This window comes from Populus trichocarpa, chromosome 16 (assembly GCF_000002775.5).
Source record: "Populus trichocarpa isolate Nisqually-1 chromosome 16, P.trichocarpa_v4.1, whole genome shotgun sequence".
NCBI classification, from domain to species: Eukaryota; Viridiplantae; Streptophyta; class Magnoliopsida; order Malpighiales; family Salicaceae; genus Populus; species Populus trichocarpa.
In genome coordinates this window covers 11,974,356-12,118,534 of record NC_037300.2, presented here as the reverse complement: position 1 = coordinate 12,118,534, position 144,179 = coordinate 11,974,356, and the positions used below count along the sequence as shown (strand labels likewise).

Sequence of the window (144,179 nt, the reverse complement as noted above, 5' to 3'; positions counted from 1 at the left end):
AATTGCCTTTAGAATTAGTGTTGTTTTTATTTTCATCCCTTTAATATTTAAAATTCTTTATTTTAGTCCAAAACTTTATTTTGTTTATTTTTCAATTCTTAAGTTTGAGAGAAGAGAGCGAGTTACCTAAAGATGATGAAAGAGAGTGAAAGTTGATGGTTTGTAAAATTTTAGCTATGAAACTATTTTTTTTTTTTTTTTACATCAACATGTTTCATTTGACAAAAGAAGTTCCATTAAGGTTTTTTTACCCTTTATCTTGTCAAAAAAAAATTGGGCTTGATAGATTTTTTTTTCTTGTTTTTTGAACCAATTTAGAGGTGTTTTGAGTTAAGAGATTGGGTTTTTTGAATTGATAAGGGTGTTTTATTTTGAGTTTTTAGATGAAAATAAGTTTAAAATATGATTTTTAGATAAAAACATTACTAGCCCTAATTTTCTAACAACCTCTCTAATGGTTGGAAGCTGGGTTTCAAGACGACCCGTCGTATATTAAAGTAGATAATATGTCGTCCACACCTTCATCAAACCAAAAAAAAAGAAAAAAGTCAAGCGGGTGGACCTAACCTTGCAAGCCCACAGGCATGACCTTTTCTTTTTTTGGACTAGGCTCACTCACCCATCTAAACTTAGTCGTTTGGCCTTTTTTTTTCTTTAAATTGTTTTACTATTTAATTTAAATCTAAAATCAATAAAATATATTTTTTATTTTTATATTTAGTTTTCATTTCTTTTTCTTATGAATGTCTATTTTTGTGTCATGTAATTAAATGAAAGGTGAATTCTGAAAACAATTTAGCAAACTCAAGCAAGTTCATAACTTGGATCATGAGTTTCATTGGTTAACTAGATTGACTTGTTTCAATCCAAAACATCATTGTCTCGATATTAAAAAAAAAAAGGTTAAATGATTCTCTTTCCAATATTCTTTTTATTTTAACTCAATCCAGGTCTTGAGATTTTTTAACTGAAATTCATTTAAATAAATTAATTAAAAATATATTTGGGATATTATTTAATAAAGTATTGTTATTTATTTACTTTGTTTTTAATAAGATTATAGCAAATATTTTTAAAATTAACTAGCATTCTTTTATACAGCACTTCATGCTATTTGTTTTCTTAAATTTTATTCAATTTCTTTCCTTCCCGTGTCTATTTTTCAATCGTATAGTTAAATAAAAAGATTTGTTCTCCAAAAACAAAGTTATAAAACCCAATTGGATCCATGACCTATGTGATGGATTTGGAGAATTGACTCAGGTTAACCCGTGTCGATCAAAACATTGTCATCTCAAAATTCAAAAAAACAAAATGGTGATGCCTTGAATTATTTTTAGTTAAATCAAGTTTCAAACAAGATGACCGAGTTCTGGTTGGAACCATTAGGTTGAGCGGTCACAATTTTAGTCAAATCAAGTTTCAAACAAGTTGATCAAGTTCTGGTTAAAACCATTAGGTTGAGCGGTCACATCAAGCCAACTCCAATATGGTTGTATTTAAAATTCAAGTCATGTCGTTGGGTCACGTCAAATTAATAAAAAGGAAAGGAAATATGTTATCTCATTATTTTGTGTTGATTTAATTTTAACTTTTACTTTTTCTAAAAAAATATTGGCATATAACTAAATAAAAATAAATAAATACCATGGTGTGGCACTATATTATGTTTATTTAATTACATCTATCTCTGCTTTCTGGTTTAGTCATATATTTATGCATATGATTATTGGTTAATTTTATTAAATAAAAGCATCAAATTTTTATTAAATTTTTATTTTTTTTATTAGAAGAAAACTTTAACAATGCCTACATATTTTTTTATGTTAAAATTAACCTCTAAATTGGTCCATCGTGAAGCGCAGATACCATGAATAATTAACTCTATATACCGAGTAATATTTGCAAGGCTAGAATAACTCAACAAATAATAATGACTCTTTAATAAGTCAAAAACTATTAAAATTAGGTTGGATAATTTTATGATGAGTGTTAAAGATGTTATATGATTCTTTTGATATATTTAATAACTCTCTTTATTTATTTAATGATCACATGTGATTTGGGTAAATAATTTTTACTCTTTTTTCTTTTTAACTTAAATTAGCAACATTTTGGTATAAATCACATAAGATGGGCATTTTTAGGTTTGCATCCACTTATGCATGAAAGAGCACTTTAAAAGAAAATTAAACTCTTTGTTTGGGATTTGAGGAACAATTTAAAGAACTTGTTCCTATTTGAAGCATCTCTCATCAAGATTTGTATAATATTCTTAGTTGATGCAAGAGTATTTAGAGACTTTGAAGAATCGAATATTAATATATTGTATCTAGATTGTGTAAGAAGGCCTATTAAATGCATAAATGGATCAGATTGTCAAGTTCAAGCCTAAGATGATGTTTTAACTTTCCAAACAACTTTTCTAACAAAATTGACCATAACTTTCCATTTAACCATTAGATTGTGATTAGATTTTTCTAGTTGAGGCTAGGAAGGCCCTTAAAGTAGAATTATAAATTGTTTGTTTTTTTTATATTTTAGTAATTTCCTATTTAATTTCAATTTTGACTTTTTTTTCTCCTATTTGCTTAGAATTTTTCTAGATGATATAGGTGACAAGCCTATTTAGGATACTATGATTCTTATATTTTTGAGATATTTATTGGAAGATTAATTTTATTAAGAAATAACAATTCAACTAGGGTTTTGTTTGGTCTTTTTTGTGATATCATGTCTTCTTATTTCCTTTGAATCCTACTCTAGTTAGTTTAGGTTGCATCATTAATATTATGATCTTTATTATTGATTGAGCTTGGTGAGAGATTTATTAGTCCCTTTGAATGTATATGGGGTTTAGGGTCTTCGAATTTGATCTTAAGTCTCTTGTATATCATATGCATCTTGTTTAATACAGCAAAATCTTGATTCTTTTTCACTTATTGAGTAGGCAATTTGGCTAAAATAAACAAAATGGTGTTCTTGATTTTATCTTTATAATTTCTCATTCTTTTTTAGCTAACACCATGTAAGAATATTTGATGTGGTCCTTGAGGCTTTTAGGATTTTTCTAAGCTTTAGTTTTTCTTTGGGACATGATAACCCCTCAACAATGTAGAATATTTGATGTGATCCTTGAGGCTTTTAGGATTTTTCTAAGCTTTAGTTTTTCTTTGGGACATGATAACCCCTCCACAATGTTTCCCTTGTCTTTCTGTATATATGTAGCCATCATCCCATCTTTCAATCACCTTTTTTTCTCTAAACAAAATTACTAAAAGATTAAGAGTTGAAGGAACTCGTATAAAAAAAAGGAAGCTATAGAGAGAAAGGGCTAGAAAGAGGGATAGTAAGGCCACCACTATCATCCACTTTATCATCTTTCTTCTAATTTGTAAGCAATTATTTTTAAATTTCATAGTAGTTATCTTCTTCCTTTTTGTTTTCTCTATAAAACTAAGCCAAGAAAAACAAATTTATATTTCCTATAGCATTTCTCAAACAAAACAAAAAGAAAAGGAAGTTCTATTTTTTTTTGTTTCGTGATCAGCTCACATGTTTAGTTTTTCCTTAAGTTGTTTGAAAAAATAGGGGGATCATTTTTTTAGCTGGTGTTAGAAATGAATATTTGATATTCGATGAAATGTTTCAATGAGGTTTACACTTTAGAATTTTAGCAGTTTGTTGTACTTGTCATACCCGATATTGCGACGAATACTCTTTTTTTAGTTTTATTAAGAAGGGGAAAAGGTATGAAAGATGTATGAGATATAAAGGGTTATCCACCTAGTATTATGGTCATAAAGAACCCTAACTAGTCTTTTAAAGTTCTAGGCAAGGGACTGATTATGCTAAAAAAAAAATATTATCACCTTAAAACATTTTACTTGAGATAAGTTGTATTGTTATTTTTCTTTTATTCCTATTATGTCTATCTGCCTATATATTGAGGGTCTATCTACATTGGTGCATGGATATTTATGGTTAAATATGGGTTTAATATAGGGAATTAAACCCAATGAAAAAGAGGGGCTGGTTAGGCCAAAATTTATCCTATATAAGGTTCAAATGATTTCTTCATTCCTGGTTGCTACCAGAATTACAACCTATGATGGCTTATTTATTCTAAAAATGATTAGTGAGTTGATATAACCATATAAGGATTGTTTATTCCCGATCAAGATTTATGACCAGTGACAATATTTCAAACATCATTAGTGAATAACGAGATGGGCCTATATAGGATCAGGTTGACCCAACCTAAACTTATGGTTGTGATGGTTTATCTCACTAAGGTTCATCTATCCTATATAGGGAATCAAACCCAATCTTTTCTGAATTATTTTTGTACCTTCATTCTTCATATTCAAATAGTGATAGTTGATGGTTCATATATCTGAAGGAAAGATCTAGAGGTATCTAAAAATAGACATCTATTATTGGGACTAAAAGTTACTTAGTTTCAAGATAATGACCTATGATGGTCTATTTATCCTGAAGCGTATTGTTATATTAACAATCATACTTATTGTTTCATTTTCTTAAAATATTGCCCTCAATCAATGCCTATACATATCATTTTATGATGACTCATTTATACATAAACATTGTCGATGGACAATTGTTTAAAGAAAAAACGTTCTTTACTATAGTTATTATCATTATTGCAAACATCATTATTTGAAAAGAAGTGAAGTTTACATCACAAATAAATGAACTACCTTGTTACCCCTAATCAACCTCTAAAAGTAATGACCAATGAAGATTCATTTACTTTAGAAATAATTAATGGTTATTTGATTGAGAAAGTTATGCATTTTGAAAATCAAAGTATAATGAGTGTGCTACCCTCAATCGATACCAAAGATAACGACATATGACGACTCTTTACTTTAGACATCATAGGTGAGTAACAAACTAATGACTGATGCTTTTTATTTGAAAAACAAAGTCTTAATGATTTTTATTAAAAAAAACTATTTTATTAAAAATGTTGGAATGTCTACCTTTGTTAAGCAAGGCACTTTAATATGGGTCAAACCTCTTATATGATGGGCCTTGTAACTAAAACACAAAACCCATTGTAAATGTTGCTATCCAATTTTTTATCCAATTTTTGATAAATTTTAGAAAAAAAACCAAAAATAGTAAAAAACAAAAAAAATCCAAAAAATATGATTTTGACGCCTTTGCGTCACTTGCATCATCTTTTTACCACTCATTCAGTTGTTAACGTGCTTTTTAAGTCAATGTTGAAGTTACTCTTTTTAAAAAAAAAAATCAATATACAAAAAAATAAGAAAAATCAAAATTTGCAAGGGATCAAATATGAAAAGAAAGAAGTTGAAGGACCAATTTGCTTTTCGGGTTGCTTGGTCAACAAGTTTGCTTGGGGACCTAGCAATTAAAAATAAAAAACTTTTTTCCTTATAAATAGATACCTAAAACACACAAAAAAAAGGGAGAAATTATGGGAGCGAGAGCAAAACAAAAACCTTAAAAAAACCTAACCTTTTTTTTTTGCCTAGCCATCGCCCCTCCTTTTTTTTCTTTCTTTCTTTTTCCTCTCGAGTTAGCCCTAAAGATAGCCGACCCCTTTAATTCTCTACCCACAGACCTCCATTTACACAACATCCACTATTCTCCCTAACCAAAACATTCACCCTCACTTCCCTTTCTTTCTCCTTCACACCATTAACACCGACACCCAAAACTCCGACCCACACACAAGAAAAACAAACCTTAACCTCCAAAGTCATTCGTTGACCAGACCCGCCATTAAATCTCTAGCCTTTTAGAATCAGTCGTTCCCCCAATCTCCTTTATCATCCCCGACCAACACCCTATTCTTCTGGCCTTGAGTTCATTACTTTCTTTTAGGCCACACACCATCTCTTGTACTAGACTCACTTCAGACGCCCCACAACCCCCTCACTTCCTTCTATATTGCCAAGACAAACACAATTGTCATCCCTATTCTCCTAACCCTACCATCATGCCACCATCACAACAACCCAATCTCAACCATCATTCTAACTGACCAGACCCACCACAAAACTCCAGCATCCTTCACCATCGAAGCCAGCCACCATCAACACGAAAACCAACCAACACCCTTCACAACATCATCCCTTCCTCTTCGCTGCTAACAGTAGCTCAGATTGATGGAAACAGGTGAAGAGAAAGATTGAAATAGAAAGCTTAAACAAAAATCTAAAACAAATCTAAAAAAAATTAAAATCAACAATTTACGTGGATTTTTTTTCTTTGCTTTGCAAGAAAAGATCAAGCTTGTCATCGACCTAGGGAGAAAGAAAGGAAAAGGGGACCAAAGCTTTAGAAGGCCAGATTCCCTTCTCGCAGAACGTGGAGGTACGCAGCCGACAAGGAAGGGAAGAGGTGAAAGAGTCATTTCAGATCCCGTTGGTTTTGCTTCTCTAACAACAGTGGTGCATGGTCCTACATGCCGATAGAAATGGTGGCGCGTGGAGAAGATGTGTTGTCACGGCTCCTCCACCTCCTAGAAGCTTCCCAGCACTGTTCCTGCAACTCAGAAGCTTCGTTCTTGAATTTTAGGGGTCTATTTTGTAAATTATAGGTTTTTAATGTGTTTGGATTATTTTGAATTTTAGTGATTTGTAAATTGGTAATTGTGGGTGTATGAGTAAAATATAGTAAAAAAAGATGTGTATGTTTGTATTTTTTTATATATGTTTTTGAATGTTTAAAACCAAAAAGATAAAAAGAATTAAATGTTTTAATTGCATACGGCTAAGTGTCTTAAAAATACAAAGAAAATCATATTACGTAGTATGTCTATATGAAAATTCAAAATATATATTCGCATGCATTTTAAAATTTAATAACCAGTTTATTAAATTCATGAGAATTTTGATAATATTTCAATAAATCATCATTTTTTAATTCATGAGAATTAATGGTTAAAAATCCTGGTATAGAACATTGGACTTATAAGTGAGGCTGGTATTTGAAATATCAGAGTTGACCAAAAAAATTTCAGAGTTATTCTAAATGTTCACCAATTTTAATTGGGGGTATTTTTCATCGTAATACATAAAATACGAATAATCTTTTTTCTAAGAATTTATTTGGGTACACGAGTCCATAATAAATTTTTAAATATCAGGTTTATTCATACGAGTAAATCTCAAATTCTAAACCACAGATAGACAACCAATAAGAAAACCATCAAAACCCCTAGACCACAAAGCAGCTTACATCAGGTAGGATGCGCTAGGGGTGCTAATGCCTTTCCTAGCCACAACCAGTGTTTTACCCTCAAATCTCTTATAAGAGCAATATACTCAGGTTTCCTAACGACCTTGAACCAAATAACTAGGTAGGGACTCTAAACGACCCCTCCGACGTCGCGCATCAACGTGCGGCAAAATGACGACTCCACTGGGAAAGGCATTGTTTTTTTTTTTACAATTTTGGACTAAGCTTTGTGTTTTTTATGTGATTTAGTTGTTTTGATTTGTTTAAATATTTGTATTATGGCTTATTTTATTTTATTCAACACCCCATTCTTCTGGCCTTGAAACCAATACTAGCCTATCAGGCCACACACCATATCCTACACCAAATTCACTTCCAAACACCCCACAACCCCTTCACTTTCTACTTTATTGCCAAGACAACCATAATTGTCGTCCCTATTCTCCTAACCCTACCACACGCCACCATCACAACAACCCAAGTTCGACCATCACTCCAACTGACCAGACCCACCACAAAACTCCAGCATCCTTCACCACAACTCAGCCACCATCAACACGAAAACTAGCCAACACCCCTTACAGCCTCATCCCATCCTCTTCGCTGCTAACAGTAGCTCAGATTGATGGAGATAGACGAAGAGAAAGATTGAAACAGAAAGCTTAAACATATCTAAAAAAAATAAAATTGACTATTTACGGGGGTTTTTTCTTTGTTTTGCAGGCAAAGATCAAGCTCATTGCCAACTTTGGGAGAAAGAAAGGAAAATGGAACCGAAGCTTTGGAAGGCCAAATCTCCCTCCTCGAAGAGCGTGGAGGTACAGAGCCAGAAAGGAAGGGAAAATATTAAATTTTCACATCGCATTTATTTTGTACTTTGTATATTTAATACTTGAGGGTATGCTCTATTATGTAGTTTTACACCCCTAAATATTAAAGTCTACATCTAAACCCTAATATAAAATGAACAAAATGATTGGTGAAGAGTTTTTGATATTTTGGCCAAATCCTAATGGATAACCATAAACTAGTTACGATATCTTAGCTTGGAAAACTTTTAGGATTTGATCATACGCATGAAAATAAAATATTTTTCTTTTTTTATGGGGAAATTAATTTAAAAATTTTGAGATTTGTTTTAAACATTTCGAAGAAAACATGGTATTTTAATACCATATTTGTATCTTACATTGTAAATATACAGCCCGAAATTATGCAAAATTGGTAGAAAAACATGCGAGAAAATTAAAAAAAAAATTGAAAAGACTTTTGAAATTTTTCTGATTTTTTGTTTATTTAATACTATATATTATTGTTGTTGTTATTGTGTTGTATTGTATTGTATTGTATTGTATTGGACCTAGCAAGGTCGGGTTGGGCCGACTGGCGGCAATTTGTTTTCTATGATGTAATCTCATTCTCACAACTCGGCTCACATGTTTAGCAGATTTACCCAGTTTGACTCAAGTTATTTTTTTATCTTTTTTATTTTATGTTATTTTATTTTTGCACTTCAATATTTTTGCTTATTGAAAACTAGGCTTCCTAATTTATCTCACGTTGTTTTATATGAGATTATCACACTCTCATAACCTGAATTGCACGTTTTGCATATTTGTCAGGGTTAGTCCGAGTCAATTTAATATGTCTCCATCTTAATATATTTTAAAAAATGTTGTCTGATATGCATCAAATTTTAAATTCACTATTAAATCTTTTTAGGTTAAAAAAACACGTTAACAATGCCTTTATATTGTGTTTATGATTTTAAAAAAAAATTGATCTGACACTCAGTGTAGTGCCGGCCAAGGATCTTGTTGTTAACACAAAACTAAAAGAGAATGAGATTTTATTGTATTTTTCCTCACAAAATACTATTCACTATAACAATGTTTTTTTTTTAAATTTTTTTGTTTTCACTTTCAATTTCATCCTTTAACATTAAGTTTATTAGGAATTGAGCTTCATAATTGTTTTCAATTTATTTTTTAAGAGATTGTTTCAATATCATAACCCGAACTATGAGTTTAATGAGTTAAATTGAGATTTTTTTTTCTAATTGATTTTTTTCTCAAATTCATCTTTTAATATTAAGTTGATTGGGAATTAGACTTTGTGGTTTGTTTTGATTTGCTTTTTATAAGATTTTTCACATCTCATGACTCGGGTCACTAGTTTGACGGGTTAACCCATGTTGACTTGAATCGTTTTTTGTGTTCTTTTTTTAATTAATTTTTAAATTTCAATTTTAGCTTTTAACATAAAGCTTATTGGGGACTGGACTTTATAATTGTTTTCAATTTATTTTTTGTGAGGCAATCTCAGTCTCATGACCTGGACTACATGTTTGATAAGTTAACTCAATTGACTCGAGTTTTTTTTCCTTTTATCTAATTGATTTTTTTCAATATCATCCTTCAATATTGGGTTCATTGAGAATTATGATTCATTATTTGTTTTGATTTGCTTTCTATAAAGTTATCTCTTTTCATGACTCGGGTCACGGATCTAGCAAGTTAACCCGGATTGACTCGAGTCAGTTTTTATATCCTTTTTATAATTGAGTATTTTTTTCAGTTGCATCTTTTAACACTAGGTCATGGGTTTTATTGGTTAGCCTGAGTTGAATCGGGTTATTTTTTTTTTATTTGAATTTTTTTTTTCAATTTCATTCTTTAATACTGAGTTTATTGGAAATTAATTTTTATAATTTGTTTTGATTTGCTATTTATGAGTTTATTATGGTTTCATGAACCGACATGCGGATTGCAGGTTAACCAAAATTGACTCGAATTGATTCAATATGTTATTATATTAATATTTATAAGAAAAACTTCATCTTAAATATTTATTTTGAGTAAAATTATGTTTTTACTAGTTATTTAAATAATTTTTTAACTCGCTAAATCGATTGAGTCATATTAAATCAATTCTTATATAGTTTTAAATATTTGTTTCTATTAGAAAAAATAGTTGCAACATATAGATATTTTTTTATAATAAAAAAAATTAATCTGACCATGCTAGTTAATACTATGATATTATTATTATTATTATTTTACTGGTGGGTTGTGATTTAAAAAAAAAATTGAATTATTTTTTAAATATTTTTAGATCAGAATATTTAAAAATATATTATAATAAAAAATATTAATTTTATATATTTTAATGTGAAAAATATTTGGATTAAAAACAGGAATCATAGCACAGTGTAAAACAATTTATTCAAATTCTCTCCGCCTTTAACCAAACTTGAAGTCCAGGCAACGAAAAGTCGCCTCCAGCCCGCCACCCGCCCGCATTATTCCCTCCATTGCCCAAAGAACACAAACATCTTCCAAACGACACATGCAAATTACGAAAGACAACCTAGGCTCTGTCTGTCTCTTTAAATTACAGGTTTTTTTTTTGTTTTTTGCTGTCTGAGTTGATAAAAAAATAAACAGAGAGAAAAATTGTGGGGTGGCAATGATGGAGGAAATAGGAGGAGGAGGAGGAGGAGAAGTGTGTGTGTCAAGATCAGTGATGGAAATATAGAGAGGAATAATGAATTGGTTACGGTTTATAACCAAGTTGTTTTTACAGGTTTTAATAGGGACTCCTCAATTTTTTCTTTCTTATATTTGTTTCGCATTTCCTCTTCTTTCCTCTTCTTCTTCTTTTAAGCCCTTGCCTATTGTTGAAATTCCTCTGCGAGAAACCACGTCAAAAAAGATCACAGACACGGCCCATGATAGCACCTGTGTTCCTGATGATGTTAGCAATTCTGGTGCTAGTGATGATTCCCCCACTGAAAAGCTCACTGTATGTGCTCTCTTTTATTGTTTCCATTGTTTTTTTCTTTTTTGTGTGTGGGTTTTGTTTAAATTTTTATTTTATTTTTTTGTTGGGATTTTTTCGTTGTTTTTGGTACTTTGTTTTCTTGGTTTTGAATATTGGTTGCGCAGTTTTATTTTTTATTTGGTAATTTGGGCCAGTTTGGTTTTAGTAGTTAGGTGAGAAATGAATGCCATTGTGGGGGAATGTAGTAATAAATGATGAATGACAAATAACGCTGTTAGATTCTTAACTTTTATGGATTGAATTTGGGAGGTTGTGTTGCATTAAGTGATTGTGGTTGTTTTAGGTATAAGGTTTTGTTGTGGTAGAGTGGATTGTTTGTGTCTAGAAATCTTCCACTCGCATTATGAAAGTTTATTATTGTTTTTCATATCAAGTTGTGTTTTTGGCCAAAAGGGTGCTCCTTGATTTGTAGGCATGTATTGCTTATCTTGCCCGAGCAATAAGTTTTGTAAATGCAGTTTACTCTGTAAATACAGGTGGTGCTTGACCTGGATGAAACTCTAGTTTGTGCATATGAGACTTCTAGCTTGCCACCCATTATTCGCACCCGAGCAGTAGAAGCAGGGGTGAAATGTTTTGAATTGGAATGTTTCTCTTCAGAGAAGGTCTCTCTCTCTTTTTCTCTCTACCTGATACTTTGTTTTTATCAGTATCAGTGGATATTAATATGAATTTACTGGATCAAAGGATGTTGAAGGAAAACCAGAAATTAATCATGTGACAGTGTTTGAAAGACCTGGTTTGAAAGAGTTCTTGAAACAGATTGGTGAATTTGCAGATTTGATTTTGTTTACTGCTGGTATTGAAGGTAGATGTTGTTCTGTTAGACTTATTGATCTTCACGGTTATTCTGCTCTCTTTTTTTCCTTTTATTTATTGTGTTTAGGCTTCATACAGGTTACGCCAGTCCACTCTTTGACAGGATAGATGTGGAGAACCAATTTAGTCAACGTCTTTTTCGACCTTCAACTGTTAGCACGTAAGTGCCATAGTTTATTGCAAATTACTATTTATTTATAGAATATCCAATCTGTTCCTTAACTGGAAAATGCTCCAGCATTGATTCTGAGAATCTCTTAGATTGCTTGTTAGGATAATGCTCAAGGTTTGTTTTTGAGAACTTTGGCATTATGTATTCTCTGAAAGTTTGTGGCTGTTTCTCCTGGTTTAAGATTGGGCTGTTGCTTACTTCACTAGTAAAAGTCTTGAGCTTGCCGCTGAGGTTGCAGGCTTGGAGTCTAACAGACCCTGCAAATTATTGTTGAAGGGCTGGGCTTCTAACAAAGTTCCCCTTTGAAAACCCTATTTCATTAGGACTATTGGGCAATGACCTCTTTTCTTCCTTTTCCTTGTTTTTTGGTATATCCTGTGTGCGAGAGAGGGAGAGGAGGGGTATTATTACTGGGTCAGTCCTGGTAGCGTCACATAGGTTTGATCTCTATACAGGGGTGATTATAACCAGTTTGTACTGTTTCTTCGTTGGTTTACTGAGATGCCTATTGAACCCTGGGCTAGACAATATTGGGTGTGGCATTAACCTTGTGATATTGTAAGCAAACTTACTTTCTTATATATTAGGATCGACTGGCAGAATGGAGTTTTCTCAAAAGGTAGGGTTGGATTAGTTGTTCAGTCCTTGTAGTGTCACATATGTTCCATCTCTAAATGGATGGGTGAGTATAACCAGTTTGTGCTGTTACTTTGTTGGTTACTGAGGCGTCATGGAACCTTGGGCTAGACGGCATGGGTGCAGCATCAACCTTTTGATATTGTAAGCAAACTTATTTTCTTATATTAGGATCACGTGGCAGAACTGAGTATTCTTGACTGTTGGTGTTAGATTGCAAGGTCAGTTCTTGTAGCATCACATAGGTTCCATTTATAAACTCACCGAAGCGAAATTGAACTTGAAATGGATAGGTTGGTTATAGCCAGTTTGTCTTCTTCGGTTTATTGAGAGATTCATTGAACCTTGGGCTACACACGAGGTATGACATCAAGCAACCATACTAAATAATCCTGTCCATCTGAAGTTTGGTGGGATTTGATCCCAATTTAAGCTTTTGGTATACTCTAGGTAAGGCATCAAGTGACTATACTAATGAAGCTTGCTTTTACCCACAACATTATTCCTGTTGCTGTTGCAATATATATTGGATGTTTTGTATTTTAACTTGTTTGATTATGTTAGAACTGGGCATGAGAATATTATCAGATAGTAGGGCTATGATAGCTCGGTCAGAAAATGCCGTCGGAGCGTAATGTGAGGCACACCTCTCGTCTCAGCTTCCATGATTGTTTCTTTTTCTCAAGCACTTTCATGTGTAATGGGTTTTAGGGTCTAGGTTGCACTGAGAAGATTCATTTAAGAATAGCTTTTGTGGAAAGCTAATTCTAGTTCACATGTCATTGTTTACCACTTGCATGACTCTGGGAAAGCGATGTCATTTTATTGGATTCCGATGCTTATAGATTAAAGACCATGCTTGCAAATGCTGACGATCTTTCACTGTTTAAATCACAGGGAATATCGAGAACTTGTGAAGGATCTGTCATGTTTATCAAAGGATCTCTCTCGAGTTGTGATTGTTGACAACAACCCATTCAGTTTCTTGCTACAGCCATTGAATGGAATCCCATGTGTTCCGTTCTCTGCTGGACTGCCATATGATGACCAGGTAGGTAATCTCGGTGCATTGAAGAATTTTCCTGTTAATGCCTAAGAATCTGATCCACCTCATTTTCTGTCTGTTTCTGTCATTTGGCTCGTGCAGCTTTTGGATGTCCTCCTTCCACTCCTCAAAAACCTATCCCTGCAAAAGGATGTTAGGCCTGTACTTCACAAGAGGTTCCACATGCCTGAATGGTTTCAAATGCATGGCATTCCTGCTTCTGCTTTGACAGTGTGAGAACAATGCACGATAACTCTGTTTCTTGGATAGGCACCTGAGCAAACACACCTTCATGGTAGCATTTTGCTAAAATTAATTGCCATTTCATGTATTAATACCCTGGTCATGATAAAAAAAAAAAAATTGAATTCCTGAGCAAATACATGGTATTCTTTTGAGGAGCCTGCAATAGTACATAACTGGAGAGAAAAAAAAAAGAACAAGAAGATGCGCAGCTGCAGGTTTAATATGATTGAGCAAACTCTAATTCTTTTGTAATTAGGTATAGTGGGCTCTGGTCTTGTATAAACACTGTGGAATGACTAGTTATGATTCTTTCTGCTGTTTTTTTCTATTTACTACAGTAATAATCTGATTGATTAATACAGGGATTGTATATACATTGATCTAAAAGACAATTGCTAATTCTAAGGAATAAAGAAACTGTTAATTGAATAATAGGCTATTAGGAAATCTTTTTCAATGAGTTGAAATCACCATATTCATTCATTCATGGTGGATGAGACTGTCAGGAAAAAAAAAAGCTGAATTAAGAATCATTTAGCTGCAGATTATAAAGTTTTAGATTTAGATGAGGTGAAAAAAAACATATATTATACTTGATTTTCTGCAAAGGAATGCAAGATTTATACTTTATTTTTTTATGTAGTTAACGAAGCTGCATGGAACCTATTATTTAAAAATGGCAGATAAAACATAAATTTTAGTGTATGTTAAGAATTTGAGTCAAGAATTAAAGAGCCACCCAATCATAATCTTAAAAGATAAAGATAATATATTATGGAATGTAAGTATTACTTGCTGTTGAGGGCATAGTAACACCAAATAAGGGCCACCATAAAACAATAGTTGTTGGGTTATATAACGTTCAAACGAATCAAGGTGCGAATATTTTTATAAATATATTTTTTAATTAAAAATACATTAAAATAATAATTTTTTAGATTATTTTTTATTTTTTATATCAATTCATTAAAATCATTAAAAAAAACAATAAATTAATGCATCTTCAGACAATTTAAATAGACAAGCATCTTCAACTAGCAAATGAACAAGTAAATAAAATAAGATAGATTCATTTTTTGATGATCTTGTGATTGACAGATTGGAGTCTTGGATTTTAAAAATGCTATTGCTCTTGGAAAAAAAGGAAGGGGACATCGTCAACTGGCTCAGATCTTTGTTTATGTACATCTCTGATATTAGCAACTCCCCGATACAAACATAAGAAAAACATCTGAAAAAACAAAAAAGAAATTTCCTTCAGAAATTGTTTTAACTCGCATGTTGAGTAAAAATGGTTCACAATTTCACTTCTATCCTGCCCCGGAAACTTCCTGACAACGAATATCTTCGGCTGGTGCAGCAGTTTCACTAAATTTATCCATGCAACGGTTGTCAGTATAACACATGGGGTAAAATCTGATTCTTTCTGTCGCAGATATGCACGGTGAGTGTATGGCATGAGCATCCAAAAACTTGGAGAACTTGGTGCCTCCAAGTGCTAAGCTTGGAGCTGCTTGGCAGGCACAGCAACCTCCTCTGGAGCAACTTCTGACTCATCAAGTACCGAGTTTTCGGACATTCAGCTAGCAACAGAAGATTCTTTAGATTTCTCTGTCAGCACCTCCTTAACTGAGTTGCTCGTTTCTCCAGTTTTTGAATTCTCTACAGTCACATCCTTATCTGAGTTGTTCGTATCTCCAGTTTGTGCCAGACTTGTCTGTGCTTGACTTGAAGTCTGAGGGTCTGGAGCTATTCCCAGGACCACCAGAACAGACCTAAAATGCAAAATTCAAAATGCATCTTCTACCGTCAGAAGCAGGAAAAACTCTAGTTGAGAGAAATTGGATTTTCTTCTATTTACACAAGCAAGAGGGATTATATTATAAACCTTGGAAGTGAAGATTTAATGTTTGGTTGGCTAGCATAGGCAACCAAAGGAGCTTTCAGTGCTGCGGTTCTGTTCAGTGCATTTTCCAGTTGTGGTGGAGGAAGCTGAATGACAAAAACAGAGGTTATCAAATTGGTTAAGAACAAATTTGCTTCTGAAATGCACAATTTACATTCTGATCTAGAAATTAGATTGATATTTAAAAATCAGAGGTGCTGGTTCATGGCTACCCACTGGTTTTAGATTATAGTGGCTAAAATTTTCAATAGCAAGCAAATAGAAGAGATCACACCTGAAGTAACACATTGAATGACTGAGGCTTCGTCAATAGTGCACACTTCAGGAAGCCAACCCACAACTTCGGGTACTTCCATATCTGCAATAGTCCATTGAATCAACTGTAAAATTCGTATGGTTCGTGAAGTCATTGGCAATAAGCCTATGGAGAAGAAGTATTAACCTGCTTGCTTACGAGACGAGAAAGGATCTCCATAATAAACTCCACCTGCAATAATAGAAAAAACCTAGTCAAATACATACCAAGATCCAAGAGTATCATGTCCAAATATAATTAATTTGAAAGAAAAGGGGGTGTCGATTCACAAATTTCTTAGCTAACAGCACCAACCAGGCCAATTACAATAAGTAAACAGCGTGAGTGGGTTTCCATAACAAAAGAAAACTGTTTCAGTCTCCAAATATTCAAAAGAGTCACCGAAACATGCACACATGTATTTCAAGCCATATTTCATGAAGTAGAGATGACCTTAAGAATATTTATTGAATCTAGAGACATGGTTACAAATAATGTAAGTGATTATAAAAATAGCCTCTTGATTTAAATTTTTCTGAAATTCTTAAAAATGCTGGAAAGCCACCTATGGCTTGGTGATGCCTTAAGTGCTATTTTATTAATCAATTAATCAATAATGCTCTTCCAGAAGAAATAATAGAAAATTGGCCTTCTAATTTAAATTTTTTCTTGTGAATTTCTTACCAATGCTGGAAAAGCACCTATAGCCTGTAGTACCGTGCGCATGAATAATAAAGGAAGAGGAATTTGCTCAACCTGCAGGGATTAACTTGTTCAGATGTGACATCAGTTAAAGACAATTGAAGGATTTTGCGATACAAATTCAAAGTTAGGAATGACACAGACCAACTGATTTAAGACCTTCGCAAGAACTTGCTGAGTGAATATCTGTCGTTGCTCAAAACAAGCATTGCAAGCATCTGTAACCTGAACACAAAAGCACATCACTCAGTTGTACACCTATTCAAATTCGTAAATTCCACAGAAGCATGAAAAAAGGAGCAAAGACATACCTTCTTCAAGGGGATTCCGTCCCTGTCAGGATCAATACCATGGATGGCAATTAATACTTCAGCTGGAGAGAGCATCGTACCAGAATGAGATGATCCCTGCATTTACATCACGTTGTTTAACAGATTAGAGAAGCATTTAATGAGTTTAGAGCAGACTCCTCCAGAAATCAAACTTGGCCATGATAAAGGTATTTCTTACTAGTGTATTCAACTGCATGAGCCATTATTTAGAGAACATTAATACTGACAGTAAGCAGTGCAAGAAGTCAAATATTTGATCAACATCTATGGATGAAATCATTGTTGGAACTAGAATGAGAAACAATGAGAACAGCCCCATATTCACTGACAGCATGCGATAGAGCATCATAAAAGCATGGAATGGAAAAGAGAAAATTTAGATGCTGATAATTGATGTATATGACAACCGAAAAAATGAGTTCAATATAGAAATTTAGACAAGTGGGCTTTCGGATGGCCCATATCTCCATGGAAATGGAGACCAATCACGAACATAAATATAAAATAGGGAAAGATTGCAATGAATATGATTTGATTCATCAATCTTGAATTATTGATTTAAATGCTTTTGAAATGCAATAAAAAGCTAAAACCAGAAGCATATTTTAATGTATTGCAAGGTTCAAAGGTTATTTAAGTCATATTCTTGGACAGGTGGGAGGACTTGACATAATGTGAAAAAAAACAAGGGTCCTAGTCTGGTAGAGAGAAGTACATGATTAGAAACATAAAGTCACTCAAAATACTCAAAGAAAACTGGATGCAAAGTGAAGGAGATCCTTTTTCTCTAATTTTTTTTTTTAAAAAAAAAAAGAAGATACCTGTAGTGTACGAGCAAGTGCAATTTGGAACTTATCCAGAGGAAGATTCACTAAATGGGGAAAGATCAGCAAAATCTGGAAAATAAGGAATTAAAATTATTAAAGGGAAATGAAGAGATGGCTAACAGAAAAAAATAAAAATAAAAAACCAATATCCATATATGCATCAGAAGAACACAATTGCAATTATTGGAAAGAGGAGAATACAAATACATGACCTCAGTATATTCTCCTCTGATGTAGGAAAATGATGGAACTCCTAGAATCTATGGATCATGTTGGGAAAGAATAATATGAATAGTTCTAGCCCATCTATGTCTCCATCCTAGGTTAGCTCACAAGTTGCCACAAGTTGAAAACCAAGCCAGCAAATGCCATGGTTAGTCCTAGAACCAAATTGATTGAGGTCCAATCTCCAAGAAGCCGCTGTGGGCAATCAGTCAGTTTAATGAGAGCAAATGTTTTGGTTGAGTCCACTAACGAGGGAGGGAATGAGAGTGGATAACCCAACACCAACTATTGAGATGGATTTATATCGCGCATTGGTCTTTGAGGTTAAATGCATCATGTGGACCTATCTATCCTTGCAATATACAGGGAATTACTTTTTCATCTACTGCAATCTAGCTTCTTTGGAAATGAATTTACAAAGTAGCCAGTCTCAAAGCTACTCGTATAAGTAAAATCATCTTGTCATGTAAGCTCCAATAAAGATTTGTTTAGTTTAAAAAAAATCATGATTGATATCTTTTGCCAGTCACTGATTTATGTAAATAGGATAAATCAATTCACTGCTACCATGTTTGAGAGCAGTACATATCTTTCAAACAGTCATTATGTTATCTAGATCCAGTGGTTTATATTACAATGATGTGGCAGTAAATCTGACCACCTAATTGCCACGTAAATGTCCCTGACATTATAGGATCTAATAGACTTCAATTTAATATGAGGAATCACAGGTACCAAGGGAAAGCTGAACAAAAAACATTGCTGTCTTTTTTACATCACTGAATGACCATCTTAAATAATGAACTGACAGTACCAACACATAAAGTATTCACACTGCAAGAAGAAAGATAACAGATGCAAAATGCAGATGTCATAAAAAGAGATGCATTTATATGATTATACACAAAACAATGAACAAGAGAGACCTCATCTCTGGGTAGGAATGGTAATATTGGAATTAGGATCTCTGCATCCTGTAATAAATCAAAAGCAAGCATACATTAGCCAAGAGCCTCACTTCTTTTTACTTTTCATTAAAAGCTAATCAATATTGGCTAATAAATCAACAACATGGCTTCATACCTTTATTTTTGAATCATACAACTTCCTAATGGTGAATAACAATTCAGGTGAAGGAACTGCCCCTTCTGTCAGTGTTTGTAAAACCTATGTATATTGGGAAAATGGAAAAAAGAAAAGGGGACAAAATCAGCAATAGTATTATAAACACTTCAACAGGGTTGAGTTTGTTACATAATTGACCAATTGCTAAACCTGCATCAGAAGATTCTCGCTTCCAATAGGAGGATCTGAAATTATTTCAAGAAGATCAGATGACGAACCCATAGTACGGACTAGTATAGGAATGTGCCGATTAACTGCCTGCACCATATAATTAATAAGAGTCTCACAGCAGGAACAAAATGAACTACAGCATTCAGTGTAAAATGTAATGCAAATAAACCAAACCTGTTTAACTGCCTTTGATGCACTTTTATAAACAATAAAAATTTGGCGAAAAAGGGAGTGCTTCTGTCAATCAGATTAAAGGTAGAAATATTAATCCAATCCAGAGAAGAATTAGATTCTTAGATAAAATATTACTGTATATTGATGATAACAACTTCAAATGTTGGAAATTTAAAATGAGAAGGCTTTGACATAGAATAAAAATAACACCTTTGTGCACAGGGCAAAATACAGTGACAAGCACCGCTGGGCCTCTGAGATTGAGAGTGACGATACACTTTCAGATGTGCATGACTGATGAGTCTCAGAGGAGATATCTTTACTGATGGCACTCATAGATTGATGCTCATTTGATGGTTTTTCCAAAATCGAATCCTGTTGAAGATGTAATTAGAACATAACCAGGAAACATACTGGCTTAGAAAAGGCAAGCGATAAACTGGCGTAGTTCCATTCATATTCTTCCAGCTATTGAATTGTAGAATTATAACTGGAGAAATATTTTGGTGCATTTGTTGATCTAAGAAAAAGAAAGCAAATTGGGAGCTAATGAAATCCACCAGAAACACTTCAACTAGCTAAATCTATCATCATGAAAAAAACTCAATATAATTATTTTCATGCCAAGTATTTAAACTTATGAGGGATAGAAAAGGGTGCACAACCAGTTCATGTAGTGAAACTCTAACATTACATAATTCAAATATTTCCTTAAATTGTAACTTGTAAGAGGCCTCACCCAAATCTAATAGAAGAACATCAACAAATTGAGTAACTGCAGTTTATATCATGTGTTTTGCAATCTATTAAACACTCGCAAGGGGCACAGATTGTTACCATTTTCAGAAAATGTGTCAGCGATAGCAGAAAGGTACATAATTGCTCATAGCAGCTTTTACAACAAAGAATTATCTAAAACAAAATGGAAAATTACAAATTTACATGTTACTTTCCTGTTTGTAGATAAAAAAGTTGGGGTATATAACCTCAAATCATTTCAGCACAAAAATGACAAACATGTAAGAAGATTTTGCAAGAGTGAAACTTGACATCCATAATGCATAAAACCACTACCTTCTGTGATTCAGTGAATGACCCTTCAGCATCCATGCTTTCTGTAGCATCACTATTTACCACAGAAAGCAGCTTTTCCTTTGCGAAATCTTCTATCTGTTGAGCGATGGATGAGAGAGGATAAAGCTTATTTGCCACCTGCAAAATGAACCCAGAATGATAAAACAGATTATAACAAGCATCTTATTTATTCCTTCAATGGCAAGTTGTGCTTGGGTGTTGCATACCAGACGAAGTGCCTTCATACGCACTTCTTCCAAATGATGAACTGCACTCTTCCAGAGGTAAAAGAAAAACATTAAATTAAATACAAGACAATAAGAAAGTTTCCTCAAACAATCACTAGAATTTACAAAATGGCCAATCATAAAATAATCTACAGATAACACAGCCAGGAACACCATTGCACAGTGGGAGTCAACCCCCTGATAGTAAATATAGGCAGTAAGAGATCATCCAGCTCTCAATTTCACCACATGATTAATATTCCATCTTCCTAGAATTACAAAATAGTCATACATGAGGGAATGATTGATCAGACATGAAGTGAAAAACAATTCAACAAAATGTGAACTGGTATTCATCTCTCAGAAGATTTGCAGTTATGGATGATGTTAGTGGGAATGATGATCACTACAAAAAGAAAATGTGCAAATGATATATTTTTCTATTTATTTTTATTTTTGCTTAATGGTTTTTAATATTTATTTTTTATTATATATTTTTCTATTTTTGCAGCATTGCTATGCAACACTTTAACTTGCAAGAACCCTCACAGAAACTAGCAAAGAGGCCGAGAAAGGCATGGCATTCAAAATGTACAAATGTTATTGACAATTGAAATAAATGGAATCGACGATAAAGAGAAGAAACCTGCAGAGCAATTTTTAAGCAGGATTCTCGAATAGGAGGCCTCAGCAAAATCAGGCTCCATACAGTGCTGAGACCTTGAGTAACTCGATCTCCACTTTGCAACTCCTCAGCTTTATCGATGTTTCCAGGAGAACACAAGGACTCTAATAGACTGAAAATTGAATTTGGAAGATAAGGAGCTTCACCAAGCAATCTACTTAAAGATTTGTCTGAAGGAGGAAAAGAATCTCTAAGCATTTCAGCCTGCAATTTAATATAATTTCTTTCTTTCAGAATATACATATCTGATGCAAGAATGAGAAATGGTAAAAGGGAAATAAATACGAACCACAGTCAGAAGGAACATTTCATACACAGAAGCAGCGGTTGTAGAAGAAAGGAAGTCATGTTCCTCTTCTACCTCACCAAATAACCTGTAGAGGACATGCAATGTCAACTCGTGTCCCTGAAGGCACCCAGCAAGTATTGTCAGATGCTGCATTTTTTTTTAGAAGAATCAAAATAGAACAGAAAAGAGCAACAATGGCAGAGTCCAGCAAGTGACTGCATCAGCACAGCAATACAACTGAACAACTGAAATCTTCATTCTCATGCTGACAATCCCTAGACACATTAAAGGGAACTTTCCATAATATAGTAAAATCAATGAACTCGAAACTAAATATGCCAACTCTCCAATTCCATAGCATAAAATTTGTTGATACAATGATGGTGGCAGTATACAAATGAAATGAAGCAGTTTTAGCGCATTCTGATTAAAGCCCATCACCACTAGAAGTTAGCATCTGTGCAATAAGCTAAGCTATGAAAAGTTGGAATACTCTCTTACCTCATGAACCACATAATCTGACAATATGTGCTTTTTAAGGAGTTCCCATGGGTCTAACTCTGAAGGAAACTGCAAAAAGGTAAAAATAAAATAAATAAATAAATATCAGCACATTACGTATAGTTTGGTTCTCCGTACTAATGTCTAGTTCTGACTATGCAACTACGTAGAATAAGGTCATGAACTATTGCACATCATACAACTCTCTGAATATCTAAAACAAGAAAATATGCAATTAAAAATCATGTGCACAATAAAAGTGACAGATACAAAAAGTTTACCATTGGACGACTAATATCCACCCAAACTTCCAAATTAAAATTTCATGGAAAAGAGGAACCTAGAATTGATCATTGCACTAATTAAGTCTGTGCATGAGAGAAAAGAGAATGAAACAATAGTTAGCATGAATTGAAGAAGTGGCAACGCGATTCCAAATTACTGTGTGATTGAAGATAGCATCCATTAGATAGTGGGAATTTTCTTGTGGAAGGAGCAAACTAGTATAGGTCCGCATTTCCAAACCACAAGATGTCCAAATTCTGGCTTAACAATTTAGAAAATTAAGCACTGATGGTGAAGAATGAAAAGCAAACAAAATGAATATTTTGTTCATTGACATGGTTGAAGATGCTTAGATCAGGTTATCTGGTGCATGGATCTTACAAAGGCATGCATGTTTGACCAGATTATGCATCATTACAACTCGCAAGAATTTAGCCAAAGAAGAAAAGAACACAAGGATTGTTATTTCAGCTGAGTAACAAGGAAAATGCAGATAGAGTAATATAACTAATCAAACTGAACAAGTACAGGAAACATCATTTACACCACAACCAACAGCAAAGGGGAGGTAACTATCCTTGAAAATATAGAATCAATACCTCAACTCCTAAAGAAGCAAGCAAGGAAAGGCGAAATTGTGAACTTCCAGCAACTGCTATTTGCTTGTATGCCTCAATGATGCGTATGAAAGCCAAATTATGCAGCTGATCCTTCTGTTCGTCAACAAGATTGACAACAGGTGCAGACATCTTAGGCAGAACAAGAGGCTGGTGTAAACGCACAGAAGTTGCAGTTGAGGAGATCAGGCTGTTGGAATCCGTAGCAGCTGCTTTTGGACTTAGCTCCTCTGACCTGTCATTTGATATTGATGGAAGCACTTCCTGGTTTGACCTTGTACCCAGACTTGTACCTTGCTCTTGGCTGGCATCTTCAATATCAGTAGAGACCAGTGAAGAAGCACCCATGGTCTCTGAAAATACATCATTACGAGCAGAAGAATCTAGACCAGGTATTTCACTGTCTAAATTCTCAAAATCATGGATATTAGATGAAATAGCCAAACCATCCATCTGCATCCCAGATAAATCGACATTTGAAGAAGCAGGTAAACCTGCAGGCATCAGTTCATCTTCAGCACTATGAGCTTTTCCAGTATATACATCAGCGACATCAGCTGCTGCAACATGGAGTTCTTCCTCGTCTTTTGTTGTCTGCAGTTCTTCCTCGTCTGTTGTCGTCTGCAGTTCTTCCTCGTCTGTTGTCTGCAGATATGTAAACACCCTATTATGACAAATCTAAACTAAAAAATTTCAAATTATGTAAAGGATGTTAGATGGAACAATAGGAAGCCTAAAATAAACAAAAAAAAAAAAAAACATTACAATTCACCAAACTCATGCCAAGGGAGAAAAAAAAACGAAGGTCTGTGAGTGGATAGAAGAAGAAACCCATACCGGTATGTCTTTGGATACTGAATGACCAGCATTCAGTTGTGCAGCTATAGGTGGGAAGGAACTAGAAAGTGAAAGAACATTAGTCAGAAAAGATGATGGATACTTGGCTCTAGTGTCACTGCCAACAATAGTCATGTTCAATAGTGACTCATCATCTCCTTCCGCTTGGGGATGACCGGTAGGAAGGTAGCGCATGTTAGCCATCACTACTTCAGCTAACAAGTCAGCAGAGATGCTTGAAATAAGAATCTCCAAAGAACCAACAGCTTTTTCACCTTGAGCAACCAAGGCTCCAAACATAGCAACAAGTTGCTGCACAGGTCCATTATCATCATCTTTTTTGTTAGCTCTATGATCCAACTCTTTAGATGATTCCTCCGAGACACTGGGGGATGATTTGACACGTTTTCCAGACACATCATCATCTTTAGCCAAATCAGCCAAATCAATACTGTCTTCTGGTCCAGATCGTTTCCTTGCTGAATTATTTGGAATGCCATCAGATGACTTAATTAAGAGTTTTTCTTCCTGCAAAATCTCGACGCCTTTATCAAGAAGCTTCATGCATATGTGTGATTCTTTGTGTGTACATGGAAATGTGTATACCAACGTATACATGAGTATATACATTGAAAACATACAAAAGAGTACCTGTGCAACTAGAAAATCTTCCTTTGCCTCCTCTACACTTCCATTGCTCCTTAAAACTTGTAGCGCTTCCTCTGCCAACTCTCCTGCTTTCATCTCTTTTAGAACACCAACTAAACGATCCCGCCACTGCAGTCATAAAAATCCCCATCACCAACTGGTTTCATACAAATGCTAGTTAAAAACATACTGGTGTGGATTTCATGAAATGTTAGTTGGGTAACCACAGTTATTCTAGAGAGTAGAAAAAATGCAAAATATAGAGGACTAACCAAACTACTTCCTATGTTAAGGAAAATCTCTTAGTGGATGTTCAATTACTGATAGAACTAATGAAAACATTATGAATTGACAATACTCTTTGGAGTATAAAATTGCAGACAATTTTGATTTGGCCAGCACAAATGTCCCAATAACACCCACGCGCATTCAACTCTAAAGCAAATTACATTGAATGAAAATGAGGAAAGGAGCTTGTGCACAACACACATATCTATAGAGCATATAAAAAAATTTAAACCTTAGTAAAAAGTTCAGAATCAACCAAATAATATGTTTAAAAAAATATTCCTCCGCAACCAATTTCCAGTACAAATCTGCTACTCTAAGATCAATAATTTGCCTAGAAGAATTTGAAACTAACACTTACACCAAGTACAATTATAAATTAGTTGTAAGTCAAGATGAAGATAAACTCCACGAAAGAAAAGAGAACAAGTCATATGTGCAAGCAAACACAATAATAATCAAGACATACCGGTGCAGCACCCAGGTGATTGCACTTCAAGCAGGTGAGGAAGGCATTTTTTAAAGCATGATGTGCCCCATAACCATGCATCCCTTCAATAACAGAGTTTGAGGGATCCAAACCAAGTAAAACTGGCAGAATGCGTCCATAGCATGGAGGCCTTTTCTTTGCAATCGTGGCAAGGCTGATAGGAAACATAAAGCAGTAAAATTAATTGGCACAAGAAATCACAAGTGCAGGGACGCATCAAGTCCATTTCATCCAAAAACAACAGCAGAAAAGAGTTTGAATGCATATAACTAGAGCTAGTTGCCTACCTATTAACAAGCACAATGATCATTAAGTTACTGATAGATTTCACTGTTGGCATCCTAAGCTGATCGAGCAATAAACTCAATTTTCTGCTGGCCTCAATTGACAAATCTCCAACATTTAGTACAGGGTGGCCCCCACGGAGCCATGATATGTTAAATTCCACACTTGATCCTGCAAAATAGGTAACCACTCTGCATAACCAAATGGAATCCATCGAAATGCTGGTGCAGTAGCAGATTAAAATTTTCTGCCTCGTAATGCAGCCTGGGCAAGAAGTAAAGGTAAGGCTACGAGTATCATTACCTTCATGAGAAGGGGGCTCTGAAGTGCCATAAGGATCAGGAGTGTAAAGAAGAATGACTTCTTCAACAAACTTCAGTGCCAGCAATCTTACACCACCACTTCCCAGCTTCAGAATACATTATCAAAATGAATCAGACTACAGCGTACATAGAAAATTCACCAATGTATCACCCACCTCAAAAATCACCTTTTACCTGAAAAGCTATGGAGTAAATTTTTTCCTTGAACTCTAACATCGATGACCACGAAGACTTAAGCAAATCATCCAGCTCGCTAGTATAAAGACCCTAAACATACCAACCCCAACTCTTAATCAGCATAAAAAAGGCCGTAAATCATTAACGAAGTTAAGAGATCCCCAGTTGATTGAAGAGACCAATTTTTTTATAAAAAAATACCTGAATTGCAAGTTTTTCGAGAGTAGCCCGAAACAAACTGATCCCACAAGTAATAGCTTGTCTAGCAACAGCCGGTACAAGATCTTCCAAAACTAACATTAAAACCGGAACAATTTCGGGCACAAATTCTAAATGCTTCAATCCAATCTCTCCAATCATCCTTCAAAATCACAAACAGCACCCAAATAATTAATTAAAAAAAAGAGGCACAAAGGGAATAGAGGAAGTAATTCAGAGGGAAAAGGATGCAACAAAAAATCTCCCTCTGCAATCGAAAATAAATTAAAATAAAATTCACTTCGATGCAGAAACTCACTCAGTGGCAAATTTGCGAACAGGAGAGTGCTGATCAGACTGAAACTCGAAAATTCGAGGAAGGAACTCAGAGAGTGAGTTAGCGTTTTCTTGTTGTTGCAAAATTTGGTTTAATTGACGCAAAGTTTGGAGCTTTGAAGGTATGTCAGAGGCAGACTTGGCTGAGTTGATGAGACTCGCTAGTCTTTCTCTTGAACTCGATTTCGTCATTGCTACCATTGAAGATTTTCAATTAATTCGAAGCACTGATTTTGAAGTTTCAGTTTCAGTTTCAGTTTCAGGGTTAGGTCATTGGAGAAAATTGTAAATTAGGGTTTAGAGAGGGAAAAAGAGGGGTTTTTGAATGCTGATGATTTTGAGAAGTTATGGGATTTGGTCCGGTTACATTGTGAGTAGGTTTTTGTAGTTACTTGTTTTCTTAAACAAGCACTGTTTTGTGTATGCTTCCTTCAAATGCCAAACCAATGAAGATATTATATTATATTATATTATATTTAGCCTATTTAGCAGCCGTCTGGATATTATATTATATGCCAAACCTGCAGGATTGGCTTAATTATTTTACCGTTTAACGATAACAGTTATTTTTAAAAATATTTTTTATTTAAAAATATATTAAAATAATATTTTTTATTTTAAAATTTTATTTTTTATATAGGATATAAAAATAATCTGAAAATATTTAAAAAATTAATTTGAAATAAAAAAATAAAAAATATTTAATTTTAAAAAAATCATTTTTAAAATGTAAAAACAAGATTATATATTATGTCTACAATATCTTATATTATGTATACATTTTATTCTATACGTGGTAAGTTGTCTGTGTGCCATGTATTTTGCATTGTATTTTTCAGATTAATCATTATAGAGACTACTAGGGCATTTGTTTAGTATAAAATATTTTCCCATAAAATAAATTATTTTATGTTGTTTAGCTGTGACATATAAAAGAAATTGGAAATCATTTTACAATATTTGGTAACACTGAAAAATTTTAATAAATTTACTGATAAAATATAATGTAAAACAAAGTCTATTACTTATAAAACATGCAATCGTAATATCTCAATACAATGTATTCTCACTATATTAAAAAAAAAAAAAAAAGTTCATTACAATCACCAAACATAAAAAATAAAATTGCATAATATTTCATGAAAAAAAAAACATATCATTGCCTTCTTCTATTGGTACAGTCATTCCATATAGCCGTTGCTGTAGCATCCTTTTTAAGAAAAATGGATATTAAAGATGGATGGTCCAAAAATAATATTTACCTACAAACATTAATATTTACCTAATATATACATGTATTATTTGTAATACTTTGAAATTATTTGATACCTTCAGAACTATATCAATAATAAACTATTGATATAGTCGTCTATCCGGTAATCTGCAAATATATATGGCTCTTTTAGTAAACAATTATCAAAAATTTATTGCTCAATATAGCAATAATCCTTACAATTATAACAATCATAGTTGCACTGCATTAATAATCTTATCAACCATCTAAAAAACAACAAATTCATTATTCTTATAACTAATCAAATGTAAATTAAGAAATAACCAGATTTCTATAGTGAGAAACCAGTCACAACTAAGACCGGATTTACATCACCAACTTTAACATAACTTTTTGGTAACGAGAATTGATTCTAAAAATTTTTCCGATAATGCATAACATGCCAAGAGAAAAAGGGGAAGGTTGACTTGCAGTTTGCAAATAGCAAAAACCAAGAGAAAAACAACACCTTCTATGCGAACATCTCCCAAGATACGCTAAAATCATATTTGAATGGTTTGCAACTTAACTTAATAAGAACATGTATTGGATAACCAAAGTTATATGCAATGATCACTTTGTTTTGCACAAAAATGAAGGTGTTTCCTCACTTTTCCTACACACTTTTCTTTTCTCATCTTTTCTTTCTTCTCTCTACTTGTTTTCTTTCCATACTCGGTCTTCCTCTTATTATTATTTTTATTTTGGACGAAGCCTTCAAATTTATCTTTAATGACTGAAACTTTACCCTATGGTGTTTCACACTCATGGCTCACCTCATTTTCACTCATCCTCACATCCTCACCATTATTTTGTGACAAGGTCTGTTTGGTTGCTTCTACTTTCTTCAGCTTCAACTGCTCTTAATACACTTGTCTAGGTGACAATAGAGCAAGCATGTATGTTTTCCTATCCTTTTCCAATGTATACCTACCTTGTCTTTTCAATTGTATTTCCACCTTTATAGCCATATACACCATATCTTCAATTTCTAAATAATAATGCAATTCAACCACATTAACAATATCTCTATTTAAACCATTTGAAAATCTAGTCATTATGGCTTCTCTATCTTTAAAAAAATTAGCTCTAATCATAGTTATTTACATCTTCTTAAAATACGCATCAACACTTTTAGAACCCTCAGATAAAGATTGTAATCTATTATATATTTCCATATAGTAATGATTAGAGACAAACCTCTTTCTCATTGTTGCTTTATCTTTTTTCATGTGTCAATGATTCTTTCTTCATTACGCCTTCAACTTGTAATAAGTTGATCCCACCAAATAACATAGTTATCAAACCCGGCCCGGGGGTTGACCTGGCCAAAGGGTCGGGTCCTGGGTTTCATGGGTTAACTCGGGTCAACCCAGATCAACCCGAAAAAATTAAAAAAAAATATTAAAAGTTTTAATATTTCATATGAAAAAATTAAGAAAAAATCCATATGAATATAGGTTATACATGTTGTAAATAATGAAGTTTAAAAGAATATTTTTTAAAAAAATTATCCCACATTAAAAAGATATCATGTTTTGCTTTTAAGTTGAAGTATTTAAACCAAAAATTTTTTTTATCCCACATTGAAAAAACATAACTTTTTTCTTGTGAACATAGAGCATATATACTAAAGGGCTTCAAATCTCACATTGAAAAGATATTATATTATCCTTTTAAGTTGAAGTATTTAAACCAAAAAGTTTTTTATCCTACATTGAAAAAACATAACTTTTTTCTTATGAACATAGAGTATATATACGAAATAGCTTCAAATCCCACATTGAAAAAATAACTTTTTATTAGGAACATAGGAGTATATATACTAATGGGTTTCAAATCTCACATTGAAAAAACATAACTTTTCCTTGTGAACATAGAATATATATATTAAATGGCTTCTAATCCCACATTGAAAAGATATTATGTTATTTTTTTAAGTTGAAGTATTTAAACCAAAAAGTTTTTTATCCCACATTGAAAAAACATAACTCATTTCTTGTGAACATAGAGTATATATATGAAAAGACTTCAAATCTCACATTGAAAAAATAACTTTTTTCTTGGGAACACAGAGCATATATACTAAAGGGTTTCAAATCCCACATTGAAAAAACATAATTTTTTTTCTTGTGAACATAGAGTATAAATACGAAAGAATCAAATCCCACATTAAAAAAATAACTTTTATCTTGGAAACATAGAGTATATATATAAAGGGTTTCAAATCCCACATTGAAAAAATAAAATACTTTTCTAATATTTTATATAGTGAACTTTAAAAAGTGTTAATAACCAACTAAAAAAATATGAAAAAAGAGGGGTATAGGAGAAAAAATACATTTGAAAAAAAAACATCGGGTCTCGCTCGGGTCATGGGTCGACCGGGTTTGGCCGTGCCGTTGCACCGGCTGGTCTTTTGACAAACCCGGACCGGTCCAGCCACCGGGTCGACCCGTCGAGCCGGTTTGGGTTTAATAACTATGTCAAATAATAGCATAATCAGTAAATTCAACTATAGTTAGTTTTATCTTTTCCTTTAAACATCGATGGCAATCAAGATACAAATTCCACATTTTTTTCCCAATCCAAATAAGTCTTTGAATCATTCTTTTCCTGAAATGTTGGAATCTTAAGTTTTATACTATCCAAATTATTATCTAAATCATTGTGATCATCAAAATTCCTCTCTTGACCCAAATAAGGTATTTTAGTGTGTACGAGACTTCATTTCATGATTAACTATATCATCCTCATCATCATCATTAGAGTTTTTAGCTACACTTTCATTTCGAGGAGAAAATTATCATATAGTAGACATTTTAACCTCTTTTCTCCTATGACTAGGAACATCATGTCTATTAATCATCTAAGCACTCAATTTATCCATCTTTCTTATTAAAGTCTTCATCATTACCTCCAACCTATCTTGTCCTTATACAAGATTCTTCGTCTGCGATTGTGTCACATTATTTTATGACATTGTGAATACTTGCAATAAAGGTTAGTAGCAAAGAACAATCTCCTCGCACACACCATCATGTGTTTACACTCGATTTAATGTTACTCCACTCGATTTTCACACAATTCAATCAGGCTTTTAACTCCAATAATCTCATTATTTTCTTACTTTGATTTGTAAAGGTAACTTAACAACTTATCAACTAACCAATCAAAACAACGTAATGCTTTTATAATAATAAAGACTTGAGAATCAAGAAATACAAAAAACTAATCAAAATGAAATTTAAGGATAAATTTATGAATATCAATGTAAATTCATGAGAAATATAATGATGAAAAAAAAGACATGAAATAAAAACAATGAAGCAAAGAAGACAGAGAAATTCATGAGAAATATATAATTGCAGGCTTGCCTTAAGGCTACACGTTTGGTTTGTTTTGTAATATGCCCGTGCCATTTTTTAATTTGCCATTTGGTTTATTTAGGGCTTTTTTTTAATTTTATTTTGTTTCCAATTCAATCCTTTAATATTGAGTTTTTATTTAATTTTTTCATTCATTATTGGGTTGATTAAGATTCTGTATTCGTATTTTTTATCCTATAATAAAATAAAATAAAATAAAATAATTCAACCTAGTGGATTTTGTAACCTAGATCACAGGTTTGTCTAGTTGACTAAGATGAACCTGGTTTGTTTCTTCTTCTTTTTTTCTTTGGACATGCCCAGTTGACATGGTCACGTCAAGTAATTCTCACACGATTTAATTTAAAACCTGAGCTAAGCAAAGAGTCAAGTCAAGATTTTTCAAGTTTGAATTGTTGTACCGAGTTTAATGACAATGTAAAAAAAATGACAATCTAGATATTATTTTTTTTACGTTCATAATTTTTTTGGTCCAAGCTTCGGCGATAGGACGACCTATAATCTTGTACATACAATTAAAAGAGTTGGCATCGGTTTAACTGTTCATATTTTATATCAACTTTGGGTCGTAGCTGAATTGGTTAACACGTGGCATTTCCTAAGGTGAGGTTACGAGTTCAAGCACTAGTACTACCAATATTTTCTATCATATGTGACATAACTTTTTTTTCAAAATAAAAGGGGCACGCAACAGGTTGTCTGGTCCGTATTAAAAGAAAAAAATCATTAGCCCATGCACATGAGTTGTTTTGTAATAAGCCCATGCCTTTTTTAATTGACCATTTAGTTTTTTTTTTGGGCTTTTGTTTTTTTATCTTTTTGTTGTTTTTCCAATTTTATCTTTGAATACTATGTTTTTCTTGAATTTTATCTTTAAGTATTATGTTGATTATAAGTCGATATTTGTATTTTTTATCATATAATATAATATAAAAATATAATTCAGCCTAGTGGATTTCATAACTCAAGTTGTAGGCTTGGCAGGTTGACTAGGGTAAACTTGACATGTTTTTTTTTCCTTTGAATTTTTTTGTACATCCAGTTGACAAGTTCACGTTGGGGCAACTCTCACACGATTTAATTTAAAACTTGTGCTAAATAAAGAATCAGGTCAAGATTTTTCAAGTTTGAATCGTTATATTGAGTTTAATGACAACGCTAAAACTTTCCCGATAATCTAGATATTAATTTTTTACATTGTATGTTTTTTAATCCAAGTCACAATGATAATGTCGATAATAACCTAGTCTATAACTATTATGTTGCAAAGAGATTGACTCTACACTCCTTATGGCTAATGTAGCTAGAAGATTACGATATTATTCTTGGATGCAACAACATGGGTCAACGTATCATGTTATATATGCTTGTTGGCCACCTAATGTAATTGAGCCTATGAAAATGAGTGATTCTGAGCCGCTAAGTATGAGTCTGTAACAATTAGACGAGGATCTGCCCTAGACAAATTACATGGAAGGCTTAACAAATGTATTTATGGAATAGTGAGATAGGTCAATGTCTAAGATGACGTCTGGTAATGTCGGGCTAGAATAACAGCTTAAAAGAGTCATAACTTTTTATTCGACCATTGGATTGTGCTCAATTTTTTATGCTTAAAACATAAAATATTTTGTGTTTTTTTTTTAATTGATGTCTTTAGCTTCATCGCCGCCCATTCCAACTTTCTTGTAAACACAACTTTGATATCAAATCTCATCTACCATCACAGTTTAAAAAATGCATGAACATTCAAAAGGGTAGGTAATATTTATGCAAAAAAGTTACCAAAATATAAACGCACATATCTGTCTTCATAATCCTTTTAAATATATTTTCTTGTTTTTGTTTTTGTTTTTCTTTTTTTTGAAAAGTTTGCTTTCTGGACTATAAAATCATAAGAAAAGAGTATGAGGTTATAACTTACAAATCGAACTAATATTATGTGAAGAGGCATAAGATTCTCATTATATCTCAACAAAATGTATTTGAAATGAATGGAAAATGCACTCCACCATCTTGTTTCCTCAAGCACGGATGCTGTATTTATAAACATATAGAGAACTACGTACCAATGTATTTTATTTCAACAACTAAGCATAAAAAAGAATAATATTATTTTATTATAGCCATAATAACGTGTAAGATTGTTAGAACACAGGTCACGCTCTCATTTCAAATGTATCCATTATACACTATAGGTGAGGTGAAGCTGGAGATTACCAATCGAACTAATGTGATTAGGAATCATCTAACTCTTAGGGGTAGCCATTACCTTGAGAAGTTGGATGATTATCTCACACTCGAAGAATATGGATACAAAGGAGAGGCAACAATTCATATTGATGTTAGTCGCTCACTTGAAAACCTAGATGTTGACCTTGTGGTTGGGCTGCCAAATAATGGTTGGAAACTAGTAAGAGCACAAGAGACAACTATGGTGGCAGAATTGAAGGACAAAATCATGGAGCGTTGGGGCATTCCGACCGATAAAATGACATTGATTCGCCTCAACACAGTGATGGAAGATTCATATTACTTAATAGATTACCTTATTTCAAAACTTGGTGACGTTAAAGTTGAAATCAACGATGAAAGTAAAGGGGTTGAAGAAAGCAACAATGGAAGTTATACCTAGATCGATGTGCACACTACTAGCTAGGTTAAATATGGGGGTTACACCATTATTGGATAGTTACCTTATGTTGTCAAATGTTTAGACATTAGTTTATAAGTGGTTCCATAATTGTTAAATAATGGCTTCTATTGTCATGTTTTATGTTATAGTTATTAATAAAATAAATGTGATTAAGTTAATTGGTAATCTTTGAATTGATTTTGAGTATTTTTTTTCAACAATCTATGTCGTCAGATGTATATTTGTCATTAATGAATAATATATATGGTTTAACAAACATGTTTATGGAATAGTAGAACATAACTAAGCTTAAAAAAAGTTGGTCGCACCAAACCAATAACTTGGCAATAAAAAAGACAATTTTTTTATGATCACTTGATTAGACTTCAAAATTTTCTAATTGATTTTATAGGCCCAGTTTTGTAGTGGGGTTGGTATGCTTTTATGTAAGTTGTGCCATAAAAGAACCTAAAATTAGATTCTAAAGATGTTGTTTGAGCTAATTTTTGTTATTTTCCCTTAATTATTCTAGAATTTTTGTTAACTTTAGATTTTAATTATTATATATTTGTTTAGTATTCTTATTCTTCTACCTTAAAGTCTGTTTTTTACCTATTTAAGGAATGGTAAATTCTCCTGGAAAAGCAAATTATATCAAAATTATATTTTAAAATAAAACTATGAGTGTCTATTATCTTTATTTGCATGTGCTTCTCTATGTTCAAAGACATAGCTGGTAGAGTTTTGAGAAACAACGAAGTGAAGGTGAGGAAGACGAATACAAACAAAATTATTATAGAGTTTTGAGACATTCCAACCAATATGATGAGGTTGATTATTATAGAGTTAAAATACGTTTTATTTTAACTGAAAGTTCCAAGATTTAGTTTCTAATCATGTTACCAAAACCTGCTCATTTTCATTTGTCTTCTGCTATAGGCCTAATAGCCGTGGAGGTTCTTTTGGAGTTTAATTTGCCTCACCTCTGCTATTTTGTGGTTAGTCTTTCTATTTTCTGTCAAAGTGTTGCCCTTCAATTTGGTATTATCAGTTTATTGATTTGTGTTCTGGACTCTTAATTTTATGCCTACCAAGGATTTCCTTGTAAAGAGTGTTTGGAAGCAATATAAAGGTGAAAATAATAGAAAGTATACAACTTAATTAGAAATATCTCAAGAGAGAGCAAGATTTGTTGAACAAAATGTAAGCTGATAAGAGAGAGAGAGAGAGAGGGCACCTCACCTAAGCCATGCATACACTTTTAAGCTTATGGATTGGTTTTATTTATTTGGTTTGATGTTGTATTTTAATTGATTTAAGGATGTTTTAAGGTTATTTATTGGTTTATCAACATTCTTATAATGTTTATTATAAGTTTTTATATAAAAATAAGTTAAAATATTGATTTTTAAGTCTAAAAATCCCTAATCGCAATATTTGCTTTATTTTTACATTTATTAATTAACTTTCAACAGTTTTTACATAGAAAATTAAATTCTGGATTTTCATAATAAATTTTGGAAGATAGGAGACTTGAAATTCTGCCCATTAATGAAATATATCTCAAATAATACTAACATCTCTTTTTCCTTCAAGAATTTTGAATTTAAATCTTTCTTCTATAAATTGTAATAAAAAATAAAAGTTTAAGTTATATGAATGATGTGTTAACATTTAACACAACATCAATTGTAACAATGGACTATTTAATATGCATAAATTATCATGTCATATTGATTTGTATTATTAATTATCATTTTAAAAGAGATGCGGTATATGTCCCCAGCTATTGCATCACAATAACTCAATTAATTAATAGAAAAGCTAAAATATACACCATGGATTGCTAGTATCTCTTTATTTTATTTTTTTAACACATGGTTTTTTTCTTTTCTTTTTTTTTGTTATGATTTTTTTTAAAATTATTTTTATCGATTTTATTTTTTAATATTAAGATGGTTGAAAATTTAGCTTTATGATTTTTTATTTATTTTATCTTTATATGAGGTTACAGTGGTTTGCAAGTTTATCAAGGTAATCCTGATTGCCCTAATTTATGGATTTGGCGGGGTTTCATTTTTTTTTTTTAATTGAACTTGGTTTTTTTATAGTCTATTTTTTATTATATAGTTAAAAAAATAATTTTAGAGAAAAATCATGTTATTAAACTTTATATAGTAACAAAAGTTAAAGGATGTGGGAAAACCATTGTTCACTCAACACTTTTTTTTTCTTTTTTTTTTTCAAATGTGTTTTGTCGATTCATCTTTTAAAATTGAGATTGTTAAGAATTTAGTTTTGTAATTTGCTTCTTTTTATTTTGCCTTTATATAAGGTTAGCATGGTTTACGGGTTTGTTAAGGTAACTTTGGTTGCATCGGTTTACGAGTTTGGTGAATTGTCTTTTTTTTTAATTGAACTTGACTTTTTTTATAGTTTATTTTTTTCTCATATAGTTAAAAAATATATTTTTTAGAAAAGTCATATTATTAAATTTTATAAGGTAACACAAATTAAAGGATGTGAGGAACCATTGTTCACCCACATACATTACACTGTGAATAACAATAGTAATTCACAATGTTTTGCTTTCTTTCTTTTTTCTTTTTCTTTTTGTTTTTGAATTTTAGTTATGTTTTGTTTTTTAAATTTGTTTTTGTCGATTTCATCTTTTAATATTAGGATGGTTGAGAATTTGACTTCATAATTTATTTCTTTTTATTTTGTCTTTATATGAGGTTAGTGTGGTTTATGGGTTTGTCTAGGTAACTCAGGTTGCCCCGATTTACGAGTTTGGTGGGTTGTCTTCTATTTAATTGAACTTGATTTTTTTTATAGTCTATTTTTTTCTCATATAGTTAAAAAAAATAGTTTTTGAGAAAAGTCATATTATTAAACTTTATAAGGTAACAAAAATTAAAGGGTGTTAGAAAATCATTGTTCACTCACACACATTGCACTGTGAATGACAATAGTAATCCACAATATTTTGCTTTCTTTCTTTTTTCGTTTTCGTTTTCTTTTTAATTTTAGTTATGATTTTTTTTTCAAATTTATTTTTGTTGATTTTATCTTTTAATATGAGGATGGTTAGGAATTTGATTTCATAATTTTTTTTCTTTTTATTTTACTTTTTTATAAGGTTAGCATGGTTTGCAAGTTTGCTAGAGTAACCCGATTTGCCCTGGCTTACGAGTTTGGTGGGGTGTCTTTTTTAAAAAAATTGAACTTGACTTTTTTATCATCTATTTTTTTCTCATATAGTTAAAAAAATAGTTTTAGATAAAAGTTATATTATCAAACTTTATAAAGTTCATGAACCTATTCACAAGTTTAGTTGGTTAATTTGGTTCGCGGGTCTGACAAATTTAACTTTTTTTAATTAGTTTTTTTTTATTTTATTCTTAGATATTGGGTTAATTATAAATTCAATTTCATAATTAGTTTCGCTTCATTTTTTTATGAGATTATCACGATCTAAAAATAACACCTTGATATTGGGTTGATGTTTGATTTCACAATTGTCTATTTTTGTTATTATATAGTTAAATAAAAAATTATTTTGAAAAAAAATTATAATCCTAGTAGGGTCCATAACCCAATTCTCAAGTTTGGCGTACTAGCCTGACTTACCTGATTCACAAGTTTGACGAATTTACTCACTGATAGGATATGCTCTCTTTTTTTATCTTTTAATTGTTTGTAATTTATTCTTATTCGATTTCATCCTTTAATATTGGATTGGTTGGAAAATAGACTAAATTATTGATTTTTTTTTGCTTTCTACTAGGATAATTGTCTTAAATAAGTGTTTATTTTTAGGTTGGTGCTCAATTTTATGAGCATATATTTTTATCATATAATTAAATAAAAAAGTTTGTAAAAAAAGTTATTGAATCCAATAGAGTTCATGACCTGGGTCGTAGGGGGATAAAGGTTGATTCAATCTGTCATTGTCTCAATATTTTAAAAAAAATATCATCTTGAAGTTTTTTTAAAAGTTAAGTCGTGTTTCTTATCGATCATCAAGGTTGCATTTAGACATATGAAATCGATCATTTAAGTCAAGCTAGCTCCCACACGGTTTAATTGAAAACTTGAGTTAGGTGGAGAACTTAATCCACTTGGTCAAGTTTGATAACATTGTTAAAAACTTCTCCATGCTCTTAATATTTTTTTACATTTTAAAAAAAAATTGGTCCAAACCACGGCGGTGCGCGAGACAAAAAAAAACATTTCTCTACGAGGTGGCTGAATAAGATTTGTAATAATTTGGGTTAGCCATTTAGTTTGCCTCTTCAAGATGTTTCAACTCCGGTAGCTCTATGAGATTTGTTTTGAGCAGGTCATTTAGCGTCTTAGATATGTCCGAGTGAGGGAGCATATAATCTTTTTCCTATCGTTTTTTAAAGAATGACTTCTTTCTTTCACTCTTTTGAAAAACAGTTAGTGTTGCACAATCATTCCTTTTAGCATTTGTTGGTACCTTAATGGCATCAAAGTTAATTACTTAATATTGTTTTCCATTGATCTTTGAAGTGCTCTTTCTAAATCTACAACCTTCAGGATGTTTTTCTTAGGCTCTTGTATAAATAATGACGAGTTTCCAACTACAACAATGTTATGTTCCATGTCGTGTACTTGAGTAGACATTTCTTTAAAAGATTTAGGTTTAACGTAACCCCTAATTCATCCCTCAAATACACATATCTAACATGGAAGTTTCAGCAACTCGATCCTTACAATTGAGGTTAAGGTTTTCCCATCGACGAATATAATCGATGACAAGCTTTTCTGTTTATTGATGTGCATTGGTGAGTTCAATTTTACTGATCACGTGACAAAAGTTGTAGAAATGATTAAGAAACTCATATTTCAATTGCTCTCAACTATCGATTAAGCTAGACTCCAAGTTAGTGCACCAGTTAAAGGCATTGCCCTTTAAGGAAAGAATAAATTCTTTTACCATAAAATCATCATCAAGCATTGTTGCAAATCTCTATAAAGGGAGCCACATATTGCCTTGAATTCTCTTTGCCATTGAATTATTGAAACTTTAATGATTGATAGCTCAAAGGCATCCCTAACAGGTTAGTTATTTGGATGTATGGCTTTGTATAAGAATATAAAGGTTGAACTAAACTTTCTATTTGATCCATGATAGCCTCTTTGATAAGCTCTTTTTATTGATTCGTGGTAAAGATGTCATAAGTAATACTGTGGATATTTCTTGTAGCTCTGATTGTAGAATCCTCAATAACATCTAGTTGATCTCCTTGCATAGCCTTGGTAGTTGAAGCTTAGCCAGCCTTGATAGATAAAGTTTAGCCTCCCTCATTCATGCTCTCTAGTTTGTTCATCAATTTTGCTATCTCATGGTCTTTTACATTAAGTGAAGTCAAAAGCCTTTCAAAAATTTTGTCAAGGTATCCATTTGATCCTCCAAAGATGTAGTCTCAATCATCATCATTGACATGATGACAAAACCCGAAGCCTTAGTGATTGACATGGAGAAGTTTCTATAGGTGATTTGTCAAAGTAGTTATCTTGAGTGCCGAAGAAAAGTCAACGTGTCCTATTTGATTTTTGTAGTGGAGTTACTTGTATTTTCAACCTTGGATTAACAAGCCCTCATACCCCTTTTTACGTTCGATGTTGACATCAACTCTAGAATCAGCTTTGTTTGCGCATAAATCATGTATTGATCAATTTAGAAAAATAATCATAACATGAATATTCAGAGCACATATCGAAGCACCAAAGCATATTATTATTGAAAAACAAACAAACAAAGCTTAGCTCTAAAGGTTTCAAGTGGAGTCCTCATTTTGTCGTAAGGGACTTCTCGGTGAACTTATTATGAAAATGAAAGAAAAAAAATGAGTCGTTACCTAGTTTTACAATAACTAAGAACCCTAACTTTTCTTCAAAGTTTTCTAGGTAAAAGAATGGTTATGTTAGAGGGCAAATTAAAATCACCCTAAAACATCATACCTAAAATAAGTTGTTTTGTGTTTATTTTTAATTATATAAGGTGTCTAACACACATACATGCTAAATTTTTGTCTAAAATGGTATATGGATTTTGGTCATTCAAAGTGTAAAAATTCTTAATTCTAAGGAAAAGATTTGAGACCTAGGCTTGATAACAAGACTTAATCCTCACCTTTGAGTATAGACGTTGGATCCGAGAAGATAATTATGATTTATTGGGCTTTGACCCAATTTCTTGTGTTATGTCCAAAATAGACTTGAAAACCTCCACTTACACACCACAAGCCTATGTGAGATCGTGTGATCCAACCTAAATTTACTGTCAACACAAAACACTATTCGTCCATATTCAGTAAGAACATAAAATTGCTTACCCTTAATGTGACTTCCAAAAAAAACCAAATTAAGATTTATGATCTCGGAGCCAGTTTTGAGTTATGAGAAAAATACAAATATATTTCAAATTAAATGAAAGCCAAAATACAAAGATAAATATATATTCACCTCCACTACTTGTCTACCCTTAACATGACATTCGAGGAAAAACCTTATTATGATTTATAATTTCCGCACTGATTTTAAGTTATGAGAGGGGTTCAAACCATATTAATTAATGAAAAATCAATATTCACATACAAAGTCAACTGGCTCACCTTTAAGGCGACATTCAAAGAAAAACATAATTAGAATTTATAATTCTTAGGTCGATTTTAAGTTACAAGAAAAATAAAAATCCATGAGAAAAGCAATATGCAAATATACATTGTTTTTTTTCATTATTATTGTTTTTTATTCAATGAATTACGGTGCTAATGAAAAATAACTATTTTGTTATCAAAACAAGAAAAATACATTTCTTCTTCATAATTTTATTCATTGTTTTTCCTGCCAATATTTATTTTTATTATTCTTGCCAATATTTATTTTTATTATTATATAATTAAATAAAAAATAGATTTTAAAAAACAAAGTTATTAAACCCGACAATGCCTACAAGTTGGGCAACTAACCCGTTTTCATCCGAGTCAATAAAAAATATCATCACTTCAATGTTTTTTTATATAATAATAATAATAATAATAATAATAATAATAAAATTGACATTGCTTTTGAAATTTGTTTTTTTAAAAAATTAAATTATGTTTTAACTAGGTCGACCGAGCTGCGAGTACATTTGCCAGGTCGACTAGGCCATACCAAGTCAATTTCCATACGGTTTACTTTGAAACTTGTTCCGGGCCGGAGCCCAGGTCAACAAGTCATTATATTGACTTGCTAAACCAAGTTAGTTTTAATAATACTATCAAATACTTGCCAGTGACATTCCACAAGCAACTAAACAGTAGTTCTCTAACCAACCCTCAGGTCGATGTTGGCAGCTGCGAAGGTATACGAGGGAGGATTGAAGAACTTGGGATTGCTGGCTGGAGGATTCTCAAGATAGTGATTTCCCAGCTACTGAAGGGTCGGAAAAATTGCAGTATGCAACCATAGGTGGCGTCTCCCATTTCTTCCTTCAATTGCTCATCCTCTTGCATGCTGTAGGCAAGAATGATTGATTGGAAAATGATTTGATACGCTCACAAAATCTGCAAACGTTTGAGGCAATATTTTTGTGCCCATGTTGGCTAGCAAGCCCAAACATTTCCAAGCATATCGTGACGCAGCTAGCATCTAATGCTAGCTACAGAAAAGCATGTTAAACAAATACATTGGGCAATGTATACCAAATCCCAACCGCCAACACAGTCGCAAATGGCAGGTAAGAATTAAGCAAGCTAGTCGAAAGATGGGGAGAAAGGCACATATGCTTACATGCTTAAAAAATCAACATTCAAGATCAAACAAGATCTAAGAACCTAAAAAAAAAAAATTACTTTAAAGCAAGAAACAGTAGTCTTACAAAGAAAGGACATTTATTAGACTGCTTTCTCTGTGGTGTTCCTAGTATGGAATTAAAAAAGATTACAGAACAATGGAAAGATCCACACTTAGCAAATAATATTATACACAAGTAGCCAAGTGCTTGTAGGCTAATTTTGAATGACTTGAAACCAGCTGGCATCAGAAAAGATTCCTGCAGAAATACAATCAGCAAAATCAGCTGAGCTCTCCACTGTCTTCATAGCTGAAAATAATTTCAGCATCGATTGCTAAAACCTTTAGAAAGAACTTACAAAATTAGGGAAAACAGTACAAACAGTAGAACAGGCAAGCTGGTATTGAAAGACACAACTATGTAGAGATGGCGATTGTCAGAGATGACAAACTACATTACAACTAGGAAAAATCAGCAGTTGCTACATGTTCCTCAAGCATGTACAAATACTATCAGGAACAAGACCAACATTTGAGATCTATCAAGCCTCAAATAATCACAAACTCTTACAGTACATAAAAGTCAGGTATTTCTCGACTGAAAGAGACAACGAGGGTGAGAATTTACTGATTCCTTGAGAGTAGCACTTGCAAATCAGCATCTAGCATTTCTAATCTAAATTTAAAGATTATGCGAAAGCAATCCTATGAGATTCCTCGGGTCTTGCCTCATGCTAAGGAATTCACGATGAGATTGAACCCTGCTAATTATTCATCTAATTGTTGATATCCAGCCGGTTCCTTGTCAAACTCTTTAAACTGCTGAATCATTGGCATCTAAACTATGACAAACGTAAACTACACCAGCTCATCCTGCAACAGCCATTCTCAATAGTTCTTTTTTTTTTGTGCATGTTCATATTTATGGCCTTAAAGCAGTTCTAAATTGAGCATGGTCACAACTCCAGGACCAATAATAGGTCACTGGGTCAGCAAAATAAGTAATGAACTAGTTTAGCTTTCTCAAAATTGACAAGAGAAAACAATTTTAAAAGAAAACAGCAACATGTCCAGAAACATCAATGGTTGAGCATTTATTTGAGATAGTTTTGACAAGATTCAACAGAGTTCACATATATTTTTGTCAAAGCAAAGTTCACGTAACCAAAAACCAACAATCTTAATAAAATAAATTACTACTACCAAGCACCAGGATCTTTGAACCTCACCTTGAGGCGCCCCAAGAAACCATCGAAATCCCACCTCCTAATCCGACCGACTAGCAAACCTCTCGATCTTCTTATCATTCAAATTAAGCCCAACCATAGCCTCACCAAGCCCACAACTCACCTCCGCCAACACCTGAGGATCACTGTAATGCGTTACAGCCTGCACAATAGCTCTCCCCCTCTTAACAGGGTCCCCACTCTTAAAAACCCCAGACCCAACAAACACACCATCACATCCCAACTGCATCATCAACGCTGCATCAGCAGGGGTAGCCACTCCCCCTGCTGCAAATTGCACAACAGGCAACCTCCCAAGTTGCTTTGTCTGCATAACCAAATCATAAGGAGCAGCAATTTTCTTGGCAAAGGTAAACACCTCATCATCATCCATGTTTCTCAACACCCTTATATCCCCCATCACAGACCTCACATGCCTAACAGCTTCAATGACATTCCCCGTACCCGCCTCTCCTTTAGTCCTTATCATTGCTGCACCTTCCCTTATCCTCCTCAAGGCCTCACCCAAATTTCGGCATCCGCAAACAAAAGGGATGCGGAAATTATGCTTGTTAATGTGATTTTCTTCATCAGCTGGTGTAAGAACCTCGGATTCGTCGATATAGTCGATGCCAATGGCTTCAAGAATTTGGGCCTCGACGAAATGCCCGATTCGGGCTTTCGCCATGACAGGGATTGTCACTGCCTGTTTTATTTCTTTGATGAGCTGTGGGTCGCTCATGCGTGCCACACCGCCTTGTGCACGGATGTCAGCGGGGACTCGTTCTAGTGCCATGACAGCACAGGCGCCGGCTTCTTCGGCAATCCGGGCTTGTTCAGGGGTGACAACGTCCATTATGACCCCGCCTCTTAGCATTTGGGCTAGGCCTACCTTCACGGAGAATGGGGATTTTTTGGTTTCTGTTATTGCTCCGTTGCCATAGACTGCCACCACTCCGGTTCCTGCCATTCTCTTAGAGAGAGTGAGTAGAGAGAAACAATGAGAGAGATTGGTTTGGGTTGTTTGAGAGAGAGAGACGAGCGGGGGTGGTGGCGTTTATAAGTAGTGAGAGCGGCGAGGATGTTGAATGGCTCTTATTTATTGGGCAAACTTCGTCTTTAGTCCTGTAATTATCAAGAAATGTTTAATTTGATTTCTAAAGTCTTTTCTTAATTGGATGTTTACACATTCCTCTCAAAATAAATTCCTTTTGAATTGTTTTCAAGGACATCATAGGCTCATCTAGTTACGTCGTTTCGAGTTAACTTATAGGTCATTGGTTTAATCCAAATCAAGTATTTTTATCAAAATAATGTTATTCGTTTGTTTTGTTTTTTTATATTGACTCGATCGAGTTTGAATTAAATTTTATTGGCTTAATTAAATCACTAAAAACCATTTGGATTAACTAAATTCCATTGAGTTAATGTCTAGTCTAGCTCAATTAAAAATCCAACTTAAGTCAGAATTCAAGTCTTGGATTTTTCGGGTCAATTCATTAAATCAGGTCAAATTTAACTACTATAATTCAAATCACGAGAATGAATTATAAAAACAAATAGTAAAATCCATGCAATTCGTAAAATGGTTTTGATAGAGGAATTTGTGAAATTATAAGGATTCAATTGAAAAATGTTTTCTTCAAATAGTAACTGAGAATGGATTGATAGTTGGGGGATTAATTTGAGTGACGTTGCTAATTCTTACTGGTTGAGAAAAAAAGTCGTGTTTGAAGATGGTGAGATTTGGATTTCACGGTCAAGAAGGGTTTATAGGCGTGGAGGCCACGTATTTTTGGTGTGGCCAACCTCAGTTTAGGAGATTTTCTAGTTACGGCTTACGTGGGGAATCATGGTTCTGTTGTTTATACAGACAGGAACTTGCCCACTCTGCTGTCCCCTGCCTATTTTGCTTTAGGTTCATGTCAGATTTTCACTTTTATTTTCATTTTTAAAAAATAATTTATATCCCTTTTATTTTTACATTTCAAAAAACAAAATTAAAATTCTTTTTTACTTTAATTTTTTTTAATTTAATTTTTTTATATCATTTTAATGTGCTGATCTCAAAATTAATTTTTTAAAAAATATTATTTTAATACATTTCTGAACTAAAAATATTTTTAAAAACAATTATTATTACATTTTCAAACATCCCTTTAATAGTTAGAGCATAAAATAGGACTAAAAGATATATATAAAGAAAGATTATAGATATTGCTAACATATTTTCTAGTATATTTTTTCTTATGAAATTCAAAAAAACAAAATGGATAGAAAAAAATTAAATAAAAAATAGAAAATTATTATTAAAATTTACAGTTAGTTTACATGTGCTCTGTCATGGATTAATCAAAAATCAAATTTTTTGTTGGGTTGAGCTCTTTTTGCTTGATTTTAAAATTAAATCAATGACCTGATTATACTAGCAAAAACCCTAGATGTTAATTTAGAACTTAAGAACTCTATAGAGCAACATACCTTTACCACTTCACTGCAACAATTGGTTTTGATACAAACATATATTAATAATATTTTATACAGTTTGATAGAAGGAGAAAGAAAAAAAACAATATATAATATTGAACAGCTAAAATGAAGAGTTAATAACTATAAGCTTTCCTAATTTTTTAGATGTATTAGGTAATGATATAAATGACATAAATTTATTAAAATATGAGGTTGGCTTGATAGTAAAAGGGTATATATATATATATATATATATATATATATATATATATATATATATATATAAAGGTAATTTTATTCTTGTACATAAATAGAAATTGTTTCTTTTTTATGTTTTTTTTATTTGAAGGTAATATTACTCTTGTACATAAATATAAATTGTTTCTTTTTTATGTTTCTTTAACTTATTTTGATGATATTCCTAGCACATAAAAAAGACTAAGAGGAAACAATATAAAAAAGGAAATTCTAGCAATTAAAACAAAGTTACTTAGTTGAATTCTTACATTAAAAGTTTCGATCAAAACACCACTTAGGAAAGCTTGAAGATTTTGCCATGGTGGAATTCTATCATCAAGAATTTGTTTTTAGTATCTTATTTTATTTATTTTATGTTGAACAATTATTTTTAATTTGAGTTTATTCTGGCCCATTAAATATTATATAGGGTTTTATTTTACTATTGAATTTATGTTAATTGATTTCTAATTTGAGCTCATTGACTTGCAACTCAAAATTGGTCCATTAGGGTTATTTAGATGGAACTATATATTACTTCTGTGGTTGCAAGTTTTAGCAGTTATGATATTTTTAATAAACATGATTCTTCATTTGTTTTGCATGTTGCAAATAACTTTTTTTTCATGGATAAAAATCGTACACTATCTTATCAAAGATTAACTGACTTTGTGGTGCCATTCACAAACTTCAAGTTCTTAAGTACATGGTTATCTCCATGTCCAAAAAAATTTTCCCAATATCTTTGGTTCTTAAATATAAGGTTACCTCTAGGTCAGAGTTTCAAATTTAATATTCGGTTTTCTTGGATTAATTTTAAATTTTGTTATGGGTTGCATGACCATGTGATCATGAAATTCGTATCAGGGCAGATGTAGAATAATGATAAATAAGCTAAATGTAAAGTAAAAAAAACAAAAGGAAGATAATTTATTATTACTATTATTTCTGCAAAAATATCACAAAATAATGAATGAATGAAGTTAAAAATAAAAAGAGTAGTAATAAATAGACCACGTGTAAAGCAAAATGAAAGAATCTTTTTTTTATAAAAAAAGGTGTAAAGCAAGAAAAATAAATAAATGAATGAGGATAAGAACAAGAAGAAAGGTGATAAATATGCAAGTGTAAAGTGGTAAATAGGTAAATAGAATAAGTGTAAAGTTAAAAAGAAAAATATTTTTTAAAAAAATATATAAAGATAAAAAGAGGGAAAAAATACAAAAATACAAAACAATAAATGAATGTAGATAAAAAAAAGAAGAAAAGAAATGGTAATAAATAGACCAAGTGCAAAGAAAATTAATCTTTAAATTTATTAAAAAAAAAGTTGCTAGAAATTATAGATTTACCATTGCTATAGTAAATAGATAAAATTTAGAGTGATAAATAGACCAAGTATAGAGTGAGTGAGTGAGTGATAAATAAAAATATAAAGCAAAAAATAATAATGAATGAGCAAAGATAAAAACAAAAAGAATAATGATAAATAGATTAAGTGTAAGGAAAAAGAAGAAGAAGGAATTAAAAAAATCTTAAAAAAATAATAAATTCCTTTTGTTCTTATAATCATCGTTGATTCATTGTTTTTTTATCCTTTTATTTACCGTCATTTTTCATTTTTTTAAAACAAAAATTTAATAAATATTTTTTCCTTTATATTTATTACTATTCTTTTTGTTATGACAGATTTGGTATCCAGAGTGACAGTTACAATGGAAGGCTATATATAGAAAATAATTAGCAGTGGAATCTAGGCTCTTAATGCATCTCGTTTTCCCCTGTTTTGACGTTGTGGACAGTCAGGGCCACTGTTTTATTGGATGGATGGACCAAAGAAAATAAAATATTTATGGAGAAAAGAGAGGTGATAAGGTCGTATTCAAGTGGCTGGGATGAAGCAGAGGAAGGCTGCCTCTCGCTTCCAATCCTCAAATAAAAGGCGTCCATGACTGTCGTTTGCTCTCTGTCGCTTTCAATATAAAAGAGCAGCCAAATCTTTGTTTTTCTTTCCTTTTCCTTTTCAGTTTAAAATACTACACGTAACATAATTTAAAGTTGGTTTTCAAGTTTTTTTTTAAATATATTAAAATAATATATTTTTTATTTTTTAAAATTTATTTTTGATATCAACATATTAAATTAATCTAAAAATATATATAAAAAATAATTTAACATGTCATTGAACTGCATAAATAAATATATGTTTTTTGTTGATTTTTTGAATTTAAATCTTAGAGTCAAATACATTGAAAAATATATTAATACTTTTTTTTTATTAAACTGAATTGATGTAAAAAGGTGCGATTTTGAAATCATTCCAAAAACATATTAATCTCAATTAACATGTAAACTAGTTAAAAACAGAATATTCCTTATTATCAAATAATGCAGACTTTCTAAGAAATGCTTTAACACTATCTTTTTTTTTATTTTTACCATAATTGTAATAACCATGCATATAAGGAGTGTTCGGAAGGATGCCACTCCTTCAAAATTATTATTATTATTATTATTATTATTACTACTACTACTATTTGAAATTTAAAGCATGCTTGCAAGCTTATGAAAAGTAATTTTTTTTAATTTAAATCATAATATAAAAAGTTGCTTTTCATAAATATTTTATAACAAAAATAAGTTACAATGAATTTAAGTTACAAGTATTTTTGATAAACTGACTCAAAACAACTTTTAGAAGAAGATAATATGTAGCATAAGCTACAATTTATAAATTAAATTTTTTATTTTTTAATTAAATCAAATTCTTTACTCAATTATGCAACATACTATTCATTTAAATCAGAAGTTGTTTCTAGCCAACTATATCTATGACTTTTCTACGAGTTAAAAGTTAAAAATCAACTTTAATTATTTTAAAAAAAATCATAATAAACAAAAGTATAGTGATAGTTTTAGGAAAGTCTAAACATTTTTATGCACAACGATAATTACAATAACAAAATTTATACTTTACTCTTATTGTTTAATATATATAACTTTTGATCGACTTTTACTATATTTAAAAATCTTTTTGATCAAGATATATTCATTGGCACTTGAAAGTAGATTTTACGCATAATAAATTGACTAAAATTATTATGAGATAAGTTTTTACATCTAGAATAAATAAAAAATAAATCTTCATAAATTAAAAAAGTAATTTATTTTAGTTTATACAAAACTAGAGTTTGAAATGTAGTGTGAGATTCAGTGCAAAAAACATAAGTTATTTAGCCAACTAAACAATTTTTTCTTTATAATTAAGAAAAAACAGGAGCTATTACACTAACTTAAAATTTATGATATTGTCTTTTTTGTCATGAGACAAAACCACACATACATCCTGCAAGCTAATAAGCATTTCCAGCAGGTAGTCAAGCAATATATAATGTTAACATGAGCAATAATTTTCAGTCTCTTACCTCACTAGCTTCACTAGGTATGAGAAGATTATGTTGATACATTCTGTCCCTAAAATAGTAAATTAACCTAATAAAAATAAAATCATCCTGTTGATCAGCTCCTTTGGTCGCAACAAAACCAGACATTAACTCTTTACCATATAATGAAGCTCTACGAAGCTCTCAGAGACCAAATATGAAAAAAGACAGGATAACCTGTTGCATTAAGCCTTTGAATAGTAATGGGTCCTAGGTGTATGAATTCTACGCTTATACAAAGAGATGGTATTACATGGTGGAAAGCCAGAAAAAAAAACATGAGGCATGGTCTTCCACTTTAAAGATCAAGCTCATACAATTGCATCTCTCCATCAATGATTTGAATCTACCGCTATACAATCAAATAGTATCTCATGGGCATGAAAGCAATAGTTTAGATGCAACTAATCTATGTTGCAAGTTATTACAGGTTATGCGAGTGTTTCAAACTGCTTCATGTTTGCTTAAACTGTAAAAATCTTCCTCACCTTCCTCATATTCCGACGACATATAGGGCAAGTACCATCAGCTTCTGCTATCCTGCAAATATTAAATTTCAACATATAAATTGGCATCCGATTGGTCAAGATGGTTATTGTGGAAGAAAAATAATAGGCTTGCAGTGGCAAATACAATCAGGATAGCAGCGACCAAATTTTCTTCATACCAAGTCTGACATGTAACGCAGCCCAAAGGAGTAAAGTCAGAAGTAGGAATATGCTAAATAACACTCCAGAAATTTACATTTTTATTAATTACCGATGATATTTGAAAACACTAAAATCATCCGACTCTTGTTATGTGCAATTTCCGTTGTGCCAGACTTCCTCAATATGGCAGGCTATCAACTTCAACTAGAAATCATGATAGTCCACAAAGTTCCACACAACAAAACCATGCCATGATCGACTTGTTCTTAAAAGGTCAAGCCTAATAATTGGTGTCAGGTCGTGATCATGGCTAAACAAAGGATGCAGCCATCTAGCTTCCATTAAAACAATAGTCCAGTAATTAAAAGATACCTTAAAGTGCTTCCATAGACCAGCTAAACCACTGAAATGGTATCTCAGTCTCTCTTAGCCTCATTACCCTTACAGAGAAGGTTTTAATTATTGAGTATAACCATGACATATGTGCGAAACTTTTAGAGTACTCATGTTACAGCTCATCAAGTAATGGGTTATCTTGGCCACTACCACAGTAGCCAGTGACACTCCGACTGCAATTTAAAACAATGATATTACACAACGCAAAAGGGGCAAGGACTTGTTGCATTGTAAATACTCTGTAAACATGAGCATATTATATTGCTTTCTTCAGTTTGATATGCCATCTACATGCCAAGTGCCAATGAAGTCTAAAACACATTCTAGGGTTAGGCAGGGCATGCCCTCACAGAATGAGGGAAGCATTGATGCATTCATCAGCCTCTCTGTTTGCCCACCTGAATTCATCACAAGGTCCAGCACAGTGCTGTTTCAAGATAAGAAAAAAATAATCTAAATGTGCAGTTGGAGAGTAATTACCTAGTTCCACATGCAAAACAAGCAACACAGTGCCCGCATGGGAGGAAGAAACAGTCCCTAGGAGCGTCAAAGCAGATGGCACAAAGACGGCGGGTATTATTGCCATTTTCACCATCTCTTGATTTCCCTTCAAGTGAACTTGCTGCAAGAAAATCTTCAAGACCCTCTTCATCATTTGAGGCAGAATCATAAGATGAGCCCCAACTTGCAAGGTCATCATCTTTACGTGAAAGCAAGGGAGCTCTCCCAGGTTCCACCTCTCCAAACTGAAGTCTATTTCCATCTTCATGAACACATTGAAACTTGTTCAAGAAGTTGAAAGCCGCCATCATGATAACAGTCATTCCAACTACAGGCAGAAAAAACAAGTAAACATAAGATATCCACAAGTCAAAGTAAAAAGAAGAAACAGAAGAGCATACCTATGCCAAGAATATATGTGGCCCATCTTGGCCCATAGGAGACTTTGACATTCCACTCTTCACTGTATGAACCCTGGGAAAAAAAAAAAAAAACAGGGATAATAAGGTTGAGAATCTTCTGTTCTATAGACTATTTGATGATGATCCTTTCTCTAGTAGTCCTAATGAGTCTACAATTACAATACCGTAAGATTACCAATCAGCTGGCCTTCAAAGATAAGGAATCACCAAAGTAACATTTACAGGTACTTTTAAAAAATCTTTTTTCCTCTTCCATTCAACATAGTTCTTAAGTTTATATGATGACCTTATATTAAACAGAGGAGTGAGAATGAGGATCTAGAGATTTACCTCTTCTGGACCAAGAGAGTTTAAAACAACAGCATTTCCATTGGGAAACAAAATGCTCAAACTACACTTGCTATCAGTAAAAGTACACTTGTAGTAAGCTTCAGTGGTATTGTACATGAAAGATCTTACTCTCAGGGTTAATTGGACCTGTTTAAGAAAAGAATCCAAAGTAAATAGCGCAAACAGCCATCCAGGAAGGATACAGGAACACTTCAAAATCAACAAGCTAAAAACAAGATTGTGAAGTAATAAGATGAGCACAAAGATATTTCACTCCTATTATATTGCACATACAGGAAATTGGACCAAATGTTTTTTGAGATTTGAATATATATCTTAAGAATGTTCCGGGTCTAAGGAGAAACTGCATTAACACACCTTGAACATAAAACAAGCATGGATTGAAATCTAAAATAAATAACGAATATGAAAAAAATTAAATCAAATGATCTTAATCTATCGTCACCATATCAACTCTAGAAATTAGGATAATGTAAGAAGTGACTTGTGGTTTCAGCTTGTTCGCATAATGGCACCTCAGTCTCAGATTATTGTTTATTTTCACTAGAGTCATGTGGTTTGCTCCACTAGCAGAAGCTTAACACCATTAGCTGGTCGATAATGTGGCATGAAAGAGTTTTTAGTTTAGTAAGACATGTTTTTGGCATGCTGTTTCCAAACTAAAGGAACAAAGAAAACCACTTGTAAGAAAAGAAAAGAAAAAACAAACTGTCACTAAACTGCCAATGGCTAAAACCACAAACTATTTTTCATGTTTTGCCTAAAACGTTAGTCCTTTCAATGAGTTTCAACTTAGGTTGACAAGAAAAAGAAAATGAATGCACTCCAATTTTTCAACGTAGAAAGATTGTAGACAGACAGCATAAAATAGAACAGGAAAATTGTATTGGTGGAAGATATAACCCATACTCCAAACTAAAGGAACAAAGAAAACCACTTGTAGGAAAAGAAAAGAAGAGAAAATTGTCACTAAGTGCCAATGACCAAAACCACAAACTACTTTTCATGTTTTGCAAAAAAAAGTTAGTCCTTTCATTGAGTTTCAACTTAGGTTGAGAAGAATAAGAATATGAATCCACTCCAATCTTTCAATGTTGAAAGATTGTAGACAGGCAGCATAAAATAGAACAGGAAAATTGTATTGGTGGAAGATATAACCCATGCTGGAAAAATAAAGGTAAATTCAGGAAGAACAAATTATCCAGTTGCCTATTGCCTAGATCATCTCAAAAGCAGCATCTTGTCAAGAGATGAAAAACAGTTGCAAAGAAAAATAAGCTACTCTTTCACTGTTTGTGGCATAATTCATGAATCAAAAGGTAACATTAGCTAAATACTGATCACGGAGATTCTCATATTCTTTTTTTAGTGAATCAAATGAAAAATCTATATGGTTTAAGCACCAGCTGCACAAGAAAATTTTCATATTCTGTACTTATTAGCCAAGGTAGAAATATCACAATGATAAGGTGCACGAGGTTATCAACGTATTGTTCAATGGAAAATATTTCAGCAACTCTAATACATGAAACAAGGAGAGGCACGGTCCTAAAATTTAGTTCATGTCTTTTTGTTCATCAATGATACTAAATATCATGTCTAGGAAGCCAAAGAACTACACAAGCAAAGGACGTTCTATCTGTGGTTGGTAATAGAAGCAATAAGGTATTCTTGGATTATATCTTTATTAATTGCTAGTAAAACATTCCTAGAACAGGAGATCAATTGATGATACAAATACAGGTCACTACTCTGCAACCTTACCTCAACTTCCTCTGAGTTCAAGTTGCCCACTGCAACATAGTAGCTTGCAGATGTGAATATACTCTGCTGGACAAAACCACTTCCTGTGAGAAAAAAAATATGCATATCAGTTAACGTACTTATATGAAGAAAACATCAAAATCTCAACACCTATCTACCTTGAATGACATTCCATGATAAAGTGGTGTTTGGACGAGTTGGATTCTCAAGCCATTGAGAAAGGCTTTCACTCCCTGCAATTTTTTCAGATTCAGAATCACATGGAAATAAAACTCAAAAGCCAATTTTATAGCCAACAAAGCAAGATAACTAATTCCCAATTCATGGACTTACTAGATTTATGTACCTAGAAGCAAGCATATATGACTTCCAGAAAAACACAAAACATACAAACTAGACAGTTCCTAAGTATACCTTGTGCAATTATAAGGAAAACGGAGGAGATCGGGGAGTTCACCCTGTATGAAATATTTATTTGAGACCCCTCATTCAGAAAATACATGAAGTCCTAGAGAACAAAAGCAAAATATGCATAAGAATACCCACAAGCACCAAAACCAATTCAAAGCATGACACCATTTCCCATAAAACAACACTTGCCTTGTGAGAATCGGGCGAAACAGAGAAATTAAGAGTTCTATCCCAAGTCTCAACAACATCAAGCGGAGGAGATGTATATAACCCATATAGTATCAGCCCCGGATTAGTATCATACAACTGTTCCACCTAGAGAAAACCAACCGAAATCTATCAAAATTACAACAAAATACCAAATCAAGTTCGAGACCCTCTCTTAAATCCATAACAAAAAGCATCCAAACCATTCGGCCCTCGGTACAACTTCAATAACTACAAATAAAATCACGAATTTACCTTTATAGACTGCACAAATATGGGAGTAGGTTGTAAAAGAACCGAGCATTTCGGTCCTAGGGTTAGACTCATAGCACCATATACCCCCAAAATCATAGTCATCGACACTGTCAAATAAACAATTAATTATCAGAAATTAAAACCAACAACCGCATTTAACACTAGAAACCTATAAAATGTAATCTAATTTTTGACAATCAAAATTAGGGGAAAAAAATAAAATAAACAGAAGTAATTCTAGAGAAACTTTAATTGCTAAATAAATACAAACCGAAGAACCAGAACGTGAGAACCACGACGACACAAGACCACGTGTCATCTCTAACAGAAGCTACATCATTAAACCCGAAATAATTCCCTCGATTAGAAATTTCAATGTATTCCTGCTGCTGCTGCTCTATCTCTGGCTGTCTAAATTCGAGTTGACGTAACCGTTGATCATGATCATGATCATATTCTTCGCGGACTGGAAAAGAAGTGTGATTTGAAGATGATGATGCAGCAGCAGCGGAATGATCCCTAGAAGAAACAGAAATTTGATCCGGCTGTGCCATTCTAGAAGGAAAGAAAAGATGGTTAATTGGAGAAAAAATGGAAAACCTAAGTAAACCCTAGAGGGAGAAATTGGAGCAAACCGTGGAGAATTTGAAGAGGGGAGTCCATGAGAGTTGATGATGATGGTGAGTTACTGGAACTGACTCACCAGTCAGTCTTCCGTTTTCTCAAAAAGACTGGTAGATGTGAATTCTGGCGGTTATATGGGGTTTTTTAATTTTGTGTTCTGCTGCTGTGTTTTGTTTTTTTAGGATGTGTTATGTGGACCAATCAGAGGGGTTTGGAATTTGAAGAGAGGGTGTTGTGGTAAATAGGATTTGTTTCCAGGTTACGTGGTGGGTGGATATTGGCTTACTTCTGTGCCGGTATGAGTTGTAATGTTGGAGTCCAATGCTCAATCAGGAAGCTGGAAACCTTCTTTTTTTTTTTTTTGTTAACTGAAAACAATGAGCTCAATTAATGAAGCATTACTGAATCTTTACAGATATCCGGGGGCTTAAAAATAAATAAAAGAAAAAAAAATGAATAATTTGTCGACAATATTTACTTATAGTGCATAGCTGCACGGGTTATAAAATATGTTTGGGCGATGAAACTCAACTAGTTAAATAATCATATTTTATTTTAATTATGTGATAAAAAAATAAATATTTTTTTTAAATAACTATAATAACTTGGAAAAAAAACCCTTTTTTAGGAGAAAAAAACAATACTAATCAATTTTCAACCAATTGAGCATGAAATGATGAAATTAAATAATAAAAAAAAAAACAAAAATAATTGGCATAAGTCAACATGAGTTAGTATGATGGACATGTAATCTATGCAATAATAAGCGAGTCAACCCAAGTTAACCCACTAGATATGCATCCCAAGTCACGGTGTCGGGATAATCCGATGGAAAAAATCAAAGAAAGTTAGAAAGTCAATTTTTTAAAAAAAAATGCCAAACAACGAAATAAAAAAAATAAGCTGGAAAAAAGATATGTCAACCCTGTTAACTTTTCAAACCTATGACCTAGGTTATTAAACTAGAAGGATGAAATCGGGAACAAAATCAATCACATAAAACAATCCAAAATTAAAAAAAAAATAGCAATCAAAAGAATAAGGATGATAATCGAAATAAAAAATAAATTAGAGGGAACTACAAGTTTTTATTGGAGGGTTAAATTAAAAAGAAAACAACTTCAACAAAAATAAAAAGAATGAGTACCAATTGGAAAAAAAATACTATAAATTTGGATTAAATGTTGAAATTTAAAACCAATAAAACTTTTACAAAATGGCCAAAAAAAATCAAAAGAATAAGATCAATTGAAAAAAAAAATATATGACAAATTGGTATTAAAAAATAAAATTAAAAACAAGTAAAACTTTTAGAAATGGGCTAAGAACAATAATTAGAAATAAAACAAAATAGGGATTAAAGTTGAAATATTAAAAATAAAGAGGACTAAGTTGTAATTCTCACGGGAGGAGAGAAAAGAAAAAAGAGCCCACATACAATATACCACCCCACCACCTTCGACAACCATCACCCCAACAGGAAAATGACGCGTTGTTGCTTACAACCAACGACAAGATGGAAAATCATTTTCTTCCATCACGAGGTGGCACAAATGTCGTCCAAAGTATGCAAGCGCCTCTCATGCGTTGGCGTGTAACTGACACACACAAATAATTTTTCCCATTTAATTAATAATTAATCTATATAAAAAGATCAAATTACCCTCCATGAAATTGGTAATAACATAAAAATAGAGTGAAAAAGACCAAAAGGCCCCTTGATGCAAGGTTTAATTTTTTTATTCCAAGGGTAAACTTGTCATTTAACTATATTTTAAAAAATGAAAAGACAAAAGTACCCCTATTTGGTAGTTTTAAAGAGTTTGACTTAGATGATAGTTAGGTCATTTTACTATGCTAAAACAAATTAAAAAGACATTTATACCCTTAATCAATTCTTTAATGACTAATGAGCCATGTAAAAAGATTAAAATATCGTCAACAATAAGGTATTGGTTTTTTTGGGAAGGGGAAAAAAAAAGAAATTACACTATTGTGATAAATAGTGAATTATATTTGTACAATAAAAATATCATTAGTTTTAGTTTTTTTTTTTAAAAAAATATAATTATGGTCGTTCGACCTCTCTCACTTTTTTCTCTCTCTAGTCTCTCTTTTTATTTTCTCTCTCTTTTGACTTCTTTTCTCTCTCCTTTTTTTTTTTTTTGATTTACGTGGGGTGTCCGGGCCAGCTTACGCGCACCACGACTATTTCCCACGGCCCACTGGACATCCTGCAAGCCCAGGAGCAGGTAAGGCACCGCGGGGGTGACAGGCGTGCACATAGAGGGTCGAACCCGGGACGGGGGCGGAACAAGTCACACGGTTGACCACAGCAGCTAGACCCTCAGGTGCAGAGTTGCGGGAGACATATCTTTTATGTATTTTTGTTCTCGGACAAATTCTCTATGCAAACACCATATTTGTTCTTCGCACACATGAATTTTTTATGCAGAGTTGCGCCCTCTTTCTATGCGAATTGCAACACTAATCTCCTGGCACCCGAGGATTCTCTATGCAAGCACCAATGTGGAACTTTCTATGTTGAGTGCCCTTTATTTTCATTAGGAACTACTCTTTCAGAAACAACAAAGGTCATTACCCCACCAGACTAGGACATGACCAAGAAAAGCCCACTTTTTATTTGAAGTCTTTTCACGACTTCATTAGTTACCATATACTCACTTAATACTATATTATTTTAGAAAAATAATCGTGGGCATACATGCAAATAGATAATTGCAAGAATTGAATTATTAAAACTAATAATTTTTAAAAATAATTGAATTATTAAAACTAATAATTTTTAAAAATAATTGAATTATTCAAACTAATTTTAGATACTAAATTGTTAATTTTTTAAAAAGAAATAGATAATTAAATAAATTACTCAAATCCCATTTAGATAATAATAAAAAAATCATATTATTTAAATTATATTCTTTATTTATTATTTATAAAATTTTAAAAGTAATAGGTTAGTATTGTCCACAAATAACTAATTTATCTTTTCGATGCTGATGATTATGAATCTTGGATGTTTGTTTTGCTTACAATATTTTTTTGAGTTTGTTTTTAAAAAATAGGCAATTTAAAATATTTTATTGTTAATATTTAACTTAGTTTATTTGTTAAAAAATAGTTTTTTGCTCATAAAATTTTATAAAATATTTTACGAATAATAATATATTTACAATATCATCTAATAATCTTTACTACCACCATCTTATCATTATTATTATCGCGCCACCTTCATCATTATTGTCATTACCCATCACCATTCTACTACCACCATAATTGGCTAATTATCATTATGTTACTATTTAGTTTTCATATCATCATTTATCATTATCGAAAAGTATTTGGGCACAAAATAAACCTTCACAATCTATTTATTGAAAAAATAATTTTGACCTTTTTACTTTTCAAAGACATAGAAAGAGCATTTGTGATCTCAAATAAACTCTAATATAATAGTTTAACTTAACCCATTAAAAATCTAATATCAATCGAATTTGGTTGAATTTTTATCCAGTTTGATAAGATCAAAGTGAATAAGATAAAATCTGATATGGTTTCACTAAGGTTGGATATAGGTGCAAGCAAAGGGTTCACCATCCCAATATTTTTATTTTATTAATATATAAATTTATTATGAATCCTATTATACCATCTTAATTATTCAACCTTCATTTATTAACTAAACTTTACTTTATAAATAACAAAAAAAATATTTTTTTAATTTTTAGATATATATATATATATATTCAAACCTTGTAAAATTTCTAAATTTACTCTACCATTGAAATTAAATTTATATTTAGGAATGTATGATAATAATGATGATCAATTAACAACATGTAAAATTGATATTTAATGTCCTTTAATATTATATATGATATTTCTATATAAAGTACTAAATGATATATGATGTAAGTTTGATCGATAGTTGATGTGTTGTTTTAAAAATACATAATAGAAGATAATTTAAGAAATAATAAGTAAACGATTCAACACTATATACACTAAACTTAAAAGAGATATTGAATGATTTATTTATACAACCGCACTAATAACTAATATATATGTGTGTGTGTGTGTGTGTGTATATATATATAATATTATATTTTTAAATCATTCATATATATATATATATAATATTATATTTTTAAATCATTCATATATATATATATATATATAATATTATATTTTTAAATCATTCATAGTATTAATTTTTAGATGCAACTTTGATTAGATATATGTGAAATTATTCGCACTAGTTTATTAGGATTTGCTTTTACGAGGTGCTAAAGAAATTTTGAAAATACTTTTTGAAATTTTTTTAATCAACTTAAGTACTTTACATGTGAAAAAACCTTTATCCGATCCAATCTGATCGGATGCATATCAAATATAAATTACAGTTATTGATTTATCAAGTAAAATACAAATATATAAAAACCTTCCTTGACAATTTCCATCCAAAAATGATGGAAGAGATGTCAACTAAACTTAAAAATGAGACCATAATGGAATCTAGCTTTTTCTTGTACCATGAAAACTACTATTTGTATGTATTTAAGAGCCTGTTTATTTTTGTGGTAGAAAAAAGTTTTTGAAAAAATTAATTTTTTTGCTTTAAATTATATTTTGGGTGTTTTTGATCGTTTTGATGTGCTAATGTCAAAAATAAGTTTTAAAAAATAAAAAAAAATTATATTAATACATTTTCAAGTAAAAAACACTTTAAAAAGCAAGTATTATTACAATACTAAACATGCTTTTAGTCAGTAATTCTGGTTGATTGTAGTAAACACTATATGGATTTGGTCAGTAATTCTTCTAACACCATTGAATTAATAGTTTGGAGATACAGTTGAAAGGCTTAAACAACTTTAGAGTTTAATTGATAGGTATACAAGAGAAGGGTATTATATGGATAAATACAAAGGAAACTTTTTTGCTTTTAATTTATCATATAAACTGGAAAGCAATTACTACTCTTGTTATCAAGAGCAATTTAATATTGTTTCCACAACAAAGTGGAGGGATTGAGGGCAAACCTCTAAAAAATTGGATAAATTATTAAATTCTAATATTTTTTAATACAATCAAAATATTTTTTTTAATGTCATTCCTTAATCTCAATTAAAAGATTTTTTTTTTGACCCGTTGGTGCTCTATTAATCCCATCCCAGTCTTTTTAACAAGTGGAATCTTTAACTAACAAAAGACAATTAGATGCTTCTCCTTTGCTCCCACTAACACACAAAAAATATTAGAAAAAAAAAATGAAATTATTCATTAAGGAAAAATGACAACGTAAATGAGGAAATTATCTTCATGCATGTGTCTCAAAATAGCTGAAATAGCCACTGATAAGGGAGGGAGAGACAGCCAGACCTTCAAAACTAATTATTAACCATTATAGCATCTACTGAATCTAGTAAAGTACAGAGTGGATCTCTTGTCAATATATATATATAATTAGAAGGTCAGGATGTAAATGATCAGAAAACACTCCTTCTTCTTCTTCTTCTTCTTCTTTACAATTTCATTAAACATCATTACAGAATTCAAATGGGGGATGTTGAAATGCAGGCAAAGGAAAGAGCTGTTGAATCCAAGAGTAAAATCCAAGAGGGATGGAAAATTGTCGGTATTTGCAAGAAAGGATGGTACATGGTGCGAAGAAGGCTCAAGATTTAACACAGATCGTCAAGACCAATGCTTAGAGAAGTCAGAATCATGCATGGATGCCACAGGCCTGGCATTTTCTTTTGTATCATACACTGTATTGCCAGGAAAAAAAAAGGGTGCCATTTTTCAATAGAATGGCAAGCCAAGTTCCTTCAGACAGGTATTATGTGTGTTATTCTTGTTAAGGAATCATCTCAACCCAAAAGCTTAAGCTTTTAGATGAGGTTCCAGAATATGATTTATATTATTCTCTAACACCCCCTCAAGTGAAAGCCTTTTGGACTTGAAACTTGCACAGGTCCACTTTACCTTGTGCTTAATTTTTATCAAATAAATGGGGTTGGTAAGATTCGAACTCGTGACCGCGTGGTCATCAAGGCTCTGATACCATATTAAGAAATCATCTCAACTCAAAAGCTTAAGCTTTTAGGTAAGGTTCCAAGATATGATTTATATTATTCTCTAACAATTCTGTAGGCTTAGTGAATGTTGTTTGTGATTAATTAACATAGCTAGAAAGAATGAAACAATACAGAAGCAGATTTAGAATTAAACAAAATGTTATTGTTGTTTCTGAGAGATGGTTTGCCTCTTTCTTTTTGCTCTTGAACATGGACGGGGTTGCCCAGTTCTGCTTCTCGAGGTATTAATATATAGCACTGTCCGATCCTACCTTTTGATCTATCAAAAGTACTGAATTTTAGCCCATTGTTCTTTTTGATTCTCCATTTTGTTCAGATTGAGAGGATGATTTAGGTAATGATCATAGATTAATGGCCGACAAGCTGTGTGAATCTGAATAGGTAATGATCATGGTCTTGTGCAATTGTATGAACTGTGGCTAACAGATGGAAATTTCACAGCATCTATGTTTCTTGAATATTGACAACAATTTCCGAGTTCTATTTTTTTGGCTAAGTTATTAAAAAATTACTCTCAATTCTGGTTTGAACTGAAATTAGTTCATGATCTTTGATTTTTTATTTATTTGAATGCCTCAACTTATTTTTTGTTTAAAAAATAAAATTTTTTGTTAATTTTGACCGTAAATAATAATTTAGAAAGATGAAACTTGTTATGAAAACACATGATTTGAAAAAAAATAATAATGAAGGGGCAAAAAGCTTGGGAAAAAGGTTTTTTTTATTATTATTAAAATGTAGTTCATTGTATTCAAATAAAAAAAAAAGTTCAAAGTAATATTACTTAAGCTATGTTTGTTTCCCGGAATTTACTTTCCGGAAAACCACTTTCCAAACTTTTCTGTGTTTGTTTGACATTAAAAAAATTGATCAACGGAAAACACTTTCCAGTCAAAGGAAAATTTGGCTTGGTTTCCAGGAAAGTGTTTTCCTGAAAAATTTGGACGGAAAACACTTTCCGGAAGTTGTAAAAAATTTTAGAAATGTCATATTATTTGCTAATTATATCAAATTTGATCCTCAAACTTTTGATTGCTATATATATATATATATTTTGTTTTGAATATTTATTTTTCAATTTCATCTCTTAAAATTTAATTTTTATATTAACTTTGGTCCTCATTTTTATAATTGTTATTTGCTTTTCCCTTATCATTTTTTATTGAAATTTTTTATCTATCAAATTTGGTCCTCATTCTTTTGATTGTTACTTATTTTTTTAAAAAATAATTTATGAAATGTTAATTATTATTATTTTAATTTCTTCATCTTTCATTTTTTTTATTTTTTAGATTTGATGTCTATTATTTTGATTATTATTTATTTTATTTGAGATAATTTATAAAATTATATTTTTTTTTCAATTTCATTCTCATTCAACTTTTTAATTTGAAAGATTTGTTCCACATTATTTTAATAAACTTGAGAAAAATAAAACATTAATAAGTTATTTTCCAGCTCATTTTCCATGACATAACCAAACACTGGAAAATATTTTCCAACTTATTTTCCATTACACTACCAAACATCAGAAAATAATCACTTTCCCGGAATTTACTTTTTAAAATGAAATTACTTTCCAGCAAACAAACGGGGCTTTAATATTATCTTTTTTTCCCTATCATTAACTACCTCAGACTTCTGGTAATGTTAGTTAAAAAAATAAAGTGATTTTGCCTTTTCTTTTTCTTTTTTCTCAAAAAATCCACTCTCTTTTTTTAAATTCTTTCTTCTATTAGATGTGAGCGTTAATATTTAAACCCATGTAGAGATTCGATAAGAAAAGCATAGGTAAAAGGTTGAATTTATGATTATAATTTATCAAAATTAAAATGACTACTGAGAAAATCTCATAATTATACTTTCTTTTTTAATCTACCAAAAAAAATGAATAATATTTTAAGAATACAGTGGAACCAATCAATTGGTCGTCATATTAACTTTAGCAATTAAATCTAATTTGTCATCTTTAATTCTATATACTCTATTTTTTTTTATATATAAACTCCATATTTCTTTTCTTGAAGTTAATCAATACTAAGTGAATTTGTTTTCAATTTAGGAATAAAAAAATTATAGATAGCATAAACAATATTCTCCTTGATTTGAATTGTTACCATTTCTTTTCCCGTGATAAAAACTTTAGACTCATCATAAAATTTCATAAAATCTTCATAAGATTCATCTAAATTAGAGAAGAACTTATCTTTACCCATGTAGCTTATCTTCACCCATGTGATTGTTATAGCCAGTGTCTATATACCATAAATTTAGGTGATTTTTCTTGTTCATATGAAAAGCCATTACTAAAGATACTTCATCTCTTTTTTCTGCAAAATTATATTTTCCATCACCCTTTCTATTCAAATTAGTTTGGCATTCTCAATTGTAATATCCATACATGTGACATCTGTATTATATATTCAACTTTTGATTTGTTCATTGACTTTGACTTGTAAAAAACTTGAATGATTGTTATCATATCCACTTAATTTCTTTGAGAATTGAAAGACTGATTATCTCTAAAAATTTTTATGTGAAAATCTACCATTGTTGTTGTTTATTACTCTTTCCTCTTCCTTGACGTACCACCTCTATGTAAGGTAGTAAAGCGATTATTAGATAAAACTTGTAAAGTTTGTTTCTCATCGTCTTGTCGATTCATTTTTTTTCTCATGAATTAACAAGGAACTTTACAATTTATCAATAAAGAGATCATCAATATCTTTAGATTCATCTATTAAACACACAATAAAACTGAATTTTGGTGTCAACAATCCTAAATATCTTTAGAGGTGTCCTTGCAAATTGTTAGAAAATAATATAAATCATATCTTGAGACCTCACTAAATAGCTTAAGCTATTAGGTTGAGGTGATTTTTTGATATGGTATCAGAGCCTTGATGACCAAGTGGTCACAAGTTCAAATCTCACCATCCCTATTTATTTGATAAAAATTAAGTACAAGGTAGTGTGGACTTGTGCAAGTTTCAAACTCAAAGGGCTTTCACTTGAGGAGGTGTGTTATAAAATAATATAAATCATATATTGAAATCTCACCTAATAGCTTAAGCTATTAGGTTGAGATAATTCTTTGACACAATCAATGGTTTTCAAGATTGATCATTCAACCAATTGGAAAAGATAGTTTTTTGCCTTCAAATCCTTCATTTGTTGCCCTTTTATCTTTGTTTTTTGTGCATCCATCAAGGTTGTCAAAAACGCTTTTTAACACGACACGAAAAATACAATATAAACTCGGATCGTAAACTTGAATCGTAAAATTATAAGTAAATTTTTTTAATTAATTATATATTGATAATTCTAGCCAAAAAATTAATTTTCATTAAAATCTGATAAAATGAGTCAACAATATTATAATCAATGAATGATCTAAATAAAATGAGAGAGATAGATAGTATGAATCAATAAATTAATGACATGAAGAAATAAAAAGTCTCAGAATAAAATTTTTCAATACAGGGAAATCACTGACAAGTAGAAAGCACACATAAATCTAATTACAACCTGGTTGTTCTCATCACAATAAGTCTTGATAGATCCCTTTTGAGTTGCAAGCTAATGAGTTTAAATTAGTAATTAACTAATATAAATTCAATAATGAAATAAACCCCTAAACAATGTCTAATGCGCTAGAAAAAAATCAAATTAAATATAATTATTTAAAAATAAATAAATAAATAAAATAGAATAATAAAAAAGTCTTCATGTTAAAATTCCTCCATGTAGCCTGAATCTTCAATTTTTGCATATTCTTGGCAGATTTGAGTCTTGATTTCAAACATATCGCTCTCTCCTGATTTCAAACATATTGTTCTTTCTCGTTTGGATGAATTATTGGGCCTACGATAAATAGCTGGAAAGTTTCAGATGTCTAGTTTTTATCCCAACCTTAATCGAAGCAAAATTCAACCGGTAGCTCTAGATATGTCCCAAACAGTACACGATTTTGACATATTTGACAATATTAGTTTACTAACTTTGACCCTCTGAAATATTATGTTTCCTATCTCTATTTGACTTGAAAATTTACCACAATGTATTTTCATGTATCTAATATTTCCCTGTCAAATTTCAGTTTTATCCAATATACGGTTTGAAAGATATGTTCAATCTCGCAAAACTAATCAGCAGATATTTTAAGGCCAAATTTGGACCTGACGTGGTTCATATTACAAATTTAGTAAACTCGTAAAATCGGATCGAGTTTACCGATTTTGCATGAGTTAAGTCTAATTTTACTGGTTTCGAGTTTTTAGTTCGATTTAGCACGTTAAATATATGTTGACTCGTAAAATCTTATGATTTTACGAGTTAACTCGCGATTTTAACAACCTTGGCATCCGCTATTGTTGTTCCAGTTGATGGTTTGGATATTCTTTCTAAAATGACTTGCCAGTACTCATTAGAACTTAAGAAAGTTTTTCATTAACATGTGAAATTTTCAGAAGACATCATTTAATTTGTTGAGCTAGAATTGCTACTTTGCTACTGCCGATGTAAAGAAATCTGTTGTGTTTTGGATGCTCTTGCTACTGTGTTTTGGTTGATGATTTCCGACCTTGAAAGGAGATTTTTGATGTGCTAATGTTGCTGTGTATTTTTGCTATGCAGAAAGTGCTACACTGACATAGAAAGTGCTTCACCGAAAGGAGATTTTTATTTTAGCTGCTGGTAGGTTAGAACTGTTAGGCTTGACTCGTTAATGAAGGCTGCTATGATTTTATCTGGTGCGAAGAGAGTGGTTGTTGCATGCGTGCTCTCTTTTTTTATCTTCCAATTGTTGAACACTAAAACACACAAATGTTAGTAATTAATTAAAAGATAAATGATATTTGACAAGAAAAAAAAAATAAAAAGAGTTAATTATAACTTATTATCTATAGTTTAGCAAAACTAATTAAATAACTCTCGTGGTTTTAGAAACTACATATTTAATCCGTATGTTCTTAAATTCATTTATAATTTTATTTTTGTTGTCCATTTCATGTTCTTTTTAAATTATTTTGGATTTTAATTTTTAAAAATAGAAGAGGTAAATTATTTAATTTTAGAATGAAATGATATTAAATTAAGCATGATCAACAATGATACTACAAGGATTAATTATTTAATTTTAATAATCTATTGGACTAAGTTGTAATTCATTTTAAATAGATTGCGAGTTATTATATCCTAATTTTTTTTAAAAAAAAGTGATGATAGTGGCCTTTCTAATGCAATAACTTATGTATATTCTAGAGACTTATTCTTGAGGTTGAATTTGTTGCAAATTCATACCAACAGATTTATTTTGATTTTGATGTAAAAAAATTTTTGATGGAATTTTGTCAAGAAATAGCATTAATCTAATTAAACAACTACTTATTATTATTATTATTATTATTATTATTTGATAAAATGCTTCAAGTTTAATGTACACTTTGTTTTGCAGTCTTAACAATATTCATAGTTCTTAAAGTTCGTCTATCGTAGGGAGCATTATGATCCAAAAGTTAGTTGCTTTGCTTAAATAATATTCATGTGGAACTTTTTTTTTTTTAATAATAATGGAATTACCAATAAAAAATATTTTGTCGGTAATGTTCGATAACAATAGTGATGGAAACTATCCATCGGACATTATCGACAGAAAATATTCTATCGGTAATTACCAATAAAATTGTCAACATAATAAAAATAATTAAAAAAATCAAGAAATATTATGTTGATGATTCTGTCAGTAACATGACACGTCATTATTTACAGATAGAATCACCGAGAGAAATATTCCATCGCTAGTTTTCATCGAAAAACCCATTGATAAATTTAAAAGTGTTATAATCGACAACAATCTCATCTCCTCTTTTCTTTTTCTTCCTCCTTTTTTTATTTAACTGCAGAAAACAACAACCCCCCCCCCCCCCCCAATAAGTTTTTCTAAATATTTCCTACATCAAGTAAGCAAACCTACCTATTTATATTTTAGGTTAATTTATTGATTTTTTTTGTAATATTTATAGTTTGCTTGTATATTTAAGTATTTTACAACCTTTTTATAGAGAATTTTGTTGTATTAAAATATGATTTGTATGTTAGGGTTTGTTTGAGATTTAAAAAAAATTAATTTGTTTATAATTTTATGAAATTGAGTTTTATTTTGTAACTTAGGTGTGTTATTCTAGAAGAAATGATGGGTTATTTAATGAGTATCAATCACGTTTTGTCAATTTTATTTTTAAGCTTGAAATTTTAGGAAATTTGATTAATTGTGAAATTGATAACAATTAAATGATATTAATTTAGATTAAATATGTTTGAATTGAACAAATAATATATAATTCGTTGGGTACCAATTACTTATTGTTAATTTAATTTGCTTAGTTCACATTTTAACGCAATATTGAATTTTTGTACAAATGATAATTGATTATTAGATTGTGAATTCATTTTTAATTATTAAAGTTAAATTTTGAATTAATGATTATATTATTAATAATGTTGTCATCAATATTCTATATATGTTTTATATGTAATGGATGATTGTTTTTTTATACATCGAGATTCACCCCAATGGTTATATAAAGAAGATTATTGTAAAGGGGATATGGGTTTTATTATTTTCATACTTTCAAATCCAAAGAATATTAGTGGAGGTGGAATAAGATGATCATGTGTGAAGTGTAAAAACAAAAAGTTTCATCGACTGGATATTGTTATGATGCATCTTCTAAAAGAAGGATTCGTAAATAAATAGTTGTGTTGGTTTGCACACGAAAAACCTTATATTTATTACGAGACCATGTTAGAAAAGATTGTTGGCTCAACATCTAGTTCTAGTAACATACATAAAATTGTAGATGATAATAGTAATCATTGTAGGAGTATGGTGATGAATGCAATGAGAATGAATCATGATAACTTAGGTGAAGATTCAACGTACCAAATTTAGATGCAATTATGTTTTTTCAACTTTTAAAATATTTTGATTAACCTATCATAACCTAATTTTAGGTTCCCCTAAAGTTTTTCATTTTTCATGTAGAAAATATTTTCTTTAAAAAAAACAAAAAAAAGAGAAAAAAAAGTAATAAAAATAATATTTTGGATCATAATCAGGCATGCATTTAATTCACAACAGGTTAAAATATTACGTGGATAGATAATATGGAACCTTGTTGAAGAAATTTTAGAAAATTAGACAAAAAATCTTGTTAAGACTATATAAATTAGAGGTTTGAGGACCAACATGGACAAGATTGCAAGGTTTGGTTGTCAGATTTTAACAAATAAAGGATTAATTAAGAAGAAAGTTGAAGAAGAGGGCAAAGTTACAAACATTAGAGAAGTCAGGGACCTAACTGAACTTTGGAAGGGCTTTATTGACTTAATCACGGGCTAAAATAAAAGAAAAATGTAGTTTGAAAGTCAATTAAGATATTAGAAGAATTAATAAGTTTAGAGACTTAATTAAACTTTGGATTGGTTTAATTAGTGCAACCAAAGGTTTCTTGCCTTCCCTAAATTTTCCCAACCAAGGTTCGACCCAACCTTCCCCCTAAATGCACCAAATCTTCCCCACATCATACCAGGTTACCTCATTCAAGTCTCACAAGATGTATGCCATTTCCTTCTCCCCTACGATGCTCCATTTACACAACAAAAACCCAACTTCCACAATCCAAAAATGACAAAACTGTTGGTGTCCTCTTTTCACCAAATACGGAATATGATTAAGTTGTTATCTACATTCAAATGGTCTCATTACCTATTAAAAAGAGAGATAAAATAGATCAGATGAAGGGGGTGAATTTCTTATATATGATCCCATATTGTCCTATAAAACTGAATGGAGGCAACTTGGGAGAGGAGGAGCCACTGTTAACATGCATTGAGTGAAAAAAATATTTTGCATGCATATTTAGATTTAATAACAAGTTTATTAAGTCTATTGAGACTTGGTCTAAATATAAAAAAATCCATTGGGCTAACATACCTAAATTTTCAAAATAATAAAACAATATAGAAAGATCATTTATTGATACCAAATCCAAAAATAGATTCCTGATCCAATCAAAAATTTCCTTACTTTATTACTTTATTTATCATTCTTTTCCGTTCTTTCTTTTCTATAAACCTATCTCCTTCCTTGTAGAATCATCTGACTAAGTATCATCTAATCTTCTTATCAACTTTGTCTTTCTAAAACAAAAAAATGTTTGTTACTAACATTTGGAGCAAATGGACTCATAGCAGGTCATTGCCTTAAACAGTACAGATAATAACACAACTACTGAATTTTCAAGAAAAAATAATTTTTTAATAAAAGAAAGTTTTATTCACTAATATCAAAGTCAGGATTATCACTTTTTGAATGATATCAATCAACACCAAAATTGGAAATATCATTTCCATCAACACCAAAATTGGAAATATCATCTGCAATGTTCACCAACGGTAGAATTGGGAATATTTGTATTCATCAATGCAATAACTGGGAATACTCTTAATATTCATTAACGCTAGAGTTATGAATATTAGCACTAGAATTAGAAAAAAACATATTAGCCTAACATTCATTGATGCTAAAGTCATGAATATCATACATTGTTTTCATGCAATACTTACCAACGCCAAAATTTGAAGTATTTTTAGATAAAAGATTTACTGAAGTCAGAGTTAGGAATATTATAACTAGACCATTGATGGCATAGCATAACAAATCCTTAGCAATTTTAAGATAAAATCAACAATACAACCTATCTTAGGTGAGACGCTTTAGGGGTGATAATATCTTCTTTTTTTGTAACTAATCTCGTACCATAGAATCTATATTGGCCAGTTAAGATTCTTAGTGACCATAATACTAAGTGCGACTCTTTAAACAAGATATTTTTGCTTTAAGAATAAAATGTCAAATATCTTTTTTTTTTTAAAAAAAAAAGTCACTACGATGTCAAGTAGTGACATACCATTATGGAATGAGTGCACAAATCACAATAAATTATTGGTCATTGCATGAGTATTCACCATCATGTCAGATTATGAGTTTAGTAAAGTTTGTTATAATAACATCATCGAATGGGCAAAAAAGCATTTTACTGGAAGGAAACAGGCTGAAAAAGAACTTTCATGGTATAAAATCCATGATGAAACCCCTTGGCCTAGAATACTAAAAAAATTGATATGTGGCCAAACTTTTTCATGTTTTTACTACGGTGAAGATGCAAATTTAACCGAGTGTAAACCTTGTAGGCATGCTCAATATAAACCCAATACTGGTAGAGGAAAAACACTTGTTGCATATAAAAATTTGAGATACTTCCTATTCATTCTTAGACTGTAAAGGTTATTTATGTCTTCGAAGATAATCAAGCATATGACATGACATCATTCACATAATGCGATGGATGAAGTCATTATGCTCTCTTTCAATAATGAAGCTTAGAACTAGTTTAATAGAATGCATCATTAGTTTTAAATAGCACAACAAAACATACATCTTAGTTTATGTACTAATAGGTTTAATCCATGTAGGTCCTTTATTGCACCCTATTCTTGTAGGTTTGTCATACCAAAAATTTATAACTTGACTTCGAGGATATTTATGAGGTTGAAATTCATGTTCTTATCTACAGTCATACCTAATCCTTACAGTTCAGATAGGAATATAGATGTTTGTCCTTAACTGTTGATTGAAGAATTGAATAAATTATAGTCATTCAGGGCTTTGATGTATGATGTCTTAAAAAATAGAATTTTCAAATGAAAACAACTTTGTTGTGCACTATAAATGATTTTCTTGCATATGGAAGAAAATTCAAGTTTTTATGTCGCTGAGAATATTTATGTTCATGTTGATATTAACGAGTTAAATGATATATTAAGTACAACTGGACATACAAAAGTTAATGAGGCTGAATAGATCGCCCAACTTTAATATAACGAAGAAGATGATAGTGATGGATATGAAGATGATGAAAATGATAATGATTTAGATTAAAAAGGATTTGAATTGATTTTATGTGTAAGACATCATTGTGTAATTGATTTAAAACATTATGTTTTTTTTTACATTCATCAAACATTTATTGTTGTGGTTATGGTTTTAATGAGTTGTTATTAAATGTGATTGTTGTTGTATAGTTAGGTTGGTTAGGGGATTATAACAAATATATATATATATATATATATATATATAATTATCCATGATTTTGTTGGTAATTACCATAATTGTAATCACTAATGGACTCACACTGACAAATGTAAAATGGTCAAAGTATTACAAAGAGTTGTGGAAGAAATTTATAAAATTGAGATTGACCTATGAAATTATCAATGGATGAAAATGAGTTGGTAAATTTAGGGGGTTTTCAAAAAAAATTAGAAATTATTGAAATTACCGATGAATCTACTAATGAATTTAAAAATTTTCATCGATGAGTTAATCAATAATTCAATGACGTATTAAATCACCGATGGATTTTTCATTGGAAATTTTTGTAGGTGAATTAAAACTCAGGTATGTCAGACAATCCCTCATTTTGCCCCTATTTACCTTAAATTTTCCATTTCCTCTCCTCTCTCCCCTCTTTCTCCATCCCAACAACAATGACTCTCTCTCTCCCCATCATTTAAGGTTCAATGTTGATGGTTTGATATTTTCTTCTTAGATTCATTGTTTTTTTTCTTGTTTGTTTAACTTAGAATGCTTGTTTTAAGTGCTATATCCATGTTTATTAGATCATAGATGATTGATTTTTATGTTGTCATTATGATTATTTATGTTTTTATTTATGATTTTGAAGTGGGTTTTATAGAAATAGTGATACTTATGCTTGTGGATGATGATTTGGTTTGGGAATATGGTTTTCTGATTTAAAAAAATAATAATTAGGGAAAGTATTGTATAAGAGAGGTGCTGTCAAAATTTTGTTAAAAATAGATAGATTCACTAATATAAGCACCTATAAACCATGAATTGAGAATTGAATTGAATATGTTTCATTATTTATTTTCTTGTTTTTTTTAGGTTTTACTTATATTATTTAGATGCCAAGAAAAAGTTCACTGTTGAGAATGAGCGCTTCAGCTTCTTCAAATAGTAGTGTTGTTAAGCCTGGTATCAATCATGAAGAGACATTTGTTGCACCTGCTACTGATGTAAGCTCGCTGAATACGAGTCACAGATATGGCATTTTGTTTGCTAGAGATCCTTTATCTGACAAGCTTATAGCAGAATGAAAGCCCGATCACATCATTTTAGAAAGTTTTTTTTTCTCGAGGATAACATTAATGAATTGATTAAGTGTTTATATATTTTTTTGTTTATTAATTGATTTTTAAGTTCAAAAGTATGGAAGCTACCTTCACGATAACATCGATAATGAAAAGTGTTAATGGAAGTGTCTTTGTTTCAATAAAGCCAACATAAAGATCATCCTGAATGGATGCCTATAGTTCAGGCTTGGTGAGGGAAAATTACGGTTAATAAATAATCAATACTTTTAGTTAATATACATATTTTATAAATTTAGAAACTAATTATTTTACAAAAATGATTATAAGAAAAAAATTTGGTGGGATAAGGGAAACTCTAGGGTGGCGACGTATGATGTCTGAGAAAACCACAACGCAATTAGACAAGTTGAAACGTGTTAAAAATATATTTTTTTTGTAAGATTATAATTTTTTTCAGTATATTTTTTTGTTTAATGAATTTCTGAACCAGGTTATGTGATATTTGGTATGAAGCACACATATGCTAAGAGTAAAGCCGAGTCAGATGATTTTAAGATGTGAAAGAATTTTAGACCTCCCCACATCACTAAGTTGAGAGAGATATCTAGAGTTGTTGACATCAGATAGTTTTAGAAGGCGATAACGAAGTGGGTCCAAGAACATAAACAAGGAGACACATGGTTCCATTAACATGTATATTGGCGGATCACGCCGTTTTATTAAATATATAAAATGTCTGCTAAGACCATATTTTATTTTTAAGTATTTTTCTTCAAATGTTAGTGATTATTTGTGACAATATTTAACTAATGATTTATTTTTCAGGCTACACAGCTTAGGCGCGAGCCAACTCTAATGGAGTTATATATGGAAACACATATACAAAAGAAGGATAAATATAAAAGGGTGCAACAGTTCTTGGACAACCCAATCGAGGTGCTTGTTATAAGTAAACTTTGAAACCTTTTGAATATTTTTTTAGACTAATATTTTTGGTCGACATCTTTAACTTGGTTTTTCCTTAATGTATGAAACATATAACACTAGCATGCTTGCCAAACATGAAAGGAAACCTTCAATCCATCCAGAATACAATTTGAAGTTGTGGTTGGATGCTAAAGTGACCAGTAGACTCGATATGAATTAGGTTTACAATATCTTTATGACTATGACCTAAGATATAAGGGCAGATTGTTGTGTTTTGATAGTACGCAACCTACACTTCGACAAGAGGCAGCAATCACCAACCATTACGGAGTTGGTTCAAGAACAAATTATTATGGTGAAGGCAAATCCGAGGGTCGAACTAGAGGCGTAGTATGAATAATGAAGTAGGAAGTAATGAGAGCAGATGATGACATACTTGTCGACCTATTATCCTCCCATTTATGAACCTCTAGGATATTTTCCTCTCTCTTCAACTTTACCTCCACCTGTAATTTTTCTAATATATTAAGATATTTGTAATTGATTTTACAATTAAATTAATAATATAAAATGTGTTCTTTGAATTTAATTAAATTGTTTAATATAAAATTGTTTGATCCAAATAAGCATGTATTAAAAAACAATTACTGTAATATCGATGTACATAAAATTTTTATTGATGATTCCATCGGTAATTTAGGCCAATTTTTCTTGGAAAATAATAGAGAGTGATGAACTATTTTGATATAACTCGAGGAATTCATTGACATAATTTGTATGTCGGTTATTATCTTAGGGAATTTGTCAATGATACATGACTAGTTACCAATAGGTAGCTTGTCAATGATTCGTCGATAATATTTACCGACATATTGGCCAATAGAAAAATGGTTTGCAAATCTTTTTTGCACGAATATTTCATTGGTGTTTTTGTCAATAAATAACTTTATCGAATGAATTATAAACAAACTTGAAATCTCCGATGAGAAACTCGACGACCACAAATTTTCCATAAAAAAATTGGTTGGTGATTTATATATCCATAGAAATATAGCTTAAACACCAACGAAATCAATAATTTTTTTTAAAAAAATTGTGATCTATATATTGGATAGTGATATTAATATGAGTGGTGATAGTGAATTATTTTTATTTAATAACTCACGTGTATTTTAAAAACTTATCCTTATGAAATTTTGTCAAGATATGGCATCACTCTAAATAAAAAACTATTTAGAAATTTGTTTGACAAAATGCTTCAAGCCTCTTTTCCACTATGTTTTGCTAAATGAACAATATACATACATAGTTCTTGAAGTGTCTATTTTTGTCCCTAAAAAACATTTTGATCGAAAAGTTAATTGCTTATTTGCATCACTTAAATATATATTTCTATAAAAAATTAGAAATAACTTATAAATTAATGTTTAAAAAATTCAATCCATAACTTTTGCTACATGATTTATAAAATAAAATTTTTATCCAATTTATAATTTGTCTCATAAAAATATAAAAGCAATGTGAATCAAATGATACGAAGTTCCATAAAAAACTTACATCAATTTATAAATTATTACCTTCTAAAACATTTGTCAAAACTAATTAAAAAATTTGAAAAAAAATATAATTAAAAATTAAACTAAGAGGGCTCATCATTTCACTATGCACACACTTACACTATATTATGAATTCGCACAATAAAATCAGTATTTTGTTTTTAGAGGGCAAATTCAATTAACTTGGTCCTAGGGGTAAGAAGATCTTTTCCATAGAAATCATTAATCATTATTAGAAAGAACATAGTTAATTAGTCTTTTTACATCTTTGTTGTATAATGTAACTACTAAATTACCCTTAAAAGAAAAAAACATTTTGCTTAGGTCATTAGGCTTTTTGTTTTTTGTTTTTTGGCACAATGCAATTTCTTAAATGTCCCTCAAAATGAAACTCTCTTGGCTTTCAATGTAATGACACTTTTGTCATTTTGTTATGATTTTTTGCTATTCTCATGTGGGATTAAGGGGTAATTGAGACTTTTAAATGAAAAGACGCACCAGCAAGTGGACATTTCTCACGCTTTTTGGGTGGCACGTGCGATGTGAAAAAAACTCTAAACACTGCCTTCTAGGGCAGCGTTCGAGGCGCCTCATCACTCTTATTATGGTGGTGAGGCGTGTGCCACCAAAAGATCGACAGTTGAACTCCAGTCATACGTTTTTTTCCCTCCTTCATACCTTTTTTTCTTCCTAGAAAAATATGCTAGCCATTGTAAAATAAAAAAAAAACAAAGAAATTTGAGTATTTATTTGTTGAGTCAAATGAGGTCCTCATTATTTTAATTGCAATATATTTAATCTTGAATCCTTTATTGATTTTTTTTTAATTTCATTCATTTACATTTAATTTTTATATCAAATTTGGTTCTTATTTTTTTATTAATATATTTTTTTTCTTATCCTATTCTTAATTGAAATTGTTTTTCATTGTCATCCCTTATGGTTTTATTTTATTTTCTTTTTTTTATATTAAATTTGATCTTCATTCTTTATACACACACACACATTTTTTCCTTTTGATCTTTTTTTAAATTTGTTTTTACAATTTTATCTCTAATTATTTGAGCTAGTTGGAAATTTGACATTAATTTTTTTTAGGTTTGCCTTTTGTGCTGTAATTCAGTCTCATAATTTGTGTCACATGTTCTAAAGGTTAAACCAGGTTGGTTTCAGTCATTTTTAAATTTTTTTTTTTTAATTTCATCTCTTTTCATTGAGTTCATTGAGAATTGATATTTGTTGTTTTTTTTTTTAACTTTTCTTTTCATGAAGTTATTCTGATATCATATCTTAGGTTATAGATTCATAAGGTTCACCAACGTTAACTCGAATTTTTTTTTATTGTTTTTTTTAAATTTTATTTTTTAATATTAAACTAGTTTGAGAATTGAATTTTATAATTTTATTTAATTTGATTTACACCGGGTTATCCTATCCCACAACTAAGTTATAAATTTTGTTTGGTTTTTGCACTGAATGATAAAAAATTATAATTTCTAGTTCTTTTAAAGAATATAATTTTAAGAATTCATCTATGTAGTGAGTCGGATAAACTCAGATCAATTTTTGTTATCGGGATATTTGTTTTACATTAAAAAAAGTTTCATAACGCAGGGTACTTATCTGGTAATCACCCATCAGCGATTCAACGTCAAATTCCAAATACGGTTTCGTTATATGTCAGCTCGCTTCCATCGCAGCGGAGCACCCAAACAAACCGGAACCTTGGACAAATCTATCTGTCAAAAGCATAAAAAAGAATTCGAAATAAAAAAGCTCCCTTTGTTTCGACAGCCTGTTCAAGACTAGGAAAAGTCGCAAAACCCCAAACCCACCTTAACACACCCCATCTCCCTCCGCCATTAACCCATTTCTCACAGGACAAACCGTCATTTTGCCCTCTCACGCCATTCACAACCCACCTCGCCGGGGTCAAACCCCCAAAAAGAAACCTCCTTCTTTCTAACTAGATCTGAAAAACTTTCAAAATTTTTTTCCCGAAAATCACGAAACCCTAACTTCCTCGATTTCAAGTCGGGAGAGCGTTAAAAAATGGGAGATTTCAATTTAGCACTAGTAATCGTAGCTATTGTAGTATGCATAATCGTTTTCTTGTTCAATATCTACCTTCTAGTCAATTACCAGCATCCTGACGACAAGAATCAAGCTTATTTCCCCAAATTCGTCGTCGTTTTTGGCCTCTTCGTTGCCGCTATCTCGATTTTGATGTTACCGGCTGACGTAGCGAACCGGCAAGCGTGTCGTCATGCGATTTATAATGGCGCGTGTAATCTTACCTTGCCAATGAAGGATCTGTGGATTGCTGTATACATTGTTGATGCTGTGCTTGTTTTTTTCATCATTCCATTCGCGATGTTTTACTACGAAGGCGATCAGGACAAGTAGGTGTTTTAATTAGGGTTTTTCATTTCAATTTTTTTATATTATTATTTAACTATTAATTGAATTTTATTTTTATTGTGTCCGTATTTTGTTTTGTTTTGGATTGCAGGAGTGTTGCTAAAAGGATTAAAAGTGCTTTATTGTGGGTTATAACGACGGCAATTGTGTGTGGTCTTGTGCTCGGCATTTTATATGGTATTAGTTTTTTAAATGCTTAGTAGTTTTATTTTTATTTAAGAAAATGGAAATGTATGTTGCGGGATGGCCGGATTGATTTGTGTTTAAATGTTAAGCTAGAGAATGGTACATGTGGTATTTGTTTGGAGTTCACCAATTTATGCGATGCAGTTACAAATGCTTGTTGCATTGCCTTTTAAGACTGATTATTTAGCTAGTAAATGATGATTTATATGGCAAAATGAGATTTTTCTGGCAATTTGGGAATGTTTGTGCATGCTTAGTTGTTGAGTGTAAATTTCTGTGTATTGCATGATTAGATGGATTTAGATGTAATGTCCATGCTATTGATTTTATGCCTTTTGTGGTTATATTAGGGCTTGTTGGAAAGGTTGACTTCACTGTTAGGCATCTCTCTTCAACCACAACTACTTTTCCGAGTACGTGGGAGTTCTCTAGAAATCAACCATGTATTGGAAGTGTTGCACGCGAGGTTATGTTTCTGTAATGTTGATTACCCATGTCGCTAAAGCATATTATTATTCCTGTATTCGCTTCTCATATTGCAGTTTAATAGTGCAAGTTAGGAACTTTGAAACTTATTCTTTTGCTTGTTATGTTTCCATTTTTCTCACTCATTTTTTTATTTTCTGTTTGCAGTGCTCTGCATATCTTGCAAATGCTTCCTCAGAGAAAACATGGACAATGCGCGCCACATTTCCAGAATATGTGGTTGCTCTAGCTACAATTGTTGGATCTGTTCTCTTTGCGGTATGGTCATTCATGCAAACTTTTTGCTTCTGATTCTATTGAAAATTCTTTTCTTTACCGAAATATGGAATCAAATTCTGAGAGTTCTGTAGTTCCAATTTATTTTTTCGTCAAGGATCAATGGTTTGAAAAGAGTTGGTATCTTTGGGAGAAATATAGGTAAAGGTTCCATGAGGAAAATAGGTGGATGCATAATACATAGAAGTCTCTGAAGTCAATGTTCCGTTGTTATAAAAAATCCTTTGTGTGAATTCCTTTCAGCCTTGTCTTTATGCAAGAAATGCTGTATAATATTCTCATATTTTCTCAGATTTTTGGTGGTGTTGGGATTGCTTGTTTGCCGTTGGGACTTATCTTTTCTTTCATCCGGCGTCCCAAGGCAGTTATCACTCGCTCCCAGTATATTAAGGTTGGTTCTTCCTTGCATGCCAAGTAGCTATGTGCTACTGCATACCTTAAATAGTTAAGGGAAGGTGCATATATTCTCTGATGCTTATGGATAGTTGTCAATATCTTGCAGGAGGCAACTGAGCTTGGTAAAAAAGCAAGAGAACTCAAAAAAGCAGCTGATGTACTCCATCAGGAGGAAAGAAGTGGCAACAAGGGTAGAAAATGGCGTAAAAATGTCAAGGCAGTAGAAAAGGTAATTCAGAAGCCCTGGACTGCATGCTTTTAACTAGTCTCTCTCTCTCTCTCATAGTTGCACAGTGGGTTCAATGCATGCTAAGCATACTGTTAAGCAGGCAGGGTTTGAACTTGTGTCATTATTTTCTCAGAAGTATGTGGTTTTTTTATTCTAGCTTTGAGAATACCAGCTTTTGGACAAAACTTCTTAGTTGATTCTGTTTGTATTTTTTTGAATTAAAAGATGTGGTAAATCAAATATTTGTTTTTGTTTCTGGTCTATAATTTAGTTTGATTGCTAAAATGTCCTGAAACTTCTCAATCCTTTGGAACACATGTGCAAGTTGAATATTTTAATATAAGTTGGTTGATTATATGACTAATAGCTGTTATGAACAATTTGATGGTTTGGTCAATTGCCTTGGATCCTTGTTGTGGTCATTGGACTTATTTCATGCATGTTTAAACTTCAGGAGTTGCTTCAGCTGGAAGAAGATGTAAAGCTGCTAGAAGAGGTGTATCCTCAAGGGGAGAAGGTGATAATTTCGGGCTCCCTGACTAACTTTGAAGTAGAATTATGCTTTGTCTCTCACACAATTTTACCATTAGTGTTCTCTGTTATCTCCAGGCTGAGACATCCTGGGCTTTGACTGTTCTTGGCTACTTGGCAAAACTTGTGTTGGGAATCTTAGGGTAAGTGCAGCCACTTGTGTGACTACACAGAGCTTTTTCTATGTCTTCTATTATTTTTAGAATTTCTCTGTTTCCATTCCTTGCATTCTATTGGACACAGTAGTAGTTCCTATAAGTACCATATAGTGACCGACATCCTAGAGAGCTGAGGAGTAGAGAGCCTCTTTTTGAAGCATAGATATGATTCTGTTGGTATAAAACAGGAAAATGTTATCATGGGAAAGTTGAAGAATAAGAACGAATTACGGAGAAATTTTCTTTGATGTTTTGACCAGGTTTTGTTGACCTCTTTTGCCTGTTTGATCAGGTTGATTGTTTCAGTGGCTTGGGTTGCTCATATTATAATATATCTGTTGATTGACCCACCTCTTTCTCCTTTTCTAAATGAGGTCTTCATCAAGTTGGATGATATATGGGGTAATTTTTTGTACTCTTGTCTCTTTGTTAGCTCTTTGTTAGCTCTTTGCTCGTTTTACTTGGTAATCTTACATTCGAATATGTTTTCTGCCACTCTGCCAGGTCTTCTTGGTACTGTTGCATTTGCTTTCTTCTGCTTCTATCTTCTGCTTGCAGTCATAGCTGGGGCAATGATGCTGGGCCTGAGATTGGTTTTCATTACAATTCATCCCATGAAGTAATAAATCCCGTGGAGGAAGCCCTCTTTTCTTTCTTTTTTAAATCTTTATCATCTATATGATGATCTGTAATTTCAGAAGTTTTTGATAGCTTGTCAATTGAATGGTTTTGTGTTACAGGTGGGGAGCCACTCTAATGAACTCCTTCCTTTTCAATGTGGGACTCATTCTCCTATGCTCAATTAGGTTGGCTTCTTTGATCCCTGAACATCTTGTTTTCTATGTATTCTCCAGGTTGTGCTCCTAAAAGCTTATGTGTGATATGGTTATAATTAGCACATGGTCATGATTTTATTATCTGAGTTGATATTTAGAGGCTTGGAGAATATATTGGATAATTATGTTATGAACCTATCTACTCCCTGTCTTTTAAATATTTGCAGCAATGAACTTCAAAATGCAAGCATGCCCTTCACCTCCCATTTCCTCTATCCTATGGTGCAACTTTTATTCTGTATTTTAAAAAATGGAAGGCAGTTATTTAGTGATAGAAAACATAATGTCTGAACATTATTGAAAAAATTATTGGTTTTTGCGTTTACAGTGTGATTCAGTTCTGTGCCACTGCATTTGGCTACTATGCACAAGCAACAGCAGCTCAAGAAATTTTTGGCCACACATTGCAGTCACTTCGTGGAATTAAATATTTGTACAAGTGAGTTATAACATAAATATTATTCGTCTGTTGTTTTATTCTGTATGGGCCTGCCCACTCTATTGATATGGTGGACATTTTGGTGATTGCATTACAGGTATAATGTGTTCCAAATTGCATTTGTTGTTCTAGCGGGTTTGACTTTTGTGTATTATGCCGCCTTTGTAAGTAGCTTCCACCATGACTTGTTGTCATTATTACTTTTAATCTGGTTATGGTTATCAATCTTATTGATTACACAAATCTAAATGTTGCTTTTTAATTTTTTTATCTCGACAGGGATGGAGAAGAAAGAAGCCTAGCGGCAGGTTCCAACTTTCCTCGTGAGCATGTTTTTACCAGAAGTTCACACACCTGCCTGGAGGCTTCGGAATTCAGTTGTATCATCTACTCTGGAGTTTGTTTCATATTCGGATGTCTGCGGCCCAGTTTTGTTAACGTCGAAAGGTGTTGAAAAGTGTGCAGATATCATTTGATCTATTTGCGGTTGCTAGTGATAGTGGCATGGCATGTCGGTGAGTGCTGCTACTCTTTCTGCTTGTTGTTGCTCGTTTGTATGTATTATTCTTAATGTGGTTAGTGCTATACGCTTGCTTCCGCACACTGTAATAGGTGGGTTTGTACAACTTCCGAAGATGTAATATAACCATTGACAAGAAGCATGTGTATCTTCAGCAGTGTCCTATGTGGGTTTGTACAACTTCTGAAGATGTAATATAACCGTTGACAACAGAAGATCTTACAAGTTGATCAATGTTGATACTTCTGCGTGCATTACTGCATTATATACCTTTCTGCCAGTTTGTGGTTTTGGCATGTCAACACACTGACATCTAGTTTTTCTCCATCCTGTTTTATTAGACTAGCTAACCATATCAGCAGTAAAGTTTGCTGTTCTTATGAGTTTCCTCTCCCTTTATTTTTTAACTGTTTACTAAATCTGCTTCTTCTTCTTTTTTTTTCTTTTTCCGATATCAGTTGTTAAAGAGTCGAGAGATTTCAATTGTTGGACACGTTCACAATGCTGTGCCATGATGTTTCATTGTAGAGGGTTTTCATAGTGTTTTTTATTTGAAAATATATTAAAATATTATTTTTTATATTAGTTTTAAAATAATAATAAAAAATATTTTTAAAAATTTTAAAAGTTTTTTAGATTTTTGGAATGTAATTCTGAATGGTCTTTAAAAACTTGAAAACGATGGCATGTGCCTGCAACAGAAAAATAGTAAAATACCTCAAAATAACCTTGTAAGCGAAATATACCATATATAGGCCACGTTCTTAGAGCATGTTCTCTTACAATCAAGTCTCATTCCAAAATAGGCAGCACAAGCTCAAGCTCTCACTGGGCTAGTGATCTGAACGCTTTGCTTATGTTACAAAGATATTCAGAAGATACGGCTAAACATCACACGATGATACACCTCGTGATTATTGTTAGGTTTTATTCCCAAGGAAAATCTCCGAACAAATCAGGCTCGGAAACATTTACTGTCTTTCCCTCCATACTGACTGGATCATACGGTGAATCCTCTGAAAATTCAGTAGGCATTGCCTTCCAGTAAAGGCTCGGTTCCCAGTGGGCCTCTTTGATGACTCTCAGAATCTCCTTTACTACTATCCTGCTTCCCTCTGGTGCAAAATGTATCCCATCCCTACATACAAGTTTCAGAGACAAGCACAAGACAGGAATATGAGTATTCAAATGAATTTTGCTGGAGTTTGATCAGTGAAGCATGAGACCAGAACTAGTCTCTGCAACCCACCCACCCCCCCCCCCCCCCCCCCCCCCCCCCCCATTTATCTAAGCTAAACTTACTTCAAGCAAACAGTTTCCCAGTTATCAACTTGCTGTATTGCAGTCCAGAGATCAACTGCCTTCAGGTTCATCTCACGGCACACCTCTAAACATGCTTCTGAGTATATCCGGCAGGACTCGTTTGTTCTAACCATATCTATTTTATCACTGGTTTAAAAAACACGATCCTCATTCAATCGTGCTTGATTAAATCAAAAACCATTACAGAAAACTACAGAAAGTAAAACAAATCACCTTAAATGGATACCAATTTGTTCCTCACTAGCAGGAGGAGCAGAAAGAAAGATGACACGAGTCTTATCCGAAATGCTCTGGTAATCGGACAACAGTGTGTTAATTTACCAACTTGCATGCACACAGGAAGTGTTAAACATACCTTGAGCGTGCATGGCTCAGTTAGTGAAGAAACGCTCTACTTTTGCAAGCTCACCTTCAGATGCATAGCAATCTTCCTCGTATTTTCAATGTATTCAGGAAGCGGTACATGAGGACCAAGGCCAGTTGCATGAGGGTGGACAGAATCGTTACCACCAAAATAGACTATTACCAGGGAAGGTTGTATGGTAGCATCCTTAATTATTGATAATAAGAGAAAATCAGCATCCAAGCATGACTATATACAACAAGTTAGCTATAGAAAATAATATAAAAATGCTGGCAGATTCATGATTAAGAACACAGTTATAAAACCCAACATGGCTCAGCGGGTTTGCCCGAAACCTTGCTCAGACCGGGTTTTACTTCGAACCGGCCTCTATTTTTTTTTAATACCAAAATGATAACAATTTTTTTATATATATAAAAACACACATGAAAAGACGTCGTTTTCGAGTTTTTATTTTTAAAAAACAAAGTCTATGTTAACTCACTGACTTGTGACTGAGATTTAGACCAGGTTAATTCCTTAGCTGTGTGTTATAACTATGATTAATACTATATATATATATTCTGGTTAAGTCTCCCTGTTAGTGACAAAAAAAAAACACCTTTGGAAAAACTTGGTCAAGAACCTGCACAGCACGCCTTGAGTTCCAACCTGAGTATCCTCGCAATACCATATCTGCCTGCGCCCATTTGTAAACCAAAATAAGTTCATGAGCAAGAGATTAAACAACATATATAGCACTAGATTAATTGTTTTTTTTTTTTTTCAAAAGTAGTACTAAGCAGAATTTAAATCTAATTAAATTTGTATTCTTCTATATGTTACACAAGAAGCTCTAATATTAGCAGCTGAGAGTGCATAATTAACATTTTCCTCTTATTTTGAGGTTTATTGCAAGCTTATATATATATAATAGATATAGAGTCTGCTTGATATTGTAGTCGTGGTTACTTTTCAAAGTGATTTTTATTTATAAATACATTAAAATAATATATTTTTATTTTTTAAAACTTATTTTTAATATCAGCATTTCAAAAAGACATGAAAACACATAAAAATAATTTAAAGCAAAGAAAAAATAAAAAAAATTCTAAACGTTTTTAAAAATATTTTTAAAATGTAAAAATAAACATGCTCGTGTAGTCAAAAACATCCGAGCCAAACTAGTTATACAAATCAGCAACTTAATTATTTATAATTATATCTAATGAATGTTTTTATTCACTTGGTAAATGCTATTTAATATCTTATATTTTTGAGATTCCAGACATTCATATGTTCCATTTGCCTTGTGCCGGGGATAAAAACCTTCTTCATCTATTTATCTCCACTTCTCTCCTCTGAAAACCTCTTGGTCATGTCCAAACTCTCATGCATCCACCACCCACGCTTGCTCTTTCAAGACTTGCAGCTCACGTTTTTTTTTTTTTGTAGTGAACGGTATATTTATATAATAGGCGAAGAAGATGGCTGTGATTTGTACCTCCATTATATTACACGCGCAACTTGGGGCGAGTGGGGCAGTATAGTTAGATTTTATTTTCTTCATGACATGCCAAACATGGATTATCTCTTGATTAATGGACCATAAAGTCATGAAATTGGAGGCTGGAGGGCTTCATTAATCCATGCACTGTCTACAAGATAAGAAATGTGGGTCCCAGCAGCAATGTGGAAATGAATGTTGATCTGACAGATGCGTAAAATAATCTCCTAACGGCTCACTTAAATGCTAAATGATTGGCAGTCGTGTTATGATCATATCACAAATTATTACACCACAAAAATCACATTAAGCATCAAAAGATAGAAGATAACCCATTTGTGAACCATGGTTTAATCGGCATATACTGATCTTATTATAGTTTTTGCTGTTATGATTTTAAAAAAATAAACTTGAAAAATTATAAATCATATTATCTTCTACAAAACTGTGGTATATACAGTGTTTGTTAATTAACTAAATATTTTTAAATTTATGTTTTAAATAAATTCAGAGCCATGTTGTTGCTCAACCATTTGAATTGTCTATAAAAAAATATTCTCCATCAATAAAAAAGAAAAGAAATGGAAAAAGAATACCTTTCGAGCATAGATGTGAGCAAGAATAGCACCCCAACCTTCATTGATGTAACTGAGCTGAACTATTGATGATCCGAACAGCACAAACTGTGGCCTCTGCAGTCCTCCCATCTCTGTTTTTCTTGAAAACTCTCTCTGGCTAATCTCCCTCTTGTTGGAAGTGTGTGTAGTGGGGATTATTGAAGAGTTAATTAGAGAGAGTTTGTCTCCTTCATTCGAATGGAAAACTCAAAAGACCCTTTTTTCCCCCCTCTTTAATGCGTTTTCTTTTTCTTCTAATCAGTAGTTATGGTGGGAGGATATGAATAAAAATATTAAGACAAAAGTAGGGTGGCATTTTCCTTACCCTCGTCTGCAGGGACGAAACTAGAAAATAAAATTAAAAAGGGTTAAAATGTTAATTGTTTTATTATTTAGGCTAAAAATATAAATATTGTTAAGAAACCAGCTAAAATTTTTTTTCTTTTATAAGGGCCGGGGCCCCCACCAGCCCTCTTGTCTCCGCCCTTGCACGCGGGTGCGCTTCTGCTCAGCACTCTCTTGTTTTTTTTATTCAAAATGCTTATCGCTATGTGTGAGCATGGGTTCATGTTTAACATGATTTACTTGACAATGTAGTGTGAAAATTCATTTTTTTATAAATTTATTTTTTTATATTTTTAGATTGTTTTGATGTAATAATATTTAAAATAAATGATTTTTAAAAAATATTATTTTAATATATTTTAAAATAAAAAATACTTAAAAAAACCACCACAACAGCCACTTTAAACAAAAAAAAAAAAAAAAAACTGTCTCCTGGTTCAGAATGGCCAGATCCATTGGTTGCCTTAACAGTAAATAGTAGAGCGCACTTTCTGCCATTTTGTATGGTCACCGAATCAAAAAAAGAAATTTCTTTTGCTTTAGAGTGTCTGTCCTTTTAAGCCCCACAAAATAATTTTCTCGAACTCATTCCCTGCTCGAAGGCCGAAGCAAAAAATTCCAAAAAATAACAAATCCAAGGCATTTCTCATCTTATAAGATCTTTTTGTTAAGTGATTAATTCAAAGAGCTTTCTGAAACAATTTCTATGATGTTTTTGAACAATCATGCAGTGTGTTTTGAAGAATTAATTTTTATATTTTTCAGAGCATAAATATTACATTTATACTGTTTGTTGGCCATAGAAATATTATCTGAAATGACACGATTGCAAATGAAAGGCATGATAGATCGGCAAAGAAATGAAATATTATTCATGGGATCTTCTTCCCCTCACATGTTTGAATTTATGATGGCTCCATTATTGCCTTCTGAATCGAATGGGGAGATCCCTAAATATTATTCATGGGATCTTCTTCCCCTCACATGGTTCCATTGCCTTCTGAATCGAACGGGGAGATCCCTACAAATTCAGATGGCATTAACTTCCAATAAAGACTTGGTTCCCATTCTGCCTCTTCAAGGGCCCTTATTATCTCTTTCGCCACTATTTTGCTCCCCTCTGATGCAAGATGAAACCCATCACTGCCCAAACACCAATCCAAAACCATTAAATTTGATATCTTTTGAGGTTATTTTTTATGGTTTTGACATTAACATATAGAAAGATTATCAGTTTTGATACTATTTCAACTCAAATCTACGTATTTTCTGTCAAAGAACCATCTCAATCCAATAGCTTAAACTGTTAAGTGAGGTCCTAGGATATAATTTATATTATTCTCTAACACACCCCTTTAAATGAAAGCTCTTTGAGCTTGAAATTAACTTGCACAGGTTCACACTACCTTGTGCTTAATTTTTATCAAATAAATGAGGATGAGGGGATTCAAACTCATGATCACTTGGTCATTAAAGCTCTGATACCATGTCAAAAAATCATCTCAACCCAATAGTTTAAGCTGTTAAGTGAGATTTTAGGATATAATTTATATTATTCTCTAACATTTTCAAATCGCAAAACTAATGGAACTTACGTAAAGCAAGTAGTCAACCAATCATTTTTTTGCTGCATTATGGTCCAGAGATCAATGGCCTTCACTTCCAGTTCCTGGCACAGCTTTAAAGTAGCCTCAGAATATATCCGGCCACCCTCGTTTGATCGAGCGGCACGTTCACTGGTTTCATAAATAAAATGCACCAGTATTAGAATTGAACTTTTCTATGGAAGAAAAGGAGGAGTAAAAATCAAAATCTTCATTGGAAAATTAACCCGTAGAGCTGGATGATCATCTCGTCATTGGCAGGAGGAACACCTAGAAAGATGACTCGAGTCTTCTCAGAAAGGCTCTGGCAATCAAATACAAAGCATATTAAACTAACAGCACATGGACGTTTTCATTTTCTAGTAATTAAGAAAGTTATTGCATAGTTTCAGCCATCAGTCATGCATAAGTTGCAGGTGTTCCTGTCATATGCAAGCATCCTGCTTATTCTGATTTAAACAGCAGCCCAGATTGAAGGATTACCTTGAGATGTGTAGCAATCTTCTTCATGTTCTCTATGAACTCAGGAAGGGGTACATGAGGAGTAAGCTCAGCGGGGATAGGCTTCATTGAATCATTACCTCCAAAGTAGGTTATAACCAATGAAGGTTGTACTGCGGCATCCTTAATTGGTTAAGAACAACTGAAGAACATCAGTGTCCTAGTAGAACTAACAGGAGGAAATTTTCCTTACGACCCATATAAGAAGAGTAAATGCAAAGCATGGAAAAACCCACGAGAGAGTGTTAGATGCCAGAAATTAACGAGGCTTTCACAATATATAAACTCACCTAGATTATTTTAAATACGTACTTTACAAGACAAAAGATCGTAAGGTACCTTGGGGAAAATTTGATCAAGAACTTGCAAAGCATTCCTTGAATTCCAACCTCCATATCCCCGCATCACTATGTCTGCCTGTGCCAGTTGCATAATAATAATAATAATAAGAGATCCAACATCTTATAAGATCTGAAATGTATGATTAATGGAGTTTGAGCACCAGATGTCCAGAGTCTAGATACCTGGTGTCCTGCTCTAGAGACTAGAGACTACATTTTTACTTTGACTTGAACAAATCTTCTGACTGGAATCTGAAGGTTTAGTGGGCAAGTATGTTTGTCATTTCTATCTTACTACTTTTAGCTTCAACTTCTACACTCCTTTACTTGCCTGGTGTTTTAGGCTTCTAGTTAAAGCTGTTGGCTCATCTGTTGAGCTGTGAGATAGCAGTTGAAGATTGTATTCTGTTACAGTTGGTTATAACCAACGGGAATCTTGTATAGATAATACCCAGCTAAGCTCATGTATAAATAGCAACGATTACAAGCAAATAATGTCATGAATTAGAAATCATTCACTTACCCATTGTTTCTCTTCTCTGTTCCTCTCTTCATTATTCTTCTCTGCAAATCTTCTTATTACTTCAACCATATTCTCTGTCTCTTCACAACATATGGTATCAGAGCCATATCACTAAAATCAAATAAAGAACATCAAGAAACTGAGTTTTCTTGAAAAAGAAAAGCAAAGCAGAAAAGATCAATCAATGACAACAGAATCAAACAATTTTGTGCAGGCAGCAATACCAAGATTTGATGGTCATTATGACCATTGGTCTATGCTTATGGAGAACTTTCTTAAGTCCAAAGAATACTGGAGTCTAATAGAAAAAGGGATTGGTGCAGCAAGAGGAGAAGGAGCACAATCAGCAGCACAACAGAAAGTAATTGAAGAAGAAAAATTGAAGGATTTAAAGGTCAAGAACTACCTATTTCAAGCCATTGACAGAACCATCATTGAAACTATACTCAATAAGGAGACTTCAAAGGCCATTTGGGATTCCATGAAACTGAAATATCAAGGATCCACCAAAGTGAGACGTGCCCAGTTACAAGCACTTAGAAGAGAATTTGAAGTTCTTGGCATGAAAGAAGGGGAAAAAGTTGATGAGTACTTTACAAGAACATTAACTATTGCAAACAAAATGCAAGTGCATGGAGAAAGTATGAAGCAGAATGTAATTGTTGAGAAAATTTTAAGGTCAATGACCTCAAAATTCAATTATGTTGTCTGTTCTATTGAAGAATCTAATGATTCTTCAACCATGTCAATAGATGAACTTCAAAGCAGTCTCCTAGTTCATGAACAGAGGATGCAAGGTCAGAAAGAAGAAGAGCAGGCTTTAAACATTACTAATTCAGAGAAAATGGGAGGAAGAATTGAATACAGAACTGAAGGGAAGGAAAGATTTCGTGGTGGTATCAGGGGAAGGGGTCGAGGAAGGGGAAGACAGCCCTACAACAAAGCCTTGATCCAGTGCTACAACTGCCAAAAACTAGGACATTTTCAATACGAATGTCCTGTTAGAAACAGAAATGACAGGAATGCATATTTTGCAGAAGTAGATGAGGAAGAAGAGATGTTATTAATGGCCTACAAAGATGAAGGGGATCATGAAGATATACAGCAAAAAGAAGAAGTTGTATGGATTCTTGACTCAGGTTGCAGCAATCACATGTGCAGCAACAAGGAATGGTTTTTTGAATTTGATGACAAGTTTAGAAGAACTGTAAAGCTTGGAGACAATTAAAAAATGATGGCTATGGGAAAGGGACATATCAAGCTAAACATCAAAGGAATTACACAGGTATTCACAGAGGTATATTTCATACCTGAATTGAAGAACAACCTCCTGAGCATAGGCCAGCTGCAAGAAAAACAGTTAGCAATTCTTATCAAAGATGACAAATGTAGGGTTTATCACCCTAAGAAAGGTTTGATTATGCAATCTCAAATGTCATCTAACAGAATATTTCCCATACTTGCTACTGTGATAACTCCAATGGCTAGTTGTCTACAAGCAACATCTGAAGATGTCACCAATCTATGGCACTGTCGATATGGGCATCTAAGCCTCAAGGGGCTGAAAACCTTGGTTTCAATGGAGATGGTCAAGGGTTTACCTGCACTGAATGACTCATTAAAAGTCTGTCAAGATTGCATGAAAGGAAAGCAGCATAGAGAGACATTGCCAAAGAAAAGTCTGTGGAGAGCATCCAAGAAACTACAACTTGTCCATGCAGATATTTGTGGACCCATTTCACCACAATCAAACAGTGGGAAAAGGTACATAATCACTTTTATAGATGATTATAGTAGAAAAACTTGGGCATATTTTCTATTACACAAATCTGAAGCACTGTCTATATTCAAGAAATATAAAGTGAGTGTGGAAAAAGAAAGTGGTGAAAGAATCAGTTGTTTAAGAACTGACAGAGGGGGAGAGTTCACCTCAAGTGAATTTAATGATTTTTGCAGCACACATGGAATCAAGAGACAACTTACCACAGCATACACCCCACAGCAGAATGGGGTTGCAGAGAGAAAGAATCGCACCATAATGAATATGGTGCGCAGCATGTTGTCAGGGAAGGAATTACCAAAGCAATTCTGGGCAGAGGCTGTAAATTGGTCCATCTATGTGATAAATAGAAGCCCCACCACAGCTGTTCCCAATACTACTCCTGAAGAAGCTTGGAGTAACAGGAAGCCTAGTGTTGAGTGTTTCCGTGTGTTTGGATGTGTGGCTTATGCTCACATACCTGACAATCAACGCAAGAAGTTAGATGACAAAAGTTTCAAATGTGTGTGGTTAGGAGTAAGTGAAGAGTCTAAAGGGTACAGACTTTATGACCCTGTGGGAAAGAAAATCATCACTAGCAGAGATGTAGTATGTGTGGAAAATGAAAAGTGGGAGTGGGACAGAAGTGCAGAAGAGTTGAAGCATAAAGAGTTAGAATGGGCAGACATTAATGAGGAAGAAGACAGTGAGATCAGTGGAGGTTTTGAAGGTGTAAACAGTCATCCTGAACATGCTGATGGTGTGCACAATGATAACTCATCAAGTAGTCTTGTAGATAGTCTACCTGATGGAATATCACAGAATGACAAGCAAGAAAGGTGCAGAAGAAAACCAACCTGGTTAACAGATTATGTGACTGATGAAGCACTATCTGAAGGAGAAGAAGAGGGAGGACATAATCTTGCAATGCTCATCTCTACAGAGGACCCTGTCACATTTGAAGAAGCAGTCAAAAGTGAAAAGTGGAGAACAGCAATGGATACAGAGATAAAGGCCATTGAAAAGAACAATACATGGGAATTAACTGTCCTACCAGCTGAAGCAAAACCTATAGGAGTGAAGTGGGTATTCAAGACCAAATTAAATGAAGAGGGAAAGGTGGACAAGCACAAGGCAAGGCTTGTGGCAAAGGGGTACTCCCAAAGACAAGGAATTGACTATAATGAAGTATTCGCACCAGTAGCTAGGTGGGATACAATCAGAACTATCCTAGCATTGGCAGCTCACAAAGGCTGGTATGTTTATCAGCTGGATGTTAAGAGTGCCTTTTTGCATGGAGAGCTAGCTGAAGCCATATTTGTTGAACAACCACAAGGATTTGAGAAACAAGGAGAGGAGCATAAGGTGTACAGACTGAAAAGAGCATTATATGGACTCAAGCAAGCCCCTAGGGCTTGGTACAGCAGAATTGAGACTTACTTTGTCAAAGAGGGCTTTGAAAAATGCTTCTGTGAACATACATTATTCACAAAAACCAGTGACAAAGGCAGTATGCTAATTGTAAGTCTATATGTGGATGATCTTATCTTTACAGGAAATAGTGAATGCATGTTTAAAGGCTTCAAAGACTCAATGATGAGAGAGTTTGACATGTCTGATCTTGGAAGAATGAAGTACTTTTTAGGTGTGGAAGTCATACAAAATGCAGAACTGATATTCATCTGTCAAAAGAAGTATGCTAGAGAGGTGTTGGGAAGATTTGGAATGGAACATAGTAATGCAGTGCAGAATCCAATTGTCCCAGGATGCAAACTTACAAAAAATGAAGAAAATGCAAAGGGTGTAAATACTACAGAATATAAGCAATTAGTTGGCAGTTTGCTATATTTGACAGCCACTAGACCCGATCTTATGTATGCAGTTGGGTTAGTCAGTAGATATATGGAAAGACCCACTGAAATGCACCTTCAAGCTGTCAAAAGGATACTAAGGTATCTCAGGGGAACTACAGAATTTGGGATTATATACAGAAAAGGGGATGAAGGACAACTAAGAGCATATGCAGATAGTTATTATGCTGGGGATGTTGATGACAGGAAGAGTACATCTGGGTTTGTGTTTATGCTTGGTACAGGAGCTGTTTCTTGGTCCAGTAAGAAACAACCTGTGGTGACATTATCTACAACAGAGGCAGAGTTTATAGCTGCTGCATCCTGTGCTTGTCAAGGAGTTTGGTTAAGAAGAATTCTGGGCAATATTGGCCTTGAACAAGTGACTAGTACAGTGATCTATTGTGATAATAATTCTGCTATAAAACTTTCAAAAAACCCAGTACTACATGGTCGAAGCAAACACATAGATGTCAGATTTCACTTCCTAAGGGATCTTACAAGAGATGGGGTTGTGGAACTAGTATACTGCAACACACAAGAGCAAATTGCAGATATCATGACGAAACCACTAAAGCTGGAGGCTTTCTTAAAGCTAAGGGACAAATTAGGCATGGGTATGATGCAAAAATTGAACTAATCGACAAATTAGTTCAAGGGAGGATGTTGAGCTGTGAGATAGCAGTTGAAGATTGTATTCTGTTACAGTTGGTTATAACCAACGGGAATCTTGTATAGATAATACCCAGCTAAGCTCATGTATAAATAGCAACGATTACAAGCAAATAATGTCATGAATTAGAAATCATTCACTTACCCATTGTTTCTCTTCTCTGTTCCTCTCTTCATTATTCTTCTCTGCAAATCTTCTTATTACTTCAACCATATTCTCTGTCTCTTCACAACATCATCTAGTGTTTTCTGTCTTTTTTTTATCATTACCATGTAAATGTCAAAACAAAAAATCAAAACGCTATCATGAAAATGTCCACCACCATTTTCAGACTCGCAGAAACAAAGTAAGACTAACGTTTGGAACCGTGAAGAATGTTTGCTGACAGGAAAGGAAACAAGAATCATCAACGAAGGGCAACTGAAAGAAGGATAGATATATATATCGAAGAAATACCTTGCGAGCGTATGTATCAGCAAGAATGGCACCCCATCCTCCATTGTCAAAACTTTTCTGAACAATAGAGGATCCAAACAGCACAAACTGTGGTCTCGTTGGTCCAACCATCTGTCTCTACCTGCAATTCACTGCTGCTTCTATCTGCAAACAAAGAACACCCAGGGCAATCATCAATAGCTAACTTGCCCATTTTGTAGTTGTACATTATTTAAGCTAGTTTTACGCGCATTGGATGCGCGTGCGGACAACATGATACCACGTATACAGTATACCGTGTAGCAAGACTCATTTTGAAGTAAAAAATTCAATACTTTTAAAGGATTTAAATGATGGTATATTTTACTATTTATTTTTTAAAAAATATTAAAATATAAATATATCAAATTAACTCCGAACAATTATATCTGTCTCTAGCTGCAATTCACATCATTAAATTAATCAAAAGAAACCTAAAAATAATCAATGTGACCTGAGATAAATAGTTTGTTTTTGTATTTTAAAAATATTTTAAATTTAAATCTTATTTTTATTTTAAATTATTTTTTTATATTTTTAAATTATTTTAATATATTGATATTAAAAATAAATTTTTTAAAATAAAAATATTACTTCTATAAATTTAAAAACAAAATATACTTTTAAAAAAGAAATTGATATTAACATAAAAAATGCTATTAGTGTAGACTAGTTCTCATGGTCATGAATTGAGAGTATTATAATGCCTGTATGAGAGTGTGGTTGTGGTTATGGTTGCTTTTTAAAGTATTTTTTATGTTAAAATGTATTAAAATAATGTATTTTTTTTATTTTTTAAAAATTATTTTTGAGATCAGCGTATCAAAACGATCTAAAATAAAAAAAAATTTAATTTTTTTTTTTAAAAAATAAAAATTAATATTTTTAAAATAAAAATATTAACCACGTTTTCAAACACTCACACTTTAAACTAGCCTTTCCAGGCATAGGTCATGCCAGCCAGCCAGCACAGTAATGGCCGATGAACTACCATCCGAGCTAATAACTTATCCACCAAAAAGAAAAGAAACTTTTAGTGCATCAAGACAAATCAAATAATACATGTGCACCGGTCTGAATTATTATTTTTTTTAAAATTATTTTTTTAATATTTTTAGATTGTTTTAATATATTATATTAAAAATAATTTTTTAAGAATAAAAAATATTATTTTAATATATTTTTAAATAAAAAAAACTTTAAAAACAAAATAACAAATGACAAGAGAAAATACTATAAAGCAAAAGCAAACACTACAAAGAAAAGATACACAGGCACGGTCGCTTTTGAGCTTTGGCTTCCTACGACGCTTGATCTAAAGAGAAAATGGATAAGATATGTCTTTTCGCTGTTTCTCTTCTTTCGTTTAATTTTAAAAGTACTGTTACGGTAGAAGACTAAAATCATTTATCCACCATTTGGGTCAATTTTTTTTGAATAAAAAAATATTTAGTAATTGTTAATATTATTTTTTAATAGAAATTTTTTTTTAATTATATGAAGGTTAACCCGGTTAACTTTGTGGATTCAAAAGTAATTCATACAACCCGTAAAAATATTGTTTGACTAAAAAAATTCGAGATGATTTTTTTTTTAATATTAAGATAAAAATATATTGAAGTGATTTTGGTCAACTCAGGTTAATATGTCAAATTGGCGACCTGAGTTAGGAGACTATGATAACCCTATAGAAAAAAACAAATCAAAATAAATTATGAATCCTAATTCTTAATCAACCTAATGTTGGATAAAATTGAAAAAAAAATCAAATTAAAAATGACCTAAAAAGCATCTCGAGTTAACCTATCAAACCCGCGACCCATGTCATAAGACTAGGATAACCCTATGGGAAGCAAATAAAAATAAATTATGAATTTCAATCCACAATCAGTCTAATATTGAAAAATAAGATTAAAAAAAATCAATTAAAGAAACATGAAAAACGACTTGAGTTTATTCATCAAACCCATGACCCAGATCATCATATCGAGATAATCTTATAGAAAGAAAAATAAAAAATGATCTGATTTAATTGGGTTAACATGCCAAATCTATAACTTTGATAATGAAACTGAGATAACCCCATAAAGAATAAATCAAAACTAATTATGAAACTCAATTTTCAATCGCCCCTGACAAAACCAATGTTGAATGATAAAATTTATAAAAAATTTAATTAAAAAATAACATAAAAAATGAGTTAATTCAATATGGGTTAACCCGTTATGCACCATCCCCTCATGATGTCGGGATAACCTAATAAAAAGCAAACCAAAACAAATCATGAAGCCTAATTCATAATAAAACACGATATTAAATGATGAAATTGGAAGACATAAAGCCAATTAAAAAAGAGAAAAAAACTAAGTCAATTGGGTTAATCTGCCAAACTCGCGACCTGAGTCATGAGATAGGGACAACCCAATAAAAAACAACTCCAATGTTGAAGGACCCGTTACCTGGGTCATGAAATTGAGATAATCTCTTAAAGAGAAAATACAAAAATGACCCGATTTAACCAGAGTGAAAATATTAAAACTCGACCATAAATCAAAATAAATTATGAAACTCAATTCCCAACTGACCTAGTGTTGAATGATGAAACTAGAGAAAATCAATTAAAAATAACACAAAAAAACAACCCGAGTCAACTCAGGTTAACATGTTAAGCACTATTCCTAAACCATGAAGTCTAATTCTCAATCAACCCAATATTAAAAGATAAAATTAAAAAACAATTAATTAAAAAAACCTGAGTCAATTGGGTTACCCGTCAAACCTGCAATGCATGTTATGAGAGTGTAATAACTCAATAAAAAAAATATAATATTAAAGGATGAAATTACAAAAAAAAAACAAAATTAATTGAAAAAATCAAAGAAAAAAAAACAAAAAACAAAGCATTATTCAATTGAATAGTGCTTTGGGAGAAGGGATACGGTAAAACCCCCTTTTTTTTAGTTAATTCCCACCTGACCTAGTGTTAAATGATGAAACTGGAAAAAATTAATTAAAAAATGACACAAAAACAACCCGAGTTAACTCGGGTTAACCCATTAAGCACTATTCCTAGGTTATGATGCTGAAATATCATAATAAAAAGTAAACAAAACAAATTATGAAGTCTAATTCTCAATCAATCAAATATTAAAGGATAAAAGTGAAAAAAATTAATTAAGAAAAAGAAAAAAACTTGAGTCAATCGGGTTAAACATCTAAACCATATTAACGAGCCAAACCTACGATTCGTGTTATGAAAATGTGATAACTCAATAAAACGAAATCTAATATTAAAGAATGAAATCACAAAAAAAAAATTGATTGAAAAAAAGTAAAAAAAAAAAAAACAAAGTACTATTCAAATGAATAGTGCTTTATGAGGAGATGTATAATAAAACTCCCTTCTCTTTTAGTTTATAATTGTTCTTTAGCTCGCGTTATGCTGCGAGTCATAGTAAAAAACGTTTTGAGCAAAATATTTTTCTAGGCATTGGTAATGTGTTTTTTTTTTTCAAAAATAAAATTTTAACCATGAATTAAATAATATTTTGATCTTATACAAAGATAAAAAAAAATATTTAATTTACTTTGCTTAAATTGAGTTCATATACAAAACTCGTGGAGATAATATTGAAAAAAATAATTGAAAAGCCCCTGAATTAGCTCAATCAATTTAAGATAATTGTGATTAAGCGTCAGAATCAAATCGAACAGTGAAATTAAGAGGAAGAAGAAAGTGACCATGTTGCTTGTATTTTGGCTGGCTGGCTGGCTCCAAATCCAAATGAATGGAAAAGGACAAAAGGACAATATATGTGGGACACAGCAGAGAGGCTATGCCATGCGGTGTAGAGGTCAGCACGTGCCTCCTTTGACGAATGACAATCATTATTGTCCCTCTCTGTTCGTGCCGTTTCCCACCATCCATGTGCTTCTCATGGGAGTTTAAGAAACATGGAGCGTTAATTATCTAGGTGGTGATCAGCGGTAAGAGTTTGAAATCAAAAAATTTATTGATGGCCACTGGAGGCTTACATGATCGTTAACTTCAGGGCCTGTGGGATTAGTCGAGATGCGCGTAAGCTGACCCGAACACCCACATTAAACTAAAAAAAAAAAACATGGTGTGTTATTTTCATTAGACTTTTTCAATCTAGAGTGGTTCAGGGTAGGTTTGTTTGCAGTCAAATATTTTCCAAATAAAAAATCTTTTTTTATAATATTTTTTAATAGTATTGTTTAAAAAATAAAAATAATAGTGATATAATAATAGTGGTGGGATAACGACAATAACGATAAAAATAATTGTAATAATAGTGAAAAAAAAGTTAAGATGAAATAATTGTGGTGCATAACTAGATGATATTACAAGTGAATTATTATTTATAAAATTATAAAATTTTATTAATTAAAAATATCTTTAAGTAAATAAACTAAATCTAAAAGTTCATTATAAATATTTTTTATTAATCATTTTTCTATAAAATAATTTACGGAAAACAGAAACAAGAAAAATACAAGACATGGAGTTCTAGATGTTGATAAAATCTTTATTTCTCAAGAACAAGGAGAAGCATAATAGCATTAAAAAATACAAAATAATATGTCAAAAATTAGAAGATACTTCATCTATCTCTTAAGATAGTCAATGGTTTCCATCTGGGCAACTTCTCATCTTTTAATGCTCCTAGTCCTTTGCTCGCTGAGTTCATTTCAGAAGACTAGATAACAATACCACCACAAGCAACGATACCTCGTCAAATCCGGTGGCCGCATACTCCATCGGCGGCACAATAATAATACAACTTTTCTTATTTCTTTTTAGACTAATAAATGTCTTCGTTTCCTAGTTGGATAGGATCTGGAGAAAGGAGCCCTCCAGCATTGATTAGCTCTTGGCTGTCCTTGTTGAGACATTCTCTGGAGAGAATCGTCACAACACAAGATGGCCCTGTGAAAATTGCATTCCCAAAACTTCTGGTAATGGAAAGAAACGATATGATCAGAATTCAGAAACCAGTAGTTGTAGTTTGTGTTCCTTTTCAAAACAGTGGGTTTAACAAGTTCTTGGTGGAGGTTTGTCTGTATCTGTTTCTATATCATACAGATACAGAAGAGGGTGAAACCAATGTATGAAACAGAGCACCTACGTAAGATTGTCATAAAGCTGACAACTATCAATAAAATTAAAATAAAAAATTGAGGTGAAAGAACAATGAAGCTTTTTTTTCATTCAAAGAAAATGAACAACTTTATTCTATAGTATTCATTACATTACACTACTTCATCTTAGAAAATTAGATCATAATTTGCAAAATTTGCTTAGATTCAATTTAATTTTGAGTTTTTAAGCCAATTAGATAATATTTTGGGATTTTAAATTAGGTTATTGAGATTTATATGATGTATTTGAGGTGTGTTTTTTTAAATAGATTCAAAATTAAATTTTGAGGATCAAAATACATTTACCTTGATTTTCTAGCCACTGATATGATGGATGAAATTGATTTTAGAGGATGACATGTTATTTTTTGTGATAGAGTCATGCATTCATTTTAAAAAAACTTTGTGAATGACTTGCCGTCTAATTGGGTTAAAAAAGAGAAGCGTAAGTGTGCAGGCTAGGCATTCCAGGCCTAGACACACTCAATCTTTTTTTTCAAGAGATCAAGGATGTGGGCTTGACCTTCCATATCCACGAGTGCCTAGCTTTTTCATTTTTAAATTGCAAAGCGAGTAAGCATGCCTAGCCTCATTCTCTTGGCCTTCCCTCTTCTTTTTTTTTTTTTTTTATCATTTTTTTATTTTTTTATATAATATTTTATATTTTATAATTTAATAATATTTAAATAAAGTCATTAAAATTATATCTAAAAAATTATTTGGTTTATTTTTCAATTTTTATGGTAACATTAGCAATTACTTTATGAAAAATTATATATTAACCTAATATGTAATTTTTTAAAAAACTTTCTTATGAAGATTTAGTGTATATGCCTTGTAGCCAATCAACTGGTTATATATGAAATTGACTTTGTTTATGTAAATATATTTTTGATCTTTAATATTTATCAAATATTTTATTAAAGAATATAATATTTGATTAATGAATCTATAGTAAAGATAAAAATTTTGGGATAAAAATATTTTGTAAAGAAAATTATAAAGTTGTTGTAATTTTAAGATTCATATTGCATCAAAGCATTGTTCCTAAATATTCTTGGTCAATGCTCTATTAAGACTGGACATTAATTAGAATTATTGAGACTGATACATATTATGTTTTTTCTTTGATAAAAGAAAGTAGTTGTTCTCATAAACTGAGGTATGAGAGATATGTAGAACTAATATATAGGTGCTTGTCAGATGACATGTACACTGAATTGACCCGTATGAGAATTTCATATGAAGAGATCATCTATGTTTATAGAAAGGCTTACACGATGATTGTGTAAGTGATCCTTAAACTTGATATCACCAAGTTATCTTATGTAGGGAGTGTTATATTTTGATCCTGCCACACGTTGTCATAATCAAAGGCAACAAACAGACAAATATTGAGTATAACATGAACTTGAAAAATAAAAGGGGAAAAAAGAAAGGTCCACCAGAGATAAACCGATCACCTTTAGATGACACGCGCCGGTCATAAAAGAAGAGGACATGGTGGATAACAAAATGAGACAGCGAATGGCAATTTTTCACCGCTAAAAGGTGTCACACGCGCCGCTCAAAGTGCGCAACGTCTCCGCTATGTTGGCACTCGTTAACACATTAACAACACTCGCCAACAGTTTTTTTAATTAAAAAATATTAATACAATGTTAAATCACATTATCACCCTTGACCAACCCTAGTAATTACAAAAAAAAAAAAAACCTTAGGGAAAAGACTTTAATACCCCTATACGCATAACCTATATGTTTTCACCTCAAGGACAATTGTGTGATTGCAGTGTACATTTAAAAAGAAAAATACTAAAACATCTTTGTCCAACAAAGTTAGTTTTTTTATTATTCTGGAACTATTTTTGTTATTTCTCTGTTCAATAAAAAATAAATCAATGAAAATACCTTCAAATAAATCAGTAATAACAAAAGGAACACTTAAAAGCTATATTGTAGTGAACGGTATATTTATACAATAGGCGTAGAAGATGGCTGAGATTTGTACCTCCATTATATTACACGCGCAACTTGGGGCGAGTGGGGCAGTATAGTTAGATTTTATTTTCTTCTTGACATGCCAAACATGGATTATCTCTTCATTAATGGACCATAAAATTGGAGGCCATTATTAATCCATGCACTGTCTACAAGATAAGAAATGTGGGTCCCAGCAGCAATGTGGAAATGAATGTTGATCTGACAGATGCGTAAAATAGTCTCCTAACGGCCCATTTAAATGCTAAATGATTGGCAGTCGTGTTATGATCATATCACAAATTATTACACCACAAAAATCACATTAAGCATCAAAAGATAGAAGATAACCCATTTGCGAACCATGGTTTAATCGGCATATACTGATATTATTATAGTTTTTGCTGTTATGATTTAAAAAAATAAACTTGAAAAATTATAAATTGTATTATATTCTACAAAACTATGGTATATACGGTGGTGTTTGTTAATTAACCGAATATTTTTAAATTTATGATTTAAACAAATATATACCGTATTACAGAAACAAACGGAGCGATGTTGTTACTCTATCATTCAAATTGTTTATAAAAGAAATTGGGTTCGATTCTCCATCAATAAAAAGGAAAAGAAATGGAAAAAGAATACCTTTCGAGCATAGATGTGAGCAAGAATAGCACCCCAACCTTCATTGATGTAGCTGAGCTGAACTATTGATGATCCGAACAGCACAAACTGTGGCCTCTGCAGTCCTACCATCTCTGTTTTTCTTGAAAACTCTCTCTGGCTAATCTCCCTCTTGTTGGAAGTGTGTGTAGTTGGGATTATTGAAGAGTTAATTAGAGAGAGTTTGTCTCCTTCATTCGAATGGAAAAGACCCTTTTTCCCCCCTCTTTAATGCGTTTTTCTTTTTCTTCTAATCAGTAGTTATGGTGGGAGGATAGGAATAAAAATATTGAGACAAAAGAAAGTTGGCATTTTCCTTACCCTCGTGTGCAGGGATGGAAGTAGAAAATAAAATTAAAAAGAATTAAAATATTAATTATTTTATTATTTAGATTAAAAATATAAATATTGTTAAGAAAGAGGCTGAAAAAATTTTTTCTTTGCAAGTGCCGGGGCCTCGCCAGCCCCCTGTCTCCGTCCTTGCGCGCGTGTGTGCTTCTGCTCATCACTCTCTTGTTTTTTTTTTTTTTAATAATATATTGATTCATTAATTATTCCTTGTAATTTCCGCAAGTGCTTTTTTCGAGAATTGAGATTAGATATTGTAATTATTGAGGTTTCTTTTCTTATCGAAAGAGTTTAGCTAAAGGCATGATCGATAGTGTCCAAATAAACTTCGAAAGGAGAAAAAGCTTCACGTAAGGAAATATTCTTCCTTTAATAACTTTTTCACAAAATCTCGAACCATTCCATTTATACATTTTTTTTTTATCTCTTATATTCTTGTTTAAAAATCTCAAATCCGCTATCCAATAGCTAAATCTGTAATTACTGATAAAAATTTTCATCAATAAAATTATAAAATCTGGTAGCGTCAATAAGTGGTGTTTTTTTTAAAATTCAAAATAAAAATATATTAAATTAATATCTTTTATCCGAGATGTAAAAACTATATTTTTAAAAAGTGAAAATAAAAAGAGAAAAAAAAAATAGAAAAGAGATAATGTTTATTGGTATGTGTGAGCACGGGTTCATGTTTAACATGATTTACTTGACAATGTAGTGTGAAAATTCATTTTTTTTTTATGTTTTTAGATTGTTTTGATGAAATAAAGTTTAAAATAAATTTTAAAAAATAAAAAATATTATTTTAATATATTTTAAAATAAAAAATACTTTAAAAAACCACTGCTACAATTACCTTAAAAAAAAAAAAAAACTTTGTCTCCTGGTTCAGTATGGCCAGATTCATTGGTTGCCTTAACAGTAAATCGTAGAGCGCACTTTCTGCCATTTTGTATGGTCACCGAATCAAAAAAAGAAATTTCTTTTGCTTTAGAGTGTCTGTCCTTTGAAGCCCCACAAAATAATTATCTCGAACTCATTCCCTGCTCGAAGGCCGAAGCAAAAAATTCCAAAAAATAACAAATCCAAGGCATTTCTCATCTTATAAGATCTTTTTGTTAAGTGATTAATTCGAAGAGCTTTCTGAAACAATTTCTATGATGTTTTTGAACAATCATGCCGTGTGTTTTGAAGAATTAATTTTTATATTTTTCAGAGCATAAATATTACATTTATACTGTTTGTTGGCCATAGAAATATTATCTGCAATGACACGTACGATTGCAAATGGAAGGCATGAGAGATGGGCAAAGAAATGAAATATTATTCATGGGATCTTCTTCCCCTAACATTTTTGAATTAATTTCTGATGGTTCCATTATTGCCTTCTGAATCGAATTATGGGGAGATCCCTAAATATTATTCATGGCATGGGATCTTCTTCCCCTCACATGTTTGAATTTATGATGGTTCCATTATTGCCTTCTGAATCGAATGGGGAGATCCCTACAAATTCAGATGGCATTAACTTCCAATAAAGACTTGGTTCCCATTCTGCCTCTTCAAGGGCCCTCATTATCTCTTTCGCCACTATTTTGCTCCCCTCTGATGCAAGATGAACCCCATCACTGCCCAAACACCAATCCAAAAGCATTAAATTTGATATCTTTTAAGGTTATTTTTAATAGTTTTGACAGTAAACAAATAGAAAGATTATCAGTTTTGATACTAATTGAACTTACGTAAAGCAAGTAGTCAACCAATCATTTTTTTGCTGCATTATGGTCCAGAGATCAATGGCCTTCACTTCCAGTTCCTGGCACAGCTTTAAAGTAGCCTCAGAATATATCCGGCCACCCTCGTTTGATCGAGCGGCACGTTCACTGGTTTCATAAATAAAATGCACCAGTATTAGAATTGAACTTTTCTATGGAAGAAAAGGAGGAGTAAAAATCAAATTCTTCATTGGAAAATTAACCCGTAGAACTGGATGATCATCTCGTCATTGGCAGGAGGAACACCTAGAAAGATGACTCGAGTCTTCTCAGAAAGGCTCTGGCAATCAAATACAAAGCATATTAAACTAACAGCACATGGACGTTTTCATTTTCTAGCAATTAAGAAGGTTATTGCATAGTTCAGCCATCAGTCATGCATAAGTTGCAGGTGTTCCTGTCATATGCAAGCATCCTGCTTATTCTGATTTAAACAGCAGCCCAGATTGAAGGATTACCTTGAGATGTGTAGCAATCTTCTTCATGTTCTCTATGAACTCAGGAAGGGGTACATGAGAACTAAGCTCAGCGGGGATAGGCTTCATTGAATCATTACCTCCAAAGTAGGTTATAACCAGTGAAGGTTGTACTGCGGCATCCTTGGTTAAGAACAACAGAAGAACATCAGTGTCCTAGTAGAACTAACAGGAGGAAATTTTCCTTACGACCCATATAAGAAGAGTAAATGCAAAGCATGGAAAAATCCACGAGAGAGTGTTAGATGCCAGAAATTAACGAGGCTTTCACAATATATAAACTCACCTAGATTATTTTAAATACGTACTTTACAAGACAAAAGATCGTAAGGTACCTTGGGGAAAATTTGATCAAGAACTTGCAAAGCATTCCTTGAATTCCAACCTCCATATCCCCGCATCACTATGTCTGCCTGTGCCAGTTGCATAATAATAATAATAATAATAAGAGACCCAACATCTTATAAGATCTGAAATGTATGATTAATGGAGTTTGAGCACCAGATGTCCAGAGTCTAGATACCTGGTGTCCTGCTCTAGAGACTAGAGACTACATTTTTACTTTGACTTGAACAAATCTTCTGACTGGAATCTGAAGGTTTAGTGGGCAAGTGTGTTTGTCATTTCTATCTTACTACTTTTAGCTTCAATTTCTACACTCCTTTACTTGCCTGGTGTTTTAGGCTTCTAGTTAAAGCTGTTGGCTCATCTAGTGTTTTCTTTGTCTTTTTTTTTATCATTACCATGTAAACGTCAAAACAAAAAATCAAAATGCTACCATGAAAATGTCCACCGCCATTTTCAGACTCGCAGAAACAAAGTAAGACTAACGTTTGGAACCGTGAAGAATGTTTGCTGACAGGAAAGGAAACAAGAATCATCAACGAAGGGCAACTGAAAGAAGGATAGATATATATATCGAAGAAATACCTTGCGAGCGTATGTATCAGCAAGAATGGCACCCCATCCTCCATTGCCAAAACTTTTCTGAACAATAGAGGATCCAAACAGCACAAACTGTGGTCTCCTTGGTCCAACCATCTGTCTCTACCTGCAATTCACTGCTGCTTCTATCTGCAAGGAAAGAACACACAAGGCAACCACCAATATATAGCTAACTTGCCCATTTTGTAGGTGTCCATTATTTCAGCTAGTTTTACCGTATACCGTGTAGCAAGATTCGTTTTGAAGTAAGAAATTCAACCAAGTTGGACAAAAACACTTTTGAAGGATTTAAATGATGGTATAATATTTAACGTTTTTTTCTTAAAAAACATATGAAACATGAGTGAATATACCAAATTAACTTGGGACAACTATATCTGTCTCTGCCTGCAATTCACGTCATTAAATTAATCAAAAGAAACCTAAAAATGATCATATTTATTTTAGGAATTAGTCTATTTTTGTGTTTTAAAAAAATATTTTTTTTAAAAAATAAATGTTTATTTTATTTTAAATTAATTTTATACTGATATTAAAAATAAATTTTTAAAAATAAAAAATATTACTTCTGTAAATTTAAAAACAAAATATACTTTTAAAAAACAATTGATATTAATATAAAAAATGCTATTAGTATGTTGTCTCTTTGTACCAGCCTACCAGGTCATTGGTCCATGCCAGCCAGCACAGTAATGGCGAATGAACTACCACCCGAACTAACTTATCCACCAAAAAGAAAAGAAACTTTAAGTGCATCAACAAATCAAATAATACATGTGCGCGGCGGTCTGATTGATGAGCATCGTGATCATCAACCAGTTTTTTTTTATATATAAATTTTTAATATTAAAAATAATTTTTTTAAAATATTATTTTAATATATTTTCAAATAAAAAATATTTTAAAAAACAATTCTAACAAAATATCATACACTATAAAGAAAAGACCCCAATATACCATCACAGTTGCTTTTAAGCTTCGACTTCCTATGACGCTTGACTTAAGAGAAAATAGATAAGACTAGATGATTGATCTGCACCACGTTGCGGGTCAAGTTAAATTTTTCTTGAACATAAAAAAAGAGTTCAAATGCTGATAATGTTTTTTTTTCTAGTGGAAAAAAAAATAAAATCGTGTGAAGTTTACTCGATATAACCCGGTTGACTTTACTAGTCCAAAAACAACCCATACAACCTGAGAAATATTTTTTGACTAAACAAAATTTCGAGAGGATATATTTTCTTTAAAATAACAACATATTGGATTGACCTTGAAAAACTCAAGTTAACGTGTCAAATTCATGATCCAAGTTATGATACTATGATAACCCTATAGAAAGCAAATAAAAATAAATTATGAAGTATAATTCTCAATCAACCTAATATTGAAGGATGAAATTGAAAAAAAAATTCAATTAAAAAAGAATCTAAAAAAAGACTCAGGTTAACATTTCCAACTTGTAACCTGGATCATAAGACCAAGATAACCCAATGAAAAACAAATCAAAATAAATTACAGATTTCAAACCTTAACTAGCCTGATATTGAAGGATGATAGTTAAAAAAATCAATTAAAAAAAGAACATAAAAAACAATCTAAGTCAATCTACCAAACTCATGATCCAAGTCATCAGATTAAGATAACCTTATAGGAAAAAAAATAAAAAAATAACTTGATTTAACCCTGGTTAACCTATCAAATTCGCGATTTTAGTATTGAGACTAAGATAACCCCATAAAGAGAAAGTCAAAATAAATTATAAAACTCAATTCTCAATCGTCTATATCGGACCTGATGTTGAACGATAAAAGTTGTAAAAATCTTAATTAAAAAAATGACTTAAAACATAAGCCAAGTTAACCCGTGTTAACTGTTAAGCATTATTACTGAGTCATGAGACCTTGATAACTTAATGAAAAACAAACCAAAACAAATTATGAAACTTAATTCTCAATTAAATATAATATTAATTGATGAAATTAGAAAAAAAAAGTCAATTAAAAAAAAAGAGAAAAAAAAGAGTCAATTAGGTTAACCCGCGACCCAGGTCATGAGACAGTGACAAGCCAATAAAAAGCAAGTCCAATGTTGAAGGACTTGTGACTCAGGTAATGAGACCAATATAACCTCTTAGAAAGAAAATAAAAAAAATGATATGATTTAAACAGGGTTGAATGCCAAAACCTGTGACCATGATCTTAAAACCAAGATATTCTCCTAAAAAACAAATCAAAATAGATTATGAAACTCAATTCTCAACCAATCCAATGTTGAATGATAAAATTGGAAAAAAATCAATTAAATAAAAGACACAAAAAACAACCTGAGTTAACTCGGGTTAATCTATTAAGCATTATTCTCGTATCATGAGATCAGGACAATCTAATGAAAAGTAAACAAAATAAATCATGAAGTTTAATTCTCAATCAAATCAATATTAAAGGATGAAATTGAAAGAAAAAACCTAATTAAGAAAAAGAAAAAAATCTGAGTCAACTGTGTTAATTCGTCAAACCAGGTTAACTTATCAAACCTGGGATCCTTGTCATAAGAGTGTTATAACTAAATAGAAAAAAAATCTAATATTAAAGAATAAAATTAAACAAAAAAATATTAAGTGAAAAGAAAAAAACAAAGAAAAAAAGACAAAAAAAAAGACAAAACAAAACACTATCCCAATAAATAGTGTACTATACCAATAAATAGTGTTTTGTGAGGAGGGGTAATAAAACCCCCTCCTCTTTTAGTTTGTAGTTAATATGCTACATAAGCACATGTCTTTTTGTTGTTTCTTCTTCTTTCGTTTATTTTTAATAATATTGTTATAATAGTAGACTAAATTATTTACTCATGTTATGATAAGGGTGAACTCAAATTTTTCTTGAATAAAAGAACATTCGGATGTTGTTAATATTTTTTTCTAGCTAAAAGAAATTTAAATCGTATAAGGATTAACGCGATTAACTTTGTGGATTCAAAAACAACCCATATAACTCGTTGTCGCACGTGTACGGCGTCGCGGCGAAAAACATTCATCCTCAAAATTGTATTATCTAATGTTCTATCTATCTGGCAAATATGGGGAGATAATGAATTCTTGTTTTTTATTGGTGGAAAAATATAATTGGAGTCACCACCTAGTATTTTGGTCACTAGGAACCCTAACTGGTCTCAGAGATGGGGTACGGGGACTGGTTGCGTAAAGGAAGGTATTAACACCTCAAATACGCCCTACCTAAGGTAGGCTGTATTGTTTTATTGTCTGATAAAATCTAAAGTCTTGTCATGTTTTCTTGTTGTTGGTCCGTCTGTGGTTTAAGAAAAGTTCTCCTCGGTAAGGAGAACCTTATCGTATCGGGTAAAACCTCACCGTTCTAACGTCAACAAAAGAATTTAATATCCAGAATACGTCTTACGTATAAGGTCGCAACCCCATATATATATATATATATATATAATTTGTTTGGAATTTTTGAAATATTGGCCTAGTTTTCTCGACTTTAATAAACTGGTTATTAAAGCCAAAATGCATGCTTATACATATTTTTTGAAATTTTCTTTGTTGTATGGCAATACAATATGATTTATTTTTTATTTTTTATTTTTATTTTTGAGAGACTTGGCTGTATGCATGAAAACAAAAACATTTGTTTTATTATTTTTTAATGTCTTGACGAAAACCATGTATTTTAATACCGGATTTGTATCTTTACAGTATAAAAATACAAACCAATATTGATCAAAATGCAGTAAAAAATTTATGGAAAATCACAGATTTTTTTGAAATAATTTTTGAATTTTTTTTCTAGCTGGACCCAAACCGGCCCATGTGGCTGGGCTGGACGCAGCCAGCCCAGCCTGGTCACTGGCCCAGGCCAGTGACCCAAAACAAGCCATGCACGCGTAAAATTTTAAGCGTGCATGGAACAGTGCGAAGGTAAATTATATTACCTTCGCACTGTTCATGCTCGCCCCTGGTTAAAGCGCAGAAGGATAATCTATTAGCTTTCTTACGTTTTCTCTCTGTTTTTTTTTTAGACTAACATACATCAATTCTTGTAAAGACAGAGAAAGGAAATGGGCATACCTGGTTTCGGAGAGATGAAGACGATGGTGGTGCTGACCTCCTCTGTTGTCTGTGTTCTCTGCTTCATCGTTCGGTTTCTCTTCCTTTGCTCTTCTGTTTCGGTCTCCTTGTTCGGCCTTCTTCGTTTTTAACTCTTTTCTCTTGTATTTCCCTCTGTGCTATTTCCTTTCTCCTCTTCTCTTCCTCGCGTCCCCCCTGCTCTCTTGTTTTTTTCTTCTCCCTTACACTCTCCCTCTCTCTGTTTTTTTTAGCTTTTCTTTCTTTTCCCTTCAGTTCTCCTCTCTCTGCTTTCTTCTCCTTCTGCTTTTTTTTTTCGTTTCTTACGCTCTCCCTCTCTTCCTTTTTTCTTACGCTTTGCCTCTCTCCCTCCCCTTTTTCCTCACTTCTCTGTCTCGTCTCTCCTCTCTCGTTTTCTTCCTCTGTCGTTCTTTGTCCTCCTTTGTTCTCTCTCTCTTCCAAGTGTGGCTATCTACCCTGTTGTCCCGGCTCTTTGAGATGAAGGAATGAAGACGATGGTGATGCCTGTTGTCAGTGGTCTTTTCTGCGTGGTTCTTCTTTTTCTGCTTGTCTCTGTTCTCCTTATGTGCCCACTGTTTCCCCTGGTTCTATCCCCCTCGTCTTCTCTTTGCCTCTGTTCTTAAAGAAAAGAGAATCACCCTCGTTCCTGGAACCTGCTGCTTGCAGTTGCAGACGAAGATGACAGTGTGGAAGTGCTGTTCCACCAACACTGCTTCCTCTCCTCCTGTTTTTTCCTCTGTCTCTCCCCCTTTTTCTCTACTTCTTCTTCTCTTCTTTTATAGCCAAAACTGCATGCGTTTTTTTTATAATGAAAACGTTCGGGACCATTATTGCAGTGGTAACGGTAGAGAGATAGTAGCTGTGAAACGTTCCCCATAATCAGCGGCATTTGTTGCTGAAACGGTTCCTGTTTTCTGAATCGGTGAAGAAGACAATGAATAGTGCCTCTGAAACGGCACCGTTTTGCCACTTTAAATGATATTTTTGATTTGGCCCTTGGATGTTTTTACAATTTTGTAATCAAGCCCCCAGAAAAGTTGTAATTGGATCCTTTGAGTTTAGCGCCTTTTCCGGTTTGGTCATTGGTTTCAGATTGTTTCAATTAAGTCCCTCATTGGCCATCAAACTTCAATAATTATGCAATTAAGCCCCTGATTTGACCAAATCAACTCTTCAAAATTATAATTGGACCCCAGAACTTTAATTTCTTCCAATAAAAGCCTAAATTGACTTAAAAATTAATTTTTCTTGCAATCCATAAATAATATTATAAGTTTTAATAGGGATGTTAAGAATTTGTTTTCCAATTTTTATGCACATAATATGCAAAAAAAAAAAAAAAAATTATCCTACATAATTTTGTTCATTATCTTACTTGCAATTGTCTATTCTTATAATTGTATAATTAAATAAAAAATAATTTTACAAAGCGAGGTTATTAAACTTGACTAGGGCTATAACCTAGGTTACGGGTTTTGTGAGTTAACTTTGTTTAACCTGGGTGAATCCGAGACACTATTATTTTTAAAATATTTTTCTTATAAAAAAATTAAGTCGATATCATTTTTTAATTTTTTTTTTGAAAAGTCAAGCTAATTTTTTCTGGTCGACTGATTTACAGTTGCACTTACTAGAATGATTAAGACACTTTGGGTCACAACCTACCTAATTTGTTTGGAAACTGGCTTGTACTAACGAATAGGTCGACCTTGGTTGGACTTAATAACATTGCTAAAAAGTTCCATATATTAGTGCACAAGAAACTGACTCGTATATGACAAAAAAAAAATGATACATTAGGTGAGAGAGATTGACTAAAGGAAATTATTTTGCATATTTGGTAAAATAAAATGATTGTTTTCTATTTATTCCTTGCTTTGCTATCTTTATTAAATTTTTCAATAGATATTTGGGTAACCCATTATCGTTTATATCAAAATTTAATTCGACTCCTTTTTTCACTAAAAAGGTCAAATTCTTAAAATTCAACTACAATGTTGTTTTATCACAAAATATTTTATACATAAATAAAAATTAAAAGGCGTGGTGCTTTTTACATATTAACCATGAGGGGCCAAGAGTTTTGTGATATCTTGTATGGACTTCTTTATTAGTGATGTTCTTTAATGAATTGTTGAATGTCTTAAATGAACTTATGATGGTTTTTCCTTTTAACTTACATGGTGACCGGAAGAATTTATACGTCTCAATCATATGAGCTTACCTCTTGGAGAGTAAAGAGAAATAAATATCATTGGTAGAGAGGTTAGTGCTCATAATTTGTTATGGTGCCTCGTTGCGCCATTAATGGAGAGGTGGGCAGTTAGTAAGTGTCTTTAAGGTGACATATGAAAGGAAGTGACATTAGCGAGAAAGAAGGTACCTTACTTTGCATAGAAAATTTTATGTGCGCTAAGAACACCAATGGGTGGTTTGAAGGTGTACCAGTATGCATTAATGGGTAGCGCTAGTGCCCACTCTAACTTCTTAAAACTTGAAAATACATTGAAATGTATGTCTGGGGCAGGGGTATTGGATAACCTGAGATGAGTCAACGTAGGTGTGCACTAGGATGGTTACCTGTTTAGGCCTGGTCTAAATAGCGAGGAAATCAGGCTTGAAGAACTATAATTATTTTGTTTTTGTTTTTTGTTTTCATACACCATCATTTTCCCTCTAAATTGTTTAAACAATAATGTTTGAAACACTTAACAAGTAGAAGTTAGAGGAAAGAAAGATTACACATGTCATGTTACCTTCTTGCGACTTTTGTTAAGATGCTTATAAAAGAGATGAGAATTCTTCATCTCGTGGGTTTTATGAACATGCCTGCAGGAGAGATACATGTATATCTTACAGTGGATATTTTATTGGAGACGTGAAAAATTTGTTTTGGAGACATAAAGAATTCATTGGAGACATGAAAATCTCGTTATGAAGATTTTTTTTGGAGATAAAAGGTCACACAGACTAAGAGAAGGATTTATGATCCTTTTATAGATTAACAATCACGAAGACATGTAAAAGGACCCCTAATTCTTTTGGATATTAGTTGTCGTGGAGACCTGTATAAGGATTCATGATATTTTTGAAAATAAATGGTCACGAAGATATATGAGCTGTCATGAATGGCTATGGCTGGGCATGAGTGGCCATAAATGGATTTGAGTGACCATGAGTGCCTATAAGTGGTCATGGATGGCCATGAGTTGCGGTTTGAAAGGATTTCAGGCTGTCATACATCCCGGAGAATATATGCACGAAATATATTTAGGACGTGACGTCCGAGTGTTTCACACGACGCTAATAGTCCGGTATAGGGAACCAGAGCCAACAAATTCATGGTTCGGTTACCACGTATACCAATGGCTCCGTTCTGTTCATTTTGTACACGAAGCGAATGGTAAGATTAATTTTAATCACATCTATCTTTAATTAATTTGTTGTTATTTATAAATATATTTAACTTGCAATATTTTTTTCTTACAGGCTACGGCTCTTGGACGTGAGCCAAGCCCAATGAAGCTTTTTATGGAGACACACGTGCAGGGTGAAGACCGTCAAAAAAGGGTGCAATAGTTTGTTGACAATTGCATTCAACACTTTGTGGTATGTTTGTTCAACTATTTTTTTTTGTAAGTTATTATTTTATTTTATTGAATTGAATTTGATGATTTCATTTTTTATTTCCAGGAGACATATAACAGCTGGTTGAGGGAGAGATACGGGGATGATCCTTCGACCCACCCGGATTTCAATCCGGATTTGTGGATTGAGGCAGGATCATTTGGTGGATTCGATAGAAATCGGGTGCATGGACTCTCCAACACTACAACCAAGAACTTGCGGACGACCCGTAGTGTCTAAACCATTAGGAGCTCACAATCAATATCAAGCACTCAATTTCAGGAGTTCGCGACCTTACAAGAACATACGACCCATCTCACTAAAAAATATGAATGACTCTCTGCGGATTATGAAGAACTCCACCGAATGGTCATAGATATGAGATCACAAATGGGTGGTATGTGTGCGTCCCTTTTTGGCTATATGATCTCGGGAACGACAAGTCTCCTCCTCCTCTAGCGCCGCCATTGTTCTAATTTAATTTTATTTGAACATATAAATTTGTAATGAATATTTGGCTTTTATATTAAGATAATTTATTTTTACACACTTGAATTTTATAAAATCTTATTTTTTTTAATTAATTTTTTTTAAAATAGATATTTTTTTAAAATATATTTTTTAATTATTATGGATGGAGATACCGACAAACACAATATGTTGGTATATTCCAAAGAGTTTGAAAAAGTTTACTACATATACACTTCAACTGTTACATCACCAGCAGAATAATTTCGTCGGTATTTTACAGAGGTTGGAATAAAATTACTTCAATGCCACTGCCAATCACCGATAGAATAATTCCGTTGGTATATTCTAGCAGCTAATTTTTTTTTTGCTTGCATTTTTTGTCTTTAAAACCATTGGTTTTTTTTTTTACTGACAAAAATGCTGACAGAAAAGAAATTACAAATGAGAGGTTTACCAACAAACTTTTTCTGTCCGTGAAATTCACACCGATAGAATAATAGAGTAAATATCGACAAAAAAAATCTATCAATAAAACTGTTAAATATAATAATGAAATTATTTGATTAACATTTGCAATTCATGTATTCGTTTGTGATAAAAATACATAGTTAATAGTTAAGAGACGGCAAGATTTTTCAGTTAAACGTTAAAGGCATATATAATGATAGGAAGATGACCTCTATAGCTTTTGTAAAGCTTCCAAAATAGATAATACTAATGTCTAAACACTTAAAGGTCAAGATAGTAAGGCATACATTACAATTGGAAGAGAGTCCAAATCGTTGTGGACTATCTTATCATTATCCTAATGTTATTCCAAATAAATTCAAGGAGTACCAGACAGAGAAGGTGACTATCAAGGCAAAAGAATGGGTTTTATTGAAGCTATTCATGACGGGAGTTCCACCAAGGAAGACAGCCGGATTCCTCCACCGACGTAGCCACTCTCGAATAAGTATAAGGAGCTCTTTTGTGGCCCAAAGGGCTCCCTACCTTAGCACAAGCAAGATCATCAGATTCCATCACTTCCTAGACAAGCTCCTGTTTGTGTTAAATTCTACAGATGCCTCCACTTCCAAAAAGCTGAAGCTAAAAAAAATAGTTGCAGGGTCTCAAACATTTGTGGGATCATAAAATTACAACGGTTAAGGAGGCTATACAAGCTGATAGGATTTGATTTTGTTATCAAATATAAAATGGGAGGAAATCTTGTAGATGAGACATTATTCATAAGAGATGAGAAGGGTGAGTGTCAAGGAGAAGATTCCAGAGTAATTTCTCTGCCCACTCAAAATTGGGTAGAGGCAATAAAAAAAATAGTAGCATGTGTTTCTAGCATGGAAAGGGTGCATGTGCTCTTGGTGGGATTATAATTTCAACCTTTGTAGACTTCAGAGTTCGAAGTTCTCCAATCGTCTAAAATTTGAACATACCTAATATTTGTTGTATAACATATGCTTTTTTTAAAATATTTTTTACTTTAAAATATTTTTTTTATTTTTTATATCAAAATTATTAAAAAACAATAAAAACACAACAATTTTATATTTTTTTCATTCCAAACATACTTTTAAAATACACTGAATTTCTATTTAACTTTTCCACCATCCTCATTGTATTTTCCTATAAGTCATTTAGTCCAAGTAAATTATGTATCTGCTTGTTTTTTTATTTTAAAAAAAAATCAAAAAAATTTGAAAATTTTTTATTTTTGTATTTGCTTTAAATTAATATATTTTAATATTTTTATATTATTTTGATGTGTTAATATCAAAAATAATTTTTAAAAATAAAAAAAATATTATTTTAAAATAAAAAATATTTTAAAAAATAATACCTACCCCATCTTTTAAATATTTACTACGAGTATGGAAGTTGGTTAGTTTTGAGGTCGGCTTAACTGAAAGATACTTGTGACATAGAATAAGTTCATGTTGAGAAAAATGGTCGGTGTTTGAGGCCATCAAGTACTGTGTACCGTGTATGTTTTGAGCCACTCACTGAATACCCAAATTGACAGGCAGCAAAATCCTAGGCTCTATCACCTCGACCAATAATGACATACCACAAGCTGGTTTCTGGTCATAAAAGAAGTATCCGTCGATAACAGGCAATGCAAACAAAAAAGGTGGTACCTGCACGCCGATTTTGTTTAGCCCTCTGCCGAAGAGGAGGAAACTTCGAGGAAATTGCATGAGCTTGTAATTATTGTCGTCTGTATGTGCATGTGCTTACATATATATTCTCGAAACATTCATGAGAAACTTTGGCCCCTCGATTTGGGCAAGAGATGTAATTCAAATTTGATGTTGTCTATTTTGTAATATTAATTCTTGAAGGAAATTTGTCTTCTTATAAATTATGCAGTTCAACAGTTTTATAAGAAGAAAAAAACAAAACCTTTAAGAAAAAGGGATGATAACAGATAATCGATAATTACATATCTATAATATGTATCCCTCTGATTACCCAAAAAACTGCTATCCATTGATTTTTTTTTATTGTTTAATTAAGAAACTGGGATTTTAGAAGTTATGCCGAGGTACCAAGATTCGAAAGAGATATTCCCAAGAATTGAGGCAGGAAGGAAGCTTCGCAGAAGCTGTCTAGGGTTCAACACACATGCTGTGGGGCAAACATTTGGATGTGGCCTGTGGGAAATCTATCGTAAGGTTGCTGTTATCCAAGATTTGGAAGAGAGAATAAAACAAGTGGTGCTGTTGGAGTGAAGTGATCATGATGAAGAACCCGCAATAGAAAGCTTGTTTGTCCAGTATATTGAGAAAAGTCGGCATGCATTGATGAATATAACAACAAATTCTATTTTTATAGTTTGAATTAATCCAAAGTAAAAGAGAAAAATAAAATAAAATCATGCCCTTTAAAAAAAAAAAACACAAACATTATCATGCCATTATGCATTAATTTCCTTGAGCGATGTTGATGTGGGATTTTTTCAGTGAAGCCAAGGGAGTAGGGTTTTTTCTTCGTTTTTTTTTATGAGAAGAAGAAGAAGAAGTAGATTGTCAAACTTGACTTCATATATAAAAAGGACTAGTAAAACATTCTCATAATTATTACTTTATTCTACAATTGCATGCCTACCCGCATAGAGATTAGTCGTCGAAAGGCTGGTGTAAGAACCTCCTCTCGAAATATTATCAGTGTACCAGCTTGTAGACCCACCAAAGCCTTTCAATTGATTTTCTGCGGAGACGTGTTGAGGAAAACTTCCCAGTACATACCTGACAAGTCACTCCACAGTCACATATAAAAAATATAAAAATAAGAAAAATCAACTCTTTCGGCAGTGAAATGGCAACCGAGGAAGTAACTCTGAATATTAACTTCAACGACTGCTCAGGAATACCAGAACGGAGGAAATGAGATTTCAGGTCGCCGAAGTTCCACCATAGATTTGATAACCTTCTTGAATGGTAAATATATAGGCCATTGGAAGGCTTAATCCGAACACTGTTCATGGGAAATTTCTTTCTACCTTCGTTGACTTGGCCTTTTCCTACCTTTTAATCGGTTGGTCACACATTAGTATCAAGAATTTCATTATGTCTAGACGTACTTTTGCACTTTGTTTTTTAACTGTTTTCTAGGGCTCAGTTTCAAATAGATTCTCTGTTTGCTTTTTCTTTTTCTCGGTCACTTTCTCTTAAATTAATCATGTTTTAATACTTTTTTTTAATAAAAAAAAGACACCAACCAACCACAATATAACATACAAATTAATTTGCAAGAAATTTATTTCTTACTGTCTTTTCTTAGAGTTGAACCCAAGATAGCTAGTAATTAATGACATTAATTACTAGTATTATATTTCATCCAAGTCAAAATTAAGGTGATTTAAATTATAATATATAGTTGATGGTATCAAATATATATTCCTATATTAGTTTAATAACACAAGGGATCTATTGATTCCAATTTCAGAAAAATAATAATTAATTCAAAAAACAGTTAAAAAATTACTAAAGATAACTAATTTTATATAGAACAAAAAACCCTAATGGCATTAGACATTTTTATATCTTAATTACTCATCCCATCTTCAAGTTTCAAGGTGGACAGCCTGATTATAAATTAGATTGGAAAAATGAATCTATATCTGATCATGTAGATAGAATATTACATGAGAAATGTTGCCCAATTTCAACATAAAATAAAAGGAGAGAGATTGTTACGTGCATGAACCTAGTCCACCATCTAAGATCATAAATCAATCAATAAAACTCTTACAAATAATTAAATTTATTCAAATAATCCATTTAATAATTAATGATATTTAGAATCTTAATACGTACTATCACATTTAATAGCACAATTATATTTAAGAAATAAAATATTTAATAAATGCACAAAATAATATGTACAAATTCATTGATGTTTAATATTACTTAAATTGATATATTATTATCTTAAATAACAAACTAGATTAATCTAATAATTTCTCAAAAAAAATTCAAATTTATTCCTGGATGGGCAGAAGGGCATGTCATGCACAAGAGTAAATATAGATTAGGCACAGCTCTATGATATTTTAAATTTTATGGCTTTTGTTTCTCATTTAGTTAGGACGTAACGGGAATTTCCTACGGACTTTTCCTCATAAATTAAGCTAAGCTGCACTCTCCTACAACACCGTAACTCCAGTTTCCAAACCGGTAAAAACCATTAAGATCAAGGAGAAGACATCGTATTATTTATTCAATATAAGTTAACTTCTGCGCCGTAAACAGCTAGCCGTCTTAGCTCAGAGGTAGAGCGCATGGCTTTTAACCATGTGGTCGTGGGTTCGATCCCCACAGACGGCGTCCTTTGTCAAGCTTTTAACAATTTATTTTTTTCCTTTTGCTCCCAAAACTTATGTTTTTTATATGGCTTGAGAGAGAATACTTGACACTCCATAATGTTCAATGATTAATCTTGTCTTCCAAAAAATCATATTAGTTCCCCCTTACGTTATCATAATAATTTTAATTTGGAAACATCAATTGTTTTAGAATACGGTAAAAGTTACGTTTTAAAGTAGTTTTTGCTCGGAAATACATTAAGATAATATTTTTTATATATTTTTTTTTAAAATTCATTTCTAACATCAGTACATCAAAACAATCTAAATACACAAAAAAAAATCAAATTTTTTCAAAAACATGATTCAACCATACTCCTGAATACATTATATATTACATGTTAGAGAATAATATAAATCATATCTTGGAAACCTCACCTAACAATTTAAGTTATTAGGTTGAAATAGTTTTTTGACATGATATCATAGCTTTAATTATCAAACGATTACAAAGTAGTGTGAAATTATACAAATTTCAAGTTTAAAGAGCTTTTACTTGAAATTATGTTACACTTGAACTGCTTTCTTAACACGCGTTAAAAGCTCTAATAAAAAACCCTTTGATATATTTAAAAATAATATAAATCATATCTTAAAATTTTACCAAACAACTTAAATTATTAAAAAATTATTATTTAACATTACAATCAAAACAATCTTAAACACACCATGTATCACAATCGCGTCCGTTTTCAGAAAAGGCCCTTTCTTGTCGTAGGAAGACTTTTCTCTTATGAACCGTAATAGAAGTAGCGGGAGGTCTCTAGTTTGCAATAATAGAACGTTAACCCATAACCATGTTTTGAAGGGAAGTTTCCAGGAAGCTTCCTCCTACACCTCCTAAGTACGGCATGCTGTACCTCAGCCTTCTGTTTCGATGGTGATATGCATGCATGAGATCTTTTCCAAACTCGAAGTCAACATCACACAATAATAAGGAAATTGACATATCGGTATATGTACTTTGTCAAAACAAGAAGAACACGAACTCTTACAAGATTAGGCAGCGGATGTTGAGTTGAGACAACTCTACATATCTCTCCCACCGAATCCATATCCTTCGAATTTGTTTTTTTTGTTTTTTTAGTTGTAGATTGGAAGGAAAGACTTTGGAGCATTTTCGGGTGTTTGGATGTTAAAGAATAATATAAATTATATTTTGATATCTCATCTAATAATTTAAATTTTTGAGGTGAGATGGTTCTATTAGATGGTATCAGAGCCTTGATGACAAATCAATTACGAGTTTGAATCTCACAATCCCCCATTTATTTGATAAAAATTAAGCACAAGGTAATATGAGCTTGTGCAAATTTCAAGTTCAAAGGACTTTCATTTGAGAGAGTATGTTAGAGAATAATATAAATTATATCCTGATATCTCACCTAACAGCTTCAGTTTTTGGATTGAGATGATTCTTTGATATTGGAAGTGTGATTATAATTATTTTTAAAAATATTTAGAAATTTGTTAAAATAATTTTTTTTATTTTTTTTAAAATATTTTTAACATTGATATATCGAAACGAATATAAAAAAAATATATTTTTAATAAAAAACAAGTTAAATCGTGCAGCCAAACAAACTCGATTGATTTTACTTAACACCTTCTTCTTTCTTTTTTGATAAAGTTGTTGGAAAGTTTATAGCGATATGCTTAAAGATTCTTGACTTGTGTTCATTGATGCAAACTGGAAAAGATTATAGAGAGTATCCAATTTTCACTATACAAATTGATTTTTTTTTTTATAGTATGAAAAATTTTAGTTTGTGTTTTTTAATATAAATTAAAAATTTTAATGGGTTTGGATGGGATTTTTTTCACAAGGTTTTAGCTTTTTAGTGCACGTGGTTGGCCCCAAGTCATATATATATATATATAAAAAGGAGATTTAAGCTTTTATATGATTTGTAAATTATATATTAATAAATGGAACAAACCTATGACTCAACTCCACCTTTATACAAGGTGAAGGAGTCCAAGACTCCACCATTTAAAAAACCTTTAGGATATGGTAACCTCTGAGCAACTCGAATGAGTGGTTAAGGTATTTTAGGATATGTTAGCCTCATATAGGCTAAAAAACATCTCCGAACTCTCAAGCATCTCAAATCTGACTTATTCAAATTTTATTTTATTTTATTTTTATTTTTATTTGCATTTCTCGACTAAAATAGAATTATATTTTTCATCCCAGCCACACCATTGGAGGTGAGAGACAATGCTAAGATAGATTATTCCCAATGCTTGAACATATATGTTGAATTTAAAAGATTCATACTCTAGGTATTTATCACTTTTATCTCTTTTAATTTTTCTACTAATTTGATTTTTAGTTTTGCTGGGAAATTCTTAATTTAAATTATTTTTCATCAAGTAAAAGTAAGTGTATTTAAAAAAATCATCGATAAAATAATAAAGTATTTATTTCCTTCACAAGTTAAAATTCCTTTAGGTTCATAAAAATGTGAATTAACTTAAATGATTCAATATTTTTTTCCAATACTTTTTTAGTGATTATTTATGGATAGAATCTATAGTTTCTTTAAAATAAGCCTTGTTAAGAAGAAAAACTAACATTTGGGGTTGCAGTTGAACTGGCTTTTCATTAAATTTTAAATTTATTTTGTTTTAAATTATTTTTTTAATATTTTTAAATCGTTTTAATATGCTGATATCAAAAATAAATTTTTAGAACATAAAAAAATAATATTTTAATGCATTTAAAAGTAAAAACACACTTTAAAAACCAGCATCTACCATATTCTTAAACAAAACTAAATTTTTTCTCATGGAAGGTAGGTACATCACATCTTTTAAAATCATTACTATTCTAGAAGTGAAATTTAACCTACCTCTCCACTACCAAGCACTTGAAATATGGTATGTGATCGGATCATCAAGCATAATCACTTACATGGATGGTAAACTTGTCGACTAGTACTAGAATCAATCCACCACCTATCAATACTAAATGTCGTAAATGGTTACATGGTTAAGTTGGTCTGAGCTTTATACTCATGTGTTCGAGAATTGCAAGATTGAGCAATATGCCCACTCTTACCACATATGCAACATCGATCCATTGAAGTTCTTGTTTTCTTGTGCTCGATTACTATTTCTATTGTTATAACATATGCAAAGGTACTATCGATAAATTTCGTTTTGCATGTATAACTTTTGAATCTGGCAATTATTTTCTATTCTTCGAAGTTTATGATTTAGTTTTCCTCCCTATGGTAACAATGTCATCTGCAATTTTTTATTTCTATTAACCAAAAATCAATAATTCATCAATATAATTTTCGTAAAACCGAAGTAAAATCTATAATTAACTAAAGAAATTATTGTATCCAAGTCACTGGCCTTTCCTGCCTTCAATATGAAAACAAAATACGAAATTTCCAGGAAGGCGCAGTAAGCTCAATATCTCTCCCTCTCTCCATATAAAAAATAAAGCATTCCAGCTCCTATTTATAGCAGTATTTCTCAGACCCTTTCAATAACACTAAGACAGAGAAGCAGAAGAACACAATCCACAGTCTGGCTTTACTTCTTACACTTTAGCAATAGTACCATTGGTTTTGTTGCGAACCCAACAATGGCTTCATTGCAGGAACCATGGCTCTTGGAGAATGGAAACCTTAAGGGCTCAAGCAAGGAGATAAGACATGCCAGGACCGCACACAACATGTCATCCTCGTCATTGCGCAAGAAGTCAGACCTCACTCTTGTATCGAAAGTTCGATGTGGAATGCTTAGACACTTGTTAACTAACCTTCAAGAGGTCATTTTGGGGACTAAACTTACAGTTCTTTTTCCTGCCATCCCACTAGCCATTGCTGCTGAATGTTATGGCTTTGGAAGAGTAAGTATCCATTTCCCTATATATCAGTTTCTCTTAGGGTTTGCATAATAGAACAGAAAGTTCTGGACACTTGTGAGGTGATCCTGGTCGCTCGTTTTATGTGATCAAATCGTCTTACATGTTGATGGTGATTATCCAAATCATTTCTCAAATATGGAAATGATGATAGACTAATTAGAATTGATCGATTAATCCACACAAATCCGAAAACTAAAGGAAAAATGAGTTGTTGAACTTGTGCTTGAATGCACCACCCCTTTAAAAACCTGCTGAATTCTTGATCATTCCAGTTATTTTGTTACATTCCCATATGATTTATTTATTTTGATAATTTTGAATCTCAATTTTACTTATGCTTGCAAAAATGGCCCATTTATAAGAGCTATAAATTGGATAGAATTAATTAAATTTTAATCTGATAGTGTTTGTGATTTCATGTACGCAGCCCTGGGTTTTTGCTTTGAGCTTGCTTGGACTGACCCCACTTGCAGAACGTGTCAGCTTTTTGACAGAGTAAGGGGACTATATATTATAAACTATTACTTGATTTCTCAATCTTATAAACAAGCAAGCTGTACGCGGAGATTGGAATTGATCATTAATTTTCTTTCTGGGTGTATTTTTCAAAAATTGCAGGCAAATTGCTTATTACACTGGTCCGACAGGTACTCGACCCCGCTATTATCTCTGATAAATATTTCATATTTGGTGCTATGAAGGGAGTGGAAGGCTGTTTTTCTTGAGAAACTTAATGCATGGTAGCATAAAATATTCGAGTGATATGAGAGAAGCCAACATTTCAACATCAAATTATTTAATTAGTCATATCAAACTTAATTAATTAAAAAAAAATGATGGGATCGAACTGCTTCGAAGCTTTCTCGTGATAAGAAAAAAAAATAAAAATTGATAGTTGCGTGTGGTATATGATTCAGACCAACCCACCAAAAAGATTTCCTAACTCTTCTATTGTCCCTTACCATTAAAAAGCTTCTTGCCATGTCATTTACTTTCAGTGATATGTCACTTCAAGGACGAGGAATTCTTTGTATCATTATAGTATTTAATTTTTTAAAAACTTATTTTAATTAAATAAATTAAATTGTTATTAGATAAGGTATTATTTTTTAATAAATTTTCTCTAGTAAAAATTTTTCAGATTTGAAATTTATATAAATTCATATTATTTTATGTTTTGATTTTTATTATATATAATAAATCGGTGAGATTTAAATTTGTATTCATTAATTGACATCTTGATTTATTTTATTTTTCAATAATAAATGTTAATTCGTGTTCATGAAAAAACCTTGGTACTGGAATTGGGCTTGTCATGTCACGTCAGACATGTATGGAAGTTTCATAAGATTACTGAAGAAAAATGAAGGAAGCGTGAAATTTAATTCCTTCTAATCTTTGTTTTTGCAGTGGGAGGGCTCCTAAATGCAACATGTGGTAATGCTACAGAACTGATAATAGCTATTTTTGCACTCTGGCAACACAAGATACAAGTGGTGAAATATTCACTCTTGGGTTCCATACTATCAAACCTACTTCTGGTTCTTGGCACCTCTCTCTTCTGTGGTGGCATTGCCAACCTTGGAAAGGAACAAAAATATGATAGGGTAAGCTAGCTGTTGTAATTTGAAATGTTCATCAGTTCTGAACTCTTCTTCTTCTAGCTTTATCATGGCCACAGTTAGATGATAACACTGGCATGGTTATAAATGAATGAACAGAGACAAGCTGACGTGAACGCGCTGCTTTTGCTCCTGGCATTGCTGTGCCATATGCTGCCACTGCTGTTTCGGATTTCTGCAGCCTCCGTTTCCCTCACGGAAGTCCCAATACTGCAGTTGTCGAGAGTAAGCAGCATTATAATGCTGCTTGCATACATTACATACATTATCTTTCAGTTAGTGACACACAGGCAACTATTTGAAGCACAAGAGGTGATTAATCCTTACTCTAATTATCCTTTTTCCTTCTGAATGGTGTGATCAAATTAAAATGCCTTTGAAGTTTCTGTCAAGTTAGATTGGCTGAGTTATTAATTGATTGGCGCAACTCTTCAGGAATCCGTGGAAGATGGCGATGATGTGCTTTCAGAAGAAACACCTGTGATAGGATTCTGGAGTGGAATAGTTTGGCTGGTTGGAATGACTGCTGTCATAGCCTTGCTGTCAGAATATGTTGTGGGCACGATCGAGGTAACTAAACTATCAAGCATCTTGAAAGAGCACTGTTCTTAATTACTTCTAATATTACTCTGGCATGGACTGAGAAAATATGCCTTTCGATTTCACAGGATGCTTCAGAATCTTGGGGCCTTTCTGTCAGCTTCATTAGCATTATCTTGCTGCCAATTGTTGGAAATGCAGCTGAACATGCTGGAGCAGTCATTTTTGCTTTTAAAAACAAGTTGGATATATCTTTAGGTGTTGCACTAGGCTCTGCAACTCAAATTGCTATGTTTGTGGTAAGTTTCATAATTAAAAACTCAAACGGTGTCTTTGACCTAACCTTCCTTCTCTCCAAAAAAAATGACCAGTCTGACTTAGCTTATACACCACAACTTTTTGCAGGTTCCACTTTGTGTAATTGTTGCTTGGATTTTGGGCATTGAAATGGATCTTAACTTCAATCTCCTTGAGACTGGTGCTCTTACCTTATCAATAATCACCACAGCCTTCACCTTACAGGTAATATATGTGATTAAGTATTAACCAACTCTGCAGCTAAGCTAATCAATAACACCAAAATTACTTTAATTTTAAGCATATTAACAACAGAATCTCCTTTCTCTTGCTCTAATTAATTAAAGAATTAGTATAGTTCATTCTGTGTATATATGCTAGTCCATTAATGCTCAAGGAAATTGCTTCCCCTTATTTGTTACAGGACGGTACTTCTCACTACCTGAAAGGATTGGCTCTATTGCTGTGCTACGTTGTTATTGGGGCGTGCTTTTTCTTAAACAAGACACCATTGAGTAAGGACTAACAACATTTTTTGAGGCTTAGTTAAGAATTTTGAATCTATCCATTCTAAGTCCATTCCATATCCAAAATTTGTATTTTATTTTTATGCAGACCATGGAAATGTCATCGATTTGGGAGTCAAGTCCGCAGCTAGATCAGTCATTGCAGCTTAAATTTGTATCATATGATCATGAACGCAGGGCTTGTCCTTCAGGATGAAGATTACAGCATCAAAACATCATCATCAACAGATTGAATGAATTTTGTTATTCTTTCATCTTGTTTCAAAGGTAACTGAGGAGTCAACACCATTGTAGCTTTATGAAGAAAGGCTACAGCATATATATGTAATGTATAGGATTTCTCAGGGTGTTTTTCGCAACCGAGTTTTTGTTTCTTGAGCCAGTATATATAGAAGCTGCTGGCGTATGGCACAGGGGTTATCTTTACTCCTGTATATATCAATCTAATAAATAAATGGAAATTATTTCTTGTTCGTGCTTGCAATTTGATTTCTCTATATTGACGATAATATATATATATATATATATATATATATATATATATATATATATATAAAAGCACGTGCCTAACTCCAATTCGTCCTTTAGTTTGTGTGGTATTCCAAACTATGTATCTTGCTTGGTGATGAAGACTTGAAGTTTTGGTAACGGCACCATTTCAGGCGAGTTATATAGTTGTTTTTGAAAGTATATTTTAGTTAAAAATATATTAAAATAATATTTTTTTATTTTAATTTTTTTAATATTAATATATCAAAATAATCTAAAAATATTAAAAAATATATTAATTTAAAATATAAAAAAAAAATTATTTTTAAAAAAATAACAGTATTATTTCGTATGCTCTGTTGTTGTAATAGATTCTAAACTATAGCCAGGGTTGAAGTTTTGGTAATGGCACCGACAAAACAAGCCATGTCACACTTTCACATTAGTCCAGTAAATGGGGCCTCGGGAATACATCACTTGGAGGCCTTTTAAAGAAGATATTTGAACTTTAAACTTTTTTTTCTTTTATTTTTTTTAATTTGAAACAATGATGTTAATGTAGTTGATCTTTTAAGTTATTTGATACTTGAACTTTGAATCTTGATTTTGACATCCTCCCCCTATTTTATATTTGAAATTAAATAATTGTGTTAAATTATCTAAATACTCTAAAAGAATTGGGTTTCTAAAAAAATTGGGCCAGTTGCTTATATTTTTATATTTTTTCCTTTTTTTCTTTGAGTCTAGAAAAATTTATCAGAGTATTAATATTATCATTTAGTTAACACTAGTAACATTTATAATTTAAATGTGAATGGTATTTTTTAGATAGGAATAATAATTAAAAAAAAAATTCTAGGATTGAAAATAATTATTTTTTTGAGTGAATTAGAAAAAAAAATCTTTAGTTATTGAGATTTTAGTTGTTTAAGGTGGTCGGTATTGCTTTTTTACAAAAGTATTTTTATTTGATTAAGGAATACAAAATGAAAAGGTTCCGTTTTGTCAAATCATTGCAGTTATGAATTCCATGGCATCCTTCCCTTCCAATAGGACAAAATTTTGATTTTTGTAAATGTCCTTCCACCGTGGTGGTGGGTCAATATGAGATTTGCTGAAATTAAAATAAAATTAAATTAAAAAAATAGATATAAAAAAAATTTAATGTGGCCCGACAGGTTAATCCCGTTAAAAACTTAATTGCAACTTATTGACCAAGACAACTTGATAATTCGGTCAAAACTTAAAATCCGAGCCTTCAATTGAACCGGCTATAAAAACTATGACATGACGACAAGTATAATAGTCAAACTTGCATTAAAAAAAAACCAGCACAGTGTATTAATTAGACTCGGGAGCGTGAATTATTTAGTTTATTATTCTAAAAAGATATTAAAAAAAATTATTTAATTAAAATTAAATTTCATACTTATTTTAATTATAAGCATGACAAACTTGTACTCAAAACTAAAAGTTACGTGCTTATAAGAATATATTCAAAATTATATTAGAGATTCAAATACAATATATGTCTGCATATTAAATATATAAATTATTTTTATTTAGATTAAAATAAAAAAAAAGAAATTAGTTGTTGAAATATTTTAAAAATAATAATGCTTTTATTATTATCAAATAAATTTTTTATTCTTAAAAATAAAATGAATTTAATTTATTTTTAGAATTAATTAATTAATTAATTAAATTCAAATTAAATATTAGAATTGAATTAAATTTGTAATAGAGAAATTATTTCAAATAGCCTGTAAATCATTAATAAAACAAAGTCACACTACTCTACTTGCTTAAAATCCCAAGAAATCCCTCTTTTCAGTTTGCTCTCCTCCCTCTCTGCAACAACATCTACAGTTTCTACCTTATCCCTTCTCTACCCCTAACAAACTCTCAAAATCACCAAATCATACCATGAGAGACAAAGAGAGGGCCATTCTCTGCTTCCAGACGTTACCAAACCTAAAAACCACACACTGCTCTCTCACGGAAACCACGCACCACCGCGAACCTCTGTGGAGAAACGCGCAATTCAGTTGCAGAATCCGGAGTGATGGAAGCAATGGCAGTTTTGGTAATTTTGCTTCAGTTTCAATGGCAGAGAATAAGAAAGATAAAGGAAATGAGTTCGCGCCGAGTACGGCTCAGCTATTGAAGCATCCGTTAGCAATACTGGCTTTTTTCCCGAGAGATGCTGCGATTTTTGCCGCTGGAGCTGTCGCTGGTGCCGCCGCGAAGACCGTCACCGCTCCGCTTGACCGTATTAAGCTACTCATGCAGGTGTTCTTTTTAAGTTTCTCTGCTTTCGGATTTTATCACGTGTTTTTCGTGGTGATATTTTTATTTAGTAGCAAACGGTGTCGTTAGTGTTGCTGTTTGGTTGCTGAGAAAATGGAATTTGAGTATAGTGAAATGTAGGATCCGGAATAAAAATGTAAAATAAAATTTTGCATTATTTTTAAATGTTTGAATAATTGATAATTAGGAACATTATCAATAAGATTAATCATTATTAATTTGATGTGTTTGTAGATTCATGGAGTGCGGGCCGGGCAGGAAAGTGCTAAGAAGGCAATTGGTTTTATTGAGGTGTGTAGCAAATGTAATGTGGGTTATGTTTTGAAGTTTTTTATCGAGAAATTTCATGATTATGGAGCTGTAGTTCAATTAGCCGAGCATGGAAAGAGCCTTGCCTCCCTTGTTTATCTTAATGAGGTTGCTTATTGGTCAATGAACTGCAGGCGATAGTAATGATAGGGAAAGAAGAGGGAATCAAAGGGTATTGGAAGGGAAACCTCCCTCAGGTAGTTGGCGATTTTTCACTTTCATGAATAATTATGATTTCATTTGTTTTCCGATTTGGGATTTATGGTGAATATTTCAGGTGATTCGGATCATACCTTATAGTGCCGTCCAGCTCTTTGCTTATGAAACTTACAAGGTAATCCTAGTGAAAATGTGTATAAGCAAGTTGTGGGAGAGTGTTATATGTATTTGGAATTATTATTGTTTGAGGCATTTGGTTGATTATTTTTTTGTGTGTGTGAATTTGTAGAATTTGTTTAAGGGAAAGGATGGTGAACTCTCAGTTATTGGCAGACTTGCAGCAGGTGCTTGTGCAGGCATGACATCTACTTTTGTGAGTAATTCATCAGTGGAAATGGAAATGAAAATTTTCATTACATAGCTACCTGTTGGGATTTAATTGGTTATGTCAAGGATAATGTGTTTGCTTAAGGAAGTGTATGAATCTGTTTCCTAAAAATTTTACAGTGTGCGTAGACATCTAATTCTTTGCATTACTTTTTGAAAAAAGTAATGTGTATTCAGTACTACATGCATTTGTATCTTAAAATCATCCAACTGTTTACATTTGTCCAGGTAACATATCCTTTGGATGTCCTGAGATTACGCTTAGCAGTTGAACCTGGGTATCGCACTATGTCTGAGGTCTGATATTGATTACTAGAATACTTCTTATGACAAGATGATCATTTATGAACAGAAAAGTGTTGATTATTTGTCCAGATTGCGTTAACAATGTTACGGGAGGAAGGAGTTGCATCATTTTACTATGGTCTTGGGCCTTCTCTTCTTGGCATTGCACCATATATTGCCGTGAACTTTTGCATTTTTGACTTGTGAGCTCATTAATCCTAAAGCTTCTTTTATCTATCTATTTATTTAGTCCTTTATGGAAAAGGATACAAACATAAAACAAGTGTTGGATACTGCCCTCTTTGAACAACAGGGTGAAGAAGTCATTGCCTGAGAAATATCAACAGAAGACTCAATCATCTCTACTGACAGCTGTGGTGTCTGCCGCTGTTGCAACTCTCACTTGCTATCCTTTGGATACAGTAAGAAGACAAATGCAAATGAAGGGTACACCTTACAAATCAGTTTTGGATGCCATTCCAGGTAAGTTGCACTAACAAATAAGAGTACAGATATGCATGGAGATATTTTTTGTCCCAGAAATCACCATAAAAGGGTTCTAGTAGCATGGACCAAGACTCAAACATATATGAGAGTGGATATTGTATTGGCTAGCCCAGACATCGCTTAAAACATTTAGCTCTCTCTCATTGAGTGTAGGCATGGAAAGTGGCAAGGAGGGTCCTGCAATTAAGAAAGGCTTAGATTGCAAGCGATACTAACATCAGCTAAAGAAAAGGACCATCAACTTCATATCAGACTATCTTGCTTTTCTCATTTATTAGTGCTAATGTCATTTGATCATTGAGCCCATCATTCCCTTCACAACATTACAACTTTTAACCTCTTGACTCTTGAGCCCCAAGGGCAACAGTAGTTCAAGAAGAAAGAGCCTTAAATCTGTTCATGTCCTAATCTTAGCCCAATGCCAGGGCAATGTTAATTTTTGTTGAAAGAGCTTTTTATCTGTATACTCGCTCGTAACATGCTAGGTGAAACTTGATTACAATGCCTGGTGAGCTGCAATCCTTTCTCTGAAATACCTTGATTTTGGAAATTATAAAGTTATAGCTAGGAGAGCTTCTATCCATACTTCTCCAAATATAATTAAAATGAAAACAAGTTTTTGGTTTCTAACTGGATCAAGCTTCTCAAACACTGTGCTCTTGAATTTCGCAATATTGCAAGGCAGCTTACCCATTGCTCATATATCAACTCTATATAGAGCTCCTAGGTCTTATGAAATAATATAGCCTCTTCAATTTCATGTGGCTGTAGCCCTTGTTTGAGTTGTGTTGCATGAATCCTAATGGCTCTCGGGTAAATTTACAAGTCTTGATATAGGTTACATATCTCAATCTAATCAGAATTTTCTCATGTTATTAATTGCATTTTGCAATTTATTTTGGAGACTGATGGTTCAAATATAATGTGCTCTTGTTGATGCAGGAATCGTGCAGCGTGATGGAGTTATTGGCTTGTATAGGGGTTTTGTTCCCAATGCATTAAAAACCCTTCCAAATAGCAGGTTCACTTTCATTCCCTTTTTTATTTTTTGATATATGCTCTTGGAAAATCCTTCAATATGATGTCTTGGTTCATTTGAAACTGATGAGCTTCTGGTTTTCTTTGATCTGGGAATACTTGAGCATTTGGTAGTTAACTGAAAATGCATTAATCAGATCTGGCATAGAAAATCTGAAAAATCTAAGATTATGGATCCACGTTTAAGAATAACCGTGCAAAATTTGGTTTTGCAACTGATAGACACTAACGATGCCCAAATGGTGCTGGAATAGTGAAGATTATTTGTTTCCTGTGCATAAAAAGATAAGGGCACACAATGAGAAGTTGTTGATTTCATAAGAAATTTCTGCCTTGGCTGACATGAATCTACTTTCCTCGTTTTCTGCTGCAGCATTAGGCTTACCACTTTTGATATCGTGAAGCGTCTAATTGCAGCTGGTGAGAAAGAGTTTCAGAGAATTGTGGAGGAAAACCGCCAGAAACAAAGCCAAGTTGCCAATAATTGAACCATCCTGGTAATGGATTTCTTTGTATTGTTACCAACCATCATGGTTCCATTAGTATTTTTGTTGTGGGCATTACGTTGCACGCCATAAGTACATGTTTGTTCAGGAATTATGGTTTTGCCGTTATTGTGCCTGCCCGATTGGTTAGGATTCTTAGCTGCCAATAAGTTTGTGCTGGGCCTATTTTTTTCGTGAGATGTTTAGGTGCTAGTCAGGCTGTTCTTTTAAATATGTTAGGGTGCCATTGGCAATTCTAGCTTGTAACATAGGTCCTGATGATTTGTTGTATTGATTGCCTGATTAATGGATAATATTTTGTGCCCTTGAGGATCTTAATAGAGTACCAGAGGGGGCATGGAACTGCAGAAATCTACAAGAGCCTTTGATTTAATCAGCGTGAGTAACTTTAAGAAGTGGTGAAGCAAAATAAAATAAGTTTAGGAAAGGTAACTTTATGTCTGCAAAATAATTGCAGTACTGAGATCCATATGGCAAGGTTTTCAATGTTATTTCCTACAGCTGAACTTAGTTTGAGAAGGTTCTCATGGCATGCTTATTTTTATTTTTATTTACACTAGAAACTTAAGGGGAAGAGAATTAGAGAAAATTAGACTAGGTAAACTTAAAGAGGAAGAATTAGAGGTTTACTAGATTTGTGTCTCTCGCAAGCCGGATCAAAAATTGGCATGCATAAAAAAAAGATGTTCAGGTAAAATCAATGTTTTTAAAGAAATGAGAAAGATTTGAGACACGGTTCATTCACTTGACTAGGTTAAATAAGATCATTCACTTGACTAGGTTAAATAAGATCGATTAATGAAAATTCAATAACAAGATTAACAAAAGGCATTGACAGTAAATGAAGTAGGAAAAATATTTGACAATAATAAACTATAAAAAAATGAGCCAGTAAATATCATAATCGGGAGGAGAAGGAAGAAAAACTCGTTGTTGCCCTGCCATGGACACTGCACCACAATAAGAAAAAGCTCCCCGAGACTGTTTTAACGTCATTGAAAGAGATCATATGCATCGTTAAAGCAACAACCTAGAAAGTAAACAAGCAAAATATCATGAAGTGCGCATATCATGCTTATATTTAATCAGTTAATTTAATTTAATTCAAAAACAAGAATTTTTTAAAAAAGCTAAATTTAACAAAGAGCGACAATAAAAAAAGATTCAAGATAATTTGAGTTATTTTTAAAATTAGTGAAAAACCTTATAGAAAACAAATTAAAAAACATATCCCAGACTCCAATTATAATATTGAAGAATAAAACTGAAAAAACACGAGCTTCAAAAAAGAAAAGAAAAAAAATCAAGCAACACCGAGTGAATCTCCTAATTCTGAGTTAATTTTCTAAACTCACAACTAGTGAAATCCTAAACTATGGTTCAACCAAGAAACTCATTTTCTAACCAAGTTAATTTTGAATGATGAAATCAAATATCTAAATAATTTGTCAAAGTAAAACAAATAGAAATCAAAAGAATAAAGATCAAATTTGATATAAAAATAAAATTAAATGCCGAGGGAAAAAATTAAAAAATAAATTCAATTAAGAAAATGATTCAAAACAAAACAAATAGCAATAAAAAAATCAGAGATTAAATCTGACAGATGAAAAAAAATTGAAAAATGATAAAATTGAAAAAAAATTTCTCAATTCTATAAATCATTACAGATAGAAAAAATAGTAATAAAAAGAACAATGATTAAATATGAAGAAGAAAAAAAAATTAAAGGGTTGCTTTGAAAATTTATAGTTCGGGCGTAAATATCAAAGAGGAGAGAAAAAAAAAGGAAAAGGTTGCTAACGCTAAATAAATGTTCGTACACCATAAGTGCCGCTTAGGAATAGAGGGGCCGTCAAGACTATTTGACTGCCACCCTAGCAACCATCATTTAACCATGAGATCACCCTGCACGTGTCACCTAAATGAAGTGATTCCAACTCATGTGTCAACTATTTTTTTAATAATATTTATATTTATTCAATTACAAAAGCGTTTCTCATCTAGCTTGATAATAACAAAAATACTAGGATGAAAAAAAAAACCCTTAAAGCCAGTCAAAGTCTTTTTTATTTTAAAGATAATATAGTTATTTTATTGTGCTTAAAAAAATAAAAAATCTAATCAACCCTTAGATGTCAGTTCAATATTTTTTGTTTTAAAAATAAATTAATAATTTCATTTTGAAAAAATATAAAAAGATGCTCTTATCCTAATAGCCCCTAGTAGCCGGACCAAATATTTTTGGTGTCATGGATAAAATCATAATTTTATTATTATAATCATGGTGAAGATGAGTATAAAGCTATGGCATTAAAAACACCGTTTAGTTTTTTCTTTATGTTCCCTATGCATAAACCTCTTTGATCATTGGAAATAATTTCATGGAAAATGAGCTTCATATCGTAAAAACTATTAAGTAGCAGAAAATTAGAGAATTCTCTCTGCATTTTGGGGTTAGGTTGGGGATTTCATTGGTAACCTGTTGAAGCTCAAATCTGGATCTTTAATGTTCATTTTTTTCCCCCTTGAAAAGATACAGACGCTTCCGAAACTATATGCAAAGGAGAAGCATTTTCTTGCCATGAACCAGCAAAAAACAGACTTTGAGGTCTTTGTATCATTCAAGGTACTCGAGAGAAAAATAAGATGGAATGATTTATTATGGGTGAATAAGTGATTCATGCCCTCAGCTCAGTTAAACTTCTTAATTCCATGCAAGTGGGAGTTACAGGTATGTCAGCTTTCCCGTGTGTGGCAGGCTTACTGGTTACATGAAGACTGGAAAATTTATGACAGGTTCAGTTCTGAAAGTGTCTTTGATCATCTTGCACAATGCCTACTGGAGATGGAAGCTAAGTTTGAGGATTTCATCAAGCAGCTGGATGGGAAACACATCAAATAAATCTGAAGCTCCCTCGGGAAATCTCCGTCGAAGTAATGGGTCCTGTTTGATTCTCAAACACCAGCTAGCAATTGGATTGTCATTTCCATGGTTATTATCAAGAGCCCCCTCCAGCTGTGCCTGGCATGTGGTCTATCCACCTGAAAAGACTTGATGCTGGCATAATTCCGTTTATAAGGCTGCTTCAGAGATGGTCCAGCTGCATGTGTGCTAGTCCTGCTTGAAAAGAAATAAGATTTGCGAGCAATTTTGCCAGGGGAAAGGGTTCGAAGTTGTAGGCTAGTGGGAAGGTTATAGGTGACTGAAACTTGCTCACCCCCATTGTGAACTAGAGGAAAGCTTGCTTGGTACGGATCAGCCTACCATTACAAAGAATCTACTAGAAGTGCAAATTCAGCAAATCACAAGGTCAAAAGCCAAGAAGCTAATGAGCTTGTTGAGAGCATTTGGGCCAATATTAACTTAAAGTTTCAACACGTACAGGCAGCCTCTAATCAACATAATTCATGTGCAAGAATGGATCACTCAACCCCAACTTGGGTCTTAGGTTGATGGTATAATTAGGCAGTCTTATTTGAAAAACTTTCCATGCGCTATAATGAAAGATAGGCGGCGGCAATTAATTCTAATATTATAATAATAATTTGGTAGAATATTATTGGAGTTTTTATTTTTTACAATGAAATTGATGCCTTGTTTGTTTCCAAGAATTTATTTTCCTGTAAATCATTTTCCTCACTTTTCCATGTTAGGCAAGCATAAGAAAAATCAGTCAAAAGAAACTCAATTCCAGTCAACAGAAAAAATGAAACGTTAGAGCAGGAAAGTGTTTTCCTTTCTTTATTCTAAGGAAAACACTTTTCTTCTTTATTAATAAAAAGTATCCCTTGTCCTAAAAAACAAATCCCTAAAGACTCTCTTTCTCTCCCAAATAATTTACGCAGATCAATTACAAGCATCTTTCATCTTCCAGGTAATTTTTTTTTCTCAAATGTCTTTATTTATCTTGTTTTCATCCTCTTTATTTTTAATTTGTTGTTATTATTATGGCATAAATCTTGTGCTGCGTTTTTTCCCTTGTTTATCTGTTATTTCACTGCAACCATGCTCTGCTCTGTTAGTGGTTATAAGCTGAAAGGTCTCATGCTCTGTTAATTTCACTGCAACCAAAAGCTCCCATGCTCTGTAAACCGAAACCCATGGGAAGGCAACCCATTCAACCACAGCAAACCCAAACCCCTGGGAAAAATCAACCACAGCAAACCCAAAAATTGAACCCAGAAACCAAATACAGACCCATACACATACACGGCAAAATTATTTCATTTCGCCATTATTGCTATCACAGCAAAGAATTACCACTGTCACAGCAAAGAATCACCATTCTTTTCTCAAGCCGAAGGCGCCCTTCAAACCCGTTTCCTTTCCAATCTCTTCGCCAGGCAACTCATCCATAGAAAACCACAACCCCTGCATTTTTCCCATAAACCAAACACTGCAAACCCATACACAGCAACCTATACACAGCAAACCCAAACCCATTTTTCCCAGAAATCAGGTTTGTTGTGTTTTTTTCACAGAAACCACACAAAACAATTTGTTTGGTTTATGTGAAAAAAACACAGCAAACCAATGCTCTGTTTCTCCACCCGATGTGATTTTCCTTCTCTGTTGCTGATATGCGTTTCCTGTGTTTTGTGCATTTCCTATGCTTTGTGTGCGTTGATGATGATGCGTTGATGATGCTGCGTCGATGATGAAAGGGGGAATTGATTTCGGTAGAAATCTTGACTGTGAAGAGGCCCGTTGATGTTGATGATGCTGCACAGTAGATTGGTTTGGGTAGAAAATAGAAATAGGCAGTGGTTCCTTATTAGTGGTTATAAGTCGGATATTAATTAATTAAGGCATTACTGAATGGTAGATGATGTTGCACAGTAGATTGGTTTGGGTAGAATCAGTGGTTCCTTATTTGGTTATAAGCCGGGTATTAATTAAACACTGATCAAAATTGCCTTTACCCGTTTGATGTTTATTTGATATATATTAAAGGGATATTAAAGGGATAATTGCCTTTTTCCCGTAAAAAAAAAAATATTTATCCAAAATACCTATCAAAATATTTTATAAAATAAGCTATGTATGAATATAGGATATAATAAAAAAAAATTCATCATTATACTTTTTAGATTTCATTTTTTTATTGTAAGTGATTAAATATTTTATATATATTAGATAAACTTGAAAAAAAAAAAAATTCATTAATAAATTATTTTCCAGTTCATTTTCCATAACACTACCAAACATCGAAATATATTTTCCCGGAATTCACTTTTCAAAAGAAAACAACTTTCCTGCAAACAAACGGAGCCAAGAGGAAGACATTTAATTCCAACATTATAACATTATAAGAATATTTTAGCAACAGTAATTACAAGGATTATCACGTTTATTGATGAGAGTTAAAGTTGATAGATATTTAAGTCGATTTTGAGTTGATTTTTTTAAATATACATTTATGCTAACAAGTATAAGTTTTTATCCGACCATTGAATCGAGTTGAAATTGATTTTCATACTTATTTATGAGAGTTAAAGTTGGCGGACATTTAAGTCGGTTTTGAGTTGATTTTTTTAAATGCACAGTTTTACGCTAACAAGTATAAGTTTTTATCCGACCTTTGGATCGGGTTGAAATTTTACTACAAAATTATAGATCCAAAAGTTTCATATATCAGGAAAGTTTTGTGATAAGATCCAAAAGTTATTGTGCGGTATTTGTATTAGATTCCTAATTGATTTAGGATCTTCTTTTATTATTTTTTCAGTATTGTTTAGGACATTTCTTATCTATTATAAATAGGAGTATTTAGCTTGTGTTTATTTTTTTTATATAGATTTTGATTTCATAATAATGTTTGTGTGTGTAAAGAAAACTCATTCTTTTAGTTCTTGAAAGAACTAAAATTGATTTATCGAAAAACAACTATCCTCGTGACGTTTTCTTTATACTTTTCATTAATGATTCGCTAATTATTGGGAGCGGTTTGAATCTTAATAGTGTTTGTGTCTCGATTCAAAATAATCATTATGTCACGCTTTCCATCTCAAATTTGATTTTTAACTTTTCAGAATTATGTTCATACTTGCTTATGAATTTCTAGATCTTTATATCTACAAAATTTGTGTATCGCTCCTAAGCTTTCAATGGGATCTTTTAAGGATTTTCCTTGTTTGAAATTATGTGGAATTTACATCTTAAACAAAAGGTTTTCCCAGTAATTATTATTCCCTTCCACCTTCCAGTTAAGCCACTTCTACTTGCTGCTTATCAATAGAACATTTAGGAGTCCATGCTTTGTTAAAAGGAAGAGAAATGCGTCTCAGCTTTTGTGATTAGTGTCGGCAGAAATCAAAGTTTAGATAAGGAATGACTTGTTCAACAAATTAAGCTTAGTTTATTAAATGCACTTTCATGGGGCGTGGACCCAAATTGTAGGAAATTAAGCGAAAATAATCGCATGTTCCAGTAGTAGTAGTTGTTCTTGGATCATTCTGGTAAAAGCTGTGGTCTGGATTTCTTCTAGTAGTTGTTGCTGTGGTGTAGTTGTTGCTGTGGTCTGGATTTCTTCTAGTAGTTGTTCATGGATCATTCTGGTAAAAGCTGTGGTCTGGATTTCTTCTCCACAACACATTAATCAGCACCTTCGTAATTTCATTGCCAACACACTCTTTTCTGTGTCAACCAAATCAGACTGATCTCCTTCTTTGTAGATTAATTCTAGGCACTACTATGCTTCAGCAATGTGGAATATATAATTCACCACCACCGTGCGGGTGTTTAGCATCTGACCTTTTTATGTAAATTTGTTTTAATTAAGTAAATTATAGACGGGTAAGAAATTAATTTAAAAATAGAAGTATAGTTTTTCTACTCAAAGAATGCTTGGTTTTTTTTATTTAATTCCTGGTTTATAATGGTTAATTAAATGTTAATAATGGTGATAATTAATTCTTTAACTTTTTATCTTTCAGAATTAACTATAAAAAAAATTGAGTGAACTTAAATTTTTTAGATTTTACACTCTTTCTCATCTCTGTTTAGTGTTTTTCTTTTTTTTTTATATACTTTAATTTTCCTCTCAAATCTAAAACTTAAATTCATGAGAGATATTTGAGTTATATAATTTTTTATTTAAAACCCTTGTTTAGAAGTGCATTTGAACAAAAAATAGTATTGTTGAAATCTTGAGAGGTATTTTTTAAACATTTTAGTTGCATAAGTGAGGAGTAATAAAGTTTTAAGAACAAATTATTCATCATTAACAACAATAAAAGATTCATTATTTAAAGTGTTTCACCAAGTAATTACCTTTCTTGTTTTAATTTAAATATAATATTTTTATTATTAATATGCATACTTGGTTTTTTTTATTTTATATCAATTGTAAATTTGAATATATGTTTAATATGCATATTAGTGTTTTATTATTATTATTATTATTATTATTATTATTATTATTATTTTAAAAACATTTTTGCCATTAGTTATATTTTTGCATATTTATTATTTAAATTTATATGAATTCTATGTTTTTTTAAAAAAACTTGTTTATATTTAATATATTTTATTATGATAAACTAAATATCATTATACACTAACTCGCTAGTGTGTGTATATATATATATATATATATATATATATATATATAGATTCAACTAGAATCCTGTCAAAAATTGCATGCCCCCAAGCCAGAACTAAGCATTTGGCAAATTCTCATAGCTTACACGGCGTATAATATGAATAAAAAACATCACATTTTTCTGAAAAGGCTGTGTTTCAATAATTTGATCTCTAACAATGACTTCCCTCTTATAGCCTTCTTATATTATAGTAAAAAGTTTTAAATAAAACTGGAAAAAAAAAATTTAATCTAAGAATAAAAAATTAAAACTATTTTTATTAAGATTTATATATATTTACATGTTTGGGATTTTTTTACGGGTTTGACATTATCTATTTAGTTTCTCTCTCTCTCTCTCTCTCTCACATAGAGGAGAAGGAAAAGTTACTATTTATTGAAATAGTGATTTGATTAAATTATTCCTAACCTAAAAACTTTTTAACTAGACATTAGAACTAGGATGATTTTTTTATCATGATATAATTATCTTTTACAAATTATATAAGATTATATTAGTCATTTTATTTTTTTATTGCATAGTAAAATTAGCAATTTAACTCTACAATAAAAAAAATATAATACTTATTACTCAGGGATGTTTTGGTCTTTTTAATTTTTTCAAAATAGTGTTATTACTTTGATGTCTTTAACAACAAAATCAACATAACTCTCTCACTGGGTTTTTTTTTTTTATCATTTTACATTAGTTTTATTGTAAATTTAAAAGTTACCCAAGGCATTATTATATATATTAAATATTATTAAAAAAACTTGTTGATGTGCGCTACCCGTGTGGATGACCACCCATGCCATTTAGGCGGTGTGTCCGAGACTATCTGGCTATCAAACACCGCCTTTGAAGGATTTCATGATTTCATCCTTCAAAATTAAATTGATTAAGAGTTAAGCTTTTTAATTGAACCTGGGTAAAATATTTCACGAGTTGCGAGTTTCGGAGATTAGATCGGGTTTAGAAGGATCGTTCGAGTTTGCTTGATTGTTTTTCCTTTTTTAATTTTATATTTTTTTTAGAGTTTTGCTTTTTTATTTTTTATTGTTTGTCTTCTATAGAGTTAGTATCAGGTTCATAACCAAAGTCATTAGTTTCAAAACTTAACGTGGGTTGATTTTTTATTTTTATTTTTTATTTTTTTAAAATTAATTTAATTATTTCAATTTCATCATTCAATATTTTATTTATTAGGAATTGGTCTTTGTAATTTTTTTTTCTTTTTTTTTCTATTGGTTATCATTATAAGGTTAGCTGGTTAACCTGGATTGACTTATATATTTTTCTTGTTACTTTTTTAAGTAATATTTTTCTTGTTTTCCTTCAACATCGGGTTGTTTGATAATTAAGTTTCATGATTTTATTCAGTTTGCTTTTGAACATAGTTACCTTAGTATCATGATTGGGTCAAGGATTTTGCATCTTGACCTAGGTGAGCTTAGATCAAGTTTTTTTTATCATTTTTTAATTATAATGTTTCTTTATTTTATTCTTGCAACATTTTATTTATTAGAGATTGAGCTTCATCTTTTTTTTATATATATATGGAGTTATCATGTTCTCATTTAATTTATTAGGAATTGGTCTTCAAACTTATTTTTTCGTGTTTTTCTCTCTATAATGTTATCTCAATCTTATACTTATAGTCATGGAGTTAGCGAGTTAACCTGGTTTAACTTGGATTATGTTGATTATGAGTTAACCCATATGTGTTGTAGTCTTTTGAAGTCAATCTTGGCCCAAATATTGTAAAACAAATTTGTTCAATGCCTCCTTTAACTTACTGGCCTTTGACCTTGTGATTGATTCAATTGGAACATCTAACTGATCCTTTATGTTTGTAGGTTGGTTGGTATCAGTTAGCTTTGTTCCTTCAAATCCATAAAAAAGTTAGTCATTCTGTTTTATGTGCAAATAGGGAATAATATGGATTACTTATTTTTAGCAATTGCTTCCAATTAGTTTTCTAGCATGAATGTCTTAAATTTTGAATGTACCTAAAAAGTTTCAATGCTCGGTGTGGATAAGAAAATTAGATTTTTTTTTTTTAACTTATGGTTATGATGGAAGTAATCCCATGTTCACTTGTGGAGGCTTTTACAAAAAAAAAAAAAATTATGTTACCTCTTATATATATGATTGATGCATGTAGAAAAATTTATTGATTTAGATAGCCATATAAAATCTTGATCTTTGTATATAATTTTTTTTCTTGTAAACCATTTTTGAAACCCAAGTTGGTGCATAATTCAGATCCAACCCCACAATGTAGCGCTGTCAATAGATCTAATGAAATATATTCTCTTTTGTTGAATGTTGAACAAAGGTTACTGGCTCGAGACTAATGCTTGTTTCAGAGTGTGATAAATATTGTTATTTTAAAGTGTTTTTCGCTTAGAAATGCATCAAAATAATATATATTTTTTCATTTTTAAAATTTATTTTTGACATCAATGCTAGCATTATGGCTAAGATAATGATTTAATTACATGTTTTGATGATAATATAAACATTGATATAATATAGTTTTGATATATGCATGGTATATTTATTACTCATGATGTATTCCATAAAACTTTTAAAAGCTATGTTATAATGCTTAAATGATTTAATAAGAATATGTCAATATGCTACATATAACATGATTGTGTGCCACATGCATTAATCTTGTTTTAATTGTTAAGTAAAACATAATGCATGCCATATAAATATAAATATATATTATATGTTGCACGCATCTTTGCGATGATTTGGACAAGTTTATATCATTCAAGAAATCATCAAACAAGCAAAGAAATGATTTGCGAAGGTCAAGAACAAAGAACTTGTAAATATAACATTTATCAACTTTGCTTATCAAGACTCTATAACAAGGTTTTGCCAAATAACACTAGATTTATTTAGAACACCTTATAATATCCAAACAACATAAACAAACTCAAGAGAGCTAAAAAAAACCAAGAATATATATATATATATATATATATATATATATATATATATAGTGTTTATAATTACATGCTATTAGGTAAAAAAATTTAAATTTTAAATTTTATCTTATATACCTAATTCAATCTCCTTTTAAGTATTTATGATATTTTAATTCTAAAACAACAATCAGCATATTAAAACGAACTAAAGATATAAAAAAAAATTAAAACTAAAAGTAATTTTCAAAGTACAAGTAATATGCGATCCCAAATTCCGCCTAAACAAAACATGTCTTTATCCTTAATTTTCAAGTGAGTTAGTTATCTTTCTTTCTTAAACTATTTTTTTAAGACTAGTTGATGTGTCTGCGATACAACCAAATGGTTTCATCTCCCTCTTCAACTGCTGCCAATGGTTTTCTTTTGTTTCTGTCTTTGGAATGATTAATGGGAGGCTGCGATGTCTTTATCATTAAAATCAATCATTCAATAATTACCTTTTATCTTCTTTTTTATCTCAAATATAATTTAATCATTTATATTTGAAGGTGTTTTAAAATGCATGTGGGTTATAAAAAAAAAATACTAAAGAGAAATTACTCTTTATCCTTTTGAAATTTAAACTTTGAGCAAGATAATATTTTATTTTTATATTTTTAAAAATTATATTTTACATATAGAGTCAACACTAGATTAATTTTTTTTTAAAGACCATAATATTCCTATTTTTTTTCCCTTTTTTTCTTTTTCCCATATCTTCTCCTCCTCTCTCCCTTTCTCCTCTCTCTTCACTTATCTTCCTACAACAATCATCTCCTCTCTCTCTTTAAAATAAGATTTGAAATAATAGGGAAAATATATCAAAAATTTATCTTCAAGAATTCAACATAAATCAAAATGCTACAACCTTGATTCATAATGAAAAATGGTTTTGTTTCTGAGAATAAAGAGCTATGTATAATGACGGGTATGGTTAAAAATAGTTGAATTAATGGCACGATGATAGATTTTTTTGGATGATTAGGCATGGTCAAAGGAAGTTAGATTTAAGGAAGATTGACTCCTTGATAGTCCATTTAACATGATGAGAATCGAAGCAGAATCCTGATTTAAAATATTTTTTTATTTATAAATGTATTAAAATAATATTTTTTATTTTTAAAAAAAATTATTTTTAAAATTAAACTAATCTAAAAAAATAAAAATTTTAAAAAAGACGTTTCAACCACCGCATTTCTAAAAGAAGAAAATATTGAAACCATGCTATCAAAATCATTCTGGCTTGGGGATTGTCAAAATAGGCAAGTGAAGAAGCAACTCATCGGCTAGGTGTCTACTCCTTTTAGCTACATAAAGCTTATCCATAGGGTCCACATCCCTCGTCATGGTGGGTCCTGTCGAGTCATGAAAAAGTCTCTGTCAGGATTGGTCCATCCACGCGCCTCTTTATAGAATTTGCTGGACAGGTTCATGTATTTGGATCCGACCATGATAGAACTAATTAAGAGATTGGTGGTATGATTTGACTCTGACTGCTGTAATTTTTATCTACTCTCTTTTGTAGCCTTTGAAACCACTTGCTTCCGTGTTGATCGGGAGTTTTCCCGTAGTTATAATTATTTTTTAAAATATTTTTTATTAAAATAATATTTATTTTAATATTAATATATTAAAATATCTAAAAACATTAAAAAATATTAATTTAAATAAAAAAATAAAATAAAAATTAAATTTTTTCAAAAATATTTTTAAAATGTAAAAACAAATAAGACAGAATGGTAAGGTGAGATGGTGTTTGATTATTTAAAGTTTAAATTTTTTCTGTTTTAAATTATTTTTTTAAATTATTTGAATATGTTGATATATTTTAAAATAAAATATATTTTAAAAAAACAAGATTTTATTCTTTATTATTATTATTTTCCGGAAGTTAAAATTGCTGCGGATGGATGATTAATGAGATTTGATGTTGACTTGTGCAATGCCCCTAGTTTCATTAATGAACGTGGTAGGGATTTATAGCCTCTAGCAATCGACGACCGGTTTAGACAAGTAGCCGGAAAACAATGGGAATGGTGGGAAAGTCATAAATATATAATTATTTATTTTTACTTTTATCTATTCAAGTGACCTTGAACTTATCCACAGGGCTCCCATATCCATGCTCTAAAAATCATTAAATATTATTTTAAATGTACATTAATCATCGAAAAATGTTTAATATATTTTACTGAATATATTTTTGGTGGAACTCATTTTCCTAAAATAGGTCGCTTTCCAGCAAAGTTATTGATAAAAGTCATGTTTTTTTTTATTTTAAAAATATTTTTAAAAATTTAAAATTTTTTATTGTTTTCTTTGCTTCAAATTAATATTTTTTTTTGATGTTTTTAAACCATTTTGATATGTTAATTTTAAAAATAATTTTTAAAAAATAAAAAAATATATTATTTTGATACATTTCTAAATGAAAAACACTTTGAAAAACAACAGCAACCACACTCCCAAATAAGCCCAAAAATAAGTGCTATATTTTTTGTGTATTAATGTTTTAATACAATCGAATACTAAAAACTCAATTAATGTTAATCAAGTTGTAAATATATCAGTTAAATCAATAAAATTACATTAAATCAACTTCTATTTAATTTAATTTGAGTTAATTAGTTAACTAACCAAGTAAAATTCAAAAACCATTTAATATTGTAATAACTTTTGTTTATTCTCAACCACAAAAAAATCTAGTTAGTTCTTTTATTTTTCACACTGTAACTTATATATAATTGATTTTCAAATTTTAATTTTATAGAAGTTAAAATAAATTGGTTTTTTATTTATGAAGACTTGTTTTTTATTTATTTTACATATAAAAATTTATCTCATAATAATTTTAACTAAAACTATTTTTTAAAACACAATTTCTTAAACCACAATTAATTTCTTTATTAAACTTATTTTTTTAACCATAATCATAAAAGCTATATAAATGTCAAATACACACTTCTAGGTTGGCGAGTGATTCTTCTTATTCATAGTTTTGTAGAACCTTTGGGTATAATCTGGTTCTTTAGTGGGGTCCATTTATTTTCCCAATGAACAACAAAAT

General features: G+C 31.9%; 10 protein-coding genes, 2 long non-coding RNA genes and 1 other non-coding gene across 20 annotated transcripts; 5 read left to right on the top strand and 8 right to left on the bottom strand.

Moving 5' to 3' along the window:
• The first annotated feature begins 10,487 nt into the window (after positions 1–10,487).
• LOC7460355 (uncharacterized) lies at positions 10,488–14,320 on the top strand. Its single transcript, XM_002323545.4, has 6 exons — positions 10,488–11,043; positions 11,559–11,687; positions 11,770–11,890; positions 11,980–12,061; positions 13,607–13,760; positions 13,857–14,320. The coding sequence occupies exons 1-6, from the start codon at positions 10,786–10,788 to the stop codon at positions 13,989–13,991; spliced, it is 879 nt and encodes a 292-aa protein (XP_002323581.3). The 5' UTR covers positions 10,488–10,785; the 3' UTR covers positions 13,992–14,320.
• A 787-nt stretch (positions 14,321–15,107) lies between these two features.
• LOC7466073 (uncharacterized) lies at positions 15,108–27,442 on the bottom strand. Of its 2 annotated transcripts, none has more exons than XM_052448037.1 (27): positions 27,001–27,442; positions 26,685–26,844; positions 26,481–26,573; positions 26,287–26,392; positions 25,986–26,154; positions 25,678–25,852; positions 24,924–25,049; positions 24,273–24,800; positions 23,418–24,113; positions 22,534–22,602; positions 22,033–22,149; positions 21,705–21,947; positions 21,059–21,106; positions 20,832–20,969; positions 19,968–20,132; positions 19,758–19,820; positions 19,563–19,670; positions 19,371–19,454; positions 19,214–19,261; positions 18,057–18,131; positions 17,215–17,310; positions 17,048–17,128; positions 16,886–16,957; positions 16,349–16,393; positions 16,181–16,264; positions 15,889–15,992; positions 15,108–15,775 (listed from the first exon to the last, which is right to left on the bottom strand). In XM_052448037.1, the coding sequence occupies exons 1-27, from the start codon at positions 27,216–27,218 to the stop codon at positions 15,580–15,582; spliced, it is 4,107 nt and encodes a 1,368-aa protein (XP_052303997.1). In that variant the 5' UTR covers positions 27,219–27,442; the 3' UTR covers positions 15,108–15,579. The 2 variants fall into 2 exon arrangements, with proteins under 2 accessions (XP_052303997.1, XP_024443344.1); XM_024587576.2 differs by having other exon boundaries at positions 23,418–24,080; positions 27,001–27,441.
• A 14,765-nt stretch (positions 27,443–42,207) lies between these two features.
• LOC7487474 (probable pyridoxal 5'-phosphate synthase subunit PDX1) lies at positions 42,208–44,412 on the bottom strand. Its single transcript, XM_002322945.4, has 2 exons — positions 43,356–44,412; positions 42,208–42,385 (listed from the first exon to the last, which is right to left on the bottom strand). The coding sequence occupies exon 1, from the start codon at positions 44,320–44,322 to the stop codon at positions 43,393–43,395; it is 930 nt and encodes a 309-aa protein (XP_002322981.1). The 5' UTR covers positions 44,323–44,412; the 3' UTR covers positions 42,208–42,385; positions 43,356–43,392.
• A 5,247-nt stretch (positions 44,413–49,659) lies between these two features.
• Positions 49,660–55,251, bottom strand: LOC7466072 (E3 ubiquitin-protein ligase APD2). Its single transcript, XM_024587098.2, has 11 exons — positions 55,094–55,251; positions 54,730–55,013; positions 54,459–54,565; positions 54,186–54,311; positions 54,000–54,093; positions 53,744–53,818; positions 53,586–53,668; positions 51,801–51,947; positions 51,450–51,522; positions 51,028–51,376; positions 49,660–50,041 (listed from the first exon to the last, which is right to left on the bottom strand). The coding sequence occupies exons 2-11, from the start codon at positions 55,010–55,012 to the stop codon at positions 49,966–49,968; spliced, it is 1,413 nt and encodes a 470-aa protein (XP_024442866.1). The 5' UTR covers position 55,013; positions 55,094–55,251; the 3' UTR covers positions 49,660–49,965.
• Positions 55,252–76,593: 21,342 nt separating this feature from the next.
• Positions 76,594–81,671, top strand: LOC7487473 (LIMR family protein At5g01460). Of its 2 annotated transcripts, XR_002978303.2 has the most exons (15): positions 76,594–77,330; positions 77,441–77,526; positions 77,886–78,001; positions 78,169–78,279; positions 78,590–78,688; positions 78,800–78,922; positions 79,377–79,439; positions 79,532–79,596; positions 79,904–80,013; positions 80,116–80,230; positions 80,352–80,417; positions 80,776–80,886; positions 80,984–81,050; positions 81,166–81,401; positions 81,499–81,671. XR_002978303.2 is itself a non-coding variant. In XM_002323543.4 (14 exons), exons 1-14 carry the CDS (start codon positions 76,981–76,983, stop codon positions 81,211–81,213), a joined length of 1,530 nt encoding a protein of 509 aa, XP_002323579.2. In that variant the 5' UTR covers positions 76,594–76,980; the 3' UTR covers positions 81,214–81,671. The 2 variants fall into 2 exon arrangements, 1 of the variants encoding a protein (XP_002323579.2); XM_002323543.4 differs by having other exon boundaries at positions 81,166–81,671.
• Positions 81,672–82,130: 459 nt separating this feature from the next.
• On the bottom strand, positions 82,131–101,410 carry LOC7487472 (GDSL esterase/lipase WDL1). Of its 4 annotated transcripts, none has more exons than XM_024587161.2 (6): positions 101,057–101,410; positions 83,719–83,772; positions 83,139–83,279; positions 82,943–83,019; positions 82,709–82,855; positions 82,131–82,544 (listed from the first exon to the last, which is right to left on the bottom strand). In XM_024587161.2, exons 1-6 carry the CDS (start codon positions 101,165–101,167, stop codon positions 82,334–82,336), a joined length of 741 nt encoding a protein of 246 aa, XP_024442929.1. In that variant the 5' UTR covers positions 101,168–101,410; the 3' UTR covers positions 82,131–82,333. The 4 variants fall into 4 exon arrangements, with proteins under 4 accessions (XP_024442929.1, XP_024442928.1, XP_006373987.2 ...); XM_024587160.2 differs by having other exon boundaries at positions 83,695–83,772; positions 101,057–101,408; XM_006373925.3 differs by lacking the exon at positions 101,057–101,410 and adding an exon at positions 85,176–85,508.
• LOC18106310 (GDSL esterase/lipase WDL1) lies at positions 86,389–93,433 on the bottom strand. The gene is made up of 7 exons (XM_024587162.2): positions 93,249–93,433; positions 87,986–88,063; positions 87,629–87,769; positions 87,373–87,449; positions 87,137–87,277; positions 86,539–86,684; positions 86,389–86,467 (listed from the first exon to the last, which is right to left on the bottom strand). The coding sequence occupies exons 1-7, from the start codon at positions 93,357–93,359 to the stop codon at positions 86,433–86,435; spliced, it is 729 nt and encodes a 242-aa protein (XP_024442930.1). The 5' UTR covers positions 93,360–93,433; the 3' UTR covers positions 86,389–86,432.
• LOC127904438 (uncharacterized) lies at positions 97,796–101,050 on the bottom strand. The gene is made up of 2 exons (XR_008057631.1): positions 99,707–101,050; positions 97,796–98,243 (listed from the first exon to the last, which is right to left on the bottom strand). It is a non-coding gene; the product is annotated as an uncharacterized LOC127904438 (long non-coding RNA).
• Positions 101,411–102,723: 1,313 nt separating the features above from the next.
• On the bottom strand, positions 102,724–104,774 carry LOC7466071 (GDSL esterase/lipase WDL1). The gene is made up of 6 exons (XM_002322941.4): positions 104,601–104,774; positions 104,006–104,083; positions 103,653–103,793; positions 103,398–103,474; positions 103,162–103,302; positions 102,724–103,047 (listed from the first exon to the last, which is right to left on the bottom strand). The coding sequence occupies exons 1-6, from the start codon at positions 104,709–104,711 to the stop codon at positions 102,867–102,869; spliced, it is 729 nt and encodes a 242-aa protein (XP_002322977.1). The 5' UTR covers positions 104,712–104,774; the 3' UTR covers positions 102,724–102,866.
• An 8,706-nt stretch (positions 104,775–113,480) lies between these two features.
• Positions 113,481–116,332, bottom strand: LOC112324505 (uncharacterized). Of its 3 annotated transcripts, XR_008057630.1 has the most exons (3): positions 115,924–116,267; positions 114,954–115,494; positions 113,481–113,907 (listed from the first exon to the last, which is right to left on the bottom strand). It is a non-coding gene; the product is annotated as an uncharacterized LOC112324505 (long non-coding RNA). The 3 variants fall into 3 exon arrangements; XR_002978389.2 differs by lacking the exon at positions 114,954–115,494 and having other exon boundaries at positions 115,924–116,332; XR_002978390.2 differs by lacking the exon at positions 114,954–115,494 and having other exon boundaries at positions 113,481–113,901; positions 115,924–116,332.
• A 1,240-nt stretch (positions 116,333–117,572) lies between these two features.
• On the top strand, positions 117,573–117,644 carry TRNAK-UUU (transfer RNA lysine (anticodon UUU)). Its single transcript has one exon. It is a non-coding gene; the product is annotated as a tRNA-Lys (tRNA).
• A 3,527-nt stretch (positions 117,645–121,171) lies between these two features.
• LOC7466070 (vacuolar cation/proton exchanger 3) lies at positions 121,172–125,027 on the top strand. The gene is made up of 10 exons (XM_002323542.4): positions 121,172–121,550; positions 121,996–122,063; positions 122,187–122,215; positions 122,979–123,175; positions 123,290–123,502; positions 123,626–123,760; positions 123,859–124,029; positions 124,136–124,252; positions 124,452–124,542; positions 124,643–125,027. The coding sequence occupies exons 1-10, from the start codon at positions 121,284–121,286 to the stop codon at positions 124,702–124,704; spliced, it is 1,350 nt and encodes a 449-aa protein (XP_002323578.3). The 5' UTR covers positions 121,172–121,283; the 3' UTR covers positions 124,705–125,027.
• A 1,809-nt stretch (positions 125,028–126,836) lies between these two features.
• Positions 126,837–130,848, top strand: LOC7466069 (probable envelope ADP,ATP carrier protein, chloroplastic). Its single transcript, XM_002323541.4, has 10 exons — positions 126,837–127,335; positions 127,588–127,644; positions 127,797–127,859; positions 127,940–127,996; positions 128,111–128,194; positions 128,437–128,505; positions 128,584–128,696; positions 128,807–128,976; positions 129,943–130,021; positions 130,412–130,848. Exons 1-10 carry the CDS (start codon positions 126,970–126,972, stop codon positions 130,524–130,526), a joined length of 1,173 nt encoding a protein of 390 aa, XP_002323577.1. The 5' UTR covers positions 126,837–126,969; the 3' UTR covers positions 130,527–130,848.
• The last annotated feature ends 13,331 nt before the right edge of the window (positions 130,849–144,179 follow it).

Coding starts and splice junctions, on each gene's coding strand:
- LOC7466073 (XM_052448037.1), bottom strand. CDS start 27,218: ATGGTAGCAATGACGAAATCGAGTTCAAGAGAAAGACTAGCGAGTCTC. Junction 26,393..26,480: donor TTTACTCCATAGCTTTTCAG/GTAAAAGGTGAT, acceptor TGTATTCTGAAG/CTGGGAAGTGGTGGTGTAAG. Junction 22,150..22,533: donor CAGATTATGTGGTTCATGAG/GTAAGAGAGTAT, acceptor GGGTGCCTTCAG/GGACACGAGTTGACATTGCA.
- LOC7466069 (XM_002323541.4), top strand. CDS start 126,970: ATGAGAGACAAAGAGAGGGCCATTCTCTGCTTCCAGACGTTACCAAAC. Junction 128,697..128,806: donor AACTTTTGCATTTTTGACTT/GTGAGCTCATTA, acceptor TTTGAACAACAG/GGTGAAGAAGTCATTGCCTG. Junction 128,977..129,942: donor AGTTTTGGATGCCATTCCAG/GTAAGTTGCACT, acceptor TTGTTGATGCAG/GAATCGTGCAGCGTGATGGA.
- LOC7466070 (XM_002323542.4), top strand. CDS start 121,284: ATGGCTTCATTGCAGGAACCATGGCTCTTGGAGAATGGAAACCTTAAG. Junction 121,551..121,995: donor AATGTTATGGCTTTGGAAGA/GTAAGTATCCAT, acceptor TCATGTACGCAG/CCCTGGGTTTTTGCTTTGAG. Junction 122,216..122,978: donor TTATTACACTGGTCCGACAG/GTACTCGACCCC, acceptor TTGTTTTTGCAG/TGGGAGGGCTCCTAAATGCA.
- LOC7487473 (XM_002323543.4), top strand. CDS start 76,981: ATGGGAGATTTCAATTTAGCACTAGTAATCGTAGCTATTGTAGTATGC. Junction 80,014..80,115: donor CAAGTTGGATGATATATGGG/GTAATTTTTTGT, acceptor CCACTCTGCCAG/GTCTTCTTGGTACTGTTGCA. Junction 80,887..80,983: donor GGAATTAAATATTTGTACAA/GTGAGTTATAAC, acceptor ATTGCATTACAG/GTATAATGTGTTCCAAATTG.
- LOC7487472 (XM_024587160.2), bottom strand. CDS start 101,167: ATGGTAGGACTGCAGAGGCCACAGTTTGTGCTGTTCGGATCATCAATA. Junction 83,773..101,056: donor CTCACATCTATGCTCGAAAG/GTATTCTTTTTC, acceptor AAATGGGCGCAG/GCAGATATGGTATTGCGAGG. Junction 82,545..82,708: donor TGGGAAACTGTTTGCTTGAA/GTAAGTTTAGCT, acceptor ACTTGTATGTAG/GGATGGGATACATTTTGCAC.
- LOC18106310 (XM_024587162.2), bottom strand. CDS start 93,359: ATGGTTGGACCAACGAGACCACAGTTTGTGCTGTTTGGATCCTCTATT. Junction 87,450..87,628: donor AGATTGCTACACATCTCAAG/GTAATCCTTCAA, acceptor TTTGATTGCCAG/AGCCTTTCTGAGAAGACTCG. Junction 86,468..86,538: donor CTCCCCGTTCGATTCAGAAG/GCAATGGAACCA, acceptor TCGATTCAGAAG/GCAATAATGGAGCCATCATA.
- LOC7460355 (XM_002323545.4), top strand. CDS start 10,786: ATGAATTGGTTACGGTTTATAACCAAGTTGTTTTTACAGGTTTTAATA. Junction 11,688..11,769: donor AATGTTTCTCTTCAGAGAAG/GTCTCTCTCTCT, acceptor ACTGGATCAAAG/GATGTTGAAGGAAAACCAGA. Junction 11,891..11,979: donor GTTTACTGCTGGTATTGAAG/GTAGATGTTGTT, acceptor GGCTTCATACAG/GTTACGCCAGTCCACTCTTT.
- LOC7487474 (XM_002322945.4), bottom strand. CDS start 44,322: ATGGCAGGAACCGGAGTGGTGGCAGTCTATGGCAACGGAGCAATAACA.
- LOC7466072 (XM_024587098.2), bottom strand. CDS start 55,012: ATGGCACAGCCGGATCAAATTTCTGTTTCTTCTAGGGATCATTCCGCT. Junction 54,566..54,729: donor TCTCACGTTCTGGTTCTTCG/GTTTGTATTTAT, acceptor TTTATTTGACAG/TGTCGATGACTATGATTTTG. Junction 54,094..54,185: donor TTTCGCCCGATTCTCACAAG/GCAAGTGTTGTT, acceptor TTTGTTCTCTAG/GACTTCATGTATTTTCTGAA.
- LOC7466071 (XM_002322941.4), bottom strand. CDS start 104,711: ATGGTTGGACCAAGGAGACCACAGTTTGTGCTGTTTGGATCCTCTATT. Junction 103,303..103,397: donor ATGATCATCCAGTTCTACGG/GTTAATTTTCCA, acceptor TTATGAAACCAG/TGAACGTGCCGCTCGATCAA. Junction 103,048..103,161: donor TGGTTGACTACTTGCTTTAC/GTAAGTTCAATT, acceptor GTGTTTGGGCAG/TGATGGGGTTCATCTTGCAT.